The 144,179-nt window shown below is 36.7% G+C and overlaps 1 long non-coding RNA gene and 1 pseudogene across 1 annotated transcript; one reads left to right on the plus strand and one right to left on the minus strand.

Moving 5' to 3' along the window:
* Positions 1–23,099: 23,099 nt before the first annotated feature.
* On the minus strand, positions 23,100–23,198 carry LOC139179547 (U6 spliceosomal RNA; annotated as a pseudogene).
* Positions 23,199–46,629: 23,431 nt separating this feature from the next.
* On the plus strand, positions 46,630–104,232 carry LOC139179347 (uncharacterized). The gene is made up of 4 exons (XR_011563723.1): positions 46,630–46,711; positions 73,219–73,313; positions 73,823–73,886; positions 101,901–104,232. It is a non-coding gene; the product is annotated as an uncharacterized lncRNA (long non-coding RNA).
* The last annotated feature ends 39,947 nt before the right edge of the window (positions 104,233–144,179 follow it).

Raw genomic sequence — 144,179 nt, forward strand, 5'->3', positions numbered from 1 at the left:
GATTGGGTCGTTTATTTTTCTGGAGTTGAGCTGTAGGAGTTGCTTGTATATTTTTGAGATTAGTTGTTTGTCGGTTGCTTCATTTGCTATTATTTTCTCCCATTCTGAAGGCTGTCTTTTCACCTTGCTAATAGTTTCCTTTGATGTGCAGAAGCTTTTAAGGTTAATTAGGTCCCATTTGTTTATTTTTGCTTTTATTTCCAATATTCTGGGAGGTGGGTCATAGAGGATCCTGCTGTGATGTATGTTGGAGAGTGTTTTGCCTATGTTCTCCTCTAGGAGTTTTATAGTTTCTGGTCTTACGTTTACACTGTTGGTGGGAATGCAAACTAGTACAGCCACTATGGAGAACAGTGTGGAGATTCCTTAAAAAACTGGAAATAGAACTGCCTTATGATCCAGCAATCCCACTGCTGGGCATACACACTGAGGAAACCAGAAGGGAAAGAGACACGTGTACCCCAATGTTCATCGCAGCACTGTTTATAATAGCCAAGACATGGAAGCAACCTAGATGTCCATCAGTGGATGAATGGATAGGAAAGCTGTGGTACATATACACAATGGAGTATTACTCAGCCATTAAAAAGAATACATTTGAATCAGTTCTAATGAGGTGGATGAAACTGGAGCCTATTGTACAGAGTGAAGTAAGCCAGAAGGAAAAACATAAATACAGTATACTAACGCATATATATGGAATTTAGAAAGATGGTAACAATAACCTGGTGTACGAGACAGCTAAAGAGACACTGATGTATAGAACAGTCTTATGGACTCTGTGGGAGAGGGAGAGGGTGGGAAGATTTGGGAGAATGGCAATGAAACATATAAAATATCATGTAGGAAACGAGTTGCCAGTCCAGGTTCGATGCATGATGCTGGATGCTTGGGGCTGGTGCACTGGGACGGCCCAGAGGGATGGTATGGGGAGGGAGGAGGGAGGAGGGTTCGGGATGGGGAACACATGTATACCTGTGGCGGATTCATTTTGATATTTGGCAAAACTAATACAATTATGTAAAGTTTAAAAATAAAATAAAATTGGAAGAAAAAAAAAAAACAAAAAACTATTACCTTTTATTTTATACCAGGAACTAACTGTTCTTAGAAGTTTAACAATCTCATCTGATCTTCACAAGAAACGAATGATATTTGTGTTATTATTTTATCCAATAAGGGTGAGGAAACATACTAAGAAATGTTATGTAAATGCTCAAAGTGTCATAGATAGAACACTGTGAGGGTTGGCTCTTTATTTAATGATTTACTTCCATCTGAAAGTTTCAGAAAAGTACACACACAGAGAAAAAAAAATTAAAAAATATTGTATCAGTTCAGTTCAGTTCAGTTTAGTCTCTCAGTCATGTCCGACTCTTTGCAACCCCATGAATTGCAGCACGCCAGGCCTCCCTGTCCATCACCAACTCCCGGAGTTCACTCAGACTCACGTCCATTGAGTTGGTGATGCCATCCAGCCATATCATCCTCTGTCATCCCCTTCTCCTCCTGCCCCCAATCCCTCCCAGCATCAGAGTCTTTTCCAATAAGTCAACTCTTTGCATGAAGTGGCCAAAGTACTAGAGTTTCAGCTTCAGCATCATTCCCTCCAAAGAAATCCCAGGGCTGATCTATAGAAAGAAGTAAAATTCTTCTTCTCTTGAGATAATTATGTGGTTGACCTGGGGCAAACGCTGTATGATTCTTTTGCAGATGTAAACAGACCTTGATCTTGATTTGTGTCTCTGTCTCATTGTCATTAAACACCTCTCTTTCTCTCTCTCTCACTGTCTCATACAAAAATGGAATCGTAACTGTACACATTAGCTCCAGTGTTAGACACATTATATCAAAGTGTTACAAGAAACAGCAATGGAGCCAGACTGCTGTCAGCACCTCTGCCAAAAGAGTAAGCTACATTCACAGTGATGCAGTATGCCCATCTTTAAACTGCAGGTAAAGACTGAAATCCTCAGGATGCTCTATGTACTTAAGTTCACATGTGTAAATTGCTATAACAATGCCTAGCACATTGAAAAATTATTTTTCTATTTTTTCTCTTCATAAGCTCTCATAGTCTTCCAAATTAGACCACATGTGAAAGTGAATGTGTTAATGGCTCAGTCATGTCCTACTCTTTGTGACTTCATGGACTGTAGCCTTCTAGGCTCTTCTGTCCATGGAATTTCCCAGGCAAGAATAATGTAATGGGTAGCAATTACATTCTCCTGAGGTTAGAATATATAGCTGTATCTTGTTTTTTTATGATTGCAGTGTATCCAAGAATAGGGAATTGCCATATTTAATATACCCTCAGCATCTGTCTGCAATGCAGGAAATCCAGGTTCAATCCCTGTATTGGGAAGATACCCTGGAGAAGGAAACGGCAGCCCACTCTAGTACTCTTGCCTGGAAAATCCCATGAGCAAAGGAGCCTGGTAGGCTATGGTCCATGGGGTCACAAAGAGTTGGACCCAACTAAGCAACTTCACTTTCACTTTCTTTCCTCCAATTAAATGAAGCTTTCCAACATTTTGCTTTTGCAAACACTTTTGCAAAGTGTTATGAATGCAGTTCTAAAATGTTTCAGTATACTGTTATTAAATTTTGCAGACTGGATTTCATAGAAGAGGTCATGTCCAACTCTTGACCAAATGAGCTATAGCCTGCCAGACTTCTTTGTCCATGGGATTTCCCAGGCAAGAATACAGCAGTGGGTTGCCTGTTTCCTTCAACAACCAAGATCAGTTCTACCAATTTGCACAACATTCAGCATTGATGAGTGCAAGTTTTTCAATTTTGGGGTTTAATATGAATGGCTTTTTTTGACTTTGTATAAGTATCCATGTTTATTATTTAAAATTCAAGCAGTATGAAGAAGAAAAAAGCAAACTACCTCAAATTCCCTCAATCAGAAACATTTAGTGATAATACACTGCAAATGGTGCTTTAGACATTCCTCACCTTATATGTAAAGACCAAGTAATAGAGGGATAAACTGTAGATAAAGATGCAAATACAAACTCTTTAAAACAGGTTATTATTACATGCTCTGTGTGTGTGTGTGTGTGTGTGTGTGTGTGTGTGTGTGTGTGTTCAGTCGCTTCAGTCCTGTCTGACTCTGCGACCCTATAGACTGTAGCACACCAGGCTCCTTTGTCCATAGGATTCTCCAGGTAAGAACTCAGGAGTGGGTTGCCATGCTCTCCTCCAAGGATTTCCCTGACCCAGGGATCAAACTTGTATCTCCTACATTGTAGGAGGATTCTTTACTGCTGAGTCAACAGGGAAACCTATTACATTCAATATTTAATTTAAAGCTATTAAATTTTACCTACATTAAATAATAAAAAAGTAAAACTGAGTAATATTATGAGCTTCTAAGAAATGGTTCTCTGTCACAAGTGATATTACTTCCAGCAGTACACACTTTTTTTTTTTTCAGGTTTCCTAGCATATGCAACCTTACTATGTCTGGAATATTTCTTAAGAGCCTTAATGGGAACAGGATACTTTTTCTTATATAAAACATAAACATTCTGTATTCAGTGCAGTTCAGTTCAGTCGCTCAGTCATGTCCAACTCTTTGTGACCCCATGAATCGCAGCACGCCAGGCCTCCCTGTCCATCACCAACTCCCGGAGTTCACTCAGACTCATGTTCATCAAGTCCGTGATGCCATCCAGCCATCTTATCCTCTGTCGTCCCCTTCTCCTCCTGCCCCCAATCCCTCCCAGCACCAGAGACTTTTCTATTGAGTCAACTTTTTGCATGAGGTGGCCAAAGTATTGGAGTTTCAGCTTTAGCATCAGTTCTTCCAAAGAACACCCAGGGCTGATATCCTTTAGAATGGACTGGTTGGATCTCCTTGCAGTCCAAGGGACTCTCAAGAGTCTTCTCCAACACCACAGTTCAAAAGCATCAATTCTTCGGTTCTCAGCCTTCACAGTCCAACTCACATCCATACATGACCATTGGAAAAACCATAGCCTTGACTAGACGAACCTTTGTTGGCAAAGTAATGTTTCTGCTTTTGAATATGCTATCTAAGTTGGTCATAACTTTCCTTCCAAGGAGTAAGTGTCTTTTAATTTCATGGCTGCAGTCACCATCTATAGTGATTTTGGAGCCCAGAAAAATAAAGTCTGACACTGTTTCCACTGTTTCCCTATCTATTTCCCATGAAGTGGTAGGACCGGATGCCATGATCTTCGTTTTCTGAATGTTGAGCTTTAAGCCAACTTTTTCACTCTCCTCTTTCACTTTCATCAAGAGGCTTTTGAGTTCCTCTCACTTTCTGCCATAACGGTGGTGTCATCTGCATATCTGAGGTTATTGATATTTCTCCCGGCAATCTTGATTCAAGCTTGTGTTTCTTCCAGTCCAGCGTTTCTCATGATGTACTCTGCATATAAGTTAAATAAGCAGGGTGACAATATACAGCCTTGACGAACTCCTTTTCCTATTTGGAACCAGTCTGCTGTTCCATGTCCAGTTCTAACTGTTGCTTCCCGACCTGCATACAAATTTCTCAAGAGGCAGGTCAGGTGGTCTGGTATTCCCATCTCTTGAAGAATTTTCCAGTTTATTGTGATCCACACAGTCAAAAGCTTTGGCATAGTCAATAAAGCAGAAATAGATGCTTTTCTGGAACTCTCTTGCTTTTTCCATGATCCGGTGGATGTTGGCAATTTGATCTCTGGTTCCTCTGCCTTTTCTAAAGCCAGCTTGAACATCAGGAAGTTCATGGTTCACATATTGCTGAAGCCTGGCGTGGAGAATTTTGAGCATTACTTTACTAGCATGTGAGATGAGTGCAATTGTGCAGTAGTTTGAGTATTCTTTGGCATTGCCCTTCTTTGGGATTGGAATGAAAACTGACCTTTTCCAGTCCTGTCGCCACTGCTGAGGTTTCCAAATTTGCTGGCATATTGAGTACAGCACTTTCACAGCATCATCTTTCAGGATTTGAAAGAGCTCAACTGGAATTCCATCACCTTCACTAGCTTTGTTCATAGTGATGCTTTCTAAGACCCACTTGACTTCACATTCCAGGATGTCTGGCTCTAGGTCAGTGATCACACCATCATTATTATCTGGGTCGTGAAGATCTTTTCTGTACAGTTCTTAACATTCTGTATTTATTTATTAAATAAAGAGCTATAAAGACAAAGTGAAAGTGAAAATTGCTCAATTGTGTCTGACTCTTTGTGACCCCATGGACTATACAGTCCATGTAATTCTCCAGGCCAGAAAACTGAGTGGGTAGCCTTTCCCTTCTCCAGGGCATCTTCCCAACCAGGGATCGAACCCAGGTCTTCTGCATTGCAGGTGGATTCTTTACCACCTGAACCACAAGGGAATCCCATACAGACAAAAGGAGGAATCAAAGAGAATCTAATCTGATCATAATGTCAACACCAGGGATACCTTGGGTGACCAGTTTTCTAGATACCAACCTGAGGCACAGTCATACTTCACCTTGTCCAAAGACACATTGATACAGTATAACATAAACCATTTTATGTGTGTGTAATGATATTAACGTAAAATATGAAAATGCATTTTTTGGAAATTATATATTATTCTCTATGTTCTTCTCAGTGATAAAAATGAATACTAGTATAAGAAACAATAAGCATGAGCAAAAGTCATTTTACTAAATGCAAGAAAACAAATACAAATAATAGGTAAACAAATAAATAAATACAAATCTGAAATAGAAAATTTCAATAAGTGCAATCTAAACTCTAGTGATAGCAGAAAGATCAGTGTTTGCTTTAAGCTGGGTACAGAGATAATGATGCAATCCAGTAACACATGGGGAAGTTTTGGGGGTTGATGGAAATGCTCTGCATCTTGCTTGTAGCAGTGGTGTGTTAGTGCATGTATCTGGCAAATGACACTGACCTTAATGATTATCAGACCTTAATAATAATCAGACCTTAAATGATTGTAACATATTGTACCTAAATTATTCACTCATAAAACTGATCAAGTGCATATAAAGATATGGGAGATCTGCTTCTGGTCTGCCAAAGAATGCTCTTGTAGGAAAAACAATAATAATACTGGTAAGAAGTGTTTTTAAAAAGTACAAAGATCTGAAGGCGTTAGAAAGGGAAATGAAGCAGGCAAATTTTCCATTGACAAGGGATTCCCATTTCGTCTGTCTTTCAGTGAGAGAGTAGGCAACAATCATTGCTGTTTACTCTGGTGAAAACATTGATAGAAAATCTGAAATATTTCTAGTTCAAAGAATCATGGGATGACATCTGTGACTATAATGCTGCTGCTGCTGCTGCTGCTAAGTCGCTTCAGTCGTGTCCGACTCTGTGCGACCCATAGACGGCAGCCCACCAGGCCTCCCGTCCCTGGGATTCTCCAGACAAGAACACTGGAGTGGGTTGCCATTTCCTTCTCCAATGCATGAAAGTGAGAAGTGGAAGTGAAGTCTCTCAGTCGTGCCCGACTCTTAACGACCCCATGGACTGCAGCCCACCAGGCTCCTCCGTCCATGGGATTTTCTAGGCAAAAGTACTGGAATGGGGTGCCATTGCCCTCTCCAGTGACTATCATAGTCACTAATAAATGGAAAAATAATAATAGATATTATTTACATAATATTCCAATTTATACAATATTAATTATATAATATTATTATTTATCAAATAATAGTAGAATGACAAATATTGAGAACATCAAATCTTTGTCTAAACTCTGCCCAAATGTCTGAGTATCTGGCTAAATTTTGAAACATGTATTCACTTAGGTGGTAAGAAGCAAATACATCAAAATGACAAGTGTGAATATAGGGAAAGAAGTTGGTAAAATTAATGAAAAGAAGCATTAAGATAGTATTTAAAAGCTCTGTGTAGGCTAGTTGAGAGCAAAACAGTGCCTTAAGGAAGTGGAAGGTGATGCATGCATGACACTTCTGATCAGTATGTCCCTTTACTGCTTTCAGTTTCATTACGATAACCTCAAAGGCCAGGATTCCAGACAGTGCAGCCACCAGGAAGGTGGGACACCTGGACCCCATCTTCACCTGACACCCAAGGTAACAAGAAAATGACCAGCGCTGAATAAACCTTACAGTGAGAGGCACACACACACCAGCAACCACAAAACTTATTTGCTGTAGGTATATTTCTGACTGGGTCAGTCAAAGGTCCATGAAACTAGCCCTGACTGAATCCAACACTTATAACTCAGTGCATCTTACAAAGCTTCTCTTATGTAATGCAGGCTGCACAGAGATCAATATTAAGTTGTTTTTTATCCACAACCTTTATTTTCATAATCAAAGTGTAGTGACAGGACTGGAAGGAGATGTGGGAACAATTTAAAATCGGGCTTATGGTATGTCCTTGGATTCAATACTACTCTTTCTAGTCTCCTCCTTCAACATTCATCACAGTCTGTCTTAAGTGTACTTTTCCAGAAATGGTGACTGCATCCATCTGAAGAGCTTTTGTGATTCATGGGGTCACAAAGAGTCGGACATGACTGAGCGACTGAACTGAACTGAAGAGCTTTTATTTTTCTGTTCAATCACAATACAACCAAATTTAAAAAAATATATATATATATACACATATATATATGCTCAGATTGAACTGAACAGCTCAATTTTAAGACAGAAAGTGACAGAAGGAAGGACAGAATAGTAAAAGATTATTGTCATGGTGATTTGAAAGTCAGAAGTCCTTTAAGTTATAACCTAGATTTGTGAGTTAAAGCATTTAAATGAACTATACAGTGGTCTCATGAATAAATGCAATGTATAGCTTTATGCCGAATGGAAAATTAAATGTTGGGCTTTTCTTTTTGCTATAAGTGACATGTAATGATGCACTAGTACATGAAAAAGGTACAAATTCAAACAAAAATAAGGAAGCGATTTTTCCTTCCTTCCTTATAAGGAGCTTTCAAATATTTGAAACTTTGAACATATCTGAAAAATATTTAAGAAGATGAAAAGAGAAACTATGTAGTAGATCATTTTTATCATAAACTAAGATAAAAATCTACTTTCATTTCCATTGTGAGAAGTGCAGGAAGGAAAATGAAACATAGAATTTAACTATGTACCCAGACTCCTAAGAAGGTTTGGGGATGGAAAAGAACCATAAGGAAATTTGAACTCTCTTTTTCAGCATATGTATGTACTGGTAAGAGTTATGGTTAAAGCAGTTCTGAGACTACTGTAGATGTGCTAAGAAACAACAACAAAAGAATCCTTATCTATTGCTGGAAGCCAGGATATTCACTGTAAATAAAGGAAAATAACTTTCTGACAGTAACACTCTCATGAAGTCCTCTGCTACATATTTTTATTAAGATTTTTCTATGTGCCAAGAGAACAAGATGGGAAGAGGTAATTATATGTGACTTTCATCACTAGGTTATAAAAGATAAGTGGCTTCTATATAATCTCTATCTCTTTCTTCAATCACACATTCTGAAAGAAACCGGTTACCATGTCATGAATAGACTAATGAGGTGAGGAACTGAAGCCTCCAATTAATAAAATGCTAAAGTATCTAGTCCCTTCAGTTTATACATGTGACTAATCGTTTATGTCTTTTCCATTAATGTTTTCATAGATCTGCATTCAATGCCACTGTTTCCTTAATAATAATAATACAATAGTTACCCTTATTCTTTAAAATAAAGTAACATATCTTCCCCAGTATATTATTACACTCTGCAGTTTCTAATGCTACTATGCTACCTTTGTCAACAGAAGCACTGATAGTCTTTAATTTTAAAGTAGAATTTAATTTAAAAATAGTACCTATTTAAGATAGATGATTTTTGAGTGTGTGTGCCTGTGTTTGTGAGTATAAAGTGTAGATAATATTCTCAACTGTAAAAAATAGAAGCAATTTCTTGTCATAGATATTTCATCTTTATGTGAAACTGTTTACACGCCAAGGTAAAGAAGAAAATAAAAACAAGAGGAATACTTTAGTTAATGTCAAAACTGTGTAAATTACTCATTTACAACACATCTAAATTTTACCACAACCAAAAATATCCTAGATTACCTTAGAAGAAGATAAGAGCTAGTTAAGCATTTAATGAAGATAAAAATAGGATTGACCTACAAAATTAGTGAGATGATGATGGAGATAAGAAGTTATAGTTGCTGCTTTAATTAGCTTTTCAAATACTCAGATGACACAGATCTATTAAAGCAGGTATCACAAAGTCCCAGTATCATTTACCCTAGCTTTATGAGTTTCATGACTGAGCTAAACCCAAATTTTACTCTCTTTGCTATTTGTCACTTTCATTTTTAATTTGCAAGCTCTAAGAGATAATATGTGCAATATTAAATTATATGTTTTCCTTTTTAATGCAGAAATCTGAAATAAATTTAACAGTCCCCACCCCAAATTAAATACGCTCATTAACATCTGTGAATCTACATGATCTTTGATAATTTTGCATATTTTTGTTCAAAATGAAAATGGCAGTTGGGTAACATGTTAAGTGTAACACATATTTTCAATTAAGGATACCATGTGGGTATGGCCGATTTCCTTCTTCCCTTCATTTCACATAGTCAATCAAGTACGTATCTGACAGGTTTAAGCTTTAGAGTGGCTTTTCTTGTCCCCATTATTAGCACTATCCCTCTGGTTATTGTTCCTTATCTGAATAACTTTTACACTGTCTTCCTGCCTCGATCCTGCATTCCTATTCATACATTTTCTACAAAAACTAGTTTCACATCTCCACTCCATTATGTACTATTATGTCATCTAGAGTAACTACTTTCTGCTTCAGTATCTTCACTTACAAAATAGCCAAAATGATAGCATCTGACTCTCCGTAGTGCTTAGAGCTCAGAACACGATTTGGCCCATTGTAAGTGATTATTAGCACTGCTGTATTTTGACTTTAATTAGAAACCCAGGCATGTCACTGTTTTTAAATCCTTCAGAACTTCCTCTTGGACTTCAGGGTAAAGTCAACATTATTTAATGTAATACAGAAAGTTTTCCACGTTCTGGTCAACCTTATCATTTCATAGTCCTAGGTCTGATATTAAATCTTTATTCTTTAATCTAAATCTTTATTTCTGAAAACACTGTATTTGCTTAGGTTTTCCTCTACACACAGGCTTTCCTTGATGCCTAGATCAAAAGATCATCACAAATTGTCTAAAGTAATTATGTTATACCTCTACGATTCAGCTCACGTTGTATTCCTCTATAACTTTCCTGAAAGTCCTCTTTTTATCTGCTATTTCATGTGTTCCCACAATAATCTGACCATGGGTAAGGTTTTGTACTTGTGTCAAATAATCTCCCCAGTTCCCTTCCAGATGCATGTTCCAGCCTGCTCTACTTACTGAGAGGCTGATCTTTGTAAAACCAACTTCCATTTGGCTGTAGGTATGAGGCAGGAACCGAGAAGGCAATGGCACCCCACTCCAGTACTCTTGTCTGGAAAATCCCATGGATGGACGAGCCTGGTAGGCTGCAGTCCATGGGGTCGCTAAGAGTCGGATGTGACTGAGCGACTTCACTTTGACTTTTCACTTTCGTGCATTGGAGGAGGAAATGGCAACCCACTCCAGTGTTCTTGCCTGGAGAATCCCAGGGACGGGGGACCCTGGTGGGCTGCCGTCCATGGGGTTGCACAGAGTCAGACACAACTGAAGTGACTTAGCAGCAGCAGCAGCAGCAGCATGAGGCAGGAAAGAAAATGAGACTGTACCATTAGTTCCCTTTACTCCTTTCTTGCAGAGATATCTTGTGATGGATGCTTCCAAGAATACATTCTCTTTTTCTTCACATCCCAGTAACTTTTGTACTTGTATTTTCAGGTCTGGGAGTATTGATGATGCAAAATATTTTAATCCTGGTCTACTATACTATCACTAATGATTCCTTTCACCTTAATTTCATCATTACAAATGATTACTTTCTTAAATTTTTTTTTTTTCTAATTTCCAAGTTTGAGAGTGCCAAGTATTTCTTTCTAGGTACTTGACAATACATAAAACACTGTGTGCATAAGTCAAAATAGATTTGGTTTCTACTCTAACAAAGGCTCTATGTCTATTTCTATGTTTCTATTATATTCAAGCCAGGGAAAAGAAAATCTGGCAAATCACATAGAAACTATTAAAGCTTCTGCTCAGAAGTGACATATAGATCTCTGCTTAATAATTTAACAGCCAAATCAAGGCCCTCGTGATATGCACGTTCAAGGAAGGAAGTACAAGAAGTGGGAATTATATTTTATAATATAATGACTTTTCAAAATCTCTCAGATAAAACTGGTAAGCATTTTTAAGGGAAAGGTCTTACTTCCTTTCAACTTCATATCCACATGATGTAGCACTGTATTTAACCAGTAACAGAAATTTAAGTAAATGTCTATTGAATAATAAAATTGCTTTGCTCTATACAAGAAAACACATAGAAATTAATAAAATAAATAATCTGAATTACAGTTATTTCTGAACAGATTTATTAAATTTAGATTTAATTGAATATAACAATCAGATTCAGAAAGTTTATCCTGCTATTTTCATAATATAAATGAGCCAAAATACCTCCATAAAATCCTATGATTTGGAGTAAAAAAACATTCTCCAGAGATTTTGATGTTCAGTGAGACAGACACTGGGTTTGTGATTAGGACATCTGGGTTTTAAGGTCAGTTCAAAATAACCACTACGTGGCTTTGGACAAGTGTTCACATTCAAATGTTTTACTTGTCTCACTTGAAAATTTGTTGTTGTTGAAAATTGTAGATTTTTTAAAATTTAAAAGCACTTTCAGATTTATTTTGAATTTTAATGTAGCATAATTATCTTTATGAAACCTGATAGGAGTGAGCAACTTGGAATGCTATCATTTTTATAATCAAAATGATGACACTGTTTGACTTTGAAGCTCATGCTTTAGATGAGGTATGGACATAATAAAGGAGTCCATATTGCAATACATCTCAGTCTGTACTGAATGGGACAGCATCTCTTGCCTTCCAGCATGCTTTGGCATGGATGAGAAAAGATGTACACTCTAAAGACTGGTTTTAAAAATAAAAGATTGAAGAACTCTTTTCAAAATTGGTTTGAAGATGAACCTATTTATATATATATATATATTGCTGCTGCTTCTAAGTCACTTCAGTCATGTCCAACTCTGTGCGACCCCATAGACGGCAGCCCACCAGGCTCCCCTGTCCCTGGGATTCTCCAGGCAAGAACACTGGAGTGGGTTGCCATTTCCTTATCCAATGCATGAAAGTGAAAAGTGAAAGTGAAGTCGCTCAGTCGTGTCCCTGACCCTCAGCGACTGCGTGGACTGCAGCCTTCTAGGCTCCTCTGTCCATGGGATTTTCCAGGCAAGAGTACTGGAGCGGGGTGCCATTGCCTTCTTCGATATATATAAATGCAAATATTTCCACTGGGCTATGTATCGTGGCTGAAAAAATAGGCTCTGAGTTTGTCTAACCCTATAATCTATACTATATTCATCATTCTTAGAGCCATCAGATCTATGCAGTTCTTGTAAGCATATACAGGATACATTCAAGAGCACTTCGGTTTTATTTTAAGTGTTCCACCATGACTTACCAAGTGAAGATTATTCTTAGGACAGATGCTCAGTTAACTGTGATTTTCTTTAGATTTTTAAACTAAACTTTTGATTATAATAAAATGGTTTGCTCAACTTTGAAGGGACTGAAGTATAAATATTGAAAGTACAGCTTATGCCAGGATTGAAATTTTATGTTGCTTTTCAGAGACTTAAATGGAATTATTGCCATAGATTTTAAAGAGAAGAGCCTAAAATGTTAAAAAAAATACACATATATATATACACACACACATACACACACACTATATATATATATTTTGAGTGAATAAACTAAAAACTCACAATGATCATTTTTAAATAAATGCTTTTATAGACATTAAAAAATAACAAAAACTAGCCATATCATGCCACATCTTTTTTATCCTAAGTACATCCATAAAACAAAACAAATGTGATAGATTATGAAAAGAATTCAAGCAAATTACAAGAATTACATGAAAGTTGTATCAAAATATCAAATTTGACCTCTTAATGAAAACCAAAGATCATTTTGAACAGTTTTTCTAAGAACTTGACATTTGTACTGCTCATTGTTAAGTGTCTAGCAATATAACTTGTTTTGCATTAATCTTGAATCTTGCAACTATGCTGAGCATGTTAATGAGTTCTAATACACATTTGTCTATTACTTTGGTTTTTCTATATAGAAGATATTTCCTTTTGAGAATAGAGATATTTGCATTTTTTCCTATTCTATCTATATATCTGTTTATTTTTGTTGTCTAATTACCCTAGGTAGAACTTTCAGTAAAATATTGAGTAGAAGTGGCAAATGCCAACATCTTTCACTTGTTTCTGGTATTTAGAGGGACACAGCTAGCCTTTTAAAACTTTATGTAATCTTAGTATGAGTATTTCAGATGTAGTTTTTATCAAGTTGAAGAAATCTCTTTCTATTCCTGGTTGAAGCTTTTTTATTATAAAACGATGTTGGCATTTGATATTTTTTTCTGTCTATATAGATAATCATGGGACGTTTGTCCTTTATTACATATATGACGGTACATTGATTGAGCATTACATTTTGAACCAATCTCACATTACTGGTCTTGCTCAGTTAGAGTTTGAAGCCTTCTAGGGTACATGGCATGTGAGCAACTGTATATATATGTGTAGCCTTCTAGATTGCTATGAATATGTTGGAGCTTTACAAATCTCCTTATGGATATTTCATTTGCCAGTTTCTGAAGTTGTTTTTGTCAGTCTCTTTTTAGACCTACTTGTTTTGCTATGTTTGACAGCTGCAATGTTAAACAATTGCCCTTGATAATTTTTGACAAATGCCCTGTGGGCAATCCTGTTTGCAAACAGTGAGTCTGTCAAAGACAATCCCTGGGAATGGAGCTTGCAGCTGTGGTTGACACAGGTTAAATAGTGCTAGTTCTCTGGGGATGAAGATTTGGGGTAGCTCCCAGCTTGTTTTCCCTCCTCCGATGGCTGCTATACTACTTGCTTTGACAGCAACTATAGCTGCTTCTCTGGTGGCTCTGTGGGTAAAGAATCTGCCTGCAATGTGTGAGAACCGAGTTCGATCACTGGGTTGGAAAGATCCCTGGAGAAGTTCATGGCAACCCACTCCAGTATTCTCACCTGGATAATTCCACAGACAGAAGAGACTGGTGGGCTACAGTCCAGGAAGTTGAAAAGAATCTGACATGACTGAATGACTAAACTCAGTACATAGTTGCAAGACTGTTGGTTTTAGAGGGCTGGGATTAGGAAAGGTTAATACAAAATAAAAGTCACACTTCTTACTAAATTTAGCACTTTTTCTTTAATAATTAGATTATTAAAAGCTTTTTTTTACTTCTCAGTTCACTTCAGTTCAGTTCAGTCAATCAGTTGTGTCCAACTCTTCGCAACCACATGGATGGCAGCACACCAGGCTTCCCTGCCCATCACCAACTCCCGGAGCTTGCTCAAACTCATGTCCATTGAGTTGGTGATGCCATCTAACCATCTCATCCTCTGTTGTCCCTTTCTCTTCCTGCCTTCAATTGTTCCCCTCATCAGGGTCTTTTCAAATGAGTCAGCTCTTCACATCAGGTGGCCAAAGTATTGGAGTTTCAGCTTCAACATCAGTCCTTCCAGTGAATATTCAGGACTGATTTCTTTTAGGATGGACTGGTTTGATCTCCTTGCAGTCTAAGGGACTCTCAAGCATCTTCACCAACACCAAAGTTCAAATGCATCAATTCTTTGATGTTCAGCTTTCTTTATGGTCCATCTCTCACATCCATACATGACTACTGGAAAAAACATAGCTTTGACTAGACGGACCTTTGTTGGCAAAGTAATGTCTCTGCTTTTTAATATGCTGTCAAGGTTGCTAATCCTCAGCGTTCTTTGAAAGTTGTTTTTTGATAGTTTTGCCAGTGCTTTATTGCTTTTACTTAAAACTGGATTTTCAGAGGTTGTTATTCCACCATTCCAAAAGTTACCATCCTGGTTTTCTTGTCAAAGAACATCTATTTTATGTAAATTGGAGCGCTCTATTTATCTTACATATTTGTATTATTTCTTTTGGAAAATACAGGGAAAACATTGGTGATAGAATATGGAGAAGAGAAAAGATGCAAGACAAGACCTTGAGGAAATATTTCAACTAATAGAAATGTATAGGGAATGTAGAATATAGAATAAAGCAAAAGAGATGATGAGACCAGGGAGGTAGCAGGAAAACCAGGAGATTATGTCATCATTAAAGCTACAGGCCAAAAAAAAAAAAGTGTATAATATGAAGAAGGGGCATTTTTTAAAGGCCACTGAAAGGCCAAGTAAGATGAGTTCTGAAACACCCATTGACTTTGAACATGATGCCACTGAACTAAATATTCTTAATGAGTAATGGATTTTTCATACAGTGTAAATGTAAAAATGAATGAGGAGCATAGACAAATATTTCAAGAAAATCAACTTTAAAAGAGAGTTGGGGGATAAGAAGGTATCTGAGATACTAGGTTCAAAAATCTATAATTTTCTTTAAAAATTAAGATTTTAAGATATTCTGACTTCCCCCTCCAATATATATATTCATATAACACACCCTACACACTTTTATTATTAAACCAGGTAATGAAAGCATATGTTTTTGTTCTTTTCTAATTATATAATGATTCCCCTTTAGCTGTCATTACATGAAGTATATATACCTAAATATATATTACATCTCATACATATACATTACATATATACATACATACACACATATATGCATACATATATACATATATATTACATTACATATACATAAAACATGAAGCAAAGACTCTTTGCGACCCCATGGACTATACGGTCCATGGAATTCTTCAGGCCAGAATGCTGGAGTGGGTAGCCTTTCACTTCTCCAGGGGATCTTCCCAATCCAGGGATCAACCCCAGGTCTCCTGCATTGCAGGTGGATTCTTTACCAGCTGAGCCACAAGGGAAGCCTGAGAATACTGGAATGGTTAGCCTATCCCTTCTTCAGCAGATCTTTCTGACTCAGGAATTGAACTGGGGTCTCCTTCATTGCAGGCAAATTCTTTACCAACTGAGTGATCAGAGAAGCCCAATATATTTCAGAAGTGCAATAAAATTCTATTAGATTTTTTACCACAAATACAGTTAGACATGCATTTGACTTGAGCTCTGTAACAGACTCATAAGTAATACTTAATACTATCTTTGATATTTTCCCTATGAGAAATTAGCCTACTGGTCAACAAGCTCATGCCTAGGCACATCTACATGCCTTTAGGCAACAACTTTCCTAGAAAGTTTTTTTAAAAAGCTTCAGATCAGATCAGATCAGTCGCTCGGTCGTGTCCGACTCTTTGCGACCCTGTGAATCGCAGCACGCCAGGCCTCCCTGTCCATCACCAACTCCCAGAGTTCACTGAGACTCACGTCCATCGCGTCAGTGATGCCATCCAGCCACCTCATCCTCTGTCGTCCCCTTCTCTTCCTGCCCCGAATCCCTCCCAGCATCAGAATCTTTTCCAATGAGTCAACTCTTCGCATGAGGTGGCCAAAGTACTGGAGTTTCAGCTTTAGCATCATTCCTTCCAAAGAAATCCCAGGGCTGATCTCTTTCAGAATGGACTGGTTGGATCTCCTTGCAGTCCAAGGACTCTCAAGAGTCTTCTTCAACACCACAGTTCAAAGGCATCAATTCTTTGGCGCTCAGCCTTCTTCACAGTCCAACTCTCACATCCATACATGACCACAGGAAAAACCATAGCCTTGACTAGACGAACCTTAGTTGGCAAAGTAATATCTCTGCTTTTGAATATGCTATCTAGGTTGGTCATAACTTTCCTTCCAAGGAGTAAGCATCTTTTAATTTCATGGCTGCAGTCCCCATCTGTAGTGATTTTGGAGCTCAGAAAAATAAAGTCTGACACTGTTTCCACTGTTTTCCTATCTATTTCCCATGAAGTGATGGGACCAGATGCCATGATCTTAGTTTTCTGAATGTTGAGCTTTAAGCCAACTTTTTCACTCTCCACTTTCACTTTCATCAAGAGGCTTTTTAGTTCCTCTTCACTTTCTGCCATAAGGGTGGTGTCATCTGCATATCTGAGGTTATTGATATTTTTCCCAGCAATCTTGATACCAGTTTGTGCTTCTTCCAGTCCAGCGTTTCTTATGATGTACTCTGCATATAAGTTAAATAAGCAGGGTGACAAATTACAGCCTTGACGTACTCCTTTTCCTATTTGGAACCAGTCTGCTGTTCCATGTCCAGTTCTAACTGTTGCTTCCTGACCTTCATACAAATTTCTCAAGAGGCAGATCAGGTGGTCTGGTATTCCCATCTCTTTCAGAATTGTCCACAATTTATTGTAATCCACACAGTCAAAGGCTTTGGCATGGTCAATAAAGCAGAAATAGATGTTTTTCTGGAACTTTCTTGCTTTTCCCATGATCCAGCGGATATTGGATTAAATAGGTAAGTATATGCAAAGAAGAATTCATAATAATATCAACAATAAATTTAGCTTTGATAACTTGGAAACACTTTAGACAGAAAAGTAAATATTCTTCATGAGAAATTAAAGTTATTTCAAATAAAAATGGTCTTTTATTCTTACTTTGATCTTAAACAGGAACATAGAATTTGGTCAAAAAATGTGTCCATTTGAAAAAAAAATCCTGTAAACTGATTTATATTTGTAAAAACTTGGAAATGTAACCATAATACTTGAGAAAATGATCAAACTTCAGAATTTTCAAGGTAGTCTCAAAAAATCTTTTTCACTATATTACTACTGAAAGAATATATGATTTTTCCATTTTTATTTGCAAGCTAAATTTTCGACATCTTTATTGAGATAATTTACATATTGGGCTTCCCTGGTGGCTCAGTGTTAAAGAATCCATCTGTAAAGTAAGAGACATGGGTTTGATTCCTGGGTCTGGATGATCCCCTGGAGAAGGAAATGGCAACCCACTCCAGTGTTCTTGCTGGGAAATCCCATGGACAGTGGAGTCTAGTGGGCTACAGTCCATAGGGCTACAAAAGAGCTGGACAAGACTTAGAGACTAAAGGACAACAACAATAGTTTACATACCATAAAATCCAAGCATTTAAAGTGTTCAATTCAGTTTTTCTTAGTTTATTCACAGAATTATGCAACCACTACCAATATCAATTAAGGCATTTTCACCTGCAAAAAAGAAACCTTGTGCCCCTTGGCAGTAACCTCTGTTTCTCTCCAACTTCCCCTCCAGCTCTCTTACCACTAATATACTTTCTGACTCTATAGTTGTAAGCTATTTCATCTAAAATGGTGCAGTCCATGGGGTCATAAAGAGTCAGACACGCCTCAGCAACTGAACTGAACTTTTTTTAAAAAAGGAAATACTTAAATATGAAAGGGTTAAATATTGCAAAAACCTAGGAATGAAATCTCACTGAAATCTAGCTTCTGTTCATTTTGAGAAACTATACACATTTTTCTAATAGAGGGCTGTATTAAATTCAGAAGGCTCGAGGTTAAGAATTCTGTGTACATCTCAATAACACTGGGACAGGTTACATCACGACCATATTAAAGAAATAATTCAGTTTTGGCACTGGGCATGATTTACCACGTCACAGTCTTTTAAAATGCAAATAAGGTCGCTTCACTTTCCATGTGGAGAATATTAAAACAGCAGTTGGATTTAGACCAAAAAAATAAAATAAAATGCAAGCAGAAGTGTAAGTGGCATGAAAGCATAATCCATATTAAAAATATTTCAGAGAGATAACTAATAAATTTCTCAGTTTTTGGTAGTCCTTTTAGAGGTTATGTGTGACATGATAACTTTGGTTAATTTTATCCAATTTCACATTACAATAATTTGCTTTTTAAAATATATTTATTTATTTTTACTTATTTGGCTGTGCTGGCTCTTAGTTGCAACATGTGGGATTTAGTTCCCTTACCAGGGAATGAACCTGGGCCCCCTGCATTGGGAGCCTGGAGTCTTAGCCACTGGACCTACAAAGTCCCCTAATAATTTCTTTTAATTTGGATTCTCTCTGAACAATCAGTTCAGTTCAGTTCAGTCACTGAGTCGTGTCTGACTCTTTGCGACCCCATGAACCACAGCACGTCAGGCCTCCCTGTCCATCACCAACTCCCGGAGTCCACCCAAACCCATGTCCATTGTGTTGGTGATACCATCCAACCATCTCATTCTCTGTTGTCCCCTTCTCCTCCTGCCTTCAATCTTTCCCAGCATCTGGGTCTTTTCAAATGAGTCAGCTCTTCACATCAGGTGGCCAAAGTATTGGAGTTTCAGCTTCAACATCAGTCCTCCCAACGAATATTCAGGATTGATTTCCTTTAGGATGGACTGATTTGATTTCCTTGCCGTTCAAGGGACTTTCAAGAGTCTTCTCCAACACCACAGTTCAAAAGCATCAATTCTTTGGTGCTCAGCTTTCTTTATAGTCCAACTCTCACATCCATACATGACCACTGGAAAAACCATAGCCTTGATTAGATGGACCTTTGTTGACAAAGTAATGTCTCTACTTTTTAATATGCTGTCTAGGTTGGTCATAACTTGCCTTCCAAGGAGCAAGTGTCATTTAATTTCATGGCTGCAGTGATTTTGGAGCCAAGAAAAATAAAGTCAGCCACTGTTTCCTCATCTATTTGCCATGAAGTGATGGGACCAGATGCCATGATCTTAGTTTTCTGAATATTGAGCTTTAAGCCAACTTTTTCACTCTCCTCTTTCACTTTCATCAAGAGGCTCTTTAGTTCTTCTTCATTTTCTGCCATAAGAGTGGTGTCATCTGCATATCTGAGGTTATTGATATTTCTCTCAGCAATCTTGATTCCAGCTTGTGCTTCTTCCACCCCAGCGTTTCTCATGATGTACTCTGCATATAAGTTAAATAAGCAGGGTGACAAATTACAGCCTTGACGTACTCCTTTTCCTATTTGGAACCAGTCTGTTGTTCCATGTCCAGTATTATATGCATATATATTTCATTATTACTTGAAAGACTGATTATTACTTTACTTTTTAGAATTTAGAGGCATCCACTTGCAACAATTAATATACTTCTATATATTTATATTTTTATGTATTCAAAAGATATAATAACAAATAATATATTTAATCATCTTTAGTATGTTTATTGGAGAAGGCAATGGCACCCCGCTCCAGTACTCTTGCCTGGAAAATCCCATGGATGGAGGAGCCTACTGCAGTCCATGGGGTCGCTAAGAGTCAGACACGACTGAGCGACTTCACTTTCACTTTTCACTTTCATGCATTGGAGAAGGAAATGGCAACCCACTCCAGTGTTCTTGCCTGGAGAATCCCAGGGACGGGGGAGCCTGGTGGGCTGCCATCTATGGGGTCGCACAGAGTCGGACACAACTGAAGTGACTTAGCAGCAGCAGTATGTTTATGCCATTCTATTATTTCAATAATACAAAATCTATATTGATTTATTAAACACAGATTTACTGCTGTATGAGTGACACAATTATATTTAGGGTATGCTGCTGCTGCTAAGTCATTTCAGTCATGTCCGACTCTGTGTGACCCCATAGATGGCAGCCCACCAGGCTCCCCCGTCCATAGGATTCTCCAGGCAAGAACACTGGGGTGGTTTGCCATTTCCTTCTCCAATGCATGAAAGTGAAAAGTGAAAGTGAAGTCGTTCTGTCATGTCTGACTCTTCACGGCCCCATGGACTGCAGCCTACCAGGCTCCTCCATCCATGGGATTTTCCAGGCAGGAGTACTGAAGTGGGGGGCCATCGCCTTCTCATATGTTTACATTGTAAAATGATTACTACAATAAAAGCCATTAACATATCTATCACCTCAGAGAGGATGCTTAAGATCTATTATATTAACAAATTGTAAAGTATATTTCATTTTAAATGTCACCATGCTGTATATTAGATCTCCAGAATGTATTCACCTTATAACTGAAAATTTGTATATTTTGACCAATATCTCCCCAATTTCCCCACTCCCAATAGTCTACTGTTTCTGTTATTTCAACTTTTTTAGATTCCACATATAAATGAAATCATGCAGTATTTCATGTATCTTGTATCAATGTATCTTGTTTATATTTCACTTGGTAAAATGCCCTCCAGGTTCATTCAAGTTGTTGCAATTGGCAGGATTTCATTTTTTTTTTTCAAAGTTGGAATTTTACATCGATACATTTGTTGTTGGTGGTGGTGTTTAGTCATTAAGTTATATCCAACTTTTGCAACCCCATGGACTGTACCCTGCCAGGGTCCTCTGTCCATGGGATCTCTCAGGCAAGAAACGTAGAGTGGGTTGTTATTTCCTTCTGCAGGAGAGCTTCTCAACCCAGGGACTGAATCCAAGTCTCCTGAATTGGCAGGCAGATTCTTCATGACCGAGCCACCTATATTCTAGGTATTCTTTATCCATCAAAGGCCACTTAGGTTGTTTCCATACTTGGCTATTGCAAACAATGTTGCAATGAAACATGGGAGGGCATAATATATCTTCAAGATAATGATTTAATTTCTTTTGGATATATATGCAGAAGTGGGATTGCTAGACCATATGATAGTTGTAGTTTTTAATTTTTTGAGGAAACTCCATACTGTTTCCCATAATGGCTATAACAATTTACATTCAACCAACAGTGCACAAAGGTTCTCTTTTTTCCTATGTCTTTAGCAACACCTGTTATCTTTTTTAACTTTTTAATAACAGTCAACCTAACTGGTATAACATGACATCTCACTGTGATTTTGATTTGCATTTCCCTGACGATTAGTGATTGATGCAGAAATGTATATATTTTATGTATTCAAATTATGTAATAGTGCATTGATTATATACTTATACAATCATCTGGGCATGTATATATCATTCCATTATTCTAATAATATAAACTCTGTGCTTTAGAATATCATGGATCCTTAGATTATAGCAGTTTCTATTACTGCCTTATCCCTAAAATAATTAGTCTGATGTTGCTGCTGCTGCTGCTGCTAAGTCACTTCAGTTGTGTCCGACTCTGTGCGACCCCATAGATGGCAGCCCACCAGGCTCCCCGGTCCCTGGGATTCTCCAGGCAAGAACACTGGAGTGGGTTGCCATTTCCTTCTCCAATGCATGAAAGTGAAGAGTGAAAATGAAGTCGCTCAGTCGTGTCTGACTCTTAGAGACCCCATGGACTGCAGCCTACCAGGCTCCTGCACCCATGGGATTTTCCAGGCAACAGTACTGGAGTGGGGCGCCATTGACTTCTCTGAGTCTGATGTTAATTAGGCCCTAAAAAGATAAATGCCATAAGCATACAAAAATATAACTTCTAGATTAATTTTGTCCTGTTGTTTGTAATTGTTTAAAAAAGTAAAAATATATTTAAATCAATTTAAAAGCACTAAATACTAACTGGTAAGGGAAATAGATTCAGTATTTACAAAACAATGCTTCACTTTTTCATACCAGACTAATATACTGCAAGTATCTTACCTGTACAAAAAGGAGGCACTTCACTATTTTGAAAAGTACAAAATGTAACACTAAAACAATTGGAAGGTAATATTTTATAGTAAAATATTTGAATAACAATTTTTTCCTCTGGAAAAAATGTGTGATACTCCCTTATCACACAGAGTATCACACATTCTCTGGAAGGAAGTGGCACTAAAGAAAATAATGAGTGAATACCACAATTTGGATCTAAGTGGAATTTAGTATTTGACCATAAATCTATTCTTTATTTTGGTACTGTTTATTTATCTATATGGCCTTGAGAAAGTGATTACTTTGTTTTTTTTTTTTTTTCGAGTTGAAGGATAATTGCTTTACAGAATTTTGTTGGTTTCTGCTAAGCACCATCATGAATCACCATAGGCCTCCCTCTTGAACCTCCGTTTCATCTCCTTCTCCATTCCACACCTCTAGTTTGTTTCAGAGCCCCTGTTTGAGTTCCCTGAGTTCAGAGCAAATTCCCATTGGCTATATATTTAAAAATATGGACCGCTTCAAGAATTTGAGAGTCATCCTTTCACAGGGGCCATACTAATCTCTATATGTGTGCTGCTGAAGTGAGCACAATGGAATGTTCCATTATTCATCTGAAAACCAGGAACTCTACACTCTTTCATTTAATAATTTAACTGACATACCAACACAAAGGATTATAAACAAACATTTATATGGTCTTTAATTTGATCCTTCTTAATATTGACTTAAGTAGACAGAGCAGTACCTACTTTTACTGTCTTGAAAATATGAAATGTGAGCCCATGCCCTTGTTTGTCCTTGTTTATAAGAAAATAAATTAAAAGACATAGTTAAGAACAAGGTCTACTGATATCTGGCATACTGCATTCCCAATGCATGCTCAAGTTACCTTCGACTATTATTACAAACTATAACTTATACATGTTTCCTATTTGAGGAGTTTGAAAGAGTTAGAAAAATCCATTTATAACAATTGAAAAGATGCTCACCGAGCTGCTGCAAAGTACTTTTATATGACATTAGTTGAAATCTATTTAGGGAAAAAAAAATGCTTCTTCCATAAGTGAAGATTTGTGTTAAATCCTCTTGCTTGGATATTATCTATTCTCCAACCAGCCAAATAACTACATCCTTCATAATTTATGGGATTTATTTAATTACCCTGTACATCAGTCTTCATTGATATAGAATAATATCTGTTCTTCATTATATTTTAACTCATGTTCTTATTTTAATTCACTTACTCTAAGGGAAGAGAGTGTTTGCTATGACCAGTGCATTCTCTTGGCAAAACTCTATTAGCCTTTGCCCTGCTTCATTTTGTACTCCAAGGCCAACTTTGCCTGTTACTCCAGGTGTTTCTTGACTTCCTACTTTTGAATTCCAGTCCCCTATAATGAAAAGGACATCTTTTTTTGGGTGTTAGTTATAAAAGGTCTTGTAGGTCTTCATAGAACCATTCAACTTCACCTTCTTCAGCATTATTGGTCAGGGCATAGACTTGGATTACCGTGATATTGAATGGTGTGCCTTGGAAACGAACAGAGATCATACTGTCATTGACTCATTTCAAAAGATCCTGATACTGGGAAAGATTGACGGCAGGAGGAGAAGGGGACGACAGAGGATGAGATGGTTGGATGGCATAACCGACTCAATGGACATGGGTTTGGGTAAACTCCGGGATTTGGTGATGGACAGGAAGGCCTGGCGTGGTGCGGTTCACGGGGTCGCAGTCAGACACGACTGAACGACTGAATTGAACTGAACTCTAAGGGAGTATCATACATTTTGGAAGCTAAAATTTGTTAAAAGCTTACTTTCACATTCAGAAATAACATCTCAAATATTGGTGACATGCTAGGAAGAACACTAAAGTTGGAATCAGATGTTTAAGATTATGTCCTTTCTCTCCCACAAGCCAGTTTTATGTCTTTGAGTCCCTATTTTCTCATTCTGGACACATGGGAGTTGGGACACATTTGCCTTTAACATCCCTTCTAACTCCAAAAGTCTCTGACATTTTGAAAATAATTATATCATTGTGGGAAAAATATAATGGTAATTTTCATACACTCAGTTTAGCATACTCAAACGCTCTAGCACTTACTCCCTGAGATTTCATGATTTTTTTGTAACTTTTAAATATTTATTTATTTATTCCTTGAGCTGAGGGGGGGAAAGAGAAGTTAAAAAATTAAAGACAAAAGGATTTTCTTTATAAATAAAATAGATATCAAACAGGTTGAAAAAAATTTTTTAATCAGAATCCTTATCTTCTTTGCAAATTACATAAATACAACACAAAGGAAGAGTTTTTAGATGTTCTGCTACTTAGTTAAATAATCTGCCTCATATATCAGTTTTCACTTTCTTTTTTCATAAATTTAACATTGTTATGGGTTCAAAAGGATTATCCCTATTTCTTTTATTCTTTTCTCACTGTTAACCAGAGAGTTATACATTTTAACTTCAAAATACTATTAGAAAATGTGTACACAAACAAAAAAAATACTACTAGAAAATTATTCCTTTTATTATACAAATTAAATGAACACTATTTTGCCTGCTTGAGTTTATTTTAAGGTGCTGTGTCCACCTTAAGTGTGTACTTTTTCCCTCTTCTCATTATTTTATACAATTCTGTGTTTTCTGAAGATCTTCCATATGAGAAAGAGTATATAAATTCTGGTAAATTCTAGGCAGATTTCCTTTAATCTACTTCAGGAATCCCCAGATTCTGGTTCAGCCAGACCATGCAGAATATGCTCAGCTATATGGAATATATCCTGTTCTGGCAGGAATTCAATTTTGGGGGAAGCGGGAGCAGTTATCTTAACAAGCTCCCTTTTAAGGTGAACCTTTGCAGCAACCAGTGGCAGTGTCCCAAATTATTAAGAAAGCTTCCACACCTCTCTTTTCTCCTATGTAATACTTCTGTCAAATAAATATCATCATTCCTCAACTTCTGCTTTTTTATTGAAATAATATATTTTTAAGATACTATGAAAAACAAAATTATATTTTTAAATATAATTAAGACTGCCAATAATACTCTTAAATGATGACACATGCAATAAAATATTCAGGAATAGGTCAAATACTTCATTTCCAAAGGGTGATCCATGACCAGAATCACTGGCAATACCTGACATGATTGTCAGAGAGCAGAAATTTAGGCCTTAGAACAGAGCTACAGAATCAACAGCACTGCTATACTAGATATACTTTTACCTTTTATCATCCCTAGGCAAATCATAACAAATATTATGCTTAATGTTGAACTCTTAGAAACTATAATAAAACATGCCCTCATAGTGAAAGAAACAATCTAAAATCTTTTGCACATAAATTATAGATTTGTCACAATTTGTCATGCTACTTAAATATGAGAATTTTAACTATTTTTCTGAACCCTCTTTTATGTTATTTTTCTTAGAAAAATTACTGTGTGCCTCATATAAAATGTTATATTAACATTTCATTTAAACATTTCATTAATATTTCATTATATTAACATATCATTTGTTTTGTTAATCATTACATTTTTAATCTACTATGGGTCAGAAAGTTAGATAGAAAGTATATTATAATTAAATGATAAACTAAATAAGCTTTCAATTAGGCCTTAAGTATTCTTTCAGCTAGTAAATTTTATACATGAATAAGATGACACCATTTTTACTGAATAAGAATGTATAGTTTCCTTATTCTCTATATATGGCTTTTACTCAGAATGAGGAGTCTTAAATAAATGATATCTAAGAAAATGAAGTTTTAAATGAAACAACAATTATTATCATTTATTGTTGTGACCTTAAATGATTTAAATAGTATGCTATGTTCTTTTTGTAATCTATATTCTAATAGAAACCATCATTCTATTTATAACTATCTCTAGATGTAATTTTAAAACACTCATTAATTCTGACTTTATTCTGATCTTATTACAAACTAGAAACATAGGCCCTAGTAGAACAATTGAAATAAAGAAATAACTAGCCTCAATATCAATGCTTTTTTTATGGCCATGAAGATAATTTTACCTAGAACATAAAGCTGATTTTCTGCCAGATAAAAATTCCCATTATGCCATATAATATATACTTCGTACCTCATAATTGCACACTTCTGAAAAACCAGAATACTTATATTAAATCAAGAAAAATTGTATTAGAAACTAATCAAGTTTTATTAGGAATCTTTTCAAAATACATTTTGAATGATTAAACTACTTTATTGATAGGTAAAAATGACTAAAATGACAACTAGAAGTATTGTTTAAAATACATTGTCTTCCCAAGATTAAACATGGACAGTCAATTGAATTCCTTCTTTCAGCTCTGCAGTTATCTTGGAAATGAAATAACGAATCTTATGAAAACACAAACACCTCTCTAAGACACAGGTGGATCAGAAAACACTACAGTCGTAATAAGATAATTTCACCTGCTTACTAACTCAATTATGTTTTAATTTTAAGATTGTTGTTATAAAAGTCATTTCAGAAAATATTTAGAAGAGAAAATTTAAAGCAAGCTTAACTTAAACCAATTTTCTCTTTTGAATTGGAAAATAAGTGGAAATAGTAAAAGGTTTGTCAGGAAGCAAGGGATGTAATACAGACTTGGATCTACCTAGTTCATCAGCCCTTACTCACCTTTTTGCATTACAGCATTTTGCATTACACTAACAATAATGAGCTGAAATAACTAGAGATGTGATGAAGCAGCACAATATAAGAGCCAGGTAAACTGTAGAAACTTTCTCAGATTTTTATTATGCAGTTGTATGTAAATGGAAATGCATTTTCCAGCTGAAAATATATAAGTATATGAAATATTTGCAAACAATCAAGCCCCAAATATTATCCAATAAGTTGACTGAGTTAAATATTACCACTCAAGGTTTAAATGGCAAACAAAGTTCAACATCTGGTTTCTAGTTTTGTATATAAGGATGTAAGAAATCACAACTTTATCTTAACATCAAGTAAAAAGCTGAGTTGATGGAAAAAATCAACAACTCTTTTTGGATCTGTAAGAGAGGTAAGAAAACAGGGTAAACAGTTGTCCCAAGATCGGAGAGATAAGTGGATACAGGGAGTCATGGCTTAGTGGCAGAGAGATTCTGCTAAGGTAGGAAAGCCTACACTGTAACTGATGAATTGTGAGTGCCTCAATATGAAAGATAAAAACTCCAGAGGACTCATTGTAGAAGGTGCTCCACAACTTTGTGAGATATTCCTCTTGGAACTGGAGCTGGTTCTCACAGTAACTATCAGAAAAATATTCCATTGTACTTTCTTTTTTCTTTTTAATTTTATTTATTTATTTATTTGTTTATTATTATTTCTTTACTTTACAATATTGTATTGGTTTTGCCAAACATCAACATGCATCCAGCATGGGTGTACATGTGTTCCCCATCCTGAACCCCCTTCCCTCCCCATACCATCCCTCTGGGTCATCCCAGTGCCCCAGCCCCAAGCTTCCTGTATCCTGCATCGAATCTGGACTGGCAATTCGTTTCTTATATGATATTATACATGTTTTAATGCCATTCTCCCAAATCATCCCCCTCTCCCTCTCCCACAGAGTCCAAAAGACTGTTCTATATATCTGTGTCTCTTTTGCTGTCTCACATACAGGGTTGTCGTTACCATCTTTCTAAATTCCATATATATGTGTTAGTATACTGTATTGATGTTTTTCTTTCTGGTTTACTTCACTCTGTATAACAGACTCCAATTTCATCCACCTCATTAGAACTGATTCAAATGTATTCTTTTTAACAGCTGAGTAATACTCCATTGTGTATAGGTACCACAGCTTTCTTATTTATTCATCTGCTGATAGACATCTAGGTTGTTTCCATGTCCTGGCTATTGTAAACAGTGCTGCGATGAACATTGGGGTACACGTGTGTCTTTCAATTCTGGTTTCCTCAGTGTGTATGCCCAGCAGTGGGATTGCTGGGTCATATGGCAGTTCTATTTCCATTTTCTAAAGGAATTTCCATACTGTTCTCCATAGTGGCTGTACTAGTTTTCATAACCACCAACAGTGTAAGAGGGTTCCCATTGTACTTTCTGTAAAAAGAGGGCAAATGAACCATTTTGAAATAGAGCACATACTGCTCTTTTCAATGAAGTCTGCTCTTAGGAGAAATTAGTTAACCAAAGCCTAACCTGCTGGGGTATTAATTGGAGTTTAAATGATTTGGGGTAAGTGAAATACACAACTCTAGTCAGCTCCATGTAGAAAAAGGGAAACACCAACTCCAGTGCATCTACACATCTACTCTCACACCAAGTATGAAGGAAAAAAAAACAAAACAAAACTGAAATACTTGTGACGTTCACTGTCCAGAGGCTTAGGGTGACTAAAAAACAGAGACCTAAACTTAGTACTTTTGCCTGGAAAATCCTATGGACGGAGGAGCCTGGTGGGCTGCAGTCCATGGGGTTGCTAGAGTCGGACACGACTGAGCGACTTCACTTTCACTTTTCACTTTCATGCATTGGAGAAGGAAATGGCAACCCACTCCAGTGTTCTTGCCTGGAGAATCCCAAGGACAGGGGAGCCTGGTAGGCTGCTGTCTATGGGGTCGCACAGAGTCAGACACGACTGAAGCAACATAGCAGCAGCAGAAGCAGCAGCAGCAGCAGCAAACTTAGTACTATAGAATGTTTCTCCTTCCCCTATATCTCACCATCACATTAGTATTTATAGCATTTCCTTTACCTAATATGCCTGGCTATTGAGAAAATAATTAAGGTCCATTAATACTGGGAGCCAGCGTGAGGAACTCCGCCTGTGGCAAAGGTCATGAGGAAGGAGGCTTGGCATACGCAAAGGCAGGATCGGGCCTCAGGAGTCCCCTATAAATTCTCGAGCATCTACCCCCAAAACCAGAGTCTGCCTACTTTACTACTTTGTGCTCTCACCTACACCTCTGACTTTACGGGGGGCTGTCCCCCACCACCTCTTTTGGAGAAGGAGTTAACTTAAGAGCTCCAGATCAGATTAGTCGCTTAGTCGTGTCCGACTCTTTGCAACCCCATGAATCGCAGCACGCCAGGCCTCCCTGTCCATCACCAACTCCTGGAGTTCACTCAGACTCATGTCCATCGAGTCAGTGATACCATCCAGCCATTTTATCCTCTGTCGTCCCCTTCTCCTCCTGCCCCCAATCCCTCCCAGCATCAGAGTCTTCTCCAATGAGTCAACTCTTCACATGAGGTGGCCAAAGTACTGGAGTTTCTGCTTTAGCATCATTCCTTCCAAAGAAATCCCAGGGCTGATCTCCTTCATAATGGACTGGTTGGATCTCCTTGCAGTCCAAGGGACTCTCAAGAGTCTTCTCCAACACCACAGTTCAAAGGCATCAATTCTTCGATGCTCAGCCTTCTTCACAGTCCAACTCTCACATCCATACATGACCACGGGAAAAACCATAGCCTTGACTAGACGAACCTTTGTTGGCAAAGTAATGTCTCTGCTTTCGAATATGCTCTCCAGGTTGGTCATAACTTTCCTTCCAAGGAGTAAGTGTCTTTTAATTTCATGGCTGCAGTCCCCCTCTGTAGTGATTTTGGAGCCCAGAAAAATAAAGTCTGACACTGTTTCCACTGTTTCCCCATCTCTTTCCCATGAAGTGGTGGGACCGGATGCCATGATCTTCATTTTCTGAATGTTGAGCTTTAAGCCAACTTTTTCACTCTTCTCTTTCACTTTCATGAAGAGGCTTTTTAGTTCCTCTTCACTTTCTGCCATAAGAGTGGTGTCATCTGCATATCTGAGGTTACTGATATTTCTCCCAGCAATCTTGATGCTAATTTGTGCCTCTTCCAGCCCGTTTCTCATGATGTACTCTGCATATAGGTTAATAAGCAGGGTGACAATATACAGCCTTGACGAACTCCTTTTCCTATTTGGAACCAGTCTGTTATTCCATGTCCAGTTCTAACTGTTGCTTCCTGACCAAGAGGCAGGTCAGGTGGTCTGGTATTCCCATCTCTAGTGCAGCCACAATGAAAATGGGACACAGATATCGATGTGTGCTTGCATTTTATGTTGGACACTTACTGGTCTTGCAAGAGGCACCATATCTAAGAGTCTCTTATTAACGTGCAAACCACTATGCACAGCATAAAACCAGGAATAAAAATATGTACAAACTACTACCATGCTTCAAGGTGAATGACAAATATGATCTGTCACACACAGGGGTCACTGTAAAGATTGATCAGCAATTAAAAGAATGTGAGATATAATTTCAAACAGCATTGCAAATCTGAGGATTTTTATTTGGCTTGAACATGTGTGTCTGTGTGTGTGTGTGTTTTAATTACTAGTTTTCCATAATTCTATGATGATTTAAATTGAAGAGTCTTATGTGTATCTTTGAACACAACTTTGAAATCTGAGCTAAAATCCACACTTTCGTGTTCTTCAGAAGCCTTTTAACTGCTGGAACATTAATGTGTTCTACTGCTTGTCTGAGTGAAGGGTATCTGTGAAAGGGATTGGTTCTGATCAGATCAACATCTACAGAGGTCATTAAAGGGGAGAGTATGTCACAACTGAGTTTTGTTTTTTCTTTTTTCTTAAGGATGTGGCTCCTGAAACGAGGAGTGAATTTGAACCTAGAGAAGTGAGTTTTATATACTAGTTGATAGATTTATAAGCCCCATAGACATAATTTCCCTTCCTTGGATTGAAGAAATTGTCATTTTCAGAGTATTAGTATAATTATAATTCTTCTTTGCTCCCAAAAACCATATGATGCCATCACTTATTTACCCTCAGCTCATCTGTAATGATGCTAAAATGTCCACCTGATGTGAAGAGCCAATTCATTGGAAAAGACCCTGATGTTGGTCAGGAACAGAGGTTAGGGATGGGAGGAAAAGGGGGCAATAGAACATGAGATGGTTGGATTGCACCACCGACTCAAAGGACATAAGTTTGAGCAAATTCCAGGAGACAGTAAAGGACAGGGAAGCCAGGCGTGCTGCAATCCATGGGTCACAAAGAGTCAGACTTTACTAAGTGAATAAACAACATCTGTAAAGGTGGGTAAAGCCCACGCTGACTTGCGTATGATAGTGCAGAGAAATGTGCAGTCAGTGCACAGAAATGTGGCAGTAAATGGAGATGATTCTTGATGCATCTCATGTGACCATGGTAAAGTATCGCCCAGTCCAAGCAGTGACTCCTGGTAAATGAACTTCAGTCCATAGGACTGGGAATTGCTGAGCAAGGCACACAATGCTGATTGAATATATAAAATTTAAACCTGCATTTTTACATAATAATAAAAGGAGACCTCTAAAGGAGTGGTGGCTGGGATTGGGCTACTTGGGAATAGCACTTTAGTCTTCTAGATAAAAGAATCACTCAGGCTAGAGTTATCATACAAAGGCACCGAGGAAAACAAAACACATTATGAAGGGGAAAAATCTTTGATAATTTATATCCCTGAATAGGGAGAGAGAGTCAAGAAATTACTTTCTGTGTTTCAATGGATGATGTTCTCTTTCATTGTGACTGAGTTCTTTGGATAAAGAACACATTTTGTATGTGTGCTGACAGGTACAGTTTTGTTTTGGTTGTGTTCTTTCTGTCTCTCTCTCTTTTTTTTTTTTTTTTTTTTTGCTGATTTAATTCTATTGCTACAAAACAGAGGTCCAAAAATTGTGCAAATTGCTTTTGTAAATTTGTTATTACAGCCACTTATAAATCAGTTCAGTTTTCTTATCCTCTGTTTTTACCAACAAACTTCCCTTGAATGTTCCAGCATATCATTTGTAATAATAACAAAGAACATATTACTCAAGCCTGTTTTGAACAAATACAGATTCTTATTTGAAAAGGCTGCTTTTCCCATTTAAAAAGGAAATGACATAAAGTTCTTTTTAAACAATAAGGTCCCTCAAAATCATAAGTCAGTTGACAAAAGATTGATATGTACCTAATTTCTGAGAAAATTTCATTTAGCAGCAATATGAATAAATGCTGCGGAAACCAGCAATATGAGTAAGTTTATTGAAGTTGCTGTTGTTTAGTCACTGTCATGTCCGAGTCTTTTGTGACCGCAGGCCACCAGGCTCCTCTGTCCATAGGATTTCCCAAGCAAGAATATGGGAATGGGTTGCCATTTCCCATGGGGATCCTCCTGACCCAGGGTCAAACCTGCGTCTCCTGCAAGGGGATTCTTTACCACTGAGTCACCAGGGAAGCCAAGTTTATTGACACATTTACACAGTTTTGTGTCAACATCTAAATAAAACTTTCACTTTAAATATTCATTCCCACTAATTTTGTATGCCCAATTTCAGTCAACTTTGTTCTGTTGGCTTGTATTCTATGAGTTGTATTTCACACCTCTAAAGCATTCATTTTTTATCTGGGGAGATCTCAACCACCAGAGAAAAGAAAACTTTCTAATGGCTACCATTTGGAAGATAATTCATAATAGTGTATGCAGAATTAGCAATTGAGAAGGAGTTTTGAATTAAAAAAAATACATAAAAGGAAAGTGAATTGAAGGTAACAGTACATGTTGAGCAGTAAGTGTACCTGGGAGAGAAGAGCTGTCAACCTAAAATGAAAAACAGTAATAATTAAAGCAAAGCAAGAATCAGAGGCATCTCCATGGCATATTCCTGAGGCTGTACTTTTAGCACATGACTATAAGAAATTAATCATTTCTCTGCCTTTACATACATAACCTACTAAGACTTACTACTATATTAGTTGTTATGAACGTTTTTGGGGAAGGCCACTAAATACTGACACATACTCAGCTCCTTGGGAGGACAGTATGTGTTTTTGTGCATTTCCAATATCCTAGCTCTTAAAATGTCTACAACTAAGTCTTTTTCTTTAGTACTGTGGTGTTTCTATGCTAACTAACCGGATCAGGAGTTCAAAAAAGAGAAAAAGTACTTTCTTACTTAACTTTCATGAGGCAGGATTAGAAATATAATCAAATCTGGAGTCAAGTGAAGCTTATTGAAATCGATATTAATATAAAATGCAAAAAGATTATTATATGGTATCCAAAAGATGTAGGAGATACACTGATAAATAGGCTAAAGTGAGAAAAATGTGTAAAAGCCAGGTGGATGATCCATCCTCCTGAATCCAGTTCTCAGGGTAAACTAGAGAGTATATACTAATTGTTCCATGCTTCTGAACAAAGAGTTAGGTAAACAAAATATGTTGCAATTATTAGGAGATAAACTAATTGTTATACACAGAGCAAGATGCTTTTTCTGAGTTCTTATGATCAAATCTCAGAGTAAGGCCAGCACATCTTTAAGTCTTCTGTTCTTAGGACTCACAGCAACCTAAGAATAGGCACATCCATCTTGCCAACACTGTAAAGTAGACCTTATGACCTTTACTTCTCCCTTCCCTTCTACGTAGCTATTAGCAGGTTCTGTGCAACAGCCAAAGGCCCGTTAAAAGGCAGAAATGTGATTTTGATCTTTTTAGTTTCTCACTAAATTACAGAATCAGTTCTCTGGTTGTCAGCTGCTGACAATTTTATAACAGTTTATTTTTCAATGCCTCTCTGAATAACACCAATTTATGGTTTAAGGTGCTCATTTGTATCAAGACAGAGTCCTCAGTGGTTAGATGGGTCATTCCTGCAAATATTTGTTTTGCAAGTGACCTTCACGCTTGGAATTTTTTTTATAATGAGAAAAATTGGATATGCTTTAATATTATATATATATATTTTTTATTTTTAATAGAGTCAGATACAAAGTGTTAAACATCCTATCTTGAGAGGAAAAAAATATATTTCTTAAGAAGTAACTTATCTAAGATCTCAAAAAAAATAAAATAAAAGCTGTAAAGTTGAATAACTTGACTTAAAATCTTATCAGTCAGTTCAGTTCAGTCGCTCAGTCGGGTCTGACTCTTTGTGACCCCATGAACTGCAGCACACCAGGCAATTCCTGGAGTTTACCCAAACTCACGTCCATGGAGTCGGTGATGCCATCCAGCCATCTCATCCTCTGTTGTCCCCTTCTCCTCCTGCCCCCAATCCCTCCCAGCATCGGGGTCTTTTCCAATGAGTCAGCTCTTCACATGAGGTGGCCAAAGTATTGGAGTTTCAGCTTCAGCATCAGTTTTTCCAATGAACACCCAGGACTTATCTCCTTTAGGATGGACTGGTTGGATCTTCTTGCAGTCCAAAGGACTCTCAAGAGTCTTCTCCAACACCACAGTTCAAAAGCATAAAATTCTATAGTTAATACAAACTCTCTCAAGAGATTCTGGCCTTGGGTGCAATTTTTGAGAAACAATAAACCCCTCTCCAATGATGAACTTTATTATTTTATTTTCTCTTTTGTTAAAAAGATATACTTTATTTCCAACAAAAGTGTTTGGACATATCACACACGTATGATATACAAACCACATATGATATATATACATATACACACTGACATCATTTCTTGATATTTAGAAATAAACTTCATATATACAGTTTGTGTATATATATATAAACTTTATATATTTTGTAATTCTATCACACGTAGTCTGTTATTCTCATAAAACTTTTTGTATAAAATACAGATTAATACAAATGAAATATCAGAAATTTAAATATGTGTTATCAGTGATAGGATATTCTTCATTAAAATTTAGCTTGATGTTAAATTACTGAGCTGACCCATGTAGAATATTCTATTCATATAAGCAAATAGAGCATGCACTTATCTTTAAGCTTCACCAGTATTTACTGCATATCTGGTAACACTCAGGCACTGCCAAATGGTCTCGTTTTTAAAGGGCTATTATTTGGTCTCTGCCGGGCATCCAAAAAAGTGGATGAGACAGCATTATTTAATATTTTTAAGAAATTACATAATTAAATTGTGGTAAATGCTATGCTGTGCACACAGTCAAGGTACTTCAAGATAATTTAAAGGGATAATTATTTTGGTCATTGTTGTTCAGGAAAGATTTTGTGGTAAAAATAACAGTTGATCATTATTAGAAAAGGCTGATGGGAATTAACAAGATGAAAGCAGGGAAAAGATTTTTTCAATCAAAGGAGTATTTTGAATAAATCATGAATCTATCATGGCATGTGCTGGAAACTACAGTTTAAAGGATAGGATATAAAGGAACAGATGTTGAGTTAGAAGCAGCCTCAGGTCACTTCATTAAGGGCCTTTATGCCAGACAATAGAGATTAAACAATTCCTCTTAGTAGCTGTGGAGCAAATGAGGATTTTTTAAACAAAAGAGTTAATAACACATTCACATTTTATTTAAAAAGGGTGAATCTTACTGCAACCTGGAAGATCATTTAAAAAATGATAACACTGGACAAAAGGAGACCATTTAGAAATTAATTAGATTTAGATGACAGGCTAATAGGGGGCTGAACTAAGTAGTTATGTAGAGACAGATTATTGGAGTAGATTGAAGCCAGATTCAAAAACAAGATTCTACAAAACCTGGTAAAAAAAATCAAAAGAGGGTGAATAAAAAAGAGAGGAATTTGGGCTGATTATTGGGTTTCTGATATTCATAACTACATACTTGGTAGATGCCTAGGGCGATATGGAGGCTTGGGAGGAAAGAATAGGTGTAATAATTTTGTAGAAAAGTGACTGGCTGAATTCAGATTTGGACAATTAGGATTTGAAGTAACCATGGACACTGGGCATTTTAAAAGCAAGTCTTAAGTTTTAGCTTGGAGCATATGTATTCAAATGAGTGCTTGAGCTTCAAGAATTGAAATGTCTTTAAGCTAAAATAAATAAATTATATTGTCATTTTAAATTATTCTGCATAATTATTTCTTAAAAGAAGTGTTTCTTTTTTTTTTTTTTGACTTTTTGATTTATTTTATTTTTAAACTTTACAATATTGATTGGTTCTGCCATATATAGAAATGAATCCGCCACAGGCATACACGTGTTCCCCATCCTGAACCCCCCTCCCTCCTCCCCATACCATCCCTCTGGGTCATCCATAATATCATATATGAAACGAGTCACCAGTCCAGGTTCGATGCACGATACTAGATGCTTGGGGCTGGTGCACTAGAAATGTTTCTCTTACCTTTCCCTTTTTTTTTTTTTTTGTATTTTTCTGGTAAGTTGAAAATAATCACCACCAATACTAAATTTGACTAATAATACTTTCCTTTAATACTTTCTTTTTCTTTCCCTTCCTTAATGCCAGCAAATAGTTTATGGCTAAAATCAATAAAAATTAACTGATTAGACAATCTGTGGGTTGTTACAGGTATCTCTCTTTTCTATCATGTTTTGAAAACTTATTCTAGTAAGTCAAACTTTACATTAAATTGAACAAAATTTTCCATAAACTCACTGGATCATTACATTAAAAAAATCAGATGTAACATGGTTTTATTAAGTATATTGAATGAAAGTTTTCTTAAAGGAGTAACTTAAAATTATGATATGTTACAGTGGTCTCTAAAAATGATCAGTCATTATTAACAAATATATTTTAACCTTACATTCCATCCATTTCAATTATTAGTCACTGATTGATGAACTTAGAGAATTAAAAGAGTGAGTTGTTACTAGATAGGCAAAATAAACATGTATAAAGAACACAGCCTTTGGAGCTGGACTACTGGATTCAAATTCCCAAATCTGCTATTCACTGACTTTGTGACTTTAGATAGTTTAATTAACTCTTTGTCTTACTTTTTTTCTCTGCTGCCTCAGCTTGACCATAGTATTCATAATGTAAAGATGTCATAAGCATCTAAAAGTGCTTCCAATCTGATATACAGATTGTAAGCAACTACACAATTATTTACAACTAGCAAACTACAAAAAAAAAATGCCTTACACATTCAAGAAAGATGATTAAATACATAGAAAAATAGGGGTTCAAAATTGTGTCATGCTTTCTGCCTAAGGTCTTAGGCATAATAGACACAGTGATGGATAACGGATATCAAAACAGACTGAACTTTGCTTTTACCAGTGCAATCTAAATATTGTCATATATAGGACATATCAATTACTATTTCCTCATTTGTAAAGTGAGAGTAACATCAGCTCTACTTAGTAATTTAATAATATTTATATAAATATTCATATCAATTTGTTTATACTTATATGACTGTTATGAAACATTTTACTCATGATAAACCTTATATATTATTTCCTTTAATTACCTAGTAGAATGAGTTACTATATTGCTGAATACAGCTGAACAAAGTGGTATATATAAGGGATATAAATTACTTTCTCGAAATTGTACTCTCTTAAACGGCATATCTGAAGGTCAATCTTGCTTTCTGAACCCATATTCTGACTCCTTCCTATTATCCTATATATTGAACATCTGTCCCAAATAAGATCTTCATAAGAGACATTACTTTGCCAACAAAGGTCCACCTAGTCAAGGCTATGGTTTTTCCAGTGGTCATGTATGGATGTAAGAGTTGGACTATAAAGAAAGCTGAGTGCTGAAGAATTGATGCTTTTGAACTGTGGTGTTGGAGAAGACTCTTGAGAGTCCCTTGGACTGCAAGGAGATCCAACCAGTCCATCCTAAAGGAGATTAGTCCTGGGTGTTCATTGGAAGGACTGATGCTGAAGCTGAAACTCCAATACTTTGGCCACCTGATGCGAAGAGCTGACTCACTGGAAAAGACCCTGATGCTTGGGGGATTGGGGGCAGGAAGAGAAGGTGATGACAGAGGATGAGATGGTTGGATGGCCTCACCAACTCAATGGACATGGGTTTGGGTAGACTCTGGGAGTTGGTGATGGACAGGGAGGCCTGGCGTGCTGTGGTTCATGGGGTCGCAAAGAGTCAGACACGACTGAGTGACTGAACTGAACTGAACTGGACTGAACTGAAGACACTGTTTACAAACCACAATTTTACAAACTATAAAATATTGCAACACGTGGTATAATTTTAAGTATGCCTTTAGAGATGGATAGGATTTTAAACACAGAGCACGTAGATAAATTACTCTGATATAGCAAACAATTTACTTGGCTGAAGATGTGACTTAGATTCAGTTCAGTTCAGTCACTCAGTCGTGTCCGACTCTTTATGACCCCATGAACCACAGCATGCCAGGCTTCCCTGTAAATCACCAACTGCCGGAGTCGAACCAATCCCATGTCCATCGAGTCAGTGATGCCATCCAATCATCTCATCCTCTGTCATCTCCTTCTCCTCCTGCCCTCAATGTTTCCCAGCATCAGGGTCTTTTCCAATGAATCAGCTCTTCGCATCAGGTGGCCAAAGTATTGGAGTTTCACCTTCAACATCAGTCCTTCCAATGAACACCCAGGACTGATTTCCTTTAGAATGGACTGGTTGGATCTCCTTGCAGTCCAAGGGACTCTCAAGATTCTTCTCCAACACAACAGTTCAAAAGCATCAATTCTTTGGCCCTCAGCTTTCTTTATAGTCCAACTCTCACATCCATACATGACCACTGGCAAAACCATAGCCTTGACTAGACGGACCTTTGCTGGCAAAGTAATGTCTCTGCTTTTTAATATGCTCTCCAGGTTGGTTGTAACTTTCCTTCCAAGGAGTAAGCATCTTTTAATTTCATGTCTGCAATCACCATTTGCAGTGATTTTGGAGCCCAGAAAAATAAAGTCAGCCACTGTTTCCATGGTTTCCACTGTTTCCCCATCTATTTCCCATGAAGTGATGGGACCGGATGCCATGATCTTCCTTTTCTGAATGTTGAGCTTTAAGCCAACTTTTTCACCCTCCTCTTTCACTTTCATCAAGAGGCTCTTTAGTTCTTCTTCAGTTTCTGCCATAAGGGTGGCGTTAGAAGGTTATAATGCAATATTTGACCTGGGAACACTCACTCATATCTCACTCTTTCCCTTGAAGTCCCCCAAACAAATATATGTGCAGAAAAATTCATGGACAAGAGAAGGAAAGTAATATTTTTCTCCCCCCTCCACCCTTTAGAAATTTTACACAAGACTCTGGGTAGGTTGAGATGGACCATGCTGATCTACTCCTGATCTACCCTCCTCACCCCCAACTCACATCAGGTTGTCCAACTCAACACACACGTTTCACAGGGTAGAGCCATCAAGACATAGTCTGTTTGGTACCTTGCCAAACAGTCTCTGACTATGCTTAGTATGTCCAGGGATAACTCTCAAATGAATTATCTGCATTACAGACTTACCTAGCCTATAAAAAGAAAAAAAAAATGACTACAACTTTTAAATCATTTGAAAGTTTATTTGATCAAGTGAGTTTCCAAGAAGAATAAAATATTTAGTTATCATCTTAGAATGATTCATATAGAAGGAATATTTAAAGATGTATAATAGATAATAACTGTAAAGGGAAGAATGGAGAGGGAATACAGTGAATAAGTAAACTGGGGAAAAGGATGGGGTATACAAAGCATACATATAGGGAGATATATGAAGACAGTTTTAACTTTGAGAAAATTAACAATAATTGATTTTAAGTCACCAACTCTGCTACCGACAGATTGAAAGAAACATGTGTACAGAGAGACTAGACAAAGACTTTTGGTGCTTCCCTGGTAGCTCAGCCAGTAATGAACCCACCTGCAATGCAGGAGACCCCAGTTTGATTTCCTGGGTTGGGAAGATCCCCTGGAGAAGGGATAAGGCTACCTACTTCAGTATACTTGGTCTTCCCTAGTGACTCAGAAGGCAAAGAATCCTCCTGCAATGCAAGAGACCTGGGTTCAATCCCTGGGTTGGGAAGATCCCCTGGAAGAGGGCATGGCTACCCATTCCAGTATTCTGGCCTGGAGAATCCCCATGAATGGAGGAGTCTGGCCGGCTCTAAGAATCGGACATGACTAAGTAATTAAGTACAACATAACTGTGTTAATTTAGCCTTTAAAAAATCAATTGCTTTGTGTTTTGGGCTCAATACCGAGAAGTCTTAATTTGCCATTGAATGCCAGTCTAAGGGTCTAGTACAGAAAACATTTGAATAGCACTTTTCTAAGTTCTTTTCTTTGTCCTAACCCACTTTCTATTCTGCTGGTGATAAATTATCAGTTCAAAGGAAACGAACAGCACAGGGAAAGTTGATCTTTGGGAGGCTTGGAAGAAATGGGATTATTAGTGCGAGTCCTAATAATCTAAGGATTTAAAGCTTTATTTGTTATTATTTCATATTATATTACACTAATCAGGCTTCCCTGAAAGCTCAGTTGGTAAAGAAGCTGCCTGCAATGCAGGAGACCCCAGTTTGATTCTTGGCTCGGGAAGATCTACTGGAGAAGGGATAGGCTACCCACACCAGTATTCTTGGGCTTCCCTATGGGTCAACTGGTAAAGAATCCACCTGCAATGCAGGAGAACTGGTTTGATACCTGGGTTGGGAAGATCCCCTGGAGAAGTTGGAAAGATTCCCCACTCCAGTATTCTGGCCTGGAGAATTCCATGGACTGTATAGTTCATGGTGTTGCAAAGAGTCAGACATGACTGAGTGACTTTCACACTCAGTTAATATATATCACTCATTATACCATATTATGTTATAATCAGGAGCAATCTGGTTATGACAAAGTGCTTTGAGTTTAGCCAGCAAAATTATGGATAAAACAAAAAGAGGAGTTATGCTTAGGAATGTATTTGTAGAAGACTGATGAGTTATTTGAGCCTGGACAGCCTACCCCCTCAATGTCTGGCCACACTTAAAGGCCATTAAGAAAACAAAAATAAACAAGTGGGACCTAATCAAACTTAAAAGCTTCTGCATTAGGAAGGAAACTATAAGCAAGGTGAAAAGGCAGCCTTTAGAATGGGAGAAAATAACAGCAAATGAAACAACTGGCAAATAATTAATCTCTAAAATATACAAGCAGCTCAGGCAGCTCAATATCAGAAAAACAAACAACCCAATCAAAAAATGGGCCAAAGAACTAAAAAGAAATTTCTCCAAAGAAGACATACAGATGGAAAATAAACATAGATGCACAACATCATTCATTATTAGAAAGATGCAAATCAAAACCACAGTGAGGTATCATTTTAGGCTGTCAGAATGGCCGCCATCAAAAAGTCTACAAAAATAAATTCTGGAGAGAGTATGGAGAAAAGGGAACCCTCTTACACTGCTGCTGGGAATGCTGGTACAGCCACTGTGGAGAACAGTGTGGAGAGTCCTTTAAAAACTGGAAACAGAACTGCCATATGACCCAGCAATCCTACTTCTGGGCATACACACTGAGGAAACCAGAATTGAAAGAGACACATGAACCCCAATGTTCATTGCAGTACTGTTCACAATAGCAAGGACAGGGAAGCAATCTAGATGTCCATCAGCAGACATATAGATAAGGAAGTTGTGATACATATACACAATGGAATATCATTCAGCTATAAAAAAGAACACACTTGAGTCAGTTCTAATAAGGTGGATGAAACTGGAGCCTATTATACAAAGTGAAGTAAGTCAGAAAGAGAAACACCAATATAGCATATTAACACACACACACACACACACACACACATATATATATATATATATATATATATATGGAATTTAGAAAGACAGAGTGACTGAACTGAACTGAACTGAACTAGACAATCCTATATGCAAGGCAGCAAAAGAGACACAGATATAAAGAACAGACTTTTGGGCTACTGGGAGAGGCAAGGGTGGGATGATTTGAGAGAGTAGCATTGAAACATGTTTATTACCATAGGTGAAATAGATGACCAGTGCAAGTTCGATGGATGAAGCAGGGCACTCAAAGCCAGTGCTCTGTGACAACCGGAAAGAATGGGGTGGGGAGAGAGGTAGGAGGGGGGTTCAAGATGAGGGGGACACGTGCACCTGTGGCTGATTCATGTCTATGTATAGCAAAACCATCACAATACTGTAAAGTAATTATCCTCCAAATAAAATTAATTAATTCAAAATAAGAAAAAAAAAAAAAAAAGGCCATTACCAAGTAGTCTGAGAGGCCTAATGGCCATGTGTCCAAGACAGCCTTAGATAACAGAGTGTATACTGCTTAGTGCTGAAATTGTCATAAGCCCACATTCAGGAATATAAGTTTTCTGCCTGAATTGACAAGTTAACAATCCAGTTTTCTAGAAGATTCAGAGGCTATCAAAACAATTTCAATTCTCTTCTTCACTATATCTTAATTAGCGTGAATAGGGACACTAACAATTTGATTTCTCTTTTCACTCAGCTTTCTATCTTCCTGCCTTATCTGATCTTTAACATTAAAGTTAATTTATATCTTATCCATAACTCTTCTGCATGAGTTTTTTTTTTTTTTTTATAAAGTCATTTGGAGAGGAAAGAGCAGAACATTTATTTTTTTTTAATTTTTATCAAACTATAGTTGATTTAAAATGTTATGTCAGTTTCAGGGGAACATTCTTATTAACCTTATTTCTAGAAATAGAAATTTAATCCATAATGAAAGAAGCTGCTTGATGACTCCCAAATGTCTGTTATTTAATACCTTATTCTTCTAATTCTTACACCTTCTCAGGGTTTCATTGTATATGTTTGTTGGTTTGATTATATGTATTTAATCCTTGTTTGTACATCAGAACTTCTTCTATAATCATGTCTCTTTTGTGCTTTATTATATATTCATTTCCCAAAATAGTGCCTGGACTATGTGCATGCATGTGTGCTGTCATTTCAGTCGCGGCCATCTCTGCAACCACCTGCCTGGACTATAGAAGGAACTAAATAAATATGTATGGAATGAATTAATTAAGGAATAAATTTTCAAGCTTCACAAGTATACACTGATGATGTATGATTCAGAGACACAAAGGATGCTGGCAAAAAACAGCTTTAATTTCATAGGATGAAATCAACTCTCAGTTCCACTGGGTCTTCCCAGTTAGATATATAGAAAGTAAAAGCAGCAATTCATGATGTTCATTCCTAGTTGTACTTACAATGGACAGCATAATACAGAGAGTGAGACTAATATACACCCCTGTTAATAAATAGGGCACTGATTAATTAATTAGCATGTAACCACAATATACATGAAAAAGACAATAATAGGCAAAATACTTGCTTTATTTTTACTCAGGCTGCATACAGCTCCCCCTCTAAACTATGAAAAAAGTATTATCAGTAACAACATGCAGATTTTCCCCTCATTTTTTTTCCCTGAGCCAGAATACTTTAAATAAGAATAACACATTTCATGAAAAGCCCTCATGTCAACAATCAAATCTGAATAAACACAGACTTCTCTTGGTAAGTATGAGCAAACAGAATGATCACTGAAAAGATAAAAGACCTAGAAACTCTAAATAAAGTAATTGATCTGACAATACTAAGCAAATATCCTTACATGACTTAAATGTAATTATGGAATAAACACAAAATGTATTTTAATAAGATTTGCAAAGAAAATGCAAGTACAAGCTAGAATATTCACTTTGGTAAACATCTATATAGGTATTGATTTAGAAAAGTTTCTCTTTCTTATTTAAAAGGGGGAGGGTGAAAATGTACTACCATAGACATTAACAGACTGTGTAAACACACTTATTTTCATTAATGATAATGCCCAATTAAAGCAAAATAAGATAGGTTTGAGTTACAGGAGAAACATCTCTCACAAATGAAGAGGAATAACTTCAAATAAGTATTAGCAATCTGACTCAAAGTAGAACACACCCCCCCACCTGACATATTTTCTAAGAAACCATCTGATCTTCTACACATAACTGATTATAATTATGCCAATCAATAAAAAGCCATATCAGTAGTTTTACAAAATTTAATTGATAATATCAAATACTCATCCTTAATTTTTAAAAAAAGCTCAAGAGATCCCAGTGAAACAAGGAAGAAACAAATACTTTAACTGTAATAATTTTCTTTGTCTCAGTCAAAGAAAATACCCAAATTTAATGTCCAAATTAAGGCATCATGGGATTTGGGCATGTAGAAAATTGGTTGAGAGAGAGTTATGCTAATGAATCTGATCCTTGTCACTGAGAGAAATTCCCACTTAGATTGAGAAGATGACTGGGTATTTTAGAGGGTTGCAACAGGGATAGCTTGCAGAGCAGTAATCACCCAGAGGGATGGGATGGGGAGGAAGGTGAGAGGGGGTTCAGGATGGGGAACACATGTTCACCCATGGCGGATTCATGTCAATGTATGGCAAAACCAATACAATATTGTAAAGTAATTAGCCTCCAATTAAAATAAATAAATTAAAAATAAATAAATAAAAAGTGTTGGGGAAGGAACAACAAAATAAATCCAAAGAAAGCAGACACAATAAAATAAAGGTAAAAGCTCATATTAACTAAAAAGACATAGAAACAATCAAACCGAAAGCTGGTTCAAATAACCCAATATCTTAAAAGTTTTCATCGGGTTAATGAAGAATCACAAAATTAGGAAATGTAAAAGAAATTAGCAAACACACAGAAAAGATTAACTAATGCATTCCTAGTACGCACAAGTAAAACATAGCTTAGATAAAATTGATGATTTGTCTCCAAATAAAAAAAAGACTAACAAATAAATGGAGCAAAAAAGGCTGCACAGGAACTCCTTCCCTCTGAGCCCTCATCCAGAAGTCCCTTCTCCCGCCCCAGCATCCATTTGAGCAGTTACCAGCTCATGAAACATTCACAGGAGCCAAGGATTCCAGGGAAGGGACTCAGCCATCTGGGTGAAGAACATAAACACTGAGAAAGTTGGAAAGGAGGGGGCACAGTCCCTCGCCCCTCCCTGTAGCCCTGGCCACCCTGTGCCAGAGGAGGGCGAAGTAGGCACTCGATCACTGTGGACCCCGACTGAGGCCAATCTCTGTGGCCCTGCAGGAATCCAGGCCCAGCACACCGTACCTGTCCCTCCAGTTGCCCCAGAAGCATCCTCATTCCTCTGCTCCCCGCTCCCTCAGCACCTTTCTGGCTCAAGGCCCCAGGTGGCCTCCCCAACTCCAGGCTCTGGCGGCAGGTTCCCAAGAACCCGGGCCCTGAGCGCACGTGGGTGCCTGCCGACCTCAGAGGTGACCCCCCTCGGACCCCCAGCGACATCCAGCACACAGGCTCTGGCAAACTGCTGCTATTCCAGGCTCTCCCCCCGTGTCTTAAGGCAACAAGGCCCCAGGACAGTGTCCCTGACACTGGACCCTGGTGGGCTTCCACCAATCTAGGCCCACTCACTTCAGTGTCCACTGGCTCCAGTGGCCCCGGGAGGGTTCCCCGGCCTCGAGCTGCTCCCAAGTCACCGAGTTCTGCGGCTGCAGCAAACCGAGGCCTGCAGGTCCGGACACCAGCGGCTTCAGACGGCTTCCCTAGCACCAAGTTCTCGCGAAGAGGTTCTCCGTGAACTGAGGCTCAGCTCACCTGGGCATCAGCGAGCTCCTGGCCTAGGCGAGTCTCAGGGCGCCGGTTGGCTTCCTTCTGCCCAGGCTCTCAGAGAGCCGGTGAACACAGGCCTACTGATTCACAGAGTGGCAGATACTCCTGTGGGAGGACACAGGTGGCTTCCCAGCGAAGTCCCATGAGGCTTCTGAGCGTCTGGCTCTCCCAGCCAGCTGAGGCCTGGAGCCACCACTGTACCTCAGGGTTCCTGCGGCTCCTGTGCAGCACTGTGGACTCAAGAGGCCAGGCATAAGCCATTATTCCAGGCGCCTGGTTGACCCCTTTGGAGCCAGAGTCAAGGGCCCAAGCCCATCAGAAGCGACTCCAGTACCAAGCCTGCCTCCTTGAACCCAAGCTCCAGGCCTGCATGTCTGGACCGTAGCACCAGGGCAAGCCCCAGGAACCAAAACCCAGACCAGCCCACCTGCTGACCCAGGCACCAGGCCTACCTGCCCAAGGTCTCCAGCAGCCATGTACACCAGCAGGATCTCTGGGGGGCTGACTGGTGACAGGATTTGCCTAATGAAGCCCGTCTCCGAAGACTGGAGGCGTCTCAAATATGCAGACGCCAACGGAAGAGCACAAAGATCCTGATATCAAGGAAACGGCAATTCCTCTAAAGGAAACTGGCAAAACTCCAGTGACGGACCGAAAGAAAGGGACACCTACGAATTGTCTGCAGAACCTGGGCGGTCTTCTGTTTCTGGATTGGAGATTGAGAAATGGTAAGTCTGGGCTAACCTCTTCCAGCTGTGTTGTTTCTCAACTTTAATGTATCTCCCTAACAAAATCCATTTACTTTCTCACTGCCTTTTAGTGTTCTTTTTTAGCTTTCTCTTGTGTTCTTTTTAGGGCTTATAGTTGTATTTAAGTGGGAGGAAAGGAGACAAGTCTAAACTATTTTATCCTTGAATATCTCCTACTATAGAATAAAAATATTAAACTTTAATACTTTTATTTTTTTGCATATACAGCTATTTAGGGGGAAAGACATAAGATGTAAACAAAAAACAACAAAAAGAATTACTGAGACATAGATGACCTCAAGAAAGTAATATTTAATTTTTTTTTAAAAAAACAAGATCATTTAAAAAAACAAAATCAATACTGAGTTCTGTTTCTAACTCCAGTTTTTATAAATCTTGGTGAAATTCAAACTACATTTCCTGTTTGTTTCTTTGGGAAATGCTTGTGTCGGTGATTTGTTACTTTGAAATGTTCCTTGGCTAATGATATTATTTCCACAGGAAGAACATTTTCTCTCAATTTAAAAAGAAAATGTACTTCATTCCTGAAGAAAATGTATTGGCTTTCAAAAAAAGAAAATAAAGTTAGATGGATTCTTTTTAAAATACATTTTTCCTTTAAAAAATCTTTTGTACATTTTTTAAATGAAGAAATGAGTGTCACTAGTTGTAACTATTGCTTGTATTTATAGATGTTTGTACAAAAACTGCACAGTAGAGTTTAAGAACTATAATCTGTCATTAAACTGTAAAGGTATAAAAGGCTTCTAGTAATCTAATTAACCATGATTACTCATAATTTTAAAATAATTTTTTTTTTAATTGAAGAATCTACCTGCTAATGTAGGAGGTGCAGTTGGATCCCTCAGTGGGGAAGATCCCCTGGAGAAGGAAATGGCAACCCACTCCAGTATTCTTGCCGGGAAAATCCTATGGACAGAGGAGTCTGATGGGCTGCAGTCCGTGGGGTCACAGAATTGGACATGACTTAGCAATTAAAGAACCATGATAACAATAGTTGATTTACAGTGTTATATTAGTTTCAAGTGTGAAGCATTATGGTTCAGGTTTCTTTATAGACTATATTCTGTTAAAAATCATTGCACAATAATGTTTTTAATTTCCTGTCCTGTACAATATATCCTTGTTGCTTATCTGTTTTGTACATAGTAGTTTGTATATCTTAATCTCATACCTCTAATCTCCCTTTCTCCCCTTTGGTAATCACTAGTTTTTTGTTTTTTGTTTTTCTGTATTTGTGATACTTTTTGTGGTTTGTATATAAATTCATTTGTATTATTTTTTAGATTCAACATAGAAGTGGTATCATACAGCATTAACTTTCTCTGATTTATTTCACTAACCAGAGTATTCTTTAGGCCCATTCACACTGCTGCAAGTGACAAAATTTCATTCTCTTTATGACTGAGTAATGTTCCGCTGTAGATATAGATATATCCCGCACATTCTTTATCCATTCCATTCCTCTGTTGATGGGCACTTGGGTTGCTTTCATATCTTGACTATTGTAAATAGTGCTGCTATGAACACTGGGGTGCATTTATCTTTTCAGATTAATGTTTTCATTTCATTGGATATATTCCCAGGAGTGGACTTGTTGAATCATGTAGTAGTTCTGTTTTTAGTTTTTTGAGGAACCTCCATACTGTTTTCCATAGTGGCAGCACCAATTTGCACTCCTACCAACAATGTGCAAGCATTCTCCTTTCTCCACGTCCTTTCCAAATTTATTATTTGTAGACATTTTGATGATAGCCATTCTTGCAGATGTGAGCTTTTGTCTTACTATTGTTTTGTCTGATTATTCAACTCAGATCACATTCATTACATTTTCAGCACCATGGGTCAATCGCAATGTCAAGCAGATTTTTAGATACATATAATTCCCATCATTAGCTTTGCCATTTTTATATTTTTGTAAATTCACTGATTCTACTATTCTGTAGATCATTCTAATGTTGAGAGGGAAAATACTCGTATTTACTTAAAGGCTAAACATATTCTTCTAAAAGTTTACAAAACTCTGAAACCTTACCAATTTTCCTTGTTCAGAAAATAAGAATTTCTGAGATTTAAACGTGTTAAATGCTAGGTAAAGGACCTATATTTTCACATATACAAATTCTTTAGAAACTGAATTTTGTGGCAACATTAACAAACCTTCATTCTGCCAATAATCTTACAGTTTTGTCTCTAATAAAAATAATGGCTTAGTAGAAATAAGAGTGAACATTTTATTCTCTTTGCTACCTTCCTGGTTTTCAAACTCTCTCAGAGTGATGTTCAGTTGTGTAAAAAGCTCCTGTCTAGTATGGGATAAACTGTAGGATGTCACACTAGGAGACATTTCCTAAGGCTTCTGTAAGAATTCTGCTATATTGAGCCAAACTTTTTATTTTCCTGGCAGCAGGTATAGTTTTAAATCAATCTCTATTTTTGTCTCAATGGTCAAACTGAGAAATAACCGTGGCTCTTATTTGCTGGTCCTCTTTACTGTATGTGCTAGAAATTTCTTGCATGCTTCATAACTGAGATAGAGGGGACACTAAAATATGAAACACGTAAAAACAGTCAAAGAGCTAAGTCAAATAGATTCATTGTGAGGGAGACCTAGCTCAACTATCAGCTCTTGCTATCTAATAGTGCAAAAAGTGTGTATTAGATATAGTGACTAAGAGAGGAAATACTAGCAGTGCAACCAGATAATCTCTAAGAAATTCAACGTCATAGAGAGCACTGACCCAACATTGCCAAACAATTCAATCCAGAAACAGATATCCATGCATCCATCACAAATATTCTCGTTTTTGAAATTATTAATAACCACACTACCTATCTTCTCAGAAAGGGAGGTATAATAGTTAAACCAGAAATGTGCAATGCATTTGCAAAATAATTTTGATGAATGGGAGCTATGAAAATAGATTTCTGTTGCAACTTAAAAAGCTATCTGATATCATATACCTTTCAGACTTCTTCTGAGGGAAACTTCATTTCAATCACTTGATCTCTTTCTGCTCCAGATGCCATTTACGGGAATGTGACTCAGCAAAAGTAGATCACTGAAAGGTGATACATATATTTATTTAATGAATTTTAAAGGAGAGTGGCTTAGTACAGCTTCTAAAAGGCCCAAGCTGTAGCTAAAAATTACAAACCTTTTTGGTTCTCTGTAGGAAGAGGGGCTTTTTGTGGACTTCCCTCATGGAATTCATAGTGTACATCATCTATGTTATTTCATTGGCTACTGGTTAAGGCAATACTATAGCCCTGATGGCTCAGAGACTTACTTCCCTGGTGGCCCAGACAGTAAAGCATCTGTCTACAATGCAGGAGACCTGGGTTCAATCCCTGGGTTGGGAAGATCCTCTGGAGAAGGAAATGGCAATCCACTCTAGTACTATTGCCTGGAAAATCCCATGGACAGAGGAGCCTGGTAGGCTACAGCCCACGGGGTCGCAAAGAGTCAGACACGACTGAGTGACTTCACTTTCACTTTCATAGCAAAATCATATTAATTAATACACATAAATGTTTGTAATAATGCCTGGCACATAGTATGCAAAAATGTAAATCCTTCTGTTTGATGATACCAACTATTTCTTTATCTCAGCTAAACAAAAATCATAATCACAGCAAAAACAAAACAAATAAAGATCACCAATGACAGCAGGTAATCTTTGTTTAGTAAAATACGGACAAAAAACCTCCAATAAATTTCAGACATAAGAATTTAAAGTCAGTCTAACTGATCTGGTGCCTGTATACTTAAACATTTTATTTTGCATGCAGAACATGCACATTTACCAACTGCTTCCTTCAGGAGTCTGACAAATACTGATCCCAATTGATCAGTAGCTATTCCAGACTAAGAGAAGAAAATATGGGAATTCAGGAGACTATGTTATGCATCACACTGAGAAAGCCAAGACAAGCAGCAGCTTCTCACAGTACTTCCTGTGTTTACCTTCATTTCAAGGGCAATTCATGCTGGATTCTCAGAATATAGGACCATCCAAATAAGTGGGATTACAAAAACACAATTTTCTGCTACTGGAAAAACAGAGGAAAAAAGGACACTTTACTATTAATACAAAACAGTAGTAGCAATATTGTGCTTACCATGGTACCTGGTACAAATAATTTTTCATAATTTATTTTTTTCCTGATCCTTACATGAAACAGAATTATTTTGCACACAAACACATCTAAATCATATTTTCAAATAGATTTCTTTTTTCCTAAAGTCCTCAAGAACATACATGTATAAAATATATTTAACATTTATCAATACAATAAATATATAATATATAATCATAAAATATATATAATATATAAATATATAAAAATATAATAAAATCATAATGTCGATTAAGCAATGTTTTAGCCTTATGGAAAAAATATCACTGTATATAGACAAGAAGAAATTTACTTTAATATTTATGAAAATCTAAAATAAACTGTATTTAGACCATGCACACACATACATCACCCACAGATTTTTTCAAAGAATTTTAGCTACACTTGCTACTGATACCAGAGGTAAAAAATCCACTCATGGAATTTATCAGTTCAGTCGCTCGGTCGTGTCTAGTTCTTTGTGACCCCATGGACTGCAGCACGCCAGGCCTCCCTGTCCATCACCAACTCCCGGAGCTTGCTCAAGGTCATGTCCATCGAGTCAGTGATGCTATCCACCCATCTCATCCTCTGTCGTCCCCTTCTCCTCTGCCTTCAGTCTTTCCCAGCATCAGGGTCTTTTTCAATGAGTCAATTCTTCCCATCAGGTGGCCAAAGAATTGGAGTTTCAGCTTCAGCATCAGCCCTTCCAATGAATATTCAGGACTGATTTCCTTTAAGATTGATTGGTTTGATCTCCTTGCAGTCCAAGGGACTCTCAAGAGTCTTCTCCAACACCATAGTTCAAAAGCATCGATTCTTTAGTGCTCAGCTTTCTTCACAGTCTAACTCTCACATCCAAACTTGACTACTGGAAAAACCATAGCTCTGACTAGACGGGCCTTTGTTGGCAAAGTAATATCTCTGCTTTTTAATATGCTGTCTAGGTTGGTCATAGCTTTTCTTCCAAGGAGCAAGTGTCTTTAAATTTCATGGCTGCAGTCACCATCTACAGTGATTTTGGAGCCCAAGAAAATAAGGTCTGTCACTGTTTCCATTGTTTTCTCATCTATTTGCCATGAAGTGTTGGGACCAGATGCCTTGATCTTCATTTTCTGATGTTGAGTTTTAAGCCAGCTTTTTCACTTTTCTCTTTCACTTTCATCAAAAGGCTCTTTAGTTCCTATTCACCCTCTGCCATAAGGGTGGTGTTATCTGCATATCTGAGGTTTGATAATTCTCCCAGCAATCTTGATTCCAGCTTGTGCTTCATCCAGCCCAGCATTTCACATGATATACTCTGCATATAAGTAAATAAGCAGGGTGGCAATATAGCCTTGATGTACTCCTTTTGCGATTTGGAACCAGTTCATTCTTCCATTCAGGTCCTAACTGTTGCTTCTTGACCTGCATACAGATTTCTCAGAAGGCAGGTATGGTGGTCTGGTATTCCCATCTCTTGAAGAATTTTCCACTGTTTGTTGTGATCCACACAGTTAAAGGCTTTGATGTAGTTAATAAAGCAGAAGTAGATGTTTTTATGGAATTCTCTTGCTTTTTATGTGACCCAACAAATGTTGACAATTTGATTTCTCATATCTCTGCCTTTTCTAAATCAAGCTTGAACATCTGAAAGTTCTCAGTTCAGGTACTATTGAAGCCTGGTTTGGAGAATTTTGAGCATTACTTTGCTAGTGTGTGAGATGAGTGCATGGTATTTATAAGGACAGACTAAAGATACTTCTTGTTTCAAACAGCATCCATATAGCCATCTCAGAAGTTTCTCCTGAGTTCTTTCAAAAATATTGATAAAATTCAGAAATCACTAATATTCATCACAATATCAAAAATTATTTAGGTCATTCTCCTTATATTTAAGGTTATGGAATTTATTCCCTTGAGATAGTATGACTAAACTGAACTCATGAGATCACTAACTAGAGACCTTTGTTTTATCCCATCAACTGGAGAAAACCCACCAGGCTGAAACAAGTAGATACTAATACACACTGTTTTTACAGATGAGTGGCAACAGCAGTAGGTTCTGGAAGCAGCCACAATGTCAAAAACTACAATGTTGAATTACATGCTGTTATACCTCCTTTTCCGGAGAAGGCAATGGCACCCCACTCCAGTACTCTTGCCTGGAAAATCCCATGGATGGAGGAGCCTGGTAGGCTGCCGTCCATGGGGTCGCTAAGAGTTGGATATGACTGAGCGACTTCACTTTCGCTTTTCACTTTCGTCCATTGGAGAAGGAAATGGCAACCCACTCCAGTGTTCTTGCCTGGAGAATCCCAGGGACGGGGGATCCTGGTGGGCTGCCGTCTATGGGGTCGCACAGAGTCGGACACGCCTGAAGAGACTTAGCAGCGGCAGCAGCATACCTCCTTTTCCACCATCAGTATTCCCACTTCATTATTTTTTCAGAGATGGAAACGCCCACAGATAATACAAGTTGGAAAGACTTGTTTTGATGCAGCTTGGAAACAGAAGCAAAATGCTTTGGGCAAAGTTGGAGTCAGGGAATGGGAACTGAGGTTTTTCACGTCCTCACTCCTGAATTATCATCAGAGTACTAGATGATGAGGGTGTGAAGAAATCCAACATCAGTCCAGAAGAGCTGAAGTGATTGAAAGAACTTTAGACATTGGAAACAAGACTAAGATATTTGCATGTCAACTGGCCTTAGCCTCTCTTTCTTTTACTTCCTTACAAAACTATTTTTTATCATTAATTTCAAGGTGTAAGATGAAGTATCTCAGACCAAATAACATGGATACGTTTGTTAAATTAATATATTTTAATATTAATTACAGTATTTTTAAATTATTCTTTACCATTTTTTATATACCCCCTGTCCCATGTGAGATCTTAAGTGTTGTGAGGATATATCTCATGTCTTATATTGTACATGCTTTGTGTCTTCAGCAATATCCAGTTAATTGATACATTATGAATATGATGAGACTATGGATTGTGAAGAAGGCTGAGCGCCGAAAAATTGATGCTTTTGAACTGTGGTGTTGGAGAAGACTTTTGAGAGTCCCTTGGACTGCAAGGAGATCCAACCAGTCCATTCTGAAGGAGATCAGCCCTGGGATTTCTTTAGAGGGAATGATACTAAAGCTGAAACTCCAGTACTTTGGCTACCTCATGCGAAGAGTTGACTCATTGGAAAAGACTCTGATGCTGGGAGGGGTTGGGGGCAGGAGGAGAAGGGGACGACAGAGGATGAGATGGCTGGATGGCATGGCTGACTCGATGGATGTGAGTCTGAGTGAACTCCGGGAGTTGGTGATGGACAGGGAGGCCTGGCGTGCTGCAATTCATGGGGTCGCAAAGAGTCGGACACGACTGAGCGACTGATCTGATCTCTGATGGATTAATTTAGCTCAAACCTCTTTTTTCCCATTTTTTTATTCTATATAGATTTGACACATTATTGGAGGGGGCTGGTGTTTGATAAATGTCTGCTCAGTGAATATTAACACAAATAATTGTTACTTGATTTTGAGAGTTACTTGCCAGTTACTTGCAATAGAAAAGAAAATGTCATTTATATGCTCACATAAGATAAACTTGTCACAAGTGACTGAAATTTGATGAGGAGTTCTAATAAAGTTAAAAGATAAAAGGATTGTCATTTATAATGAATATAAAAAAGAATAAAGTTAGAATTCCTACTAGGGAAAGAGAAATTCTCTATAATTTCCTTCTAATTTATATTTTAAATTATTTTAACTTTAAAATACTTTGAAGGTAATTCATTCCTCTGCGTAATATAACTTAATGATGAATTTTTTATTTCTAATATTTCCATAACTCTATTCTACAAAAGTATGATTTGAATTCCAAGTGATTTCTAAGATATAAAGTCAACTTTATTTGTTGTTTTTTATGTTAGCTTTACTAATATCCTCAAATTACACACTTTAATATGAAAATTTATATAAAATATCATTGTTAATATAAAATGGTTACTTTTAAGTTTTAACCATATAATATATTGAGAAGTAATCATATACGATTGATATATTTGAGGGCTATTTAAATGCAGTTTAAAATTGAGATGAAATCAGATTATTTATGCCTAATGTACAATTAAAGAATTTCACAGAGCTAATTAGTAACAGTAAAATTTCACCCTTGAATAATATAGATAGTTTTTAATTCTCTATTTCAGTCTTGAATACAGAAACACCTGTGTAGCTATTTGGCTCGTCTCTCTTTTAAGACAGAGTACAAACATTTGCTATTTAATGCAAACAATTTGATTTATCATATTAATTTTTGTATTGAAAATGCCTAGAGTGTACAGTTTTATTTTACAGCTGACATAGAAACATCAAGGTATAGTAAGAAATAAATTTTGGTTATATTTATATTAATTGCAAAAGACTTTATTTTCCAAATGAACTTGCAGTCTACCAAAAACAGTGAAGTTATGCATTACATTGAATAATAATATTTACATGATGAACGATACATACTATGGGTCAATTAAATTCCATGGGGCACTTTGCTACTCTGTGTAGGACTGAAAGAAGTTATATTTAGCCTTGTTAATAATTTTTGATTCATCCAACCAAGTAGAAGACACTGCCTTATGCATAGTATTAATAGATGATCTATAAGTGTGTGACGTTTTAGAAAATTGAGTTGTTGACATCGTGAAATGATTTGTGTATTCCAAACAATAGAGACTATTACATCTCAATTTCCAGAATCACAAAATGTCATAAATTGTCATTACATTGCATGTAGAATATTACTTAAAAGGACCTTGATATGAAGATCTGTGAAATCATAATAATATAGAAAAAAAAAGATAGCACCCAAACTTCCATTCTCATCTCCATCACCACCATTTAGCCCTTGATGTAGATATTCCTTTAATCCATATGTGGGGCTAACTGCAGACTCTTCAGAGTGGCATAATGAAATGTGAATGAGCCCAGACAGAATAATAGTAATAGGCAATACAGAGTGAGATATCTGTAAGGAAAGTGTTAACCAGTGATCTATGGTTCTATTTTAGCTTCGGAAAAGTCCTTGACCAAATTATTGAAACACTACTTCAATGGATTTAGAAGCATATATTAGGTCTAAATAAATGATCTCTACGAAAAAAGAACAATGTAGAGCATTTCTGATTATTTCAGTTCACTTCAGTTCAAACACTCAGTCGTGTCCAACTCTTTGCGATCCCATGAATTGCAGCACTTGAGGCCTCCCTGTACATCACCAACTCCTGGAGTTCACCCAAATTCATGTCCATCGAGTCAGTGATGCCATCCAGCGATCTCATCCTCTGTCGTCCCCTTCTCCTCCTGCCCCCAATCCCTCCCAGCATCAGAGGCTTTTTTAATGAGTAAACTCTTTGCATGAGGGGGCCAAAGTATTGGAGTTTCAGCTTTAGCATCAGTCCTTCCAAAGAACACCCAGGGCTGATCTTCTTTAGAATGGACTGATTGGATCTCCTTGCAGTTCAAGCAATTCTGAAGAGTCTTCAACACCACAGTTCAAAAGCATCAATTCTTTGGCTCTTAGCTTTCTTCACAGTCCAACTCTCACATCCATACATGACCACTGGAAAAACCATAGCTTTGACTAGACAAACCTTTGTTGGCAAAGTAATTCTCTGCTTTTTAATATGCTGTCTAGGTTGGTCATAATTTGCCTTCCAAGGAGTAAGTGTCTTTTAATTTCATGGCTACAATCACCATCTGCAGTGAATTTGGAGCCCCCAAAAATAAAGTCTGGCACTGTTTCCACTGTTTCCTCATCTATTTGCCATGAAGTGATGGGACCAGATGCCATGATCTTTGTTATCTGAATGTTGAGCTTTAAGCCAACTTTTTCACTCTCCTCTTTCACTTTCATCAAGAGGCTTTTTAGTTCCTCTTCACTTTCTGCCATAAGGGTGGTGTCATCTGCATATCTGAGGTTATTGTTATTTCTCCCGGCAATCTTGATTCCAGCTTGTGCTTCTTCCAGCCCAGCATTTCTCATGGTGTACTCTGCATAGAAGTTAAATAAGCAGGGTGACAATATACAGCCTTGACGTACTCCTTTTCCTATTTGGAACCAGTCTGTTGTTCCATGTCCAGTTCTAACTGTTGCTTCCTGACCTGCATACAGGTTTCTCAAGACGCAGGTCAGGAGAAGGGAATGGCAAACCACTTCAGTATTCTTGCCTTGAGATCCCCATGAACAGTATTAAAAGGCAAAATGATAGGATACAGAAAGGGGAACTCTGTGGATCTGTAGGTGCCCAATATGCTACTGGAGATCAGTGGAGTAATAACTCCAGAAAGAATGAAGGGATGGAGGCAAACCAAAAACAGTACCCAGTTGTGGGTGTGACTGGTGAATTGAAGCAAGTTCTGATGCTGTAAAGAGCAATATTGCATAAGAACCTGGAATGTCAGATCCGTGAATCAAGGCAAATTGGAAGTGGTCAAACAGGAGATGGCAAGAGTGAATGTTGATATTCTAGGAATCAGCGAACTAAAATGGACTGGAAAGGGTGAATTTAATGCAGATGACCATTATATCTACTACTGTGGGCAGGAATCCCTTAGAAGAAAAGGAGTGACCATCATGGTCAAAAAAAGAGTCCAAAATGCAGTACTTGGATGCTATCTCAAAAACGACAGAATGATCTCTGTTCATTTCCAAGGCAAACCATTCAATATCACAGTAATCCAAACCTATGCCCCAATCAGTAACTCTGAAGAAGCTGAAGTTGAACAGTTCTATGAAGACCTACAAGGCCTTTTAGGACTAACACCCAAAAAAGATGTCCTTTTCATTATAGGGGACTGGAATGCAAAAGTAGGAAGTCAAGAAACACCTGGAGTAATAGGCACATTTGGCCTTGGAATACAGAATGAAGCAGGGCAAAGGCTAATAGAGTTTTGCCAAGAGAACACACTGGTCATAGCAAACACCCTCTTCCAACAACACAATAGAAGACTCCACACATAGACATCACCAGATGGTCAACACCGAAATCAGATTGATTATATTCTTTGCAGCCAAAGATGGAGAAGCTCTATACAGTCAGCAAAAACAAGCCGGGAGCTGAATGTGGCTCAGATCATGAACTCCTTATTGCCAAATTCAGACTTAAATTGAAGAAAGTGGGGACAACCACTGGACCATTCAGTTATGACCTAAATCAAATCCCTTATGATTATACAGTGGAAGTGAGAAATAGATTTCAGGGACTAGATTTGTTAGACAGAGTGCCTGATGAACTATGGATGGAGGTTCGTGACATTGTGCAGGAGACAGGGATCAAGACCATCCCCATGGAAAAGAAATGCAAAAAAGCAAAATGGCTGTGTGGGGAGGCCTTACAAATAGCTGTGAAAAGAAGAGAAGTGAAAAGCAAAGAAGAAAAGGAAAGATATAAGCATTTGAATGCAGAGTTGCAAAGAATAGCAAGGAGAGATAAGAAAGCCTTCCTCAGCAATCAATGCAAAGAAATAGAGGAAAACAATAGAATGGGACAGACTAGAGATCTCGTCAAGAAAATTAGAGATACCAAGGGAACATTTCATGCAAAGATGGGCTCAATGAAGGGCAGAAATGGTATGGACCTAACAGAAGCAGAAGATATTAAGAAGAGGTGGCAAGAATACACAGAAGAACTGTACAAAAAAAAAAAATCTTCATGACCCAGATAATCATGATGGTGTGATCACTGACCTAGAGCCAAACATCCTGGAATGTGAAGTTAAGTGGGCCTTAGAAAGCATCACTATGAACAAAGCTAGTGGAGGGGATGGAATTCCAATGGAGCTATTTCAAATCCTGACAGATGATGCTGTGAAAGTGCTGCACTCAATATGCCAGCAAATTTGGAAAACTCAGCAGTGGCCACAGGACTGGAAAAGTCTGTTTTCATTCCAATCCCAAAGAAAGGCAATGCCAAAGAATGCTCAAAGTACTGCACAACTGCACTCATCTCACACGCTAGTAAAGTAATGCTCAAAATTCTCTAAGCCAGGCTTCAGCAATACATGAACCATGAAATTCCAGATGTTCAAACTGGTTTTAGAAAAGGCAGAGGAACCAGAGATCAAATTGGCAACATCCACTGGATCATGGAAAAAGCAGGAGAGTTCCAGAAAAACATCTATTTCTGGTTTATTGACTATGCCAAAGCCTTTGACTGTGTGGATCACAATAAACTGTGGGAAATTCTTCTCATTATAGTTATCTCAAATATCTCAACAAAATAGACAGAGATTGTACATATTGGAGGACATATTTCAGTTTATAATTTATAGAAACCAAAACAACCAAAGACAGTGTATTTGAAGCAGTGGTTTTCATAGAGCTAGATGCTAGACAATGAAGTAGAGTATCCCTTAGAAAATGGGAAACAAGTTCAGCCCTATGAACAACCAACTGCCTTCATTAGAGGTTAGTAGAGATGGCAACAAAGGCAAGTCCTGCAAACTCTTGATTGTGCAGGTAGAACTGGGAGTCTAAGGAGACCAAGGTGTTTAACATTTTCTGGACAGAGTACTGGAAAAGAGAGAGAGAACACCATATATCTGCACAAAAGTGTTTTCAAATATTCACATAATTACTGATCAACACATGCATATGGCACAGGCTTAGAACTATTTGAAAAGAGATGAATAGTGCCTGGATGACACACAGATCAAAGAAAAATACTTGGTTCCACTAGTCTGAGTGGAAAATGAACATACTGTGTGATTCTATTTATATTAAATACAAGAGATTGCAAACTGTAGTGAAAGAATGCAGATCAGTAGTTGCAGGGATAGGGCTGGTGTAGGGATAATAAGAAAGGAGGGAATACGGTAGGATGCAAGGAAACTGTTTTGGGTAGTGTTCAGTATCTTTTTGGTGGCGATGTTTCACAGGTCTGCTCTTGTATAAAAAATAGCCTTTAAATGTGTGTCGTTAATTTTATGTCACTTATGCTTCAATAAACGAGTTAATAAAATTAATGATAATGAAAAGAAAGTGCATATTCATCATGAAATTTTTAAAAAATTAAGAGTAGATCAGATCTTTCTTTTTATTATAAAGACTAGGAGTTCAAGGCTGAAATATGCTATGATTCTTTACTGTGTATTTTCAGATTGGTTTATTGTCCTGCTTTTAAAAAATGTTTCTATGTATACATTCTGTATCATGATGTTCATATTGAATGTGAAAGGTTGAAACCCAAACTTCTTCACGAGGCAGTGGTGCTACAATAGAGAATACAGTATTTCTTAAGTATGAAACAGACATTTTTCTCAATAAAACCTAAAAAAAAATGGTTAGGAATAATACCAATAGCATTAATGTTGAATCTAAAATATTCAATAATATATTATATTATCTTCCTGGAGCTGTATTACCATCTCACCACCTAGTACACATTTTTGAATTTATTTTAAATGTTGCATCAGCAAGTCAGTAATACTCATGCCTGTGGAAAACAAAGTTAAGAATTATAATACAGTGAAGATCAATACCATATTACCATTTCTGGGAAAATGGCTCTGCTCATGAAAAAGCTTTCCAGAGGTTAGTTTGCAATACTTTTAACAGGAAACTATTTTGCCCATCATTTTATGGTCAGGAATGACATGGCAAAGGAAGTCATAATCCTATGTCCCAACAATTAACTGAACAAAATTTTTATTAAAAATCAAGCATGGAATGATAATTATTCCAAATATTTCTCAAAAAATTCTATTCCCTCTTGCTAAAACCATCACACATGCACACACACATACACACTGATTTCTTTCACTAAAAAGGGAGTGCTTTACAGATGTTCTGGGACAAATGAATGCTTAATTTATCCTTTTTTATTACAAATTTTCAGCACAATGCATTATTTTAATACCCACCTCTCTAGTGATAGCATTCAAGTGATTCATGTACTCCAGCATAACAGGAAGGCCTGGCGGGCTGCAGTCTATGGGGTCATAAACAGTGGGACACAAGTAGGTGACTAAACAACAACAACATCCTATCTTTTAGAGGATTTTTTACGTATTCAAAATATTAAAATTAGTTACAATCTTTTTTCATTTTGATTTAGGGGATCAAAAACTTTAGCTAGTATTATCTGAATCTTAGCTAGCTCATTGATACTTCCTAAAGTTTTTTTGGTACTTATGTTCTTTTTTCTTTTGGTCCTAATAAAATATTGCTGCTAGTTATATAGAATAATTCATTTCTCCAAAGAATTTTCTAATTTCTTTTAGTGAAATCGAAATTTTTATGTTAGGTGCTTCTACCAAAGTGTTATTTCATCTTGTCAATTTCAGTATAGATATACAAAGATACAGGGAGAGATATATTATATATCTATATAATATTATGTATGATGGATGTTGGTATGACTATGAATATGGATATATACATATGTACACATATACACATGAGCATTTAATAAATGTAAGATAGTAATATAATGTCAATTTATATTATAATATTAAAATATATTATTGTTTTTCAGTAACTAAGTCATGTCCTAGTCTTTGTGATCCCATGGACTGTAGCATACCAGACTCCTCTGCCCTCCACTATCTTCCAGAGTTTGCTCAAATTCATGTCCAATTGAAATATATGTATGTTTATAAATGTCCAGTATGAACTATGCCTGTCTTATCTTGGTCTACTGAAATATGATATACATGTGTACATTGACACAAAGATTTTAAAAAGTGACATGTTATGTATGATACTTTGGCTCTAGGTAGTTTCATTAAAAAATATATTCTGGATATCATTCCAAAATAGTACATGGAAATTTTATGCATTGTTTTAGGAATATAGGCAATTTCAGGTATGGATCTGTCTTAGTGTATTTAGTCATCTCACATTTATGGGGTATGTCAAGGCTGTATATTGTCACCCTGCTTATTTAACTTCTATGCAGAGTACATCATGAGAAAAGCTGGGCTGGAAGAAGCACAAGCTGGGATCAAGATTGCCGGGAGAAATATCAATAACCTCAGATATGCAGATGATACCACCCTTATGGCCGAAAGTGAAGAGGAACTCAAAAGCCTCTTGATGAAAGTGAAAGAGGAGAGTGAAATGTTGGCTTGAAGCTCAACATTCAGAAAACGAAGATCATGGCATCTGGTCCCATCACTTCATGGGAAATAGATGGGGAAACACTGGAAATGGTGTCAGACTTTATTTTTTGGGCTCAAAATCACTGCAGATGATGATTGCAGCCATGAAATTAAAAGACGCTTACTTCTTGGAAGGGAATTTATGACCAACCTAGATAACATATTCAAAAGCAGAGAGATTACTTTGCCAACAGAGGTCCATCTAGTCAAGGCTATGGTTTTTCCATTGGCCCTGTATGGATGTGAGAGTTGGACTGTGAAGAAAGCTGAGCACAGAAGAATTGATGCTTTTGAACTGTGGTGTTGGAGAAGACACTTGAGAGTCCCTTGGACTGCAAGGAGATCCAACTGGTCCATTCTAAAGAAGATCAGCCCTGGGTATTCTTTGGAAGGACTGATGCTGAAGCTGAAACTCCAATACTTTGACCACCTTACACGAAGAGTTGATTAATTGGAAAGACTCTGGTGCTGGGAGGGATTGGGGGCAGGAGGAGAAGGGGACGACAGAGGATGAGATGGCTGGATGGCATCACCGACTCAATGGACATGAGTTTGAGTAAACTCTGGGAGCTGGTGATGGTCAGGGAAGCCTGGCGTGTTGCGATTCATGGGGTCGCAAAGAGCTGACCCGACTGAGTGACTGAACTGAACTGAACTGACCTGAATTTCCCAAATTGCTAATATTAAAAATAAGCCCATTATGAATAATGTTTGGCATATATTGTTTTGTATTTGTTAAGATATTTGCTTAGATTTCTAAAATTGGCTAGTGCAAATATAACTCAATAATATACTGAGAAATTAACTTACATAGCATTATTCCATTTTGGACATTAGCCAAGCACTGTATGAGTGTCTTTTAGTCTTGTCTTTCTAGCAGTTTATATTGAAACTTTTAGATCTTTTCTTAATTCAATATTTGAGAATTGATATTTCCTCTTGGCTTGCTGTTTATATATAAGGAGGATAAGCATGTTTTCATATGTTCAAGGGCTATTTGCAAAAGACTACGTTAACACATAAAGATGTAAAGAAAGATATGGAAAATATTTTCTGTAAATTATTGAAAAGTGATAGTAATGCTCAAACAATTGAACAGTAATATTTTTCTCATAATTATGGAATTTATTTTCAGGCATTCATTGTAAGAGCTCTTGAAACTGATTGCTGGAAGATATTTTAGAAATTATCTCATTCAAGAATATCAATATTGGTTGCTTGAAAGAGTCAGTATGAAAATTTTAAGAAATAAAATGTCAAGGATTTATCACAGAAAATGTTTATGTTTTACAGTAGGATAATTGTATGCATTAGTTGTCTTAAAAAAATACCCAGGCAATTATAACATATAGGAAGGCTTGAGAACCATTAATCAAATGCTCAGTTACAACTAAATCAGCTTGGTCAAGATCAGTTTTGTTTTTTTTTTTTAATTGAGATGTCATGTACATCTAATAGAATACATTTTTATAAGTGTAGAGCTTAATGGCATTTGAAAAATGTATGTATCCATGTAGCCATATAACTCCAATCAAAATATAGAGTGCTTTCATCTCTCCAGAAATGCCATCTACACTTCCCAGTCTCTCTACTTGTATGTAATAACCACAACAAACAGTTATATCAGTTCAGTTCAGTCTCTCAGTGGGGTCCGACTCTTTGCCACCCCATGAACCGCAGCACGCCAGGCCTCCCTGTCCATCACCAACTCCCGGAATCTACCCAAACCCATGTACATCAAGTTGGTGATGCCATCCAACCATCTCATCCTCTGTCGTCCCCTTCTCCTCTGCCCTCAATCTTCCCCAGCATGAGGGTCTTTTTTTAATGAGTTAGTTCTTCACATCAGATGGCCAAAGTATTGGAGTTTCAGCTTCAACATCAGTCCTTCCAATGAACACCAGGAGTGATCTCCTTTAGGATGGACTGGTTGGGTCTCCTTGCAGTCCAAGGGACTCTCAGGAGTCTTCTCCAACACCATAGTTCAAAAGCATCAATTCTTCGGCGCTCAGCTTTCTTTAAGGTCCAACTCTCATATCCATACATGACTACTGGAAAAACCATAGCTTTGACTACACAGACCTTTGTTGACAAAGTAATGTCTCTGCTTTTTAATATACTGTCTGGGTTGGTCATAACTTTCCTTCCAAGGAGTCAGCATATTTTAATTTCATGGCTGCAATCACCATAAATGGAGTCAAATAGAATGTACTCATTTTCCTTTTTTCATATAATACAATGATTCTGGAATTTACCCAACTTGTTTTTTGTAGTCTCTTCGTTTTTATTGTGGGCTTCCCTGGTGGCTCAGAGGGTAAAGCATCTGCCTGCAATGCCGGAGACCTGGGGATACTTTATTACAAAAATATATTCTAAATTGTTTATTCTTTCTCTTGTTGATTTCTTTCTGGCTTACTTCACTCAGTATGACAATCTACAGATCCACCCATGTTGCTGCAAGTGAGGTTATTTCACTCTTTTTTATGACTGAGTGATATTCCATTGTATGTATGTGCCACATCTTCTTTATCCATTCATCTGATGATGGAAATTTATATTGCTTCAATGTCTTGGCTATTGTAAATAATGCTGCAATGAACATTGGGGTGCATGCATCTTTTTGTATGTCTAAAGAAACTCATAATTTCATCATTTTAAGTTGGATTCTTTGCACTTATTCTACTGGCATTTTCTTTAGTTTCTGTATATGTAATTGGATTTTTGTTTAAATTTAGAAAAATGTTGGCTTGTATTTTTTTTAATGTTTTTGGGCCCTGCTATTTTCTTTTTCTGGAACTTTAATACATATATGTTAGCCTACTTGAGCTATTCTACAGGCTTTTAAGACACTTTACTGTTTTCAAAACTTTTTTCCTCTCTCTGTGCTTTTCAGTTTGGACCAATTCTGTTGATTTATCATTATTCTATCGACCCTTTTTTCTACTGTGTCCACTCTGTTGTTAATCCAGTTTACTGAGGTGTGGTTTGGCTGTGTGTGTATGTGTGTGTGTGTATGTGTGTGTGTGTATGTGTGTGTGTATGTGTGTGTTTTTTGTTGTATTTCTTACTTCTAATATTTATATTGTACACTTCCATAAAAGTTTCCATACTATTTATGTATTATCCTATGTGATGTTTCATTTCAATCTTTTCTTGTAGATTCTCTACCATATTCATCATGGTGGTTTTAAATGTATTTTCTGCTAATTATAGTACCTGTTCACTTTAGTTCTGTTTATATTGACTATATATCCCTTGATGTTGATCATATTTTCCTGTAATTTCATATGTCTGTTAGCTTTTATCACAAACTAGAAATTGTCAGTCATACATTGTAGAGAAAGTGAAGTCTTTATATTCAGCAAAGTGTGGAATTTTATTCTTGGAAGAAGAAAAACTGCTACAATATCATCTTGATGTTATGGATGATGGTTTTTAGTATTTCCCATAAGTGTTGTCCTTACTTATGGGTTGCAATTCTAGTTTCTAAAATGTAGACTTTCTCAAGTTCTGTTTTTATTATTAGAGAGTCAGACAATGTTGGAAAAATTTATAGAGGCATTCCATATATTCTTTACCTTGTTTCCTCTAGTGAAAGTGTCTCGTGTATTTATAGTAAAATATGAAAACCAAGACATTGATACTAGTATTATTGACAGCTTTTTCAGGTTCACTAGTTTTTCATGCATTATGGATGTGTGTGTGCTTAGATCAATGCAGTTTTATTATGTCTATTTTTCCCCACCACATTAGAAGTGTTACTTCATTGTCTTCTGCTTTCTATATTTTATGATAAAAGTCAACCATTGATGTTAATGTTGATAAATTCCATAATTGTGAGAGATTATAGTACTTTGCAATTGTTTGAGCATTACTACTGTTTTTCAAAAATTTACAGGAAATATTTTTATATTTTCTATACATCTTTATGTTTTAATGTAGTCTAAAGTTTTCAAATAGTCCTTGAACATATGAAAATATACTTATCCTCACTATATATAAAGAGCAAGCTGAACTGAAATATCAATTCTCATCTATTGAATTAGGGAAAGATCTAAAAGTTTGAATATGTAAACTGTTAGAAAGACGAGATTAAAACCAGACTTATATACTGATTGCTTAATGTTCAAAATGGAATAATGCTAAGTTTTAATCACAAGTTTGAGATGTTACTGAGTCCTTCTAACTTGGCAGAAATACAACCTCTAACACTGTGTTCCTAGTGGTAGAGATGATGAAAACTCCGCAGTACTTCCCTGGGCTGTTTGGAGTCATTCTTGCAGAAATGCTGGCTGGTGTCACCCAAGGATATATGGTATGTTTCTAGTCACACCCTAGGACTCCCACCCTTGTAGCTTATACTTTTCAGTTCTTGCAGGCTCAAACTGTGGTCTCTGACTCCTCAGCCTTAAGTGACAGCTACTTCTACTTGAGCTTCATCTCTTGAACACCCTGGCAGTGCCTTCAGAAAAGAAGGTGGATGAATGCAGATCTCACTTCATCATCTTCACCTTCTATGAAGATCACATTCCCTTCAGGTCTGCTTCTTTTGGTCCCTCTACAATGCCTTCTAAATTTTTGTGTGTTTGCTTCTTTTATTTTGGGGGGTTTTATGGGGGTTTTTTTGTGTGTGTGTTATTTCTGAATTGATAATTGTTATCAGCAGAGAAATAGATTGCTCTAACAATAGTTATTCCACTTGTTAACTGAAACACACGTACACACACAGCCTAAAAGTTGAGAATTAAGTTTTGTTCAGCTATTCTGTGTATGGGACGATGTAAGAGTCTGGGCTTATTGAAATCAGTCCTCTGCTATACAGATTAACTCCCTAGGGCCAGGGTCTTGTTTTTCTTCATCCCGAATCCCCTCAGAGTGCACAGTTGGGGGTGACTGTTTTGGCTGATGACTTGATGGCTTCAACATCTTTTGCTTACCAGTATGGTACGGTAGCGGAGAAGGCAATGGCACCCCACTCCAGTACTCTTGCCTGGAAAATCCCATGGATGAAGGAGCCTGGTAGGCTGCAGTCCATGGGGTCATCAAGAGTTGGACACGACTGAGTGACTTCACTTTCACTTTTCACTTTCATGCATTGGAGAAGGAAATGGCAACCCACTCCAGTATTCTTGCCTGGAGAATCCCAGGGATGGTGGAGCCTGGTGGGCTGCCATCTATGGGGTCGCACAGAGTCGGACACAACTGAAGTGACTTAGCAGCAGCATGGTATGGTAGATGAATTTTTTGTCCCTATACTGTAACCTTAAGCCAGGACCCAACTCATTTTTACTCACTGTAGTACTGCTCACTTTTTGGCATAAAACATTTTAAACCCTCGAACATATTCTCTGCCTCAGGAAAATTTAAAGTTTACAATAGCAAGAGAAACAGAAGAGACCCCATCCTCCTCCCCTCAAAAAAATACAAAAACAAACAACCAAAAAACTACATATTTCCAGAAAAACTATATATGTTCTGGCTGTGTTTCTCTGAAAACTAAGATCATTTTACTGTAGACAGGCAATAAAAGGAACAAAACAGTCTTAGTTATTCTGTCACCAGAGAAAATACACAAGTTTGTGGATCCTGACATACTGGGAACTCTACAGAGCACTCCTGACAATATCTGAGAAAATGATAAAACTTCAGTGAGAAATTGTTCCCTGGTGGGGATGTCACTATAGCCACAATAGAATAGAGATTAGGGGACTATCACCCCCCTCCCACCCTACGCTGTTTATAAAGCCTACTTCATTCAACTGTGATCCTAGAAGAATACAGACAGGGAAGCAAACTTGGTAATTGAAGGTAAATTCCCACCAGTTTAGGAAAATGGAAACTTCAATAACTTTAAGTTATTCAAGTTAAATGTATAAAGTAGTAATTATACAAACATCAGTGAACAGATTGACATTAGTAATTGATAAAATTTCAGGAATGGATTACAAGGTAAGCTTTATAAATGCCTCATCTTAAACAAATGAGATTAGATGGATGAGAGGAAAGTTGTTATTAGTTTTGGATGTATGTATATAGGTATCCAAGACTGTTTTCCATGGAAGAAACACATAAATACTAGAGGCAAGAAGAAGATCAGAAACTGTATATGTATCTTTCTTGTAAAATTAATAAATGAAAGCCTTAGCCAACCATATATTTGTGTATTACCAGGCATAAAGAGGAAATAGTAGATAGGAAAGTACATTTCAGGAGAGTGGAGGGGAGAATATTAAGACACATGTTTTAACTCTAAAATCTTTCATACAGTCAACAGAAAGTATGTATTCAAACTCTCTAGTATACAAGTACATAGTTTAAAGAACTTATTTCAGGAACACAAAATGTTCTACAAGTCAATTCCAAAGCATTAAGAATAAACCAGGATAAAAGAGGAAACTAAAAGCAAGTTTTGGCAACTCAGCTTCACTTAAGGGGTAATTGAACACTTAAAAAAAAAAAAAATCAATCCAAAACCGCCACTTATGAGAGCTCTTAGAATTTGTGGCTTTACCCTGTTTGCAGGATTGAGACATAGTAAATGAATTTCCTACTTCAGGAAAAATGCTGTAAGATTCTGCAGTTACAAATAAGGTTGATATTTGACATATGATATCATAGAATAGTCTGGCCCAAACTACTTTTAAGGCAGCACATATGAACTACTTTAATGACCTTCAAAACTTTAATGGCAATTTAATGTCAAATTAAACATTTCATGGAAAGAGTTTGACTAATGAATTTTTTTTTCTAAGTTGTTTTCTTTCATGTTGTAAGGTGGTTTGATGTAAAAAGAAAATAAAGTACAATAAAAATTGTTCTGTGTTCCACAACAATTTAGTTAGAGTACAGCTAGGTGGCCTATTGAGGATGCTGATGTTTTTCAGTGCAGTGCAGTGCAGTGCAGTTCAGTTCAGTCGCTCAGTCGTGTCCAGCTCTTTGCGACCCCATGAATCGCAGCACGCCAGGCCTCCCTGTCCATCACCAGCTCCCGGAGTTCACTCAAACTCACGTCCATCAAGTCGGTGATGCCATCCAGGCATCTCATCCTCTGTCGTCCCCTTCTCCTTCTGCCCTCAATCCCTCCCAGAATCAGAGTCTTTTCCAATGAGTCAACTCTTCACATGAGGTGGCCAAAGTACTGGAGTTTCAGCTTTAGCATCATTCCTTCCAAAGAAATCCCAGGGCTGATCTCCTTCAGAATGGACTGGTTGGATCTCCTTGTAGTCCAAGGGACTCTCAAGAATCTTCTCCAACAACACAATTCAAAAGCATCAATTCTTTGGCACTTAGCTTTCTTCACAGTCCAACTCTCACATCCATACATGACCACAGGAAAAACCATAGCCTTGACTAGATGGACCTTTGTTGGCAAAGTAATGTCTCTGCTTTTCAATATGCTATCTAGGTTGGTCCTAACTTCCCTTCCAAGGAGTAAGCGTCTTTTAATTTCATGGCTGCAGTCACCATCTGCAGTGATTTTGAAGCCCCCCAAAATAAAGTCTGACACTGTTCCACTGTTTCCCCATCTATTTCCCATGAAGTGATGGGACCAGACGTCATGATCTTCATTTTCTGAATGTTGAGCTTTAAGCCAACTTTTTCACTCTCCACTTTCACTTTCATAAAGAGGCTTTTTAGTTCCTCTTCACTCTCTGCCATAAGAGTGGTGTCATCTGTATATCTGAGGTTATTGATATTTCTCCCGGCAATCTTGATTCCAGCTTGTGCTTCTTCCAGCCCAGCATTTCTCATGATGTACTCTGCATAGAAGTTAAATAAGCAGGGTGACAATATACAGCCTTGACGTACTCCTTTTCCTATTTGGAACCAGTCTGTTGTCCCATGTCCAGTTCTAACTGTTGCTTCATGACCTGCATACAGATTTCTCAAGGGGCAGGTCAGGTGGATTTCCTCGTATTTTTATGGAGTGATTAAATTTAATAATTAACTTATTTAATATCATTTTATTACCCTGTAGAAAGTAGTTAAGTCCAGAAATATGGAGGCTTTGCTTATAATTTTGGCTAGCCACAAATCAATCATGTTACCCTAAAGAAATCTCTCACCTATTTTTGTATTCAATATTTAATAAATGTTTACTAAATGCTAGCCACTCTTACTAATTAATGTCAGATTTTAATCATTTATTGTAGTTGAAACATCAAATATTATTAGTGAAACAAAGCATTAATAGAGGACAGTGATAAATTCTTCAGAATTAAGAGAGAAGATAATTGAAAAAATACAGTATTTGGGATGAGAACTATAAGTGAAGAGTTAAACTTCAATAAGAATACAGATAAGGAAAAAGGTAATCTTTAAACAATAAGAGAAAAATGTGACTTCTAGCTAGCTTTTACATAAATAATGCACTGGAACCTATGGAGAAGTTAAAGAGCAAGGCTATCTCTCAGAGCCTCGTGTATTAAAATGTGTTCATACTTAATGCTACTTAGAAGATGACACTTGAAAAGTAAGTTGAATCTGTAAAGGGCCTTGGATGTGTGAAGGGCTAGGTGTTATACTACTCTCATGGCTCTGCTGGGATATTTCTCACTGGATTTTTTAAATCCCTCCATGGTAAAGTATATAATTCTTCACACTAAATTCATTTCATAAAACGTGAAAATGTTCTGTATATATTTGGAGGGAAGGAAGTGATTATACTTGCGCTGAAGGTTGTCACCATGAAATAGAACTGAGTCATTGGTGCAAGTATGTTTCTAAAAAGAGTGACCCATATATAAGAGTCACTTCCCACCATGATCAGTGTGTTTTGATTGCTAGTTTGTAACTGGCAATATTGATTCAAAATCCACACAACTCCACAATAATGGGGAAGGGTGGAATTAGATGTGGTAGAATCTGGAGCTTTGCAGCATCATGCTGTTCCATCTACTTGATTTCTTTGACTCTTCCACTTTCTGTGATCTATTTTATCTATTCTATGGGGTGAAACACAAACCTTAACTTTCAGATTCTCATTTGATATTGAATCTTTGTGTCTTATATCTTAATGTTTTTGTGCTTAGTAATCCAGTATTTGTATACTTTTTTTTTTTTTTTTCCTATTTTGGCTGATTCAGGACTATCTCAACTGCTACATCTGCTTTGTCTATATCAAGATGTTCTCCAAACATGTGAAAGGCCACTGAAGCATATAATCCAGTCTAGATTATAAAACATTATTTTTAAGGTCTATATGCAATGGTTCAGTATAGGTACATACTGTGAAATGAATACCACAATTAACACATTGATCATCTCACGTCTTACCTTTGTGTGTGTGTGTGTGTGTGTGTGTGTGTGTGTGTGTACACGAACATGTGGGGTGAAAACACTTAAGATTTACTCTCTTAATAAATTTCAGCTGTATAACGCAGTATTATTAAACTTAGTCATCAAACTGCACAATAGATCCCCAAAACTTATTCATTTTATGACTGAACATTTGTATGCTTTTGACTACAAATTTTTTCATATTCAATTTGTCTATCATAAATAAAATTCAAAAATTAAAAATAAATAATATAGTAAAAACATAAAAAATAGAAATGGTATTATTGTTTAAAGGACTATGATTTATATATATATATATGTATGTATGTATATCAGCTCCTTGAATATTGATAAAAATAAAAATAAGGAGTTTCTACCCATAGTGTATCCAATGTAATCATGTCCAGTATATTACTGTTTACCAAGGGGGGCATTTTTCAGTGTAATACACTACCACAGACTATTTTCATATAAAGTAGATTTCCCTCCACAGATTAGATTTCCCTTTCATATACATTCCTTTAATACCCCCAAGTGCTTTGATCATAATAGACAACTTACAACGTGTAGACACACAAAGCTGCAGGGCTAAGAAAACACGTAGTTCAGTTCAGTTTAGTTCAGTCGCTCACTTGTGTCTGACTCTTTGCAACCCCATGAATCACAGCAAGACAGGCCTCCCTGTCCATCACCATCTCTGGGAGTTCACTCAAACTCACGTCCATCGACGGTGATGCCATCCAGCTATCTCATCCTCTGTCGTCCCCTTTTCCTCCTGCCCCCAATCCCTTCCAGCATCAGAGTCTTTTCCAATGAGTCAACACTTCACATGAGGTGGCCAAAGTACTGGAGTTTCAGCTTTAGCATCAGTCCTTCCAAAGAAATCCCAGGGCTGATCTCCTTCAGAATGGACTGGTTGGATCTCCTTGCAGTCCAGGGGACTCTCAAGAGTCTTCTCCAACACCACAGTTCAAAAGCATCAATTCTTCGGCACTCAGCTTTCTTCACAGTCCAAATCTCACATCCATACATGACTACTGGAAAAACCATAGCCTTGACTAGATGGACCTTTGTTGGCAAAGTAATGTCTCTGCTTTTCAGTATGCTATCTAGGTTGGTCATAACTTTTATTCCAAGGAGTAAATGTCTTTTAATTTCATGGCTGCAGCCACTGTCTGCAGTGATTTTGGAGCCCAGAAAAATAAAGTCTGACACTGTTTCCACTGTTTCCCCATCTATTTGCCATGAAGTGATGGGACCAGATGCCATGATCTTTGTTTTCTGAATGTTGGGCTTTAAGCCAACTTTTTCACTCTCTTCTTTCACTTTCATCATGTAGAGCTGCACACAAGCAAGAAGTCAATGTCTTTCAGAAAATATTGTGCAAGTAAGTAGATAAACCCTGGAGGTATGGTGAAAGTAGCCTATCATTAGCAAGGAAAAGTAAATAGTGCAGTTAATTCTTCTTTTTTCCTTTACCATAGAAAGCAAAGAGAGATATATTATACATTGAAGCCAAGAGAGATTAAATACTTTACTCAGAATCACTTAGCTATAATTTGGTTCAGCAAAGATATGAAACCAGGTCTCCTTACTAACCACCACTCAAAAATTCATTTCCAAGGCAGACAATTTAGCAGAAAATTGTGAGGGTACAGGATCAACAAATATAATGAGAAATACAAAGCAGTCTAAAAGAGAGACTCATCTTACCCACATGGTGTAAGAGTCCTTTCCATTTGAGCAACCAGGAAAGATCCATTCCAGTTCCTAGTAAGGAGAAAAAAGTTAGGAAATAATGTAATCTGCTACAAAGTTCATTGTACATGTGTGAAACTAACATGTTTCATTGTTTTATATGTTTATGATTAATTAGTATAATTTCTGTTCTTTCTTAATGGTTTAAATAATCTCCATTTTTCATTTTTCTTTAAGAAATTTCTGGGATGAATAAACAGCTACACAAGATGGAATGATCAAGTCCTCCTGACAGTGAAAACTATTTAACTGCTCATGGTGGGAAGCATTAGGTAAGTATCTTTTCTACAAAATGATGCTTTAATAAGATTTTTTTGTGTGTTCTGTTAGTGTCTGCTACATTACATAGTCATAAACTATTAAATGTTTTTCTTTCCCAGAAGTTCCTTGGTAAATAGATATTAGAAATAGAAAACATTCTCCCATAATAGTGCTTTATTAAGAAAATTCACATTCTCTATCTCCCAAATCATTACTTAATCTAAAACAAAGTAACAAAACAATAAAAATAAATTTTATGCAATATTACTAATTAGACAAAAGGAAAAACAATAAAATGTAGTAAGAAACCATTTTAAATTTATCTTGATATTCATATGCAATGATTAGCAGATGCTGAGAAGAGAATAAGGAGACAGAAGAAAGCATTTTTATATTGACTGAAGGAGATTGGAGGGCTTTTAAAAGGCTATAATGTAGTATTGTTGCCATTGTAAATTATTTCCTTTTCTTGATACATGTTTTAAAAACCTGAAAATGTTACCTGCTTCTTGTATTGTAGATCTTCATATACCACACCTTCAGGGGATTCGTGGGAATTATTGATTGCTCTGGCATGACTGAAGGTATCAAATGATTAATTTTATTGTACTCAAAATAGAAATAATATTTAAGAACTGAAACAGAGAATAAAAGCTAGTTGAGTGAATATTCTTATAGTTTGTAATGAGTAGAGAGATAGTATTTCTATGCTAATAGTTTTCATGCCATTTGCTCCTAAATCTTTACCAATTTGAGTAACCAATCATTTGTGGAAAGGGAAAGCATCTGCCAAGGAGGGGAACCCTCATGGTTCTTTTGGCTGTTCTAATAATCAAATTGACACAAGACAGATTAACATTAGAAAGAAATCTAAATTTAATCATGTAAGTACAGCAGTCTCACAGCTTCCCTTCCCTGCTGGCTCAATTGGTAAAGAATCTGCCTACAATGCCAGAAATGTAGGAGATGTGAATTCTATGCCTGGGTTGGGAAAATACCCTGGAGAAGAAAATGGCAACCCACTCTAGTATTCTTGCCTGAAGAATTCCATGGACAGAGGAGCCTTGGAGGCTACTGCCCATGGGGTTGCAAGAGCAGATCTTGACTTAGCAACTAAACCACCACCACCACAGGAGTCTCATAAGAATATGAGACCCAAATAAGTGATCAAAGTAGGATGCTTTTATAATTTTTCAGAGATAGAAGCAATTATTCATGAAGATGTAATAAAATAGGAAGGTTGTTGAAGTAGCAAGTTAACAAAGAAGTAACAAATTTTGTTCCTACAGGCTTCTTGGCCTTGAACTTCCTATTTCTGGTGATAAGAATGTCTTCAACTCTCTTGATGGATAGTACCTTCACAAGCGAGATTTATTTCTTGCTTTCAGAACAAAGGGTAGGTTAGGAGGGTTAAGGTGTCCTTCTTGTATTGGCTGTTTTTTAAGTCACTTTAATTCAAAGTAATCACTATACCAAAGTGTTATATTTTGAGGTGACCTGCCATGACCCCCATCACAATACAACAGTAATATTTGAATGCTGACATTTAACAAAGTAGAAACGAAGATGATAAAGGGAAGTAAATTGTCTCATCTCTTAGGTTGTGAGATAAGTATATATCAATGAATAGATCTAAATATCACCAGAACATTTGCAACTTAGACTCTTACATGCTTTTTCATTAAAATTTTTTTTTTTTTTTAATTTCTGTTAAAATCCCAGAGGAGTGTTCTATTGAGGTTTGGGGTCAGTACACCTTTCCATGAATCTTATGGGATTGTGAAGACACTGAGTTTTGTTTAGACACGAGACAAGTGCCAACAAAGAGCAGACTCGTCCTTTTCCAAATAGGATAGTGTCAGACCTTGGGGAAAAGAACTCCAACAAAAGTGAAGGAAATCTAAACCCCCAAGATCATAGTCAGAGCCTTTGAAAGGGGACCACTGGGAAATACAGACTGAGGGTCAGGGGGAATGCAAGAGTGGAGGGCTGGAGAAAGGATGCTTTAAATTTAAAGTCAGGTGTGTCAAAACCTGTGTTTACCCCATAATTGCACATGTAAAAAACTTACTTTGGGCTTCCCAGATGGCCAATATATGTATCATTATATATTCCAATATAATTTTAAGGATGAATGAGGACAATATATGTATAATATATAAATATATTTATATATTATACATATATATATCTACCTAAAAGGTAGATATAACATTTATTAATATAATGGCTCCAACACATGGAAAATTATTTACAGAAAAACAGTTTTAATCCTTCTACTAATTGATTTATTTCAGAAAACTTCATGTAATGTATTTAAATACCCCAATATTGTTTTTATAAATATTCCACTAGTAAAAATTCCACTGTCAAAAAGAAATGCCAGCATTTTAGATATATCTATTTTATTTTTACTCACTGTTGACTTTAAAAATATATAGATCACAACATTTATAAACCAAACAAGATTCCACTTAAAAGAAGTGGTTTTTATCAAACAGATGATTGTGGATCTGTCTGTAGGCACAACCCATTATCCATCTGATTCCTAAGCAATATTATTGCCAATGGGTGTTTTTGGTACTCAGACTCATTTATACAGTTCCCTGTTTACATATAATTATATAAATAAATTTTAAATTAAACTTATATTAGAATATCCATTTTGATTATAAATCTCAATATTACTAACAGCACCTGAAGGCTACCTTACCATTCAAAAAGTGAAGGACAATCTCAATATATTATCTATAAATCTACTAGGTAAGGTGATTTGGTATGAAGGTTGGCTTGAATATCTCAAAACTTTTTTTTATAAATCTTAACTAAAATCAATGAAAATAGTGACTTATGGTATAGTTATCTTCATGAAACAAAGTTTTGTACGTTATGTATAAAATGAAACACAATTTTAGTTAAGTGTGCTTGAAGTGAAACTCACTATGCCAAGTGCATTTTTACATAACTGAAGAAACACTACCTATTTCTGACCTGAGAAATCCTACCAGTCTCCTCAAAATCACAGCTTCCCTCAGGAAAACAAAGAGACATGCCTATCTGTTTATAAAGCATTATTTCTACATGTAGAGAATGAAAATATATTCTGAAAGAAGGTTTTTATTCATCACAATCTACATCTTTTGAGCAAATTCAATCTCAGAGGTAAAAATTGCTTAAAATTCTTTTTTTTTCCCACCCAGTTTCTCTAGAGGCTTCCTTTTGAAGGTTAGGTGAATACCAAAATGTTATCCTTTGTTTTCCTTTTGATATCTGTGTGTACCATGAGATTCCACATATCCTACTTTGAAGCTGTGCTTTCTGTTGTTTCTATGCTGCTTGTATCCCCTTCTAGTCCAGCTTGCTTTTGACTCTTTTCAACTCACTTTTTCTTTTAGTTCTTTAGCTGTGTAATTCCTTAGAGTCTTAGGCTGAAAAGACATGACTTGACTGCTAGCGTTCAAAAGTCACAAATGAAATGAGGTTATAAACTTAAGATACTATGGTGCCAAGTGCACAAACTTTCCTAAATACTGCAGTTTAGGCAATCAATTATATAAACCTGAGAAGACATGGTAACATAAAGTTATGGAAAAAAGTGACTGGATATCAGAAAAGAGACTCAATATGAATTTAATGTCTTGCAGTCATATTATTGAATCTGTTCCTTAAGAACATGTTTGGAAGAAAATCCATTATTCCACCATAGCCTTTTAAAATCTATGTATGAAAAAAATAAATAAATAAATAAAATAAAATCTATGTATGAGCCACATTATAACAATCCTTGGAACATAAATAAATTGAGACAATGTTTTGTTTAATTTAATGTGAAAAGTAAGAAAAAATTAGAGCTCATCTATACACTGGACTCCTAAATGGCTGAGCCAATTTATAGAGTGAAACTACTACAAAATGTTTTATCATTAAAATTAGGAGTATTGACGGAGTACATTAAGTGTCTAAAGTGTTAATTAACTTGAGTTAGCCCTTGTTTTCTGTCATCTTAATGGGTCATAAAATATATACATAATAAATGACTATATTTATATAATATAAAGTAAGTTCTTATAATATTATTAAGCACTTAAAAATAGCAATACCAATTATGGTAGACTATCTAATAAAGTCTTCTTGTGGGAATATAACATTTGAATTCATGAAGGGATTGAAAAGAAATGAAGAAAAGCTTTGAACAAAATATAGTGATTGAAAGTACAAATATAATCCATAAAATTCTCAAATTGCTAAATGTACATCTATATTCTTGGGCACATCAAGAAATTAAAATAGATATCTTTTAAAAATGTTTGCTTTTAGCCATCTCTGTGTGAATCCTGCATTCTCAATTGGCAGGACCGAACATGAACCATATGCTGTAATCTTCCTGTTCACCTATTTGCCATCTGTAAACTCAGAGCAGTTTTTATATTTGAGTTTCCGCATGCCCTTCCTGAGAGGAGATGCTTATATTCAAGGTGGTAGATTCTGCTGAAGACTACATGGTGCCGATGGCCTCAAAAATTCATGAGATCTAGAAGCGGGTGTCCCTTGATTCAGATTCTGGTTCCATTACCCAGAAACTCTGTCACATGAGATAAATAGTTGACCTCAATAAATGCTATATTTCTTATCTATAAAATAAAAATTTGTATACAAATAAACACATAATCTGTATAAAGATACAGTGTGTGTGAATATATGCTGTACTTTATAGGCACATACTTTTCATCTATACATTTTCCCTTTGTGCTTCTCATTGAAACAAAACAAAAGGAGTTCCAGCTACATCTGTTGACCACTTTACATCCAGTTGCAGTACTTGTTCATTTTCTAGTTGTATCTAAACATTATAAATCGAGATGTTCTTACCCACTGTTCATGACCTCCATTCTGAAATTTTGAATCCTGGTTCAGTTCAGTTCAGTTGCTCAGTCATGTCTGACTCCTTGTGACTTTGTGGACTGCAACAGGCCAGGCCTCCCTGTCCATCCCCGACTCCCAGAGTTTACTCAAACTTATCTCCATTGAGTCGGTGATGCCATCCAAATATCTCATCCCCTTCTTCTCCTGCCTTCAATCTTTCCCAGCATCAGGGTCTTTTCAGATGAGTCAGTTCTGGGCATCAGATGGCCAAAGTATTGGAGTTTCAACTTCAGCATCAGTCCTTCCAATGAATATTCAGGACTGATTTCCTTTAGGGTGGTTTGGTTGGATCTCCTTGCAGTCCAAGGTACTCTCAAGAGTCTTGTCCAACACCACAGTTCAAAAGCATCAATTCTCGGTGCTCAGCTTTCTTTATAGTCCAACTGTCACATCCATACATGCCTACTTGGAAAAACCATAGCTTTGACTAGACAGACCTTTGTTTGCAAAGTAGTGTCTCTGCTTTTTAATAAGCTGTCTAGGTTGGTCGTAACTTTTCTTCTAAGGAGCAGGCGTCTTTTAATTTCATGGCTGCAGTCACCATCTGCAGTGATTTTGGAGCCCCCCAAAATAAAGCCTGTCACTGTTTCCACTGTTTCCCCATCTATTTGCCATGAAGTGATGGGACCAGATTCATGATCTTAGTTAGTTTTCTGAATGTTGAGCTTTAAGCCAACATTTCACTCTTCTCTTTCACTTTCATCAAGAGTCTCTTTAGTTCTTCTTTGCTTTCTGCCATAAGGGTGGTATCATCTGCATATTCGAAGTTCTTGATATTTTTCAGGCAATCTTGATGAATCCTGGTAAATATAAGTTAAATGGTAAATGCTAATTCTAGCTCATTATATTACACATCACAGAACATTTTCAAAAATCCATCGGGAAGACTCTATAGCACAACTATTTTGGCTTTTAATGCTATAACTTACACTTTTTTTCTGCAGTAAAGATGTTTAAACCTGCCTGAATGCTTAGTGGATATTAGTGACATCCAGAGAGTAAAATGCTATAAAAATTTTATTAAAATTTTGCTGACAAATAGCAGCATGCTCCAAGGTAGTCTTTCTTTAGAAAATGTTCAGTTGTGCAAACTGTATTCCATCATTATTTAATCTACCCTTAAAAAACCTAAAATATTTTAAGTTTCTTACTCAAAGCTGCTATAGTATGAATCCAATTCAGTAGTGATGGAATAGGAGATCTGATTAACCCACCTACTGACAACCAATGTAATCTCTGGAAAATTACATACCAACAACTGCCTGTTAAAGAGTAACTTAAAGAGTGACACAGAAAGGCAGAGTTTGAAGGAAAGTGGTCACTGGAGAAATGAAGCTACTGATTTGGATTTGCCTTTATAAGTCTTTTTACCTGAGAGAAAATAGAGTCCTTGCTGTATAATATGAACACAGGAAAGTACTCCAAAATCTGCATATATACTATGCAGTCCTTGTCTGGTCATTGAAATACACCTACATGGAGGACACGTCAAATTTACCAGGAAAAAAAAAAAAAAAAAAAGTTACATCTGGAAATCTAAAATAAAAAAGTAGAAGTTTCAGTTCTGGCTCACCAGAGGAGTAATAGAGGTTAGGATTTAACTAAATAGAATCTCTGCCATCTAGGCCAAACATCAACACTAGTGAAAGGAAGATAATAGATTTGAATTTCCTACAATTATGCTACCCACAAACAGAAAACCTTATACCTAATCTACAAGAAATAATGAAAATAATGAGTAAAGAAATGGATAATTTGTGGATTAAAATGGAAACCGTAAGAACAAGAACTAAATGGTAATTCTATGAATAAAATCAATATCTGGAAAGAAAAATTTCACTCATCAGTTAACTAGATCAAAGAAGAAAATGTCAATGTACTGGAACATCAAATAGTAAAATAATCTTATCAGAGGAAAAGAATGACAAAGGACTTAAAAAAAAAATTGAAGTGTTTCAGAGACCAAAGATGTGCAAACAGGTCTATTTTATTGTGCATTCCAGAAGGAGAAAGAGAAAAGGGGCAGTTGAAATCATTTGAAGAAATAATTTTGCAAATTTCCTAGATTTAGTGAAACACATTTACTTACAAATGAAGAACACGAGTGAATCCTAAGACATTCTCAAATCCTAAATAAAAACTAAGTCACATATAGGTGACTAAAGTCAGAAATAGAGAATCAAGTGATGAAAACAACTAGAGAAAAAGAATAATTTGTATAAAGAAGAAGAGTGATCTATTAATATATTTATAAATACTTCGTTGTTGTTGTTCTGTCACTAGGTCATTTGTCACATCTGACTCTTTGTGACCCCAGGAACAACTACAGCATGCTAGGCTCTTCTGTCCTTCACTATCTCCTAGTGTTTTATATGTATATACTTACATCTTGTCAAAAAACAATGGAGACTAGAAAACAATAGACATTATATTTAATCCCTGGGGAAATAGTCAACATAGAATTCTGTATCTGGTAAAAATATCTTCAATAAAGATAGAAAACTGACCAAATTAAGAGACTAATAGGCACAACCACAGACATAAGATGAAGATTTTTGAGAAGCCACTCAGAACCACTAGAAAAAAATAGAAAAAGATATAGAGGCCTGGTCAACACCATCTAATGCCAAACAGTATAATATATATTCTTCTTAAGTATACAGCATGATCACCAAAGAGGACCAAATGCTGGATCATATAATAAATTTCACTGAATTTCTAAAATATTCAAAGTTACAGAATATATTTTATGATAAAATTAAATTATGAATCATTAACAAAAAGATGCATGTAGAATCTTCTCCCAATTGTTAGAAAAATTTTAAAAAATCACCTGTATCTTTTTTAATCACTCCTATCTTGATAAATGTTCATGTGAGTTGAAGGTGATGTGTATTCTCCTCTTGTTAGGTAGACTGTCAATTAGGTCAGTTTTCTTTATTGTGCTGTGGCGGTCTTGTATAACCTTACTGATTGTTAGTCTATTTAGTTCTACCAAAGAGATTTATCTGAGAAAGGGCCTTGAAATTCCTAGCTATAATTGTTTCTCCTTTCAGTTCAGTCAGATTTTGCTTCATGTTTTCTAAAACTCTATTATGTGCATATTCATTTAGAATTTGCAGTGTCTTCTTTCTTTTTTTGATTCTCTTGAAATGATTGTTTTATCATTATACAATTATCCTCTTTGCACATGCTTGTATTCCATTTCCACAGTCCATGTTATCATTATCTCATATTGATATAGTGTCTTAGGTTTGATTGGTGTTTCTATGGCTTATCTTTTAAATTTTATTTTTACCTTTAGTCATTCAGGTTTATAAAGGGGTCATTTACACACAATTAAATTTGTTCCTTCTAGCTATGCATCCAGATGAGTTAGAACAAATGTCTAGAGACATGCAACCTGTACCAAATCAAGGCAAAGTGTATTTTCATCAGTCCCTAAATGTCCTCATTCCATATTCCTTGGAAGGAAAGCTATGACAAACTTAGGCAGCATATTAAAAAGCAGAGATATCACATCACCAATAAAGGTCCATATAATCAAAGCTATGTTTTTTTCCAGTAGTCATGTATGGATGTGAGAGTTGGACCATAAAGAAGGCTGAGCACTGAAGGATTGATGCTTTTGAAATGTGGTTCTGGGGAAGACTCTTGAGAGTTCCTTGGACAGCAAGGAAGATCAAGCCAGTCAATCCGAAAGGAAATCAACCCCGAATATTCATTGGAAGGACTGATGTTGTATCTGAAGTTCTAAACCTTTGTCCACCTGATGTGAAGAGCTGACTCACTAGAAAATATCCTGATGCTGGGAAAGATTGAGGGCAGGCTTAGAAGCGGGTGACAAAGGATGAGACGGTTGGATGGAATCACCAACTCAGTGGACATGAGTTTGAGCAAGCTCCTGGAGATAGTGAAGGACAGCAAACCCTGGTGTGCTGCAGTCCATGGGGTTGCAAAGATTCAGACATGAGTGAGAGACTGAAAAACAACAATAGCTTCCCACATACAATAAGTTTTCAGATATATGTATTCTCCAAATTTGTACTAGTTTTTTCAAAAATGTTTTATTCATTCTAGGTCCTTTTGTACTTCCAGATGCAAACTGTTGATAAGAGAAAATTTAAAATATCTAAATAAATGGAGAAGGGCCAAATATATAGATAAATAAATAGTAAGAGGATTTTATGTGAAATTGAAAAGCTTAACAAGCATTTTGCTTCACATTCATATTGTGCTAGCTGTGAGTTCCACTGAATACTGAATACTAGTGAGGAGAATGGAATCCTTGCCTTTTTTCTAATCTGGGGAGAATGAGTGTAGTGTTTCATCATTAAGAAAAATGGTAGCTACAGGTTTTCACAGATGCATTTTATCTGGCTAAGGGATTTCCCATTATTTTCTAGTTTAAAGTGGTTTTTTAAATGAATGCTATGTCAAATTTTGTCAAATCCTTTTTCCCTTCTAGTATTTTGTGTTTGGAGGATAAATTGGGAGGTGGCACCTAGACCATTGCCTTTGAATTCAGCACCTCAGAAGTCACAATTATCTCTTATAGATATTTTTAAAATAAATATACAATTTTTTCACTCTAATTAATTATTATTTTCTGAATACATTTCTTTAACATTTATTAAATTGCATGTCTGATGGTGATAAATTCTATCAGCTTTTGTTTGTCTGAAAAAAAGACTATCTATGCATAAAATTCTAGTTTAACAACCTTTTTTTTTTTTGCCTTTAAAGATTTCCCTGCATTGTCTTCTAGCTTGCAAAATGTCTGGCTAAAAGCCTACTCTCCTTCTTATCTTTGTGACACTACATGTAATTTCATTGTGTTTGGTCTACTTTTAAGATTTTCCATTTATTACTCCTTTAAGCAATTTTATCTTAATATGCCTTAGTGTTTTTTTTCCTTAATGTCCAATTTTCAAATCACATACTTTTCAATAATGCATCTAATTTATATAGCTGTCTCTACAATAATGCCACAAGTTATTGAAAGTGATTTTGTAGGCAAAATTATACATAGTGAAATCTAATGAACTCAAACCATATGTCTACATTTCTTAGCTTTGAAACCTACTAGTTGTATAATTTTGAAAAATAATTTACCATCCCTAAGATAAAAGCCTCTTGATGAAGGTGAAAGAGGAGAGTGAAAAAGTTGGCTTAAAACTCAACATTCACAAAACAAAGATAATGGCATCTGGTCCCATCACTTCATGGCAAATAGATGGAGAAACAGTGTCAGACTTTATTTTTTGGGGCTCCAAAAGGACTGCAGATGGTGACTGCAGCCATGAAATTAAAACACTCTTGCTCCTTGGAAAAAAGTTATGACCAACCTAGATAGCACAATGAAAAGCAGAGACATTACTTTGCCAACAAAGGTCTGTCTACTCAAGGCTATGGTTTTTCCTGTGGTCATGTATGGATGTGAGAGTTGAACTGTGAAGAAAGCTGAGCGCCAAAGAATTGATGTTTTTGAACTGTGGTGTTGGAGAAGACTCTTGAGAGTCCCTTGGACTACAAGGAGATACAACCAGTCCATTCTGAAGGAAATCAGTCCTGGGTATTTTTTGGAAGGACTGATGCTAAAGCTGAAACTCCAGTACTTTGGCCACCTCATGTGAAGAGTTGACTCATTGGAGAAGACTCTGATGCTGGGAGGAATTGGAAGCAGGAGGAGAAGAGGACAACGGAGGATGAGATGGCTGGATGGCATCACTGACTTGATGGACGTGAGTCTGAGAGAACTCCGGGAGTTGGTGATGGACAGGAAGGCCTGGCGTGCTGTGATTCATGGGGTCGCAAAGAGTCAGACACGACTGAGTGAATGAACTGAACTGAAGATAAATCAGAAAATCCTCTGCAGCCTCCAGGATTGTAAAAAAAAGTTTTTGTTATCTATATAAACCACTCAGGTTGTAGCATTTTGTTACAGTAGACCAAGCAGTGTAAAACACTGTATGATTTCAAACTATTAATATATGACACTATGGAAAAGGCAAAACTATGGAAATAGTAAAAAGTTCATTGGTTGCCTGATGCTAGTAGGAAGAAAGGGATGTATAGGCAGAAGACAGGTTTTTTAGAGTAGTGAAACTATTCTGTGTGATACTGTCATGTTGGATACATATCATTATACACTTGTCTGTGCTCACAGAATATGCAGCATCATTCAGTTCAGTTCAGTCACTCAGTCGTGTCCGACTCTTTATAACCCCATGAATCGCAGCACGCCAGGCCTCCCTGTCCATCGAGTCGGTGATGCCATCCAGGCTTCTCATCCTCTGTCGTCCCCTTCTCCTCCTGCCCCCAACCCCTCCCAGCATCAGAGTCTTTTCCAATGAGTCAACTCTTCACATGAGGTGGCCAAAGTACTGGAGTTTCAGCTTTAGCATCAGTCCTTCCAAAGAATACCCAGGACCGATCTCCTTTAGAATGGACTGGTTGAATCTCCTTGTAGTCCAAGGGACTCTCAAGAGTCTTCTCCAACACCACAGTTCAAAAGCATCAATTCTTTGGCGCTCAGCTTTCTTCAAAGTCCAACTCTCACATCCATACATGACCACTGGAAAAACCATAGCTCTGACTAGACAGACCTTTGTTGGCAAAGTAATGTCTCTGCTTTTCATTATGCTATCTAGGTTGGTCATAACTTTTCTTCCAAGGAGTAAGCGTTTTTTAATTTCATGGCTACAACATCATTAGTTAATTATAATTAACCTGTGGAATTTGTGTGCTTATGATGTGTCAATGTAGGTTCATCAACAGTAGCAAATGTTCCACAGTGGTGGGAAATGTTAATAATGGGGATGGCTGTGCATCTGAAGGGATTGGAAGTATATTGGAAATCTCTGTACCTTTTGCTCAGTTTTGTTGTGAACCTAAAAGTGCTCTAAAAAATAAAATGTAATACATAATCAGTAAGTTCTATGAAGAGAACATGGATGAGTTTATGAATAGATATAGATACTATATTAGATAATGAAATAGAACCTCTCCGGTGACGTGACATTTGAGCAGAGATCAATTTTATTATGAGAATGAACAGGTGAATATTTCAAAGAAGATTGATCTAGGCATACTGGAGAGAATTTGCAAAGGGCCTGAATTTAGAACATACTATAATTTTAATGGACCCCTCCCCTGCTCAGTAAATATTGATTGTATGACCTATGGGTTATTATATCCATGCATCTACAGGCTGGTAAATTAACTCATAACTCCTAAAACTTTCAGATAAAATTATGCCAAAGGATTGTTATATGAAGAGTTAGATTGTAATTTAAAAAAAAATTTCTAGATATTCTCAGTAAAATGAGTTTCTGGGCTCAAATGTTAAAGCAAATTGTATGAAATCATTTTTACAAAACATTTTCCTACTTTCTAAAATAAATTGAAAAATTGCTTTGAAATCATGCTTGCTAATTTTATAAACATTTTTACAAGAATTTTGTTACTTTTCTGTCAATTCTCCCATGAATTAGGAAGAAAATAATGTTTATTTTACAACAAATGGCCATATTATTTTCAATGTTATAGACCTATATGAATTGCCTATATCACAAATTGCTAACTTAATAACATGCTCTCAGTTCTCACCATGAATCAAGTATTTTATATTATTTTTCCTTTTCTTTCCACCATACTACTGTAAAATCAGGGGTATCCCAATTTTGTTGTTGATAAAACTGAGAATAATAAGACTTACTAAAAACTAGTTGGCATAGTTATATTTGTATAAACGATTTCAGTCCTCTGCTACTGTGACTGTGTCATAATAATTCTATCTAGTGCTGCTGATGCTGGTAAGTCACTTCAGTTGTGTTCGACTCTGTGCGATCCCAGAGACAGCAGCCTACAAGGCTCCCCTGTCCCTGGGATTCTCCAGGCAAGAACACTGGAGTGGGTTGCCATTGCCTTCTCCAATACATGAAAGTGAAAAGTGAAAGTTAAGTCACTCAGTCATGTCCAACTCTTAGGGACCCCATGGACTGCAGCCCACTAGGCTCCTCCATCCATGGGATTTGCCAGGCAAGAGTACTGGAGTGGGTTGCCATTGCCTTCTCCGGTAATTCTATCTATGTTGTTTCAATATATTGATTGAAAATGAAATATATTTATTCATTATACTGAATGAAAACTTCAGCTCAGTTCAGTAACTCAGTCATGTCCAACTCTTTGTGCCCATGGACTGCAACATGCCAGGCTTCCTTGTCTTATCACCAACTCCCGGAGTTTACTAAAACTCATCTCCATTGAGTCGGTGATGCCATCCAACCATCTCATACTCTGTCGACTCCTTCTGCTCCCACCTTCAATCTTTCTGAACCTCAGGGTCTTTTAAAATGAGTCAGCTCTTGACATCAGGTGGCCAAAGTATTGGAGTTTCAGCTTCAGCATCAGTGCTTCCAATGAATATTCAGGACTGATATCCCTTAGGATGGACTGCTTGGATCTCCTTGCAGTCCAAGGGACTATCAAGAGGCTTCTCCAGCACCACAGTTCAGAAGCATCAATTGTTCGGCAGTCAGCTTTCTTTATAGTCCAACTCTCACATCCATGCATGACTATTGGAAAAACCATAGCTTTGAGTAAATGGACCTTTATTGGCAAAGTAACGTCTCTGCTTTTTAATATGTTGTCTAGGTTGGTCATAACTTTTCTTCTAAGAAACAAGCGTCTTTTATTTCATGGTTGCAGTCACCATTTGCAGTGATTTTCAGTTCGGTTCAGTTTATTTCAGCCACTCAGTCATGTCTGACTCTTTGTGACCCAATAAACTACAGCACACCTGGCCTCCCTGTCCGTCACCAACTCTCGGAGTCCAACCAAACCCATGTTCATCGATTCGGTGATGCCATCCAACCACCTCATCCTCTGTTGCCCCCTTCTCCTCCTGCCCTCAATCTTTCCCAGCATCAGGGTCTTTTCAAAGGAGTCAGCTCCTCTCATCAGGTGGTCAAAGTATTGGAGTTTCGGCTTCAGCATCAGTCCTTCCAATGAACACCCAGGACTGATCTCCTTTAGAATGGACTGGTTGGATCTCCTTGCAGTCCAAGAGACTCTCAAGAGTCTTCTCCAACACCTCAGTTCAAAAGCATCAATTCTTCGATGCTCAGCTTTCTTTATAGTCCAACTCTCACATCCATACATGACCACTGGAAAAACCACAGCCTTGACTAGATGGACCTTTGTTGGCAACGTAATGTCTCTGCTTTTGAATATGCTCTTTAGGTTGGTCATAACTTTCCTTCCAAGGAGTTAAGCATCTTTTTTCATGGCTGAAATCACCATCTGTAGTGATTTTGGAGCCCAGAAAAATAAAGTCTGACACTGTTTCCAGTGTTTCCCCATCTATTTCCCAAGAAGTGATGGGACCAGATGCCATGTTCTTAGTTTTCTGAATGTTGAGCTTTAAGCCAACTTTTTCACTGTCTTCTTTCAGTTTCATCAAGAGGCTCTTTAGTTCTTCTTCACTTTCTGCCATAAGGGTAGTATCATCTGCATATCTGAGGTTATTGGTATTTCTCCCAGCAATCTTGATTCCAGTTTCTTCTTCATCCAGCCCAGCATTTCTCATAAAGTACTCTGCATCATGGGGTCACAAAGAGTCGAACATGACTGAGCGACTGATCTGATCTTATCTGATATAATTTAAACAAGCAGGGTGACAATACGAAGCCTTGGCTTACTCCTTTCCCAATTTGGAACCAGTCTGTTGTTCCATGTCCAGTTCTAACTGTTGTTTCTTGACCTGCATACATATTTCTCAAGAGGCAGGTAGGTGGTCTGGTATTCCCATCTCTTTCAGAATTTTCCACAGTTTATCGTGATCCACACAAAGGCTTTGGCATAGTCAATAAAGCAGAAGTAGATGTTTTTCTGAAACTCTCTTGCTTTTACTATGAGCCATCAGATGTTGGCAATTTGATCTCTGGTTCTTCTGCGTTTTCTAAATCCAGCTTGCACATCTGGAAGTTCACGGTTCATGTACTGCTGGAGCCTGGCTTGGAGAATTTTGAGCATTATTTTATTAGCGTGTGAAAGTTGCTTAGTTATGTCCAACTCTTTGTGACCCCATGGACTGTATATTCCCTGGAATTCTCCAGGCCAGAACACTGGAGTGGGTAGCCTTTCCCTTCTCCAGAGGATCTTCCCAACCCAGTGATTGAACTGGGGTCTCCTGCTTTGCAGGCAGATTCTTTACCAGCTGAGCCACAAGGGAAGCCCTATTAGCGTGTGAGATATGTGCAATTGTGCTATAATTGCAGCATTCTTTGGCATTGCCTGTCTTTGGAATTGGTATGAAAACTGACCTCTTCCAGTAAACTTAAGTATACATAATTATTGCAATTTGTGATAGCATAAGTATAATTTGTGTAACAATTGACAGTTTAAAATACATTAGTGTTATCTCACATTACACCTTAGTTTAAAAGTAAACTATGTATGACAGGCATGAAAATGCTAATTTCACAAACTAATGCTCAGAAATGAAATTTAGAAAAGCCCCACAGTAATTCAATGGTACTTAGTAATTTGAAAATAAGTTTTCTCTCTCTAGGCTTGCAAGTCCTATGGCCATGTATAGATCATGTAAGATATGTAAATGGTATCAGTTTAGTTAAAATATAATTTCCCTTTTATAATAGCAGATTTTTTTAACAATTTATAAGTCATACCCTTTGATAACAATTTTGGATTTTAATTTGGAAATCTAAAATGATTAGAAAGTTCCTAATGTGTCTAAAGGAATAAACTTTCCTAAATATCCCAATTTATTTTCAATGGAGGAGACTTTATGTGGCAGTCATTATTTGCTGAAGCTGATGTGTAACCCAGCTGGATCTATATTCTATTATCACTAGACTTATTTTTTAACTGTATAAGATGATTTTAACTGTATTAAATATAATTTATTGCCTTATTGAAAATTAAATATTTTAATATTATAAGTGAATAAATACATTTGAAATATGTTACTAAACTCAGTTTGAGTAAGAAAGCATTGTTTTTTATATTTTTATATCACCAGTTATTGAAATACTCTTCAAAGACAGCATTTCTAAAGTGTAAGTCACAGAGAGAAAACAAAGTACTCCTAAAAAAATCAATTATTAACAAAAGAAAACTTGGCTAAGTTATAATTTACAATGAATTTTCAAGTTTTGGAGGGTTATTGAGTTCCCATCACACTGGAATATTTGCTTGTAGACATATTTCAAATTTTTCCAATGTTTGTGAAAATGTTTTCATGAACAGAATCAAAGAGGTAAAATCTATTTGCATAACAGTGCAAAATGAGTAAAACATTGCATTAAAGCATAGTTTTATTTATTAAATTTATTTATTTACTTTTTACTAATTCACTTTATTTATTTATTTACTAGTATTAGCTGTGGAACTCTTAGAAATTCCAGGGAAACAAAAATAAATGGGGGGGGCAGTCCTAAGATGGTGGAGGAATAGGATGGGGAGACCACTTTCTCCCCTACAAATTCATTGAAAGAACATTTGAACGCTGAGCAAATTCCACAAAACAACTTCTGAATGCTGGCAGATGACATCAGGCAGCCAGAAAGGCAGCCCAGTGTCTTTGAAAGGAGATGGAGAAGTCTTGAGGCTATTGTAAGAATAAGACTGAAAACCAGAGGCAGCAGGCTTAAGTCCACATCCTGAGAACACCAGAGAACTCCTCACTCCAGGGAACATAAATCAATAGGAGCTCATCAAACACCTCCATACCTACACTGAAACCAAGCACCACCCAAGGGCCAACAAGTTCCAGAGAAAGACATACCATGCAAATTCTTCAGCAACATAGGAACATAGCCCTGAGCTTCAGTATACAGGCTGCCCAAAGTCACAACCAACCCATTGACATCTCAAAACTGGACAGTGCATACCAGAGAGAAGAAATACTGCTCCACCCACCAGAACACTAACACAAGCTTACCTAACCAGGAAACCTTGACAAGCCACACGTCCAACCCCACCCACAGCGAGGAACCTCCACAATAAAGAGGAACCACAAACTGCCAGAATACAGAAAGGACACCCCAAACTCAGCAATATAAACAAGATGAAAAGGCAGAAAAATACCCAGCAGGGAAAGGAACAGGATAAATGCCCACCAAACTAAACAAAAGAGGAAGAGATAGGGAATCTACCTGGTAAAGAATTCCGAATAATGATAGTAAAAATGATCTAAAATCTTGAAAACAAAATGGAGTTACAGATAAATAGCCTGGAGACAAGGATCAAGAAGATGCAAGAAATGTTTAACAAGAACCTCGAAGAAATAACAAAGAGTCAATATATAATGAATAATTCAATAAATGAGTCAAAAATCACTCTGGAGGGAACCAACAGTAGAATAACAGAGACAGAAGATAGGATAAGTGAGGTAGAAGATAGAATGGTAGAAATAAATGAAACAGAGAGGAAAAAAGAAAAAAGAATTAAAAGAAATGAGGACATCCTCAGAGACCTCTGAGACAATGTTAAATGCCCCAACATTCGAATCATAAGAGTCCCAGAAAAAGAAGACAAAAAGAAAGACCATGAGAAAATACTTGAGGAGATAATAGTTGAAAACTCTCCTAAAATGGGGAAGTGATTATTATCACCTAAGTCCAAGAAACCCAGAGAGTCCCAAACAGGATAAACCCAAGGCAAAACACCCCAAGACACATATTAATCAAATTAACAAAGATCAAACACAAAGAACAAATATTAAAAGCAGCAGGGGAAAAACAACAAATAACACACAAGGGGATTCCCATAAGGATAACAGCTGATCTTTCAATAGAAACTCTTCAGGCCAGGAGGGAATGGAAAGACATACTTAGAGTGATGAAAGAAAATAACCTACAGCTCAGATTACTGTACCCAGCAAAGATCTCATTCAAATATGAAGGAGAAATCAAAAGCTTTACAGATAAGCAAAAGCTGAGAGAATTAAGCACCACCAAACCAGCTCTCCAACAAATGCTAAAGGATCTTCTCTAAACAGGAAACACAGAAAGGGTGTATAAACTTGAACCCAAAACAATAAAGTAAATGGCAATGGGATCATACTTATCAATAATTACCTTAAATGTAAATGGGTTGTATGCCCCAACCAAAAGACAAAGACTGGCTGAATGGATACAAAAACAAGACCCCTATATATGTTGTCTACAAAAGACCCACCTCAAAACAAGGGACACATACAGACTAAAAGTAAAGAACTGGAAAAAGATATTCCACACAAATAGAGACCAAAAGAAAGCAGGAGTAGCAATACTCATATCAGATAAAATAGACTTTAAAACAAAGGCTGTGAAAAGAGACAAAGAAGGACACTACATAATGATCAAAGGATCAATCCAAGAAGAAGATATAACAATTATAAATATATATGCATCCAACATAGGAGCACCACAATATGTAAGACAAATGCTATCAAGTATGAAAGGGGAAATTAATAATAACACAATAACAGTGGGAGACTTTAATACCCCACTCACACCTATGGATAGATCAACTAAACAGAAAATTAACAAGGAAACACAAACTTTAAATGATACAACAGAGCAGTTAGACCTAATTGATATCTGTAGGACATTTCACCCAAAAACAATGAATTTCAACTTTTTCTCAAGCACACATGGAACCTTCTCCAGGATAGATCACATCCTGGGCCATAAAGCTAGCCTTGGTAAATTCAAAAAAAAAAAGAAATCATTCCAAGCATCTTTTCTGACCATAATGCAGTAAGATTAGATCTCAATTACAGGAGAAAAACTATCAAAAATTACAACATATGGAGGCTGAACAACACGCCACTGAATAACCAACAAATCACCCAAGAAATCAAAAAAGAAATCAAAATATGCATAGAAATGAATGAAAGTGAAAACACAACAACTCAAAACCTATGGGACACTGTAAAAGCAGTGCTAAGGGGAAGGTTCATAACAATACAGGCTTACCTCAAGAAATAAGAAAAAAATTCAAATAAATAACCTAACTCTACACCTAAAGCAACTAGAAAAGGAAGACATGAAGAACCCCAGGGTTAGTAGAAGGAAAGAAATCTTAAAAATTAGGGCAGAAATAAATACAAAAGAAACAAATGAGATCATAGGAAGAATCAACAAAGCCAAAATCTGGTTCTTTGAGAAGTTAAATAAAATTGACAAACCATTAGCCAGACTCATCAAGAAACAAAGGGAGAAAAATCAAATCAATAAAATTAGAAATGAAAATGGAGAGATCACAACAACAACACAGAAATACAAAGAATCATAAGAGACTACTATCAGCAACTATATGCCAATAAAATGGACAATTTGGAAGAAATGGACAAATTCTTAGAAAAGTAAAACTTTCCAAAACTGGACCAGGAAGAAATGGAAAATCTTAACAGACCCATCATTAGCATGGAAATTGAAACTGTAATCAGAAATCTTCCAGCAAACAAAAGCCCAGGACCAGATGGCTTCACAGCTGAATTCTACCAAAAATTTAGACAAAAGCTAACACCTATCCTACTCAAACTCTTGCAGAAAATTGCAGAGGAAGGTAAACTTCCAAACTCATTCTATGAGGCCACCATCACCCTAAAACCAAAACCTGACAAAGATGCCACAAAAAAAGAAAACTACAGGCCAATATCACTGATGAACATAGATGCAAAAATCCTTAACAAAATTCTAGCAAACAGAATCCAATAACACATTAAACATATCATACACCATGACCAAGTGGGCCTTATCCCAGGGATGCAAGGATTCTTCAATATCCGCAAATCAATCAACATAATACGCCACATTAACAACTTGAAAAATAAAAACCATATGATTATCTCAATAGATGCAGAGAAAGCCTTTGACAAAATTCAACATCCATTTATGATAAAAACCCTCCAGAAAGCAGAAATAAAAGGAACATACCTCAACATAATAAAAGCTATATATGACAAACCCACAGTAAACATTATCCTCAATGGTGAAAAATTGAAAGCATTTCCCCTAAGGTCAGGAACACGACAAGGGTGCCCACTCTCACCACTACTATTCAAGATAGTTTTGGAATTTTTGGCCACAGCAATCAGCAGAAAAAGAAATAAAAAGGAATCCAGATTGGAAAAGAAGAAGTAAAACTCACTGTTTGCAGATAACATGATCTTCTACATAGAAAACCCTAAAGACTCCACCAAAAAATTACGAGAGCTAATCAATTAATATAGTAAAGTTGCAAGATATAAAAGCAACACACAGAAACCCCTTGCATTCCTATACACTAACAATGAGAAAACAGAAAGAGAAATTAAGGAAACAATTCCATTCACCATTGCAACGAAAAGAATAAAATACTTAGGAATATATCTACCTAAAGAAACAAAAGACCTATGTACAGAAAACTGTAAAACACCGGTGAAAGAAATCAAAGAGGATACAAATGAAGAAATATACTGTGTTCGTGGATCGGAAGAATCAGTATAGTGTAAATGAGTATACTAACCAAAGCAATCTATAGATTCAATGTAATCCCTATGAAGCTACCAATGGTATTTTTCACATAACTAGATCAAATAATTTCACAATTTGTATGGAAATACAAAAAACCTCGAATAGCCAAAGCAATCTTGAGAAAGAAGAATGGAACTGGAGGAATCAACCTGCCTGACTTCAGGCTCTACTACAAAGCCACAGTCATCAAGACAGTATGGTACTGACACAAAGACAGAAATATAGATAAACGGAACAAAATAGAAAGCCTAGATGTAAATCCATGCACTTATGGACACCTTATCTTTGACAAAGGAGGCAAGAATATACAATGGATTAAAGACAAATCTTTAACGAGTGGTGCTGGGAAAACTGGTCAACGACTTGCAAAAAAAAATGAAACTAGAACACTTTCTAACACCATACACAAAAATAAACTCAAAATTGATTAAAGATCTCAACTTAAGACCAGAAACTAAAACTCCTAGAGGAAAACATGGGCAAAACACTCTCTGACATAAATCACAGCAGAATCCTCTATGACCCACCTCCCAGAATATTGGAAATAAAAGCAAAAATAAACAAGTGGGACCTAATTAAACTTAAAAGCTTCTGCACAACAGAGGAAACTATAAGCAAGGTGAAAAGACAGCCTTCAGAATGGGAGAAAATAATAGCAAAGCAACTGACAAATTAACCTCAAAAATATACAAGCAACTGCTGCAGCTCAATTCCAAAAAAATAAACGGCCCAATCAAAAAATGGGCCAAAGAAATAAACAGACATTTCTCCAAAGAAGACATATAGATGGCTAACAAACACATGAAAAGATGCTCAACATCATTCATTATCAGAAAAATGCAAATCAAAACCACAATGAGGTACCATTTCATGCCAGTCAGAATGGCTGCTATCCAAAAGTCTACAAGCAATAAATGCTGGAGAGGGTGTGGAGAAAAGGGAACCCTCTTACACTGTTGGTGGGAATGCAAACTAGTATAGCCACTATGGACAACAGTGTGGAGATTCCTTAAAAAACTGGAAATAGAACTGGCATATGACCCAGCAATCCCACTGCTGGGCATACACACTGAGGAAACGAGAATTGAAAGAGACATGTGTACCCCGATGTTCATTGCAGCACTGTTTACAATAGCCAGGACATGGAAGCAACCTAGATGTCCATCATCAGACAAATAGATAAGAAAGCTGTGGTACATACACACAATGGAATATTACTCAGCCATTAAAAAGAATACATTTGAATCAGTTCTAATGAGGTGGATGAAACTGGAGCCTATTATACAGAGTGAAGTAAGCCAGAAAGAAAAACACCAATACAGTATACTAATGCATATATATACAATTTAGAAAGATGGTAACAATAACCCTGCATGCAAGATAGCAAAAGAGACACAGATGTATAGAACAGTCTTTTGGACTCTGTGGGAGAGGGCAGAGGTGGGGTGATTTGGGAGCATGGCATTGAAACATGTATATTATCATATGTGAAATAGATTGAGAGTCCAGGTTCAATGCATGATACAGGGTGCTTGGGGCTGGTGCACTGGGATGACCCAGAGGGATAGAATGGGATTGGGAGGTGGGAGTGGGGTTCAGGATGGGGAACACATGTACACCCATGGTGGATTCATGTCAATATATGGAAAAATCAATACAATATTGTAAACTAATTAACCTCAAATAAATAAATAAATAGAAAAAAACAAAAATGACACATTCTTTGCCATCTAGGAATTCTACATTTCATTTTTTGGACAGTTTCTCAATTTTAGCACAAAAGATGTATTTTAAACTTGTGATAATCTTTTTATTTAATTTTATATATTTGCCTTTACAGAAGGGTCTGTAAATTTGTGTACATTGCAGAATTTTTTTATTAATTTCAAGGGCTGAATTAAACAATTAAAATTGCCTAATTTTATGTAGCAAGTTTATAGTTGAATAATTTTGAAGATCCAGTAATGTTCATTTATGTAGGACAGTGTTGAGGCAGGGAGCCAGCTGGCAGTTGATGGAGGTATATATATATATATATATATATATATATATATATATATACACTCAATGTTCAGAAAATAATTGTGTAGAGAAGGTAGTTAAAAAAGCAAAGTCTTCATATATATATATATATATTAGGGTTAGGGTTATATATATAATATACATATATATATACATACATATATATATGTATATACAGCTGGCAGTTGTATATACATATATATGTATGTATATGTATATTATATATATATATCTAACCCTAACCCTAATATATATATATATATATATATATATATATATATATATGAAGACTTTGCTTTTTTAACTACCTTCTCTACACAATTATTTTCTGAACATTGAGTCAGTTATTCAGTCCCCACTTCCTTTTCTCTCATGTTTTCTCATCAGAGTATTAGCACCTGTTATGTCAAAATATATTTTAGAGACAGTGAAGAGGAACTATTTTAAAGAATGTGGTTAAGATGCAACCCTTCTTAACCCCTTTACCTGTTCTGTTGTGTGTCTAAGGTCAGAAGTAAAGGAGGCTATATATAGAGGCTTAGACTGTATCACTTCGATGCCTAGATGTCCTAGACTATATGGACCCACCTTGAATTTTTACATAATTCTTTAGGGAACCATGTTGGGATTTGGAACAATACATGAAGGAAAGAAAAATGTAGACATTTACTTGGACTTAATATCCTTCTAAGGACACAAAAAAAGACCCAAAAGCTCACTTCTATAAAGACTAATGTGAGAAAGTATTTCATAGAGACTCACTATATCGCCATCACTGTGCTTAAGGATTTTATGGTTATTTCATTTAATTCTTTAAACAATTATTGATGTGATTATTTTAATCACATTTTAAATATGAAGAACAACTGATTTTAGGTAATTTTCCAAAAATTTCAAAGCTAGCATATAACATATTTGTAACACATTTTATTCTCATTTTGTGGTCACTGTTTTTTTCCACAAATCATCATTGGCAAACTTGTTTAACTGGATAACAGATATGTGAAGAATGTGTGTCAAAGGATTTACACTTTTCCATGACCTTGTAACAGAGGCTTTATTAAATTTATTTAGAATTTTTCAGGAAATTAGAATCAATATCAGCTATTTATTATTTGAATCTTTATGGATCAACAAAAAGAAATGAAGAGAAATGTCCAGATCATGTCTTTTTATCCCCGTTTTCAGAGGCCTCATGGAATCTTGAAGTAGGAAAAATATATATACTAAATGTGACTCAAAAAACAGTGTCCTTTCAAGAGTCATGATTTGTATAAGATACTAAAATTTGAATTTAAATTAGGGCTAGTTTAATATTTGAATTGTTTGTTCAGTGTTCACTAGAGAAATAATCATTGTGCAAGTTTTAAAATACAGAGAAAATTATTCTGTCTCAATTAGAGAGAATTACCTCTAATTATTTTACCCTCATGAAGTATCCAAATATCACTGACCAAGAAAAAATGAGCTAAAGGTTACAGTATTTTTGTATTACACATGTGATGGTTATAGTAGGAAGGAAAGAATCATTAGTATGAAACTAAAAAGATTCCAGAGGTTTATGTTTTCAAATAAATTGACCTTGAGTTTTTAAAAAAGATATTACTGGATGAAGAAAAAGAGATATATTATAAATAATATTTATTGAAAAGTGATAAGCTGATGTGTAGCTTCTGAAAGGACTGTTATATCTATATGTTCAATGAGATCATTTTAATTTATATGATTAACCATAGCAATACAAAACTGTGAAAGTTCAAACTATAAAAGTACCAGTCAAATTATTCATGTGTGTATAAAATTTTTACCTGAAAAATTAGAAAGTGCACATAAAAAGCCCAAAAGTACACAAACACCAGAAACACACATTTACACATTTATTTAATATAAATGCAAGGAACTAGAAAACATCTAGTTTAATGCAAAAGCAAAAACCTAGAAAATATCCATGGTGGCGATCATAAAATATTTTCCTAATAGCCAGAGAGTGCTAAACCTGTTTCCAGACATTTTGTCAGTAAGATTTGTCTCTAATGTCAATAAACAGCTTCCCTGGTGGCTCAGATAGTAAGGAATCTGCATGCAATGCAGGAGACCCAGGTTCAATACCTGGGTTGAGAAGATCCCCTGGATAAGGGAATGGCAACCCACTCCACTATTCTTGCCTGGAGAATTCCATGGACAAAGGAGCCTGGCGGAGTCCATGGGGTCACAAAGAGTGAGAGATGACTGAGCAACTACACTTTCACTTTCAATAAACACTAATCTGATGTGCTAGTGAGACAAGTCTGTTAATCCTAAGGAACAAAGTGTACATAAAAGCAACAAAGAGTTTTAACTATAGAAGGACCTAATTAGTTCTTAGAAGTTTGGGGAAGACACTATCATTCACAAATGTCTATTTAAAGAACTTGGAGAAATGAAACAACAATAAACAAACAACAACAACAAAAAAAAAAAACAAAGGCCAGAGGCAGCATTTATTCCCAAGTCTGGATTTCTTATGTACTTAGTCTCATTGAGCTTTTGATCCCCTTATTAGGCACCAAGGCCCATGTTGCAGCTGGGGATACTCAAGCTCAGGCCGGTGAAGTTTCTTCTAAGTGGCAGAGGTGGGACTTAGCTCTGATTTCTGGTTAGGCATGCCAACTATTTCACAAAGTTGTTCTTGTTTTCTAGCATTGAATCTCTGTGTTAATACCATCATTGTTATACATTCCATTTGTTTTTTCACAAATGTAAATTTTCATCTAGAATATTTGTTTCCAGGAGAATTAGTTAGAATTGAAAATGAATGCTAATTTTCAGCTAATGACATTTCAAATAAATGACTGAATGTAGGGGGAAGACTTAAGAAAACATAGTCTTATTTTAGTCTGAGTTCATTTTCATCAAGGAATTTTCTCCTATAGGTGATCAAAATTTGTCTTTTTTGTATAAATTCTCCATATGTCCAATTATGATTTTAGAGTTTACATAGTTAACAATAAGAAAGCTGAATATTTGTCCTGTTTTTCATCTTGGATTCTCTAGAATTTATTACTTTTTCTTTTTCTATTACTTTCCTTTCAGAGTTATATTTTATTATCTAAATTATCAGAAAGTTAGTAAAAATATTAGATGTACTTTAAAATTAGAAAATAATACAAGCTCTTACCTGAAATTATAAAGGTTTTTTAAATTTAATTTTTTATGAGATATATAGCTAAGATGCCATTTATTTTCAAAGAACACCTTGGGATGTTTCTTGATTCTTAGAGGCACTGAGAACATACTAAAATATCACTTGTATGGGAGAAATTTCAGTGACTTTCAGTTACATAAATCGAAAAGTTTAGTATACAATGACTAATAATATTTACTCCAGTGTGACCTAGGTTTGACAGTTCCATGAGAAGCATTAGTGCTTCATTTATTGATCAAAAGAAATACCTTAGTATTATATAAGAAATTAGACTGCTTCTTTGTAACTAATTATAAAAGAGAGATCAAATTTTCTAGAATTTTGAGAGCATTACTCTGACACTAAGTCACATGTATGTTTTACCAGCTACTGATGGATCAAAATTTGTAAAGTATTTTTATTATTAAATTATATTAAATATATATGTATTGTTCTTAAACTTAAAAGAAAAACACATCCAATACTATCCAGAAAACTGGAACATTAGGAACAGCATTAAGACCAATATAACCAAGAGTTATTTTATGGAGAGGTTGTGGTAGGTGCATTTAATCTCTACCTGAAATTCAAAGACATAATATTTTTTAAATTCTTACTACCTGTATCTCTTTTCCCGAAACATTTTATTTTCAAATTTCTCTTCTTACTGATATTTTATTATTTTAATCTGGTTAGCATTTATTATTGCTATATCTTATTTTTAACAGCTTTAATGAAGTATCAATCAGTTCAGTCAGTTCAGTCACTTAGTCGTGTCCAACTCTTTGAGACCCCATGAATTGCAGCACTCCAGGCCTCCCTGTCCATCACCATCTCCCGGAGTTCACTCAAATTCACATCCATGGAGTCAGTGATGCCATCCAGCCATCTCATCCTCTGTCGTCCCCTTCTCCTCCTGCCCCCAATCCCTCCCAGCATCAGAGTCTTTTCCAATGAGTCCACTCTTCACATGAGGTGGCCAAAGTACTGGAGTTTCAGCTTTAGCATCATTCCTTCCAAAGAATACCCAGGACCATTTTCCTTTAGAATGGACTGGTTGGATCTCCTTACAGTCCAAGAGACTCTCAAGAGTCTTCTCCAACACCACAGTTCAAAAGCATCAATTCTTTGGCGCTCAGCTTTCTTCACAGTCCAAGTCTCACATCCATACATGACCACTGGAAAAACCATAGCCTTGATAATAATATACAAAAACAGCATATACTTACTATTTAATTTGATGGGATTAAACATATGCATACACCAGTGAAACTGTCACCTCAAGCAAGGTAGTAAACATATCCATCATCTTTAAAAGTTTCCTCCTGCCCTCCACATTTTTTATGCTAAGAACACTTAACTTGAGCTACTCTCAGCAAATTTTTCCGTTTACAATGCAGTATTGTCTACTCTGGGGCTTCCCTGGTGACTCAATGGTAAAGAATCCACCTGCCAATGCAGGAGACACAAGTTTGATATCTCGGTTAAGATGATGCCCTGGAGAAGGAAATGGCAACCTTCTCCAGTATTCTTGCCTGGGAAATCCCATGGACAGAGATGCCTGGCAGGCTACAGTTCATGAGGTCTGAGGTCGCAAAAAGAGTTAGACATGACTTAGCAACTAAACATCAACAATTGTTTATTGTAGGCACTGTGTTGCAGAGCAGCTGTCTAGAACTTATTCCTCTTGTATAATGAAACTTTATACATGTTGAACAACTCCCCGTTTCCTCCTCCCACTAGCCACTGGTAACCATCATTCTACCTTCTGCTTCTATGACTTCTATCTGGAATTAGGATTAAGAAGTGATACCTGCACTCTCATGTTCACTGAAGCACTATTCAAAATAGCCACAGACTATATCAATGAGAAACATTTCCTTTCCCAGTAAACTCTTGTACACCTTCTAAAGTGAAAGTGAAAGTGGCTCAGTCGTGTCCTACTCTGAGACACCATGGACACTATAGTTCATAGGATTCTCCAGGCCAGAATACTGGAGTGGGTAGTCTTTCCCTTCTCCAAGGGATCTTCCCAACTCAGGGATCGAACCCAGGTCTCCTGCATTGCAGGTGTATTCTTTACCAGCTGAGCCACCAGGGAAGCCCAAGAATACTGGAGTGGATAGTCTACCCCTTCTCCAGTGGATTTTCCCAACTCAGGAGTTGAACCAGGGTCTCCTAGCTACCAGGGAAGCCCTGAAGATATATGTAAAAATATATCAGAAAAATCTGGTGCAGTCAGGCTTAAAAGCAATATTTTGAACAGTTTATGATTGATTTTGTAAAAAAAATAAATTTTATCCAGTGTGACTAATTATTTATAACACTCTTTAATTTTAGAATGTGAACCCAAACCACTATTTCCTCACTTATGTTGTTTCTGAATCATTATTGAAATATATTATTATTACATACATTACATTCTCTGGGTTACTGAAGACCCAGGGGAAGCAATTATTTTGCTTGGAATTTGACTGGCAGAACTATGAAAATAATCAGTCTGCACACATTTTAAATTTTACAACCACTTTTGGATTTTTTCTACTTATAATAATAGTAATTATTATTAATAATATATATTACATAAAAAGGAAAGAAAAGACATAGGGGCTACAGTATAGTTATGTAATTTGAATATTCAACTCAAAAGGCAAATTATTTAGTCTCTACTTTGTATAAGGCATTATGGCAGCCAGAGTTGGGGATAAAAAATTATATAGGCATTATCCATGTTTGGAGTGAAAGAACAGTCAAGTAGAACTAATGATAAATGACAAAGAAGAAGAAAATGCATATTACAGGTACAAATAAAATCTATAAATTCACAGAGATTCTTACTTTTTGTTTGTTGAAGTTATTATGCAGAAATTAACTTCTGAGTACAAAATAAGAATAGAATTTGGCAATGGACTAATGTAGGACAACTGCATATATATCACGATATCTCTCTTTCTGTCTAGACATGAAGGCATTAATAGTGTGTTTTCAAAGAATGATGAGCATCTCAGAATATAACAGGAACTCAATAGGACAGACAATCTAAGAGGTAAGTTAACACCAAATAGTAGAGCATCTGGCATGGAATGCTATGTATTTCAGTCTTTACTGTTTAACTATTCATACATAGATGTAGAACAAGTCCTTAGAATAAACAAATTTGACCTCAGAATACTAACTCTCTCAGGATTATGAAAATTATTCCATTGAAAGAATTCCAGGTGGGAAAGAAAGAAATGAAGACTCTGTGAAGCCATCCACCTATTCAGCATCTGTACCTCAATAGCTAAATGATGTTTGACAATAATAAAACATAGTGATAGGATTTTTTAGTTCCTGGATACTAAACTCAAATACAAAGTTGCCTGATATTCAATGGTACTAGCCTAATATATTTGACTTACTACTTGTGAGAAACAGTAATAAAAACTACTAACACATATCATGCTTATTTTGGGTTCTACTTTATGCATTGACCTATGCATATCTAATCACAACAAATCCATGGCATACATACTATTTTTTTAACCATTTTATAGATGAAAAACTAAATCATAGTAGCAGTACAGAAAGTGACAAGTATGCTCTGAATTGCTATGCCAGATTCCCTCTATATCTTTTTTTTTTTTTTTGGTAATATGAAAGAAGTCTATATGCTCTAAAAAATCTCAGTTTCTCCATTTTTGCCCAGATCCACTTGGGTAATCTTCTCAAAAAACGAGTCCGAAATGCAGTACTTGGATGCAATCTCAAAAACGACAGAATGATCTCTGTTCGTTTCCAAGGCAAACCATTCAATATCACAGTAATCCAAGTCTATGCCCCAACCAGTAACGCTGAATAAGCTGAAGTTGAATGGTTCTATGAAGACCTACAAGACCTTTTAGAACTAACACTACAAAACATGTCCTTTTCATTATAAGGGACTGGAATGCAAAAGTAGGAAGTCAAGAAACACCTGGAGTAACAGGCAAATTTGGCCTTGGAATATGGAATGAAGCAGGGCAAAGGCTAATAGAGTTTTGCCAAGAGAACACACTGGTCATAGCAAACACCCTCTTCCAACAACACAAGAGAAGACTCTACACATGGACATCACCAGATGGTCAACATCGAAATTAGGTTGATTACATTCTTTGCAGCCAAAGATGGAGAAACTCTATACAGTCAGCAAAAACAAGACCAGGAGCTGACTGTGGCTCAGATCATGAATTCTTTATTGCCAAATTCAGACTAAATTGAAGAAAGTAGGGAAAACCACTAGACCATTCAGGTATGACCTAAATCAAATCCCTTATGATTATACAGTGGAAGTGAGAAATAGATTTAAGGGCCTAGATCTGATAGATAGAGTGCCTGATGAACTATGGTTGAAGGTTCGTGACATTGTACAGGAGACAGGGATCAAGACCATCCTCAAGGAAAAGAAATGCAAAAAACAAAATGACTGTCTGGGGAGGCCTTACAAATAGTAGTGAAAAGAAGAGAAGCGAAAAGCAAAGGAGAAAAGGAAAGATACAAGCATCTGAATGCAGAGTTCCAAAGAATAGCAAGGAGAGATAAGAAAGGAAAAGACTAGAGATCTCTTCAAGAAAATTAGAGATACCAAGGCAGCATTTCATGCAAAGATGGGCTTGATAAAGGACAGAAGTGGTATGGACCTAACAGAAGCAGAAGATATTAAGAAGAGGTGGCAAGAATACACATAAGAACTGTACAAAAAATATCTTCAGGACCCAGATAATCACGATGGTGTGATCACTCACCTAGAGCCAGACATCCTAGAATGTGAAGTCAGGTGGGCCTTAGAAAGCATCACTATGAACAAAGCTAGTGGAGGTGTTGGAATTCCAGTTGAGCTATTTCTAATCCTGAAAGATGATTAAGGCTTAAATTAATGTGGCTTAAAGCTCAACATTCAGAAAACTAAGATCATGGCATCTGGTCCCATCACTTCATGGGAAATAGATGGGGAAACACTGGAAACAGTGGCAAACTCTATTATTTTGGGCTCCAAAATCACTGTAGGTGGTGATTGCAGCCATGAAATTAAAAGACGCTTACTCCTTGGAAAGAAAGTTATGACCAAGCTAGATAGCATATTCAAAAGCAAAGACATTACTTTGCCAACAAAGGTCCATCTAGTCAAGGCTTTTTCCAGTGGTCATATATGGATGTGAGAGTTGGACTGTGAAGAAAGCTGAGCACCAAAGAATTGATGCTTTTGAACTGTGGTGTTGGAGAAGACTCTTGAGAGTCCCTTGGACTGCAAGGAGATCCAACCAGTCCATTCTAAAGGAGATCAGTCCTGGGTGTTCATTGGAAGGACTGATGCTAAAGCTGAAACTCTAATACTTTGGCCACCTGATGTGAAGAGTTGACTCATTGGAAAAGACTCTGATGCTACGAGGGATTGGGGGCAGGAGGAGAAGGAGATGACAGAGGATGAGATGGCTGGATGCCATCGATGATTTGATAGATATGAGTTAGAGTAAGCTCCAGGAGTTGGTGATGGACAGGGAGGCCTGGTGTGCTGCAATTCATGGGGTCGCAAATAGTCAGACACAACTGAGCGACTGAACTGAACTGAACTGAACTGAATCTTCTCAAGAGTTGTGTCAGTTATCTGGTTTTCTTTGTTGCTTTATCAATCAGTCTCTGCTCTTCCCACCTTTATCCCTTTATCTTATGTAGAACTCAAAATGCCATGCCCTTGGCAGTAGAAACTACCTTTATTCTTCACCCCATTCCTCACCCTGGTTTTACAGCTCCCTCCTCCACTATGGTAGTATATTGGTCCCCCAAACATGTGTGTATCATAATTCTAAGCTGTGAATATGTTATCTTATAAGGCAAATGTAAATTAAAGGAATTAATCACCTGACCTCTTTTTTTGAGAGTTAAGTTTTAATTGACAGGAATGTTTAACACTTCAAGTCTGGGAGGCAGCATCTCAAGTAACTGTGAGAGAACTTCTATGAGGAGGAAGGCGGTGGGGGGAGCAAAGATATACAGGAATTTTGCAACTAAGGGCAGATCGTTTGAAAGTCAGAGGATTATTGTTAATTAAAGAAAATCAGATATCTATATTTCAAGGAATTTAGTGCTTTTCTATATATGGGAAGATGCAAGAGTCTGGGCTCACTGAAATCAGTTCCTTAGATATGCACCTCAGGTATATGGGGCCAGTATCCTGTGTTTTCACATCCTGAGTTTCCTCAGGGCTCATCATAGGAAGTGGCTCCTAGATGGCACATATTCTTTCCCTTCCAGAGTTCCCTTAGAACTCACCAGCTCACCATCTATCAGTGGTGGCTGCATTGCTGATAATTATGATATCCTTTGTCCACTGATATGGCAGGAAAAACTCCATTTCTCAGATGGAATATATCACCTGACCTTAAGGTGAAGAGATTATCATAGACTTCCAGGAAAACCCAATGTAATCACAGGCTCCTTAAAAGTGAAAGAGAGCAGCTGAAAGAGTTAGAGAGAAATGTTGACTGTGAAAGAAATACCAGAGAGATGTAATGTTACTGGCTTTAACAAAGAAAGAGGCCAGGAGGCAAGGAATGGGGGCACTTAATGTATCGTCCTTTACAGCCTCCACAGAGAACACAGTAGTGCCAACACCTTGATTTTAATCCAGTGAGACCTCGGTCAGACTTTATTACTACAGAACTGTAGGAAAATAAAATTGTGATGTGTTAATCCTCTACATTTATGTAACATGTTAAAGTAGCCAAAGGAAATTAATACAGCCCCACAGAGGCTCATGTTCTAGCTTAGGAATTTGTCTTAAGTTCCTATGTTCTAAATAAATTCTTTATTCATAATTTCATAAGAAGCATCAATTTATCAAATGTATATTAGTAAGATTTACCTAAGGGTTGGGAAGATCCCCTGGAGAAGGAAATGGCAACCCACTCCAGTATTCTTGCCTGAAGAATTCCAGACAGAGGAGCCTGGCAGGCTACAGTTCACGGAATCACAAAGAGTTGGACACAACTTAGCAACTAAACAACAGCAACCAGATTTACCTAATATCATGAATGTGTCCATTTCTTGGACTTCCCTGGTGATTCAGTGGTTAAGAATTCACCTGCCCATGCAGGAGACATGGGTCGATATCTGGGTTGGGAAGAGCCCCTGGAGAAGGAAATAGCAACTCACTCCAGTATTCATGCTTGGGAAATCCCACGGACAGCTGGCGGCTGGTAGCTACAGTCCATGGAGTCACAAAAGTGTCAGACATGACTTGGCAACTAAACCACAAATGTTCATTTCTCAGTACCAACCCTTCCAAGCCTACACATGGAACGTGTTTATGTATATAATTAACTAGCTCATGTCTTCTTCATAACTGAAGTATGATTTTCTAAAAATTCCATATTATTAAGTCTACTTTCAGTACCTACTTTAACACTTTCTTTTCTAAATTTTAATTGCCAAGTAAGATGTTATACATTCCTAGATTATTTTCCAAATTTTAGTTGTTTTCAACTTCAGTATAGGTTGTTAATAATATTTTCTTATATATATATTTGTTCTTCCATTTAAATGTAAATCTTCCAATTAGAATTGCTTAGTTTATAGAACTATTTCGGTGCCCTAATATTCTGATACTACCTCATTAAGGCTAAGAGAAAAAAGAAAAAGAATGTTGAAGCAAATAACAACACTAAGATCTTGAGGAAGTGTGAATACATAATTTGACATTTCTGTGAGGTTTTGACCAAGAGATTGAGCCTCAATACTTTTTAAAAGAAAACAAGCTAATAAACCCTTTAATCTTACAAAGGTAGTGGAGTTAAAGAAAAAATATAACAAAATCTTGGAGGGAGATTTTCATTTAGAAATTATTTTAGGGAAATTAAAATCATCCATAATGCTGAACCATTTCACAAATCACTTTTAAAATTTTCAAAAACAAACAGAAATGAAAAGTCAGGCCAGGGGCAAGATACAGCAGTGAGGAACTTTTTTGTGTAGCAGTGGGTGGAATGGCTTTTAAACAGAGCTCTCAAACATATCTTTTTAAAAATTTTAACTACTTCTAAAGTAGTTTTTGTAATTTTATAATTTTTACCTGTCATCTCTGAATTGGGTTCTTGTCTAGGAAATGTATCTATCTAAATGTGCCTAACTATATCCATATCTATCTGTCAGTCTATATCTGTATTTATGTCTATAAATCTACATATACATATATATATATTACATTTTCATTAGGCCATGTATGATGATAACTGTATAAAAACAAATGTTTTTAAAATGAATTTCAGAGGAAAAATAACAGTAGTTTCATGAGAAAAGGGTTTAAACTTAAAACATTATTTCACTGGCTCTTATAAACTCATTAAAAAAAAAAAAAACATTTAATTATTTAGAATAGTCTTAGTGGGGATGGTATCAACCATTTGCATGAGTTGTTTTGTACCTTAAATCCATTTAAAAATTGTCATGTTTCAATTTGGACAAGTACACAACTCAGCAATGTCTTATGGGACAAATCTAGCCCTTTATCTGCTTTTGTTTTGTTTTAAAAAATGTTTTATTGGAAAATGGTCAACTCATTTTGTTATATACTATCTCTGGCTGCTTTCACGTCACAATGGCAGAGGTAAGCATTTGTGAGAGACTCTGCTGCTGCTAAGTCATGTCAGTCGTGTCCGACTCTGTGTGACCCCATAGATGGCAGCCCACCAGGCTCCTGTCCCTGGGATTCTCCAGGCAAGAACACTGGAGTGGGTTGCCATTTCCTTCTCCAATGCATGAAAGTGAAAAGTGAAAGTGAAGTTGCTCAATCCTGTCCGACTCCTAGCGACCCCATGGACTGCAGCCTACCAGGCTCCTCCATCCATGGGATTTTCCAGGCAAAAGTACTTGAGTGGGGTGCCATTGCCTTCTCCAGTGAGAGACTCTAGTGCTCACAAAGTTTATAGCATTTACCATGTGGTCCTTTACACAAGTTAAATATGGGTTCAAGTTTCGGAATTGCTTACGCACCGTACACATTCTGTTAGGTTACCTAGATTTTCTAATGTTGAATACAGTTTCTTGAACCTGGTAGACATTCCATAAGTATCTGTTGAATACATGATGATTCTAAACCCTCTAACTAGTAAAATACAAGAACTATTTACTGGATATCAGGTTTCCTGTGTAAATAAAATCATTTGTAACTTATATATAGATATCAATACCAGGTATATAGTATTTTTTTAATAAACAATACTTTCCCTTAATATTTTCTTTGTTGAATTTTGGTATAGACATAGCTCTTGTCCAAAAAGCAACAATAATACTCAGAACCTAAAAAAAATTAGGTGCCTCAAGATCCTAACTCAGAATCTAATACAATATCATATTATACCTATCTCAAATTCTATTTTGTTAATGATTATGGACATTATAAATGAGCAGCTAAAGATAAACATTCATTCTATCTTTGAATGTTTGAATTTTCCCATTTAATATATTTAAAGCATCATGACAAATTATTTGCCAATCTGGATATTTTGAATGTAGCATTTGACAAAAGAATCAAAGTTTTTGAGCTGTGTCTTATCAAATGGGAACTGAACATGATGTAATTATAAAAAAGCAGCAACAAGACAAATAAACAATTATCCCTTAAACTTAGTATCTTCAGAGTATAGAGTGAACCAACCATTGGTTCTGAGTTGTTGTTTTTCCCTCTCTTTATTATAAATGAGAATGATGGAATGGATATATGCTAATATTCTTCCAGAAAATCACGGGAAGTGGTTAGATTGCTATATAAACAGGAGTGTCTGCGTACTCCAGGACCTAAAATATCTGAGATAGAGAGGACCAGAAAGAGCTGGTGAGCCTATTTTAAACAAAGTTTAAGAGTGTTCAGATTGTCAAGGCAGAAAAAAGAGAATTAGTCAATCATTCTAAAAGTCTTATGTTCAAGTATACATGTGATGAGCTGGTTTAACAGTTATGATTGGATTTCTTCTTCCAGGCAAGAGTAACAAGGGGTAGATTTATTCACCCCCAGATACTTAAAACAACTAAAATACATACATAGTATTTGAAAAAATGGTTTTCAACACACTGGACATCAGGCATAGAAGGACAGTAATTCCTGAGAAGTGAAATGAATCCTATGCCTGATCCAGTTGATGGCCTTGAGAGTATTTACAGGTTATGGATTTGTGAGAGGGAGATCATGCAGAGCCAATGTGAAAGTGTGAAAGCGAAAGTCACTCAGTCGTGTCCAACTCTTTTTTGACCTCATGGACTATACAGTCCATGGAATTCTCCAGGCCAGAATACTGGAGTGAGTAGCTGTTCCCTTCTCCAGGGGATCCTCCCACCAAGGGATTGAACCCAGGTCTCCCACACTGCAGACAGATTCTTTAACAGCTGAGCCATGGGGGAAAGCCATGTAGAACCAAGCAGATTCCTAAACTGATAAAACTGAAAATCTGAAGAGACAAAGCCAATTAGAGTTTGAAGGATAGAAAACTACAGAAGAGAGAGCTACACAGAGAACTGCAAATATGATAAGGGTGCCCTTAATATTCATCTGAATCCTGATAAGCCATGAACACATCAGGAAACTACCCCAAACGTGAAACAGGCTCATTTCAGATAATTATTTCCCAGTTTCAGTATGTGTAATTGGAGTCTCCAAAGGGAGAGAACAGAAAACATATTTTAAGGAGTAATATCTAAAAAAGTTTTCAATTAGATGAAAACCAATGCAAGAAGCTCAATAAATTCCATCCACAAGGAACATGAATAAAAACACAAGAATGCATTTCATAATCCAATTGCCCAAATGAATCATAAAGAAAAAATATCTTAGAAACAGCAAAAGAGAAAAAAAAAAGATAAATAAACTTCCCAGAAAGAAACTTGAGGATTACAGCATATTTGTTATCTGAAATAATGCAGTGAAGAAGACAATGGGGCAATAGCTTTAAAGTTCTGACAGAAAAGAAGATGTGAATATAGAATTCTATACTCAACTAACATAAAGTATAGGGACAAAATAAAGACTTTTGTTTTTTAGATACACAAACTTTGAAAAAATTATTCACCAGAAGACTCACACTACAATATGTATTATAAAACTTTTTTGAGAACAAAAATGGCACATGATAGGAATTTGTATCTATACAAAGGCATAGAGAGTCCTCAAATGTTACTACATTGAAAAATATATAATTTTTCTTATTGTTCAAATTTTTAAGCAGTATTTGATTATTTAAATGGGAATTGAAATATGTTACAGGTTTTATAACATTTTTTAAGTAAAATTCATGACAGGACATTTATCAGCGCAAAACATGGATGAATCGCATAATACTTAGGTTGAATGAAAGGGTGAAAATGATTTCAGAAAGCATGATCACATTCATATAAAACTAAAGAAAATGCAGACTAATCTATGGTGCCAAAAAGTCAGTAGTCACTGAATAAAACGGGGGAATGAGAGGCAGGAGGACAGAACTACAACAGAGTATATTGCAACTATTGGAGGTAATAGAAATGTTTATTGTTTTTTATTATGATGATGACTTCATGGGTGTATACAGTTGTCAAAACTTACTAAGCTGTAAATTCTATATACATGGAATCTTTTGCATGTGACTACATCAATAAAACTTATTTAAAGGAAAAAATGGGTGAAGGTGAAAAATAATTGCTATGATCATTTCTCCTTAGGGTATATTTTTTGTACGGGATAGAAACTCTTTCTTCAGGGAAGAAAGTCCATGATTACAAAGCACTAGTTGCTTGGGATAGAATGTATGGTAAGTAAATATTAGTTGAAATGAAGTAAATGCCAGCAGTTTATCTACAATAAATTCCAGGGATCTGACCTCCCCTGATCTCATTGAGACAAATGAATGTTCCAGTGTTTCAGTTCAGTGTTTAACTCAATTAAATTAGTAATTATTAAACAGGATTTATGCCTTAACTCCACTGCTATATGACAATCAAAGCTGTTCTGGCTATCTTTAAGACACATTACTTTATTTGCAGTCAGTACTAAGCCTCGTCAAATGCCCTCAACCTAAATGACCTGGTCAGGTTATGGTAATTTGCCTGCTCTCTTATATCTCTTAGACAACTGCAGCAAATAAAACTTTCAGTTGAACTATGCCTCAGTCATGAAATTAGGAAACATTCATTGGGAAATCATCATTCATTAATAATTTTTTTCACCTTGGAAGTTAGCATGCAAATTATGGCAAAAATCATTATCTCAGAGAACCTAAATATGGAGAGAGATTTATAAATTAAATATATGTGAAAAAATGTTTCAGGTGCTTTGATAGTTTTGTATTTGGGTCAAAATGGGAGACATAAGGAAGCTGTTGTTGTTCAGTCACAAAGTTATGTCTGACTCTTTGTGACCTGTGGACTATAGCCCACCAGCCTTCTCTGTCCTTCACTATCTCCCAGTGAAGTCGCTCAGTCGTGTCCGACTCTTTGCAAGCCCATGGACTGTAGCCCACCGGGCTCCTCTGGAGCATGGGATTTTCCAGGCAAGAATACTGGAGTGGGTTGCCATTTCCTTCTCCAGGGGATCTTTCCAACCCAGGGATCAAACCCAGGTCTCCCGCATTGCAGGCAGACACTTTAACCTCTGAGCCACCGGGGAAGCCCAATATCTCCCAGAGTTTGCTCAAATTCTTGTCTATTGAGTTGGTGACGCTATCTCACTATCTCGTGGTCTGCTGTCCCCTTCTCCTTTTGCCATCAATCTTTCCCAGCATCAGTGTCTTTTCCAATGAGTCAGTTCTTCCCTCAGGTGGCCAAAGTGCTAGAGCTGCAGCTTCATTGGTTACTATTTCTTGCATTATATTCAGAAAAATACTTTAAAATGAGATGAGATTTGAGCTGAGACTTTAAGAATCTCCTCTATTTTGTTGTTGTTCAGTCGCTAAGTCATCTGACTCTTTTTCAACCTCATGGACTGCAGCATAACAGGCCTCCCTGTCCCTCACTATCTCTCTTTGCCAGGTGAAAAAACAGAAAATGGCCATTTAAAATGGATAAATAAATATACATAAGCAGAATAGCAACTGAATTATTTGCATAGTGAATGGAGGCTTAGCCAAAGATGAGGCTGGTGAGGTATCTGAGCAGTCAAATTATAAATGAGGCACACTGCATAGCAATTTAAACCAGACACTTCAGGTGATATTAAGCCTTATGGCCCGAATGGATTACTTGCTTTCCCTAAAGTGCTTTTTCATTTTTATGATTATCCAAAGTTTGTTCTGTTCAAATAGACAAGGACACAGTGGAAACAGTGAGAGACTTTATTTTCTTGGGCTCCAAAATCACTGCAGATGGTGACTGAAGCCATGAAATTAAAAGACACTTTCTTCTTGGAAAAAAAGCTATGACCAACCTAGATAGCATATTAAAAAGCAGAGACATTACTTTGCCAACAAAGATCTGTCTAATCAAAGCTATGATTTTTTCAGTAGTCATGTATGGATGTGAGAGTTGGACTGTGAAGAAAGCTGAGCCCCAAAGAATTGATGCTTTTGAACTGCGGTGTTGGAGAAGACTCTTGAGAGTCCCTTGGACTGTGAGGAGATGCAAGCAGTCCATCCTAAAGGAAATCAGTCCTGAATATTCATTGGAAGGACTGATGCTGAAGCTGAAACTCCAATACTTTGGCTACCTGATGCGAAGAACTGACTCATTTGAAAAGACCCTGATGCTGGAAAAGACTGAAGGCAGGAGGAGAAGGAGGTAACAGAGGATGAGATAGTTGGGTGGCATCACCAACTTGTGGACATGAGTTTGAGCAAGTTCCCGGGAGTTGGTGATGGACAGGGAAGCCTGGAGTGCTGCAGTCCATGGGGTCGCGAAGAGTTGGACACAACTGAGTGACTGAACTGAACTGAAAATTCGTCCCGAAATGTAACAATTTCCCTACTATGTATGGACATATTATGTAAACCACTTAGAAAAGCTCTTCACACCTTAAATTCTACTAAAACATTATATTGATATACAGCATCAGATTTTTCAAATTCCCTAAACCTGTTTAATTACTACTGTGGTTTAGGTCACATGGAACAGGTTGTACTATAATCCAGGAAAACATATCTCTTACAAATTCCCTCTTTTGTTCTCCTCATCTCAGTATCAATCAGATACTGAGATACTTCAAATTTCAGGTTAACGGGTTACATGAACTTTAGAATTAACCTATGATAATAATAGTAAATTATACTTGACAAACATATTAATATTAATCACTTTGCATTGAGTGCTAGCTCTGTGATAGACATAAGGTGAAGTGTTTGTGTGACTATTCTTTAATTCTCACTATAAAGAATGAGATTGCCATTTCACTGATGAGCAAACTGAAGCCTCAAATGGTTGAGATCACATAGAAAGAGAGTAGAGTGCAGCTCTGTCAGATTCTAAATAATGTAACAAAACATAAGGTTAATGAAATAACAGACACCTTACTAAACTAAAATAGCTCATGTATTCTCAGGATGTAATTTAGACCCTGAAAAGAAAGTAATATACCCAATTACTATTAGCATTTGAATGAGAGAAGCAATTTCATTGTTAAATATTCTATTACTCATTTAAAATTTGATCTACACCAGACATTTTTAAAACAAAGTATATAAAGAACATAATTTGAATTCAAATGTTAAGTGCTTCTGATTCTAGTGGAAGCATTGCTAGTTGTTTGGAATTCTCAAATGACTATCTATAAATTGGACATTTACATAAAAGATGTTTTATTTCTGAAGGCATATAATTTTGAATCTGCAGAGTGTATATGTGCCTGTTTTTGTATAGTGAGTCAAATTGGAATGCTGTTACCTGAAGAATAGGATCTGTCATCTTTAAGGCTGAAATGTAACCCACGTTCAAACTACTTAATTGAAAAAGAGAATAGTAACAGTGTGTTGCTTCTTTTATATGCCTCATATGGAGTAAACTGTCAAAGAGTAACGAAAGGCTTTAGCAATTCCAATTCTAATGACTTTAATAACAGATGCAAGGCTAAAACCCTATACAGCATCATGAAAATTTATCCCACGTGTGCTTTAATCATATGTGCTAACTCTACCAACAAAACCAGATTGTTCTAGCTGTCACCATAGCATATCAAATATAATGTGAATGCATATGGTGCACTGTGTTGATTTTTCTAATAGCATTCAAACATACCACCAGTTTCCTTCTTGACTTTCTTTAATGTTAACAATGAACCTTAAACCAAGATGATGATGGATGGAATGCAAAATTAAATTATAATCTTATTCTCACTTCAAAAAAAGGAATCATGGATTTTTCTGTATATAAGCTAATAATTAATAGAATTACTGAAACATCATTAGCATGTTTGTTTGCAATCAGAAGTCACCAGTGAACTGATAATGTGCAAAACTTTTTCATAGGAAGTCATTTAGTATGTGTATTGAGTACCAGAACAAACGTGGAGATAGCTGGATATCCACAGAATCCTTATTCTAAATGAAAAATAGGTTTGCTTTAAAATATCAAGTTGAATGCCTAAAATGCATTTCCTTATTTCTAGAGATCACTTATAATTATCACTTTCACCATAAATCATTTCACTATTTTAAATTTATTTTTATAGTAAGTCTTCAGGCCAGAAAAGTATTATTTCCATATTATTTCAGAGACTGACTCCCAGAAGTTGAAGCTACTCATGGAACTTTGACTGTAATGTTTGCAGAAATTACAAATTATGCATCTACCTTTGGAAATACACTAGAAGGATAAAGCAACTGTATCCAGGGCTTTATTTCTTTAAACTTTCCTACATCCAAATATGTCACTTTGCCTTTCTACTTGTTTTTGTGTTCCTCTGCCTTTACCATGAGAGCATTCCAGTGATAGCCTGTTAAATAATGAGAAAATTAGAGAGACAAATCTACCCAGTCACCCATTGTAAGGTCAATCTATACTGATCAGGTGACATATGAGTAAATCCAGATGAGCCCAGACTAAATGGTTAAACTATCAATACAATCTTGGGAACTAAATGAACACTTGCTGGTATGAAGCACTGAGCTTTGGGATGATTTACTAACCATAATTGTAGCAATAGATCATTGATTCACATCACTGTCTTTTGAGTTTAGTGTTGAACTTGTGTTTAAAATATACCACTAAATGGAGCTGTGCCTAATTTAAACATTTAGAATTCATTTTTTTCCCCACATTCTTGTACTTAAAAAACATTCATTAGCTTTAAGTAATATGTGTTTTTTTTTCACCATATCTGTCCTCAATCACAGGATATCTGGTCTGTTTAAGTAGAATGCCCTGTCAACACACTGGCTTGGGAAATAGCATACTGCCCCACCCGTATCTTCTTATTCAATCAATAGAAAGACTAGATCTTTTTCTAAGTAAATTCTATTTCCAGGCCAATTCATAGTTCATCTAGTTTAATCATTGTTTAGTGAGTAAAATTTCAATCCCATTCAATTTAAATGCCGTGGAACTTGTCCTTGAGGTCTGTAAGAACTACTAAATCCTTTTAAAGTAGAAATTTCTGGAGTAGCTTTTGTTCTCCTCATACTTAATGAACAGTGGTGTTCCAAAAATGCAAAATCTTTTTACCTACAAGAAATATGGGCGTGCAGACTGTGGTCCACAGGCCAAATCCTACTTGCCACTTTTTAATCAAGTTTTATAGAATACAGTAATACTGATTCATTTATATAGCTGTAGGCATGCAATACGGAGAAGGCGATGGCACCCCACTCCAGTAATCTTGCCTAGAAAATCCCATGGACGGAGGAGCCTGGTAGGCTGCAGTCCATGGGGTCGTGAAGACTCGGATATGACTGAGTGACTTCACTTTCACTTTTCACTTTCATGCATTGGAGAAGAAAATGGCAATCCACTCCAGTGTTCTTGCCTGGAGAATCCCAGGGACGGGGGAGCCTGGTGGGCTTCCGTCTATGGGGTCGCACAGAGTCGGACACGACCGAAGCAACTTAGCAGCAGCAGCAGCAGCAGGCATGCAACAATGGCAGTTGACTAGTAAAGACAGAGAACGTCCTTTAAAGGCTAAAGTATTTACTATTAATATTTGACCTTTCATAGAAAAAGTTTACTGTCTCCTGGCCTATGACATCAAGTATTTCTTCAATTTATCTTTTGTTTAATTTTAAATATCAGTCATAGGTTTATCCTATTTTTCATATATTTTACCAAGTCCAATAATTATTTACATGCATTTCAATGAAACATTTTACATTAAAATATTTATGCATTTTTATGTAAACAAAGAACAGAATTAAATAAGTAGATGACAGATAATGAGAGGTATTATTTTCCCCTCAAAAAGCAGAATAAGTCCAAATGTTTCATTTGATCATTCAGAGTTCTCCGTCATTTAGCTGTCACTATACTGCAATTAATTCATCATTACATTATTTTTTACTCTATTATTCTTTAAAATCATACCCCACAGAGGAAAATTCTCCTGTTCATCTTCCACTATTCTCATTGTCTTCACTTTCCATTTTGAAATGTATTATTTCCTTTAAAAAATAAGAACAAACATTTGCAGGAATCATTGTTCTTGATAATTTTATTAGCCTAAACTTTTCAAATCTTCAAATGCCAATTGTATGTTAATCTTTAAGATAATTATACAATTATGTCTACTTCTGATGTCATATTTCAGATCAGAAATTTTCAAGCAAAACTCCATTTTACAAGCAAGATATAAGTACTTAAGTCAGGTGTAGTCTTTTCATGTATTTTGCATTTTCTAAAAAATGAGCAAATTGTTGGATTCACAATGTTTACTCAGCTTTTTTGAATAAATAAATTGTCAAAGAGTTCAAATTAAAGAGGACAAGATGCTCAATGAGTCTGGATTCAAATAAAGCACTGGCATTACATAGTCAAAAATAAGTAGTGCAAGGTCAAATACAATGGTTTGAAATTGAAAACTGTGGGACTAGAAGAACATATTCTGAGAACTAGCTATAAAGCAATATAAAAACAGTCAATCTTAGAAAAAGGAATCGATATGTTTAATAAACATATATCAAGTGTTCAAAATAAAAAAAATCTGATTTGTAATCTGTGTATCTCAGTATATGTGAAAATATAACTATTGGCTCAATGTCTGACATCATCACAATAATCTGTAGAGAGTAGCTATGCTTAATTTTTTCAATTATGTATTCAATCAATGAATAGCATATCTAAAAACAGTAAAAAGAGTTTTCTAAAGTCAATGAAAGAATTATGAAAAGAATTAGAGATGTAATTTTGAATACAAGTGACAATTTAGTTTATAATGAAAAAATGTAACCATCATTTCCAAACCATTTTGTAAAAGAAACTGTCAGCTTTCTGCCACTGAGATATTAGTATTTTCATCAACTCTTGATTAATAGGGACAACAACCCTCTGACACAGTCTCCTTATATTATCCTATGTGACCTAAGACTGGAGAAAATTTACACAGAGATTAAATATAAAATACTTAAACCATTTAGTGCTTTTAAAGGTGAAAAGGTCAGATTTTTATTGCTAGTCAAGTCACAAGGATTAGTAGAACACTCCTTAAAAAAAAAATGAAATTCTGAATGTTTTATTCCCTATTATCAGACCCTTTTTAATTTCAAAACCTAATATTTAAATACCATGAGGGGGAAATGCGGTTTTCTGAACTTTTCAAGGTGAGGCTAAAATTACTCTAAGAACAGTCTCTCTTGGGACATCTATCTCCTTAAATAACCCTCTGACAGTGTGCTACTTAAAATCAGAATGAATTTTGTATTTTCCAGTTAGACATCAGATAGGAATTGCAAATGCACTAAAATCGTTTTATTTGGTTTTATATTTTGATAAAATATTCCAGGTAAAATTTCTCATATCATACTCTTATTTGTAAAGCCTCTGAAGTCAGAATAGCTATGATTAATTATTGGAGAGTATTATAAGATACCAATCTGATGTAGAATCTTATTTGAAAACGGCAAAGCTTAATTACATTCTAGAAGAAGAAATATTTAATAAAAAATAAGAAAAGAATAAAATGTGACATGAAAGAGCTATTCATTTTTGTACATTTGTTAGCATTTATAAATGCTTGTAGCATGTGTCCAAAAATGAATTTCGATTTTAATAATCACTGAGGAGAGTGCTAGCAAATAATAGTTATAAGAACAAAGTTATTAAATGATTGAGTTAATTTACTAAGCCTTTGTGTGCATCCTCACAATGAAAAAAATCTGAAGGCTGAAAGGAAAGTATTAATGAGATATTTGGCTTTTGGAGACGCTTAAGCATCAACTGGAAAATTTCAGCATCATGAAAAGCCTGGAAGATAAAATACTGTGAAATTCAATCTTATTGGGCCTAAGGAATGCAGGCAGAGACAATCTTGGGATAAACTGTTAGCTCAGCAGGTCACAAGGCTGAGCAGTAAGAGTCTAAAGACACTTGGAGGTGCTCAAGGAAAACTGAAAAGAAAGAAAAGAACAAAGTGGTAAATAAATGAAGACATAAAACTTGGCTATCTCAAAATTGAGCTGCATGTATTGCAGGAGAATTTATAAATTAAATTCTGAAAAATTTAAAACCTAATGTTTAAGAGAGGGAAATGAATTTCTGCCTTCCCACTTCTAACCTACAAAACTTCCCCCTGCCCCTTTGGAGAATTAGTGCATCTGAGAAGAAGATAAACATATCAGTCATTAGTAGCACTTATTAACATCTTTAAAGGCCCTGTGAAATCTAAAAGTAACCAGATCAATCAATTTATTCTGTTTTTAACTTAAAAATGCATTTTTAAACAGACATATCGTCTGTTGTCTGGGTTGATTTGCCCACTCAAAGAGGTGGTGGGCATTCGAGGTGGTAGGCATTCTGCAGAAGATCTGTATTTAATTAAAACTGAAGATACTTACAGATCTCATTTCTTAAAGATTTTATTTTGGATAAAAGAAGAAAATTTGGATAAAAGCAAAAGAAAAAGGAAAAAAATATATGTATTGAGGGGACCACATGATTAGATCAAGATGTGTTCTAGACTTGAAATCATAGTTCACTTATTTTTGCTGTCTTTGTTATTCTATCTTTCTATAGAACAATTTATTCTTAAGGCAGGAAGCAACAGTTAGAAATGGACATGAAACAACAGACTGGTTCCAAATAGGAAAAGGAGTATGTCAAGGCTGTACATTGTCACCCTGCTTATTTAACTTCTATGCAGAGTACATCATGAGAAACGCTGGGCTGGAAGAAGCACAAGCTGGAATCAGGATTGCCAGGAGAAATATCAATAACCTCAGATATGCAGATGACACCACCCTTATGGCAGAAAGTGAAGAGGAACTAAAAAGCCTCTTGATGAAAGTGAAAGAGGAGAGTGAAAAAGTTGGCTTAAAGCTCAACATTCAGAAGATGAAGATCATGGCATCTTGTCCCACCACTTCATGGGAAATAGATGGGGAAACAGTGGGAACAGTGTCAGACTTTATTTTTCTGGGCTCCAAAATCACTGCAGATGGTGATTGCAGCCATGAAATTAAAAGACGCTTACTCCTTGGAAGGAAAGTTATGATCAACCTAGATAGCATATTGAAAAGCAGAGACTTGACTTTGCCAACAAAGGTCTGTCTAGTCAAGGCTATGGTTTTTCCAGTGGTCATGTATGGATGTGAGAGTTGGACTGTGAAGAAAGCTGACCGCCGAAGAGCTGATGCTTTTGAACTGCGGTGTTGGATAAGACTCTTGAGAGTCCCTTGGACTGCAAGGAGATCCAACCAGTCCATTCTGAAGGAGATCAGCCCTGGGATTTCTTTGGCAGGAGTGATGCTAAAGCTGAAACTCTGGTACTTTGGCCACCTTATGCAAAGAGTTGACTCATTCAAAATTCTCTGATGCTGGGAGGGATTGGGGGCAGGAGGAGAAAGGGACAACAGAGGATGAGATGGCTGGATGGCATCACTGACTCGATGCATGTGAGTCTGAGTGAACTCCAGGAGTTGGTGATGGACAGGGAGGGCTGGCGTGCTGCGATTCATGGGGTCCCAAAGAGTCCGACAGGACTGAGCGACTGAACTGAACTGAGCTGATTCTTCATACAGAGGTCTATAAAATGATAGATTCATTAGAGAACATCCATCACACTCTACACAGGATGGAATAACAAATGTGGGAACAGAAAGGTACTAGAATCTAGGTATATATTAATTTAAGTTGAATTGTTTTTATTTGCTTGTTTACTATAGCATTTTTATGAGTTAAATTAGGTCCTACCCCCTATCCAAAGAAGACATGTTGAAATCCTAACCCACAGAGCCTGTAAATTACTTTATTTGGAAAGAAGATTTTGCAGATATATTCAAGTAAAGATGAGTTAATAAGATTAAGCCCTAATCCAATATAACTGGTATCCTTATAAGAAAAAGGAAATTTGAACACAGGGAGATGGTAGTTACCCAGATGGAGGGAAATTTTGCCCCAGATTAAGTATACCTAGAGTCTCACCCATACTTGACTTATGTGATTTATCATATGATATTTGGGATATTTTGTTTTTAAGTTAATTATCCTTAGATAGTGCTTTCAAAACAATTGATTCTGGAATGGGTTAGTAAGACTTTGGAGATGTTGGAATGGAGTGTATTTTACATGTGAGAATTACATGATTAAATCATTGCCCATTTGTTTTCACTTTATTTTTGTTTAATTTTGTAAATGTACTCAGTACTAATTAATCCAGTTTAAATGTGTTCAACTATATAAGATATCTAATTCTCTTCTATTGGAATTATTTTTTTCTATAGTCTTTGATATTATATTTAAATCTATATTACACCCTATCTGGATTTTTCCCAAGAGCTGTTATTCTTGAATTTCACCCTATCCACAATGTGGTCTTCCTTTATCGCTGGATCCCCATTTCAGGGATTCCATGTCTTCCTCACATTTACTCTCTTGTTCTGGTAGAGCATATTTTCTTCTAGTACCTTCTAAAGAAAGGGAGGATAGCACCTGAATCAGCCAAGCTTTGATCAGAGAAGCCAAACTACTGTTGATTTTTAACAAAGATTTTTTTTTTGCAGGGCTCAGACCTTCCACTGATGTAGGAAATGGTGGAGCACCCATTGCAAGCTGGTGTTTCTGCATGTAGTATTTAGCCTGTAGTCAATATAGGTTAGCTGGATTGGCATTTGGGAAGGCAAGCTGAATGGGCAGAAGAATAAAGATAAACTGGAACTTGAGTTGACAACTGGAACATGCAAGGACATAGTGGGATTGTCTTCCGTCACCGCCCACCCTGATACTGGGAATGGTTGGCAGAAGAAAAATTGTTGCTCATTGCCTTAGAGATGGGCTTCCCAAGTGGTGCTAGTGTTAAGAATCTGCCTGCCAATGCAGGAGACATAAGAGACGGGTTCAATACCTGGATTGGGAAGATGCCCTGGAGGAGCGCATGGCAACCCTCCCAGTATTCTTGCCTGGAAAATCCCATGGACAGAGGAGCCTGGCAGGCTATGGTCCATAGGGTCGCAAAGACTCACACATGTCTAAAGCGACTTAGAACACCACAGAAATACACATGCCCTTGGTCTTCAAATCTAATGAAGAATATCTCTTTCGGTTCTCTTTTGGCTAATGTTAACCAGAAGAGGGAATTCCGGAAACAACTTGATTTTCAGTGAAACAGAGGCAAACATGTATATTCACATCTACAATGTAAAATTCTTGACTTCCAAGATGCTCTGTGTATGGATTTATCATTTATCATAGCTTTTTATCATCTGACACCAGTTTGTTAGAATATGGACAGGACACACTTCTACAGTAAGGAAGCACTCACAGAGGTTTAAGTAGTAATACATGAAGGATTTTGCTTCCATCTAAAGGTCTCCTGCTTTCACACGAGAGCAAATTGTACCCTCTGGGTCCAATTGTCCTTCATGGATGCCAGTTTACATTATTCCTGTATTTTTATCATTTAAGTAATTTGGTGAAGGCTCTTTGGCAAAATAATAGTTATTAATTCTGAGTAAATGTTTTGTGGAGTATGAATTTGAAGTTAATAGAGTAAGGAATAACTTGAAATTTCAGTACCATAACAAACCAGTGCTTATCAGAATCTATTGCTCTATCTAAAGTTTCCATTTAATGAGCATACTAACATTTCAGCATCCATTATACACTGAAAAAAAGTTTTCAATAATTAAAGATAATTGGCAATAGAAATAAAATGAGCAGATGAAAATGACTCTGCATTAGATATTGGCAGCCTGCTCTTTTGGTGTGTGCTGGAAGAAGAGAAGAGAGGATGAGGATTTTAAGTAGCAATCCAACTGGTCAACTGTGTCCTTATTATTTTACACTTTTTTTTCCACATCATATACTTCAACTTCTATTTAAAAATTATTTTATAAGGTTTCCTCAGATTGCCCACAAAACACTATTCTGGGGTTAAATGCCAATCAAATTATAACTATATTTAATGATTATACAGTGTCATATTCTGTCAATTAGCATTAATTTATAATGTCATTTAAACAGCCAAATCATTTTGAACAACTTACTTAATACAAAATACCTTAAAAAAAATCATTTTCCAATATAATATCATTAAGCCTAACACGATCTCATTGGGGATATTTTTATTGTTTAGATACAATAAAATATGGGGGGCTTTATTTTATGTTGGTACCTATAGGAAAGAGGAGTGTCTTTTATGTCATTAAGAAAATACCAAAAGTTAAATTACAGACTCTTCAGTTTCGTTTAAATTCACATTAGATTCCTGTGTACATTAGATTTATTACTGAATGTATTATTTGATAACATTTTTGTTAAAAATATCACAACACTATTAATTGGCTATACTCCAATATATGAAAAAATAAAAAGTTAAGAAATTACAGAAGGAAACTAGTGAAAAAATATTTGGGCATTAAAATTAAAATTGCATCTTTATTATTATTTTCCAAATATTCATGAAAATACTGTAAATAGAAAGCACACACAGATTCATATGTACATATAGAGGGGCGTACAAAGATGTATACCTTACACCACACATACATATGCACAATTGTACTCACATATGTGCATGTTGTCACATACAGTCATTGTGGGACAGTATTGGGTCTGTATTTTTATGACAGGCATAGTACCACTCTCCAGCCTCTCCACTTCAAAAAAATATTCATAGACTATAACTCTGAGCAAACAATAGTGAAGGAAGAAGTGAGGATGGCAGAGGACACATTTGTTGTTCAGTTGCTTAATTGTGTCCAACTCTTTGCGACCCAATGGACTACAGCCTGCCAGCCTTCCCTGTCCTTCACCATCTCCAGGAGCTTGCTCAAATTCATGTCCACTGAGTCGATGATGCCATCCAACCATCTCATCCTCTGTCACCGCCTTATTCTCCTGCCCCTCAATCTTTCCCAGCATCAGGGCCTTTTCCAGTGAGTTGGCTCTTCACATCAGGTGGGACACATTACATTCTGTGATATGCAGATTTCTTTAATGAAATGTTGTATGGATGGTTTAAGTGTATTAGAGAAGTAGAGGGAAAATAAAATGAGCAGTGTGTGGCTGAGCTTTTAGTTTTACATATGTTCTAGTTAATGAATATCTGAGAGATAAGCAGAGAAGCTAAGAGACTTCTAGATCATCACAGATTGCTGTATTAAGAGAGATAATGGAATTTGGACCTATGCATATAAAAGCATTCATCATGTTTAGAGATGAGGGGAAATTAGATGAACAGAGAACAGAGTTAAACACAATGAAATAAAGTAAAACAAAGCAAAATTCAGCATCTCCTCTCCCGGTTCATGTATTCATATAACAAATATTCCCTGAGGTTTTTTTTTTTTTTTTTTTTAATATACCAAGAAAAGAAGATACCACAATCAAAAATCCACACTTCCACAAATCTTACACTTTAGTGAAGAGAAACATAGAAAACATGACATATTTAAACACAGAAAGTGATGTGTTATGATAAAAGAATAAAGCCAAAAAGGTAGGCAAGAGTGTAGACAGAGGGATTTTAAATAGAAGACTCTTGGAAGATAATACTGAGAAAGAGACATTGAGCATAGACCTAAAACAGGCAGACTGTGGGCATTTCTGAAGGAGGAATAGCTGCAATCGAGAAAGAACAAATACAAAGTTTTGAAGGGGGCGTTTATTTAATGTGACTATAGAAACAAGGCAGCCAGTGTGACTGAAGTGAGAAAAAAAGGGGATAAGAACATACAATGAGAGAAGTGTTGGGTTGAGGAACAGGGATGTCGAGAACATTTTTGATTATGATAATATTTATATATTTTACTATGAGTCTGATGGCAAGCTCTAACAGGAGCCTCAGTGGAAGAATGACATGATCTGACTAATCCTTTAAAAAGGTGACTTTGATTGCTATTTTTTTAAATGTATTTATTTTTTTAAATTGGAGGATAATTGCTTTACAGAATTTTGTTGCTTTCTGTCAAACATCAACATGCATCGATCTATTAGGAGGATATCATAATGATTCAAAAGTAAGATGGTAGTAGCCCAGATAAAGTCATAGTAATTACAGAAATGTTATGGAGGGATTTGATTCCATATGCATTTAAAAAATTCTGCATTCTGCTCCATCTAATATGACTTAATGAAAAGGACACCTTATTTCTGTGGTTTTCTTCCCCAGAACGCATTACTATACCCTATGAGAACAAACTCAATCACAAACCCGAATTGAGGGATATTTTGTAAAATGTCTGACTAGTTGTCCACATGTGCAAGTGCTCAGTCGTTAAGTTGGGTCGAACTCTTTGCTACCCCATGGACGGAGGAGCCCACCAGCTCCTCCATCCATGGGATTCTTTAGGCAAGAATACTGGAATACTGGAAGGAGTTGCTATTTCCTCCTCCAGGGGATCTTCTTGACCCAGGGACTGAACCTGTGTCTCTTGCATTAGTAGGTGGATTCTTTACTGTGAAACCATCAGGGAAGTTCAGTTGTCCTCAAAATTTGTTAATAAAAGAAAAGAAAAGATAACTGATAAAATTTCACAGACCTGAGAAAATTAAGGAAAAATGATGATGAAATGCAATGTGAAAACTTGGATTGAATCCTTGGAGGAAAAAAAAATAAAGTTGCATTAGTGCAAGATCTGATATAATTCATTTAACGTATGTGACTTAATTAATAGTATTTTTTACAATGATGAGTTTTAGTTTTGCTAAATGTATCATGACAGATGTTAACATTCAGAAAAAATAAATGAAGGGATATAAAAGAACTCGCTCAACTATCTTTACAACTTTAATGTAAATCTAAAATTATTCTAAGTTTTAAAACATATTTTCAGTTCAGATCAGTTCAGTCGCTCAGTCGTGTCCGACTCTTTGCGATTCCATGAATGGCAGCACACTAGGCCTCGCTGTCCATCATCAACTCCTGGAGTTCACTCAGACTCACATGCATCAAGTCAGTGATGCCATCCAGCCATCTCATCCTCTATCGTCCCCTCCTCCTCCTGCCCCCAATCCCTCCCAGCATCAGAGTCTTTTCCAATGAGTCAACTCTTCGCATGAGGTGGCCAAAGTACTGGAGTTGCAGCTTTAGCATCATTCCTTCCAAAGAAATCCCAGGGCTGATCTCCTTCAGAATGGACTGGTTGGATCTCCTTGCAGTCCAAGGGACTCTCAAGAGTCTTCTCCAACACCACAGTTCAAAAGCATCAATTCTTCAGTGTTCAGCCTTATCACAGTCCAACTCTCACATCCATACATGACCACAGGAAAAACCATAGCCTTGACTAGACGAACCTTTGTTGACAAAGTAATGTCTTTGCTTTTGAATATGCTATCTAGGTTGGTCATAACTTTCCTTCCAAGGAATAAGCGTCTTTTAATTTCATGGCTGCAGTCACCATCTGCAGTGATTTTGGAGCCCAGAAAAATAAAGTCTGACACTGTTTCCAATGTTTCCCCATCTATTTCCCATGAAGTGATGGGACCAGATGCCGTGATCTTCGTTTATGAATGTTGAGCTTTAAGCCAACTTTTTCACTCTCCACTTTCACTTTCATCAAGAGGCTTTTTAGTTCCTCTTCACTTTCTGCCATAAGGGTGGTGTCATCTGCATATCTGAGGTTATTGACATTTCTCCTGGCAATCTTGATTCCAGCTTGTGCTTCTTCCAATCAGCATTTCTCATGATGTACTCTGAATATCTTATGGACTCTGTGGGAGAGGGAGAGGGTGGGGAGATTTGGGAAAATAGCACTGAAACATGTATAATATCATGTATGAAATGAGTCGCCCGTCCAGGTTCGATGCACGGTACTGGATGCTTGGGGCTGGTGCACTGGGACGACCCAGAGGGAGGGGAGGGGAGGGGAGGGAGGAGGGTGGAGGGTTCAGGATGGGGAACGCGGGTATACCTGTGACGGATTCATTTTGATATTTGGCAAAACTAATACAATATTGTAAAGTTTAAAAATAAAATAAAATTTAAAAAAATAAGTTAAATAAGCAGGGTGACAATATGCAGCCTTGACGTACTCCTTTCCCTATTTGGAACCAGTCTGTTGTTCCATGTCCAGTTCTAACTGTTGTTTCCTGACCTGCATACAGATTTCCCAAGTGACAGATCAGGTGGTCTGGTATTCTTATCTCTTTCAGAATTTTCCACAGTTTATTGTGATCCACACAGTCAAAGGCTTTGGCATAGTCAAAAAAGCAGAAATAGATGTTTTTCTGGAACTCTTTTGCTTTTTCCATGATCCAGCGACTGTTGGCAATCTGATCTCTGGTTCCTCTGCCTTTTCTAAAACCAGCTTGAACATCAGGAAGTTCACAGTTCACATATTGCTGAAGCCTGGCTTGGAGAATGTTGAGCATTACTTTACTAGCATGTGAGATGACTGCAATTGTGCGGTAGTTTAAGCATTCTTTGGCATTGCCTTTTTTTCGGGTTGGAATGAAAACTGACCTTTTCCAGTCCTGTGGCCACTGCTGAGTTTTCCAAATTGGCTGGCATATTGAGTGCAGCACTTTCACAGCATCATCTTTCAGGATTTGAAATAGCTCACCTGGAATTCCATCACCTCCACTAGCTTTGTTGGTAGTGAAGCTTTCTAAGGCCCACTTGACTTCACATTCCAGGATGTCTGGCTCTAGGTCAGTGATCACACCATCATGATTATCTGGGTCATGAAGATCTTTTTTGTACAGTTCTTCTGTGTATTCTTGCCATCTCTTCTTAATATCTTCTGCTTCTGTTAGGCCCATACCATTTCTGTCCTTTATCGAGCCCATCTTTGATGAAATGTTTCCTTGGTATCTCTAATTTTCTTGAAGAGATCTCTAGTCTTTTCCATTCTGTTGTTTTCCTCTATTTCTTTGCATTGATCGCTGAACAAGGCTTTCTTATCTCTTCTTGCTATTCTTTGGAACTCTGCATTCAGATGCTTATATCTTTCCTTTTCTCCTTTGCTTTTTGCTTCTCTCTTTTCACAGCTATTTGTAAGGCCTCCCCAGACAGCCATTTTGTTTTTTTGCATTTCTTTTCCATGGGGATGGTCTTGATCCCTGTCTCCTGTACAATGTCACAAACCTCATTCCATAGTTCATCAGGCACTCTATCTATCAGATCTAGGCCCTTAAATCTATTTCTCACTTCCACTGTATAATCATAAGGGATTTGATTTAGGTCATACCTGAATGGTCTAGTGGTTTTGCCTACTTTCTTCAATTTAAGTCTGAATTTGGCAATAAGAATTTCATGATCTGAGCCACAGTCAGCTCCCGGTCTTGTTTTTGCTGACTGTATAGAGCTTCTCCATCTTTGGCTGCAAAGAGTATAATCAATCTGATTTCAGTGTTGACCATCTGGTGATGTCCATGTGTAGAGTCTTCTCTTGTGTTGTTGGAAGAGGGTGTTTGCTATGACCAGTGCGTTCTCTTGGCAAAACTCTGTTGGGCTTTGCCCTGCTTCATTCCGTATTTCAAGGCCAAATTTGCCTGTTACTCCAGGTGTTTCTTGACTTCCTACTTTTGCATTCCAGGATTCATGAAACAATTTGCTGTATGATATAAGGAAACAAAAATGATATTAAGAATATCTGCAATAATTTTAACCTGACTAATTAAAAGGATCTTTCTTTTCCATATAGTGTTTTAGATTTTCCAAAGTATGGAACTGGAGTCAGAGCAGAGAAGACAGGAACATAAAATTTGAAAGAACAAATAGAGAAATATATAGGTAGATAGGGAGAGAAAGAGAAAAAGGTATTTGGGAGATTAAAAATGAGAGACACAGAATCAGAGCAAGGACAGTTAGTTAAGGAAGAATAGAAAAGGAGAGATTAGTAGAAATGTTATTGAGACTTATGGATTGTATCAATTTTAATGTTTATCAGGAAAAAGTATATGCTGGAATTTTATTTATTTTTGGCTTGGATATATTTCCTCAAAAACACTTCACTACTGAGATTGGACAACTTGGTCCCAATATCCGTAAGTTTGAATCTGTTTTTGTTGTTGTTGTTTGCTTTTTAATCTTCACAATTTCAAGGACAAAAACAGAAAAAATATGGTTCTTTGAATTGAATACTGCAGAATTAGAAAACCATAATATCATCCTGAAAAAACAGAATAAAACCCTAATTTTTACAATTAATGACTGCAGAAAAGAAATTTTAGAAAACAAACATCATAAATCTAAAAACAAATAGGAAAATATATGCTGAAAATTCAGATAAGTTGATGTGATAGCAGGTGATTGTTTGGCTTTAGAGATTGCTCTTGTTTGATTACAGAGAGTGTTGGCAGAAAAAATATATTCTCTGTGTGACATGTCGAAAAACAACAGGCCATGTAGTAATCAAGGAATGGACATGTCAAATAAAGAGGAAAAACTAGTATAAATCCTAAAGATGGTAGCTAGTAGGGTGTCTGTAAGAAGAGAATAAAGGTCAACAGGACCACAGCACTGAAGGCAATGTGCAGAGAAATATGAGATGGAGTCATATAGGTAAAAAGAATCCATTCTTGGTTGTTGATCCTAAATAAAGAGGGTTGGGTTTTTAAAGTGGGAGCAAGGGAAGAAGGAGGTGGCTTAAAAAAAAGAGGCTAACATTTCAAATATATATATATATATATTCACACAAATATATATGTGTGTGTGTCTGTGTGTGTGTGTCTGTGTGTGTGTGTGTACTGTGCTGTGCTTAGTTGTTCAGTCATGTCCAGCTCTTTGTGACCCCATGGACTGTAGCCCGCCAGGCTCCTCTGTCCATGGGGATTCTCCAGGCAAGAATACTGGTTATATGTAAATATGCTTTGAAAGAGTAGATGTAAGAGTAGGACTATTATTGCCAAAAATTGAATATCACATACCAGTAGAAACTGATATGTGAGTCTTCATCAGATGTTTAATGTGCTTCTTCTTTGTATGAGCTTCTTGAGTAATGAAGTTGGGGTAATGTAAGTTGTTCGGCCAAATTCCTCGGAGCAGAAGTCAAGTGTGGCAGTATCTTTGACTTGAAACTCATGACAGACAGTATTTCCCTTGATTGCTTTCATCCTCACTATGATAACCTCTGAGGCCTGGTTTTCCCTATGGTGAACACCATCAGACTGTACTGAACTGACAAACAGGTAAACCTTTATTGTGTTAAGCCACAAAGGTTTAATGGTTTGTCGGTTGCAACAGCTAGCATTAATTATGCTAATATATGCACCTGTTAAAATTATGTTCAGAAATATATTAAATTACTTGAGCCAGAGCTTATGATATTGTGCATAACAATAAAATCAGATATGAAGCCATCCATGTACCACACCCAAAACACATTGCATTCAAAATAACTGGCAAGAAGTATAGCAAAAGAGTAACTATGCTTATTTCTGGACAGATTATTTTAATTTATTTTTATACATCGCTCTCTATTCTGTTTCTCTTCATATGTGTGTGTGTGTGTGTGTGTGTGTATATGTATATATTTACACATTTTGGGCATTGGGAAATTTGTATTTTTAAACAAGCTATGTATACATTTTTTTCTTTTTTAAATTAATTTATTTATTTTAATTGGAGACTTTACAATATTGTAATGGTTTTTGCCATACATTCACATGAATCAGCCATGGGTGTACATGTGTCCCCCATTCTGAACCCCCCTCCCACCTCCCTACCCATCTCATTCCTCAGGGTCATCCCAGTGCATCAGCCCTGAGCATTCTGTCTCATGCATCGAACCTGGACTGGTGACCTGTTTCACGTATGGAATGTACATGTTTCAGTGCTTTTCTCTCAAATTATCCCACCTTTGCCTTCTCCCACAGAGTCCAAAAGTCTGTTCTTTACATCTGTGTCTCTTTTGCTATCTAGCATATAGGGTCATCGTTACCATCTTCCTAAAGCCATGTATATTTTTAACAAGAGAAGAATAAAGAACAATTTTTTTAGGAAGTAGAAGTTTATTCATTCCCTTTGTTCGTTACTAGCAGCAAGGCCTCAAGGGAATCACTTAATTTCTGGGGTCTCACTGCCCTCATTGTTCAGTGGGAACAGTTCCTTACCTAAGTACAAGCAGGGGCTCATGGAGACCACTTTTTAAAGACCATGAAGACATATGTCTCTGTGGCTCGTTACATGTATTTAAAGTAAAACTCTTCTTTATTTTCTAATTCTCCATGAAATTATGGGTGCTATGCTGCTAAATCTCATATAATACCCCTATTAATTCTCACATTATATATAAATCCAATAACTTTGACTCACAGAACTTATTTCAACTTTAGTTATTTCGTGTATCACTTTTCTGAACACTATCCAAGTTCTTCATTTATATCCCAAGTGGAATACAGAACACCAGTAATGTTCTATTTAATGCTGGCTGTGTTTCAAAATGACAGAGTTTTATTTATGTACTATTGGGAAAACAATTTTGAAAGTATAGTTGAATCACATGCACATATATTTAATGCTTATATATTTATACATATTCATATGCATATTGCAGAACTGTAAAACACATAAATCATTTAATCATATTTTGTGCTTTTCAGTGTTAACATTTAGACATTAACTTTTTTGCTGATGCTGGGCCTATTTGTCCTTAGAGTCATTCTTTGCTCTTCTGTGTATGCTTGGGAAGTGGGTTAGAGGCCTTGAGTATGTGTTTCCCATTTGCTCCTACATGGAATCGGTGAATGAGAGGCAGTGGCAAAAGTTGAAGAGCAGAGTGGTAGGAGAAGCTGGGGTAATTTTTTCCTTTCTTCCCTTTGGGAAACACCAGCAAGAGAAGTGGTGTCTCCTTTATACCTTCATCTTCCAGTGGACAGCCTGCCTTGATTTCATCTTCAGTGTAATTCTGGTTTCCCAATTCTGCTTCTCCCTTTTATTCTTCAGAACAAAAACTTGAGTAAGGAGAAGGCAATGGCACCCCACTCCAGTACTCTTGCCTGGAAAATCCCATGGATGGAGAAGCCTGGTGGGCTCCAGTCCATGGGGTCGCTAAGACTCCGACACGACTGAGCGACCTCACTTTCACTTTTCACTTTCACGCAATGGAGAAGGAAATGGCAACCCACTCCAGTGTTCTTGCCTGGAGAATCCCAGGGACGGCGGAGCCTGATGGGCTGCCGTCATGGGGTCGCACAGAGTTGGACACGACTGAAGCAACTTAGCAGCAGCAGCAGTTGTCATCTGCTACTTGTTACGTACATGATGTTTTGCTATGCTATATGCTAAGTCGCTTCAGTCATGGCCGACTCTGTGCGACCCCATAGACGGCAGCCCACCAAGCTCCCCCGTGCCTGAGATTCTCCAGGCAAGAACACTGGAGTGGGTTGCCATTTCTTTCTCCAATGCATGAAAGTGAAAAGTGAAAGTGAAGTCGCTCAATTGCGTCTGACCCTCAGTGACCCCATGGACGGCAGCCCACCAGGCTCCCCCGTCCCTGGGGTTCTCCAGGCAAGAACACTGGAGTGGGTTGCCATTTCCTTCTCCAATGCATGAAAGTGAAAAGTGAAAGTGAAGTCGCTCAGTCGTGTCCGACTCTTGGCGGCCCCATGGACTGCAGCCTATTAGGCTCCTCCGTCCATGGGATTTTCCAGGCAAGAGTACTGGAGTGGGGTGCCATTTACATAGCCAATGTTTTCAAATCATAAGATAATTTATGTTTTCCTGATTGGATCCTAACTGGTACAATTGATGATACCTAAAGTTCCCTTCAGGTTTAAAACTGAGTGATTTACAGCTATATCAATTATTATTCATTTTCAAAGTATTTTTTTCTATATATTCACTCAATAATATGAGATTAATATCCACATATGAAATATACATATAAACATATATTTATTCATATATATATACAAGTTTGTATATATATGTATTTGTTTATATATATGTTTGTATATGTACATAGATGGTTGTTTGTATTCATTTAGTATACTTATAAGTACATTTACACAATTGTGTGTATATACATACAAATATAATATGTGTATGTGCATGAAAAAATAAGAAAGCAGAATGAGGAATATTAAGTGGAGGGATACAATTTCAAAAAATGTTAGAGGTGGGGAAAAGAAATTCTTCATCTTCATCAGTTGAAGATGGATTCCTGGAAGAAGTAGAATTTTATCTATTATTTAACAAAAGAATGCTAAGTTCTAAATGGATTGATGGTGATGGGGTGTGTGGTCATGTCATTTGCACAAATAATATCTTGAGAGCAGACTTGAATCTGAGTGGGACAATCCTTTTAAGATGGCATTAAAGTCATCCTGGAGAAGGCAATGGCACCCCACTCCAATACTCTTGCCTGGAAAATCCCATGATGGAAGAGCCTGGTGGGCTGCCGTCCATGGGGTTGCTAAGAGTCTTACACAACTGAGTGACTTCACTTTCACTTTCAAAGTGGTGCCTGCAGGCAGACCTTCAAATGAGATTCTGAAGTTGAGTTTCTCATTTGTTTCTCAAGTTACAATGACATATTTTCAGATAAACAATTCAATATGGTGCATGTTGTGGTATGCATCTCAGAGTGCCTTCAAAAAAAGACATGCTAAGCTGCTCAGAATACTACTTGAAAATGGCTTCTGGGGCTCAACTTGTTCATGAATTGTTTCCGCTGCAGAGAGTAACTCTGTAAACCATTACAACATTTCCATGAGGAGCTGGCATCCAGTGACTGAAAAAAATGGATAGATAAAGGCTTTACTATCTTAGCCCACTTTGGAATGATGCTGAAGAGTCTTTTAAGTTCCAGAGTTTCCCCACATAGTTGATCAAGGCTGCATTAGGCTTGCTTCACTGTTCAAAATATCTCTCTGTCCTTTCTTTCACCCTTTCCACAGTTGTAATAATTATAGTTACTCAATAATAAATATCTTGAACACTAAACTCTGCTCAGAATCTTTTCCCAGGGATCTCAACCAAAATAAGATTACTTGAATTGTTAAACAGATTACTGTATATGAAAGCAATGTTTTGTTATATCAAGTAGAGAATGTAATAATCATATGTCTTATCAAAATAAGGGTACAAATACTGTGGCATGGGATGGTTGCTTCTGAATGAGCTAGAAATCTATGAGTAAAGACATGATAACCTCAAGATTTTGGAATATTGGCTCAAAGAATAGATTGACATCAAGAGAAGTTCTATGGACATGGTTCTTTAAAATAAAATGTTTTACCTCTGGCGTCACAGAACAACCTGACAATGAATTAGAGCTCAAATTGAATTGTAGGTTGCAGAATTATTAAGGAAACTAAATTCACAATCTCAGTATGCATTTCATTTTAACCTTGGAAATGAATGGCAAGTTGAGATTTCAGATGAAAAATTTTTAATAGATTGAGACAAGAGTTGTTTTGGACTAAGTATCTGTGTATCCCTAAACTTCCTATGTTGAAGTCCTAATGTGATGGTATTTGGAAGTACGCCTATGGGAGGTAAATGTGTCTTGGGAGTGAATCCTCCATGATGAGATTAGTGTTCTTTTAGAAAGAGAAAAAGATGCAGGGAGCTCAAACTAGTGCTCTGTGACAACTGAGAGGGCTAGGATGGGGTGGGACAACAGAGTGAGGTTCAAAAAAGAGGGGACATATACATACCTGTAGCTGATTCACGTTGCTGTATGGCAGAAACCAACACGATATTGTAAAACCATTATCCTCAGTTAAAAATAAATATTCTTTAAAGGGGGAAAAATGAGAAAATAAAACTAGCCTTTTCCCCCTCTATTCCGCATGTGGATATAAGGAGATGAGGACTCTATATAAATAAGGAAAAGGACCTTTGCCAAGAATCTAACTGTGCCTGCACGTTGACCTTGGACTTCTAGCCTCCCAAATTGTGAGAAATAATATTTTTAAGTCACTCAGTCTATGGTATTATCTTACAGCACCCCAAACTGACTCAGACAGAAACATTAAATACCCTGGTATCCCAGATCATTCCTAGTAGAAGCAGTTTCCTCTCCACTGTCTGCAAAAAAATATCTTTCCAGCAATTAACTGATCAGTAATGACTTTATCTTTCAATTGTTGTCTTACAAAAGGATACTTACTCTTTTGTAGAACGCCTAACACTACTCATTGCATCCAAGTCTGTAACTAGAGTTAGATCCCAGCATGTTCCAAAGCAAGACCTGTTATATCTTCTCCAAGAAGAGAAAACATACATTTACAAGCTCAAAGATGATTTAAATCCTCAGGAATCAGGGAAATATGCATGAGGATATATACCAGGGTTTTAGACTAAGATGGAAGAAGTATGGTATTGGTTTGAGCCTAATTTATGTGTACGAGTGCACTTCTCCAAGTCTCCAGTCTTAATATTCTAGCTTATATAACTAGAAGTGGTTTTAACAGTTTATTTTCTGTTTTGTTTGTTGTTTGTTTTTGTTTTTTTAATGAAAATCTGTTTCGGCAATGGCCTACTTTCAATAAGATTTAAATGTTTGATTTTTTCTTTACGCAATACAGAGGAAGAAATTCAATGAAAGGGAATGTTTTTATTGGGACACTCTCCTCACTAATACATTCCATGTTAGTACAGAAATTCATGCTGGTGAATGCATACTTGAATAGTTCTACAAGTAACTATTCTTTGAAGGATGAAGTTGATGTAGGAAATGTGGCTATTAAAACAGCATCCCTGATTTTAATGAAAAATTATAGCAGCTTGAAACAATGGGTGAGTGACAGCATTTAACATTTAGAGATGAAGAAGTTGAAGTTGCCTCATAAGCATCAAGAATTCACAGAAGTACCGAGTTGACAATGGGCTCACCCACTATGAGGATAGATACTAAAGTGTTCTTTGATCTATGTAATTGGGATATTTTAGTTATGGTGACAGAAACCTAGCTTGAGTTTTTGTAACAATTCTCAGACATAAATCTTTCCATCATAACCTGTTCCTACAGCATCATAATTGAAGGGGACACTGAAGAAGAAGGTGAATCTTTCCGTCTTTGAGGAAGAACCCTTAAATAAGTCCTTGAGTATGTATAGAATTTTTCTTTCAAGCCTTCCCCAAGGGACTTTGAGCTACCTGTAGCCCTGGTGGGTATGATTAGGGACAGAATATATCCAAACTTTACAGGGATTAAGAAACAGCCTGGATTGATGCCAACCCCTAGGAACACAAAAAGAAAAGTCACCAGGTTCCACTGATTATAATGCAGACTCATTTAGGTCAGTTGATAAATGGAATTTTGGTATGAATCTATTACAGTGTATCCAGTCTGCATAGGGTCCTATCTATTGACTACTTCCTCAGTTCCGTAATCCATACTGGGATGGTCATATCAGTGTTTCACCCAGGGTTCAACTAGGAAAACAAAGACCTCATTTTTTCAAACAGGAATGTTTCTTCCATAGCCAAGGAGTCAAACTGAAATGGACTCTTATCATTTTTATTTCTCATTCATTAAACTAGACTTTACTGGTTTGAAATTCTTAGTTCTCAAGGTCAAAATGTTCCCACCAGAGGATTAAGGGAAAAAAATGGACCTATGAAGTTGGAAAGTGAATGCATACCCGGCAGTATTGGACTCCTTATGTTTCTGAAACAATAGGTAGACAGAAAAGAAAAAAAAATAGAAATAACTTTTCTGATTATATAGATCCATTTACATAATTTCTTCAGGTGGAAAATTTGGTTTCTGTTAAATATTAGAGACAGGAAACTCTTAATACATATAAATCTTTTATTTCCCTTTATACTTAAATATTTAATAAGAAAAATAGAAAGCTATAGAAACCCAATAATGGCAGAAAAAATAAAGGACAGAAAATTAAGGCCTAAGTTGTTGGGTTATCCTACATCTAAAGAAGCCTGACCAAATCTGGAAATGACACAATAAAATCTGATGGGCATAATTTCTCATTCTCAGGGAATCAAGTGTCCAAGATGGATGCAAGGACAAATAGAACTTTGGGTACCCACTTTTTTTTAAGGCAAGACTAAAATCACTTTTATGAAGGCAGACACATTAATATATATTAAGCAAAGATTATATATGAGTAGAAGAGGAAAACAAATGCCACGTTGTATTAACAGTTGGAAGTCTTTAACTATTTCTGTTCTAAATGCTTAAGACAGTTCCTATTTTCCAATTTGGATCCTGATTGATACAGCACCACATATAATACAAGCACTTAAGTTATTGGAAACTTTATGAACTTTTTATCTCAAAGTTGTTTTTCTAATTCAAGACATAAATTGTATTCTAGAGACTGAGATATCTGTTTCCCCAAGGAGAACATGCTTGAGACATATTGAATGTCAGAAGAGATAATATACTCATAAAGAACTTATCATTGCTCTAGAAAAGCCCAGAGAAGGAATAAATAATGCCAATTTCACTTTCTTCGTTTTCACATCAATAAAGACATTGATTACAATGTCACACTAGAACTCTGTTCTATCCCATATTTTAAATTTTAATCAAGTTGGGATTAATTGGTAGCTTCAAGTGATATTGATCCAAGACTTCCATTGTGAAGAACCTTGGAAACTGAAGGATTTGAATAGACAACTTTCTCTGTGTCTCTCCAAGAGCAAATGCTTCATGCAATATAAATTCTTTCATTAACTTTTAAGGAGGTGACAACTTGTAAAGTTGATAATAGTAGTTAATTATAATATATTTTGCACAAATATCCATTGCTTTTAATGTGTTTTCCATATTATATGAGTATCTGGAGCACAGATTTTTCAAAGGCACAGGCATCTGCAAAGGAACTTCAGAGTTTCATTAGAAACTTTAGGAAAGTATTGATTCCTCCTATTCTTCTCATTAGTTCCAACAATGAGGTATCACCTCACACCAGTCAGAATGACCATCATCAAAAAATACACAAACAACGAATGCTGGAGAGGGTGTGGAGAAAAAGGAGCCCTCTTGCATTGTTAGTGGAAATGTAAATTGATACAGCCACTATGGAGAATGGTATGGATGGTTTAGTCACTGGGTCATGTCTGATTCTTTTGAGACCCCATTGAATGTAGCCCACGAGGCTTCTCTGTCCTTGGGATTTTCCAGACAAGAATATGGGATTAGGTATCCATTTCCTTCTCCGGGGGATCGTCCAGACTGAGGGATCAAACCCAGTTCTCCTGCATTACAGGCAGATTCTTTACCAACTGAGCCACTAGGGAATGGAGATTTCTTAAAAAATTAGGAATAAAACTGCCATCAGTCAGTTCAGTTCAGTTAATTGCTCAGTCGTGTCCAACTCTTTGAGACCCCATGAATTGCAGCACACCAGGCCTCCCTGTCCATCACCATCTCCCAGAGTTCACTCAGACTCACATCCATCATCCATCGAGTCGGTGATGCCTTCCAGCCATCTCATACTCTGTCGTCCCCTTCTCCTCCTGCCCCCAATTCCTCCCAGCATCAGAGTCTTTTCCAATGAGTCAACTCTTCACATGAGGTGGCTAAAGTACTGAAGTTTCAGCTTTAGCATCATTCCTTCCAAAGAACACCCAGGGCTGATCTCCATGACCCAGCAATTCCACTACTGGGCATATATCCTGAAGAAACCATAATTGAAAAAGACACATGTTCCCCAATATTCATTCCAGCACTATTTACAATGCCCAGGACATGGAATCAACCTAGATGTTCATCAAAGGATGGATGGATAAAGAAATTGTGGTACATATACACAATGGAGTATTACTCAGTTATAAAAAGGGACACATTTGAGTCAGTTCTAATGAGGTAGATGAATCTAGACCCTATTATATACAGAGTGAAGGAAGTCAGAAAGAAAAGAACAAGTATCATATATCAACTCATGTATATGGAATCTAGAAAGATGAACCTATTGAATGTATGGGTATTAAAGATGAGAAAGATAAATAAAAAATAGTATATTTATTGACCAATTAATGGAAAAGTAATCAAAATAAAGTGAACTTAATACTTTTATTTCTTATCTATAAAAACTTTATGTTAAATTGAGATATTGTGTTGTATACAGTATGTGTCCAAATGACTCTTATTTTTATCTAGCATTTTACTAATTTAACAAATAAATATACAAAGGATTATTTTGAGTATTATTTTCAAATTATTTTCTTATGAATAATATTTTCAAATAGCATCTAGTGCTATTTAGAGCTGTCATTGGATCAAACTGCCCTGCAATTTCATTTAATTCAACTAATTTAATTATCAACTAATTTTGTGAAAAGTGACAATGTTAGTTGCTGAGTCGTGTCCAGCTCTTTGCAATCTCATGAACTGTAGCTTGCCAGGCTCCTCTGAGCCTGTGGAATTCTCCAGGCAAAAATACTGGAATGGATCAGTTCAGTTCAGTTCAGTCGCTCAGTCATGTCTGACTCTTTGCGACCCCATGAACTGCAGCACGCCAGGCCTCCCTGTCCATCACCAACTCCCGGAGTTCACCCAAGCCCATGTCCATGGAGTCAGTGATGCCATCCAACCATCTCATCCTCTGTTGTCCCCTTCTCCTCCTGCCCTCAATCTTTTCTAGCATCAGGGTCTTTTCAAAGGAGTCAGCTCTTCTCATCAGGTGGCCAAAATATTGGAGTTTCAACTTCAACAGCAGTCCTTCCAATGAACACCCAGGACTGATCTCCTTTAGGATGGACTCATTGGATCTCCTTGCAGTCCAAGGGACTTTCAAGAGTCTTCTCCAAGACCATAATTCAAAAGCATCAATTTTTCAGTGCTCAGCTTTCTTTATAGTCCAACTGTCACATCCATACATGACCACTGGAAAACCATAGCCTTGACTAGACAGACCTTTGTTGGCAAAGTAATGTCTCTTCTTTTTAATATGCTGTCTAAGTTGGTCATAACTATTATCTTTTAATTTCATTGCTGGAGTGGATAACCATTCCCTTTTCCAGGGGATCTTCCAGACCCAGGGAATGAACTACATTGCAGGCATATTCTTTACTGTCTGCACCTCCAGGGAAGCCCAATTTTACTCAATATAATTTAAACATGGTGCATAAAAATATGTTCTTCAAAAAATCAAATATGCTATATTTTTCATTTAATTACTACTGTTAGCACATTACTTAGTGGGATTTATAGGTTATTTCTCTAACAAATTATCTCTTATTGCAACAACAATATGGAATGCCAATATAGTTTCTTTTGTTTTAATTATCAAACATCAGTGTTTTAATATAACACAATAATTATTTTATTACTTCATAATGCACTTTGCACTTCGCAAATATTTTCTTATTTGATATAATACTTAGATAGTTTAAATGGGCAAAAGCATAGATACATTCTAATTATTTTCCAGTTAAAATTCTTTTTGTTGTTGACTCTTGTGACCTCACAGACTGTAGCCTGCTTGGCTCCCCTGTTTGTGGCATTTCCCAAGCAAGCATACTGGAGTGGTTCCATTGTTTCTCCAGGGTATCTTCTGACATAGGAATTTAATCTGCATCTCCTGTGTTGGCAGATGGATTCTTTACCACTGAGCCACCAGGGAAGCCCCAAGATTCTTTTATATGGAAGCAAAAACCTCACAGATTTCTATAAGCAAAAACATGTATTTATTGAGAGATTATTAGATTTCACATTAAATATGTGGCAGTATTAACTTTAGGAAGGAAAGGAACTAAAAGATAGGACTTTTCAGAAGGGAAGGTGATGAGCTATACCATAACCTATATAACAGCAATAGTTGAGATTTTCTTTCGAGCATAGCCACAGTCCTCAGCCAACTTCAGCAGTCCCCAATCTCCAGGTTTCTTTGTGCAAATTCCAGGTTCTGGAATGGAGAATTTGTGTATCAAATTTGGAATATGTGTAGAAAGATTCTTCTGAGTGATGAAAACTTCCAGACCCAAAAAGCCCAGAATGAAAAGAACAAGAAGCAATAAACTCTAGTGCATCATTAGGTGATAAGAAGTACTCACATTACAATTTGATTCCTCCACACTTATGTGACTCATGAGAAAGAAAGGTCTATATGTAGGTACCTGGCTAGAAATACATATCTCATTTTTCAGATAATACTGAGTCTAAATGTATTGTCTCTCAACTAGCACCATATGGTAAGTATCATTAACTCATTTTATTAGTGTAGCTATGTTGAGATTAAATCAATGAATCTCATGAACATCAATCCATCGATACCCTTTTTTGGCTGGTAATGACTTCTTTGGCTAGAATTACTATAGAGTGAAATGCATTGTTCAGATGGAGTTTCTGGATGAATCAGAGAAATACAATACAAATCTTTATTACATAATTATTATGTAAGAATGAACCGCTAGTCAAAATATGATGTAATGGCATTAATTTGTCCCCAGAGAGTAGGTTTCCTTTCTATATGGTACCACAGCTAAGCATAGCATTGGTTGCTGCTATAAGCAAATTGAAAATTCAGTGGAGTTGGTTAGGGGATGTCTGTGTCTCCCAGACTCTGCCTGGCCTCCAGTCTTATACCATGTCTGCCTTATACATGAGCAGAGTAAACCATCACACTGTCACACTCTGTGGTAGACATAAGGTGGAGGTCTGACATCCACAGAGTGATCGTCCTCTAATTATACAGAACATGTTTTTTCAATAAAGAACTTCTGATGAACATGTATATAGATTTGGATATTTTCATGTGCTGGAGTTTATAAGGAAATGTACAACATTAGTCCCCCCAATACATTTATACTGATTCTCAGTCTTGTTCCTTTGCATCTAACCAGTCCTTTAGCCATTGACAAAGAACAAGGAACAATTAGATATATAGATTACTGGGTATCATCCATCACAGTCACTCCTCCTAGGTTAAGGCTATAATGCAGAGAAATTTATAAATCAGTTTTGATATGTATATTTTCCAAATTTAATGAGATATAATGAACATATAACATTGGTTAGTCAAATAAAAATAGCATGCTTCCTAGAATAACGAAAGTAAAAAGAAAATTCTGTGCATGCCACATTGGAATGATGTAAGATTAAAAAGTGGAAGAAAAAAGGTGTTAGCTGTGCAGCCATGTCTGACTCTTTGGGACCCCATGGACTGTAGCCTGCCAGGCTCCTTGGTCCATGGAATTCTCCAGGCAGGAATACTGGAGTGGGTTGCCATGCCCTTTTCTATGCCCTTCTACCCAGATCCATCATGAGTCTCCTGCATTGAGGGCAGATTCTTTACCGCCTGAGCTACCAGGGAAGCCCCTGTCTTTGTTTGTTTGTTTGCTTCCCCCACTAACATCTTGTGCCTTTCTCTGCCTGTTTCTGTTATGCTGCAGGTGATGGCTGTGGGCTCCATCTCCTGAATTATCTAACACCTTAGTTTCTTTTGGGAGTAGGCCAATGGAAGACATTAGTGGGAAGAAAGAGGGCAGTGAAAAAAGCTCAGGGGTTTTATAATCTCCTGCCCTTCCCTATCTCACATGATTCTGGCAATTGTGTCTTTCTTCTAGTTATAGCTTCTTTTTGGAAGTAATTAAGGTCTCATCAATTGGAGAAGGAAATAGCAACCCACTCCAGTGTTCTTGCCTGGAGAATCCCAGGGATGGGAGAGCCTGGTGGGCTGCCGTCTATGGGGTTGCACAGAGTCAGTTGCACACGACTGACGTGACTCAGCAGCAGTAGCAGCAAGGTCTTATCACCTTTCAGTTGGGCTCTTGTAACTATTATCCTTTCTTTGCTACTTCAGGGGTAGGGGTTCTAAAGATTCCTTGCTATTGCATCTCATTTCCCTTGTTAATTGACCTATTCTTGACTATACTTAGGGCTTCCCAGGTGGCGCTAGTGGTAAAGAACCTGCCTGCCTATGCAAGAGACATAAGGGACTCAGGTTCGATCACTAGGTCAGGAAGATCCCCTGGAGGAGGGCATGGCAACCCACTCCATATTCTTGCCTGGAGAATCCCCACTGACAGAGGATCCTGGTGGGCTACAGCGCGTAGGGTCACAAAGAGTTAGACACAACTGAAATGACTTAGTACACATGCTTGACCATATGTATGTAAATATTGGCTACAGTAAATTATATTTACTACCTCATTGAATATACTATATCAAATTCTTTTGAGTATGAATCTTGCAATATCTTGGCTAATATTGACTCTGACAACATTTATCAGTGAATATCTTGTTCATAATGGAAGTCATCCCAAAAGATATCTATCACATTATAATCTTTGAGAGAATTAGCATTGGAAAAAAATCACATGATAATCCAAAAGTTTACAATGTATTTTAGATATTTCTTTAACATTGTTATAATTTGGTAGCTGTTATATTAACAAGAATGACACACTATTAATATTTAAAATAGTGGAGTCCATATCACTTGTCATTCTTGATTATTATGTAGTGTTTTCCCCGTAGTTTTAAGAACAAGCTTCATTATATAAATATAGTGCACATATGGCAACACTAATAAATGAGCAATTGTAGTACACTAAAGTGAAAGAAATACATTTACTTGCTCCCAAACATGTGTTCTGTGTAATGACATTAGCTTATACTATAAATTTAGTAGAAATATTGCCAAATTTTAAGCAATATATACAAGTAGCATAATTATGACAAAAAATAGTAACAATTGCTGTCATTATATCTAGAAATACTAGTACTGACACTAAGAAGAGGGAAGTGGATGGGGTGGGAGAGGAAGCAGAGGAGAAAAAGATTAAAAATATGGTTAACACTTAAGAAGATTGACAAATACCTGACAATGTGCAAAGTGCTCGACATTCCTTGTCTCATTTAATCAGCACAAAAGAACAAAGGTTTAGGCAGAGTTATTATGCTCATAATATGAGCAGATGATGATGTAAGAGAGGAAGAAGAAGAAACTGAAGGACAAAGGGTATAGCCTACCTCCTTGTTCATCCAGCATGTTTGGGAGTCACAGCCTTGTGACCTGATTAATCACAAGTTCAGTTCAGTTCAGCTCAGTCGGGTCCAACACTTTGTGACCCCGTGGACTGCAGCACACCAGGCTTCCCTGTCCACCCCCGGAGCTTGCTCAAACTCATGCCCATTGAGTCGGTGATGCCATTCAACCATCTCATCCTCTGTTGTCCCCTTCTCCTCCTGCCTTCAATCTTTCCCAGCATCAGAGTCTTTTCCAGTGAGTCAGTTCTTTGCATCAGGTGGCCAAAATATTGGAGTTTCAGCTTCAGCATCAGTTCTTCCAATGCATATTCAGGACTGATTTCCTTTAGAATTGAATGGTTTCAAGTTGTAATTAACCTTTCCATTCTCATCCCTTTCAAATTCAAATATTCTACTGTACTTCATCACCTATGTTTTAAAGCTGCTTTTACTAATTTTCCAACTAGACTGCAGTAAGATGTCCCACTGATTGATTCCAACAAATTCCTTCATTCCTTCACCTCATTTATGAGGCCCTTTCCTTGAACAGCCAGATTAGATTGTACAGTGCCTATTTCATGAGTATAATGACTCCCATGGATAAATGGTGCTTCTTTCTAAAGTCAGTTCTCTCTACTCTGTTTATTCACTTGACAAACAAACAAATGATAACTGTACACAGGTTACTTTTCAATGTCTCTTTAATGCTAAAACTGTACTTACAATCTCACTGTGGCTGCAACCAGCTGACTAATTTCATGTTATGTCCATGACGCATAAAGTTAAAGTGGACCATTGGTTTTGTTCAAATATTCTACCCTCCTCTTCTTGTTATTTCATATTTCTACTGTATTGTATCCT

Source organism: Bos indicus, chromosome 24 (assembly GCF_029378745.1).
Source record: "Bos indicus isolate NIAB-ARS_2022 breed Sahiwal x Tharparkar chromosome 24, NIAB-ARS_B.indTharparkar_mat_pri_1.0, whole genome shotgun sequence".
NCBI lineage: Eukaryota > Metazoa > Chordata > Mammalia > Artiodactyla > Bovidae > Bos > Bos indicus.